The sequence below is a fragment of the Pan paniscus genome, chromosome X (assembly GCF_029289425.2).
Source record: "Pan paniscus chromosome X, NHGRI_mPanPan1-v2.0_pri, whole genome shotgun sequence".
Taxonomy (NCBI): domain Eukaryota; kingdom Metazoa; phylum Chordata; class Mammalia; order Primates; family Hominidae; genus Pan; species Pan paniscus.
In genome coordinates this window covers 74099651-74243829 of record NC_073272.2, presented here as the reverse complement: position 1 = coordinate 74243829, position 144179 = coordinate 74099651, and the positions used below count along the sequence as shown (strand labels likewise).

Sequence of the window (144179 nt, the reverse complement as noted above, 5' to 3'; positions counted from 1 at the left end):
TACAAGACAAAGTCCCCTTTACTTTTCCATCTGTTTTTCTCAAGCAGAAGGATTTTTGTCCCATAGCCACTACAGCTGATAATGTGCTGAGTCTCACCTGAAGCTAGCAAGTCTCAGGCTCGCCCAAGGCCCTCGATGTACTACCTGGCTGTCGCTGCTGGTTATTCAAGGCCCAAGGGCTCTTCAGTTAGCAGGTGACAAATGCTGGCAGGACTGGGTTCTATCCTTCAGGGCAGCAGGTTTCCTTCTGGCCCAAGGTGTGTCTATAAATGTCATTTTGGAGCTAGGTCCTGGAATGGAGGCGTCATGTCTCTGACTGGTGCCCTAACCTGCTGTTGCTGAGCTGGCATCCAAGATGCAAGATAAAGTCCTCCCCACTCTTCCCTCTCCTCTCCTCACCTCTTTTCCCTCTCCTCTCCTCAAGCAGAAGGAAGGGATCTCTTTTGGAGCTGCAGGCTGTGTAGCCTGGAGTTAGCAGAGGGGTGATGCCAGCACTCCCTTGGCTACCCCAGCTGGTGTCTCAGTATGTTGTATTTTGGAATACTCATCAACTCTGGTTAAAAGACATCTTCCAGGAACTATTTCCTCATTGCAATCAGATCCATGCATTACGGGTCAACAGCACCCAACTGGTAGAGACAGTACCAGAGGCAGCCCTTAGTCCAAGAGAACTAAGCAGCCCCTTGCATGGCCTCTGGATTGATTGCCAGTGAGGGGCTGCCAAACTGTGGGTGGTACCTGAAAGGGCTATCCCAGATGAGCCCCCAAATTTGTAACCACCTGACAGGTTCGTCTTGCCTGCTGCCCAGATAGATTAATATCAAGACAGAGGAATTACAAAAAAGAAATACTTTAAAGCATGTAGAGCCACCTAAATGGAAGACCAGAGTTTTATTACTACTCAAATCTGCCTCTCCCAAAATTTAGAGGCTAGGGTTTTTAAAAAAATAGTTTGGCAGGCAGGGGGCTAGGCAATGGGTGCTGCTGATTAGTTGGGGATGCAATTATAGGAGTGTGGAAAATGGTCCTTTGTGACTGAGTCTGCTTCTGGGTGGGGGCCACAGGACCAGTTCAGTCATGAGTGAAGTCATCTGGTCATCAGAAATGCAAAAGTCTGAAAAGACATATCAAAAGGCCAATCTTAGGTTCTTCAATAGTGATGTTATTTACAGGGGTAAGCGGGGGAGTTACAAATCTTGTGACCTCCAGAACAATGGCTGGTAATCATTTAACTAAACCTACATCTTAGAATTCAGCGCTCTTTCATAATCCTAATCTTGTGGACTTTTATTAGTTTTATAAAGGTGGTTAGTTTGGCAAAGGGCTGTTATCATTTAAACTATAAACTAAATTTCTCCCAAAGTTAGCTTGGCCCACATCCAGGAATGACCAAGGAAAGTTTGGAGGTTAAAGGCAAGAGGTTAAAGGTTAGATGAGATTGCTTCCACTGTCATAATTGTCTCACTGTTATAATTTTGGCTGGGATAAAAGTCTGGGCTCTCTACATAGTCTTCTTTAACTGCCCAATGAGTTCACCTTGACTGCTGCCTAGACAGAGCCCATTTATCAAGATAGGGACATTGCAATAGAGAAAGAGTTATTCATGCAGCACTGGCTGTGCGGGAAACCGGAGTTTTGTTATTACTCAAACCAGTCTCCCCGGGCATTTGGGGATTGGAGTTTTTAAGGATAATTTGGTGGGTAGGGGCCAGTGAGTCAGGAGTGCTGATTGGTTGGCTTGGAGATGAAACTATAGGGAATCAAAACTGTCCTCTTGCACTGGGTCAGCTCCTGGGTGGGGTCACAAGATCAGATGAACCAGTTTATTGATCTGGGTGGTGTCAGCTGATCCATCAAGTGCAAAAAAAAGATCCATCAGGTGCAAAAAAGCACTGATCTTAGATTTTACAATACTGATGTTATCCCAGGATCAATTTGAGGAGGGTCAGAATCTTGTAGCCTCCAGCTGCATGACTCCTAAACCATAATCTCTAATCTTTTGACTAATTTGTTGGTCCTACAAAGGCAGTCTAGTCCCCAGGCAAGAAGGGGGTTTGTTTTGAAAAAGGGCTGTTATCATGTTTGTTTCAAAGTATAGACTATAAACTAAGTTCCTCCCAAAGTTACTTCGGCCTACACCCAGGAATAAACAAGGACAGCTTGGCGGTTAGAAGTAAGATGGAGTTGGTTAGGTTGGATCTCTTTCACTGTCTCAGTTATAATTTTGCCATGGCAATTTCACTTCTGTAATGCTATCCTGGTGATGGAAAGGAAGGGTGGTATTGTAAGTTACAGGAAGATGAAAATGGTTATCTAAGCTTTCTACCTCACTTTTGCTAGCTGGGGTGGAAGTGGAATCACAGTTTTTTCCATGGGGTTTGGCTAGAGTAGAGCAGCTATTGTGTAAAAGTTTTCTATCTTGCTAGGCTGCCCCTTTCCTGGTTATTTGGCTAGAAAAAGCAAGATTTTATTGGGCTTTTTATGTCTGTACCCATTCACATTTCTGGGTTGCTGGCTTCTCCAGCACCACATCTGAGATGTATGAGGCAAAAAAAAAAAAAAAAAAAAAAAAAAAAAAGGGCCAAAAAAGCAGAGCACTTACCTCAGGTGACTCAATACTTAAGTTCTGAGGCTTTTAGCTGGTCTGCTTTTTTCTCTCCACCTTTCATAATCATTTTAGGTTTGTTTTATATGAAATATTCAGCATTTTAAGCCGGTCTTCGTGGGATGAATAAGAAAAAATACATATAATCAGTCTTTCCGGAAGTGTAAGTCTCGATTGGACATAACTTTAAAAAAAAGTTTTAAATTTCAAACAACAGAATCTTTTTTTTTTCAATGTTAAAACCATTATTCTGATTAAAGAGAAGGAAGAAAGGCCCAGCACTCCACAATCTATTGTTTTCCCAGATATTCAGTGAACCTTGCAGTACCTCTGTAAATCCTCCAAAGATTCACAGAGCACAGTTTGAAAATCACTGGACCTGAAGTTCTCCACTATTTCAACTCTGACCTTCTTTGGGTCTTTGATTTCCTCCTGGTAGGACTGATAGACTTAACCAATTTAGTTAAGTTTTTCTCACTGAATTTTCTCACTGTCTTGTAGGCTGTTTCCCCAATAAGATGAAATCTTCATAGGGCCTATCCCAGTTAGATAAATACATCTATTCTTGCGTTAAGGTATTTCCCACTGGTATGTGGATTAACTGGTAGACATCAGGAAGTCCTAGCTGGCACACATTTGTCATCAAGTAGAAATGGTTGAACTACAGCAAGTCTGTAGAAAAGGTAGTGTGACCACCTGTAGAGTTATCAATCACTTTAAAAGGTGCAACCAAAGGGGTTGCAGAGTCAACAAACAGGGCAGTTCCAGAATGGGAGGCAAGGAGAAGAAAGGCAGTTCAGAAAGAGAAGACAGTGGCAGCAAGAAGGACTAAGGTGGAAGTGGCCTTGACAGAGTGCAAGGAGGGTAACAAGAGGGTACACAGAGTTCTTTTCAGTTTTGGATTTAGGGCCTGATGTAGATTTTCAAGCTTTTGAAGACACTGATTAAATTTTGAATTAGTCTCTTTCAAGGAGGTAACTAGAGACTCCATTTCTTTATTTTTTCTTTTTTTGTTTTTAAATTTTTGTGGGTACTTGGTAGGTGTATAACTTTATGGGGTACATGAGATGTTTTGATACAGGCATGCAATGTGAAATAAGAACATCACGGAGAATGGGGCATCTGTCCCCTCAAGCAATTTATCCTTTGAGTTACAAACAATCCAACTATATACTCTTTATTTTAAAATGCACAATTAAGTTATTATTGACTATAGTCACCCTATTGTGCTATGAAATAGGTCTTATTCATTATTTCTAACTATTTTTTTAGAGCTTTCATAATACCAGTTGAAAAAAGCCTCCCAGGCCGGGCGCAGTGACTCACACCTGTAATCCCAGCACTTTGGGAGGCTGAGGCAGGCAGATCACCTGAGGTCGGGAGTTCGATACCAGCCTGACCAACATGGAGAAACCCCGTCTCTACTAAAAATACAAAATTACCTGGGCATGGTGGTGCATGCCTGTAATCCCAGCTACTCGGGAGGCTGAGGCAGGAGACTAGCTTGAACCTGGGAGGCAGAGGTTGCAGTGAGCCAAGATCGTGCCATTGCACTCCAGCCTGGGCAACAAAAGCCAAACTCTGTAAAAAAAAAAAAAAAAAAAAAAAAAAAAAAGAAAGGAAAGTAAGAAAGAGAAGAGAAAAAAGCCAAACTCTGTAAAAAAAAAAAAAAAAAAAGAAAAAGAAAAGAAAGGAAAGTAAGAAAGAGAAGAGAAAAGAAATAAAAGAGGCCTCCCATTGCTTTTGAGAGGTCCAGAATTCTCTCTGCTCTAATTGTGCATGTTGATAGACTAATTTAGGCATATCAAAAGTTCCCAATTGTTGCCAACAAAGCTTTGAGTCATCCCGGGTTATTTGCATCCAGGATCCTAAATATTCACAGGAGTTTTTCCCATAGTTTTAAACATATAGGCTGCTGGAGTTCCCAATGGTGGCTGGCCAGTGACCATTACTTTAGTGGGTGAACTACCTAAAGCACTCACCTAAAGAAGTCAACTTCAGAGTGTAACAATAGAGCAGGTGTTCCTGCTTAGAACACAAGAATTAAGGTCTACCTGCAAACCAGATGGATTGCCCTATTTAAAGAAAATAAAACCTCCTAGATCTCAACCTAAAAGGAGATCTTGGATCCAAGAATGCTTACCCAACTCTTTCCTACCATGGCCAGAATTCAACTGGACCTTACAGCATCCTTGCTGGCACCTAGGCATTGATTGAGGCAGTAGAGGAAAAGAAATTCGGGACCACTTTGGATCCTATTCTCATCACCAGAAATGTTAACAAAATGACTATGAGATCTACAGAGGAAGAAAAAATGAGAAAACTTTTATTTTCAGAGCAACAGTCTGCAGAATGGAGAATGTAGCCTCCAGGGAAACTGTGAGTATGCATTCTACAGAAGGGAAGGAAACAGCAGCATTTAAGCCTTCCAGGACTTCTCTTACATGTATATTCATCAGGTTTGGTAATATCTATAAAATTTACAGGGAAAGTCAAGCACATGTGCAGTGAGTTAACATATGTAATATACATATTATGTTCACTTTGGGATGGGGCTTTAACATTAAAATAAGGTTGTTACAGGTAGTTAGGCATAAGCAGGGCAGGAGAGGGCTCTCCCCCCAACCCACCAGGAATGTCAGGCAACCATCAGGTGATGGCTCAGCAGTTACCACACCGCCTCTCTAAAAATGACAATTTGGCAGCCGGTGCCAGGGAGAGACAATCTCCTGATGGTCCACAGCTGTCACACTAAAGTGTTAATTGAACACAAGTGCCAGGGAGAGGCAACTTCCCAAACAGATAAAAACACTTGAGATTGGTAATTGGCTTTCAGTAAAATCTCAGGAGTTGGGCGAGTGAGCCTGGGCATGTGCATTAAGAGACAAAATGGTGGATTCCACCAGAAAAGGGAAGAAAGCCTCAGATGGGCACGCATACAACTTCCTAAACACACTGCGCATGCTCACTTCCCAAGCATAAGGGCATTGCGCATGAGGGCAGCCCACCCTAAGGGAAGAATCATGGGAAAGGGGTACAAGACGCCGAAGGTGGGCCCGCATATAAAGTCCTAGCATCAAAGTTAAATGCTGCACTTGTCCTTCAAGTTGCTTGCTTGGGTCTCTTCCAAGTGTACTTTCTTTCTTTCCTGCTCTAAAGCTTTTTTAATAAACTTCCACTTCTGCTCTGAAACTTGCCTCAGTCTCTTTTTCTGCCTTATGCCCCTCAGTTGAATTCTTTCTTCTGAAGAGGCAAGAATTGAAGTTGCTGCAGACCTGTACAGATTTGCCACTGATAACTCAGATACCTTCTAACCCAACAAGGTGGAATTTGCCTTTTTAAGTCAACAGGTGAACTATAGGGCACAAAGACATTTTGTGCACAGTCTCTGTAAACTGGCTGGAACTGGTTTAGGGTCTTTAGCTGTTTATCAGGAATGAATTTTTGTAAGGTTAATCTATCCGGTTGGTGCCACTGGCAGGATCCTCAAGGCAGACGTGTCCCAGTTGGCTGGTGGTCAGGCAATCCACAGGGGTCAGTTGGGCAGTGTTTTGTTAGAACATGTTCCTGCCTACTTGTAGGAAGGAAAACCTTATGGCATTTAACAAACCTTATAGTATTTAACAAACCTTATAGTAATTAACAATGTAGGAGTACATGACTAATCCCTTTTCCTTGCCATGGTGGCTTACTTTTTCTCTTTTTTAGAGACAGAGTCTTGCTCTGTCATCCAGGCTGGAGTGCTGTGGCATGATCATAGCTTACTGCAGCCTTAATCCTGGGTTCAAGCAATCCTCCTGCAACAGCCTCCTGAGTGCATGGCTAGGACTACAGGTGTGTGCCACCATGTCTGGGTAATTTTTTATTTTTGTAGAAACAGGGTCTCACTGTTTTGCCCAGGTTGGTCTTGAACTCGTAGGCTCAAGCCATCCTCCCACCTCAGCCTCCTGTGCTGTTGGGATTATAAGTGTGAGCCACCGTGGCCCGCTGTGGCCATTTAATTTTCTCTCAAATCTCTCATCTCAGCCACAGAGTCCATCTCATCTGTAAGCTGGCATTATAATGTTGATACCTTTATTTATTTTTATTTTTTTATTTTTTATGTTTTTTTGAGACAGCGTCTCGCTCTGTCGCCCAAGCTGGAGTGCAGTGGTGCCATCTCGGCTCACTGCAACCTCTGCCTCCTGGGTTCAAGCAATTCTCCTGCCTCAGTATCCCAAGTAGCTGGGATTACAGGCGCATGCCACCACACTCAGCTAATTTTTGTATTTTTAGTAGAGACAGGGTTTCACCAGGTTGGCCAGGATGGTCTTGATCTCCTGACCTCGTGATCCGCCCGCCTCGGCCTCCCGAAGTGCTGGAATTACAGGCGTGAGCCACCGCACCCAGCATGTTGATACCTTTAACTCCTGATTTCCTCTTAGCAATTTTCCATCCTCTGACCTCCATCCTGGTCCTTGGCTGTAAAGTCCCACTGGCCCATGCTGTATTTGGAGTTGAGCCCAGTCTCTCTCCCCGACTGCAAGACCCCGTTGCAGTGGTTCTTGTACCTATCACGATGGTCCTGAATAAAGTCTTCCTTACCATGCTTGAATAAGTATAATTGAATACTTTTTAAAAATACACACCCAGAGGCCGGGTACGGCGGCTCATGCCTGTAATCCCAGCACTTTTGGAGGCCGAGGCAGGTGGATCACTTTAGGTAAGGAGTTTGAGACCAGCCTGGTCAACATGGTGAAACCCCAACTCTACTAAAAATATAAAAATGGCTGGGTGCGGCGGCTCACGCCTGTATCCCAGCACTTTGGGAGGCTGAGGTGGGCGGATCACCTGAGGTCGGGTGTTTGAGACCAGCCTGATGAATATGGAGAAACCCCATCTCTACTAAAAAAAAAAAAAAAAAAAAAAATTAGCTGGGCATGGTGGCACATGCCTGTAATCCCAGCTACTCTGGAGACTGAGGAAGGAGAATCACTTGAACCCGGGAGGCGGAGGTTGCGGTGAGCCGAGATCACGCCATTGCACTCCAGCCTGGGCAACAAGAGCAAAACTCCGTCTCTAGATAAATAAATAAATAAATAAATTTAAAGAAATAAAAAAATCAGCTGGGCGTGGTGGCAGGCACCTGTAATCCCAGCTACTCAGGAGGCTGAGACAGGAGAACCGCTTAAACCCGGGAGGCGGAGGTTGCAGCGAGCAGAGATCACGCCATTGCACTCCAGCCTGGGCAACAGAGCGAGACTCTGTCTCAAAAACAAACAAACAAAAACAAAAACAAAACAAAAAAACACGTGGGAGACACCCAAGGAAAAATGAGTAAAATGAGTAAAAATGAATTTGTTCAACTGAAACAAAGAAAGTGGGGTTGTGGTGGAGGGTGCGGTAATGGGGAGGTAACCAGGAAAAGGACAGTAAACAAGGGTAAGGTTTGTAATGCAGATTTAAGTTGATGTCTTCCCTATTGATAAGAATCTCTCATGATTTAGTCATCCTTCTTTTCTTGGTACTGAGGGAGAGACACCCTTGCAAATGAAGATTTTCTTTATAGATGTAAATTTCCCTTATAAAAGGGTAACTTCTACTCTGTATTCAGAGCTTCTCTTGCATCTGCAGTTTCTCAAAACAATCAGCTCAAAATAATCCTTATGCCAAAAAAGGCATACTTTTGAGTGGCATATTCTAGTCTTCTACAATCATATTTTGTGGTGGCATATTCTAGTCTCACACTGTCTTCTCAAGTGGCTGTATCATTATGCATTCCACAAGCAATGAATGAAAGTTTATGGTTTGTCATTGTTTTAGTTCAGCAGGTCTAATAAATAGCAGTTTCAACAAGTGTGCAGTGCTATCTCATTGTTCGTTTGTTTTTTTAGACCGAGTCGCACTCTTGTTTCCCAGGCTGGAGTGCAGTAGCGCGATCTCGGCTCACTGCAACCTCCACCTCCCGGGTTCAAGCGATTCTCCTGCCTCAGCCTCCCGAATAGCTGGGATTACATGCATGGGCCACCGCACCCGAACAATTTTTGTATTTTTAGTAGAGACGGGGTTTCGACATGTTGGCCAGGCTGGTCTCGAACCCCTGACCTCAAGTGATCTGCCCACCTCGGCCTCCCAAAGTGTTAGGATTACAAGCGTGAGCCACTTGCGCCTGGCAGTGCTATCTCGTTGTTGTAATTTGCAATTCGCTGATGATATTTGATATTGAGCATCTTTCTGTATGCTTATTTGCCATCTGCATACCTTATTTGGCGAGGTGTCTCTTTATATCTTACCCATTTTTAATTGGGTTGTCTTATTTTTTAGTTTTGAGAGTTCTTTGAGTATTTTGAATACAAATCCTTTCTCAGATACGTATTTTACAAATATTTTGTCCTGTCTGTGGCTTCTGTTTTCATTCTTTGAACATGGTCTATCACAGACATGTGTAACATTTTTAATGTTATAATATCCATATTATTAACTTTTGTGCGTGGATCAGCTCTTGGCATTGTATGTTAAATCTCATCACCAAACCCAAGGTCACATAGATTTTCTTCTATGTTTTCTTCTAGAATTTTGATAGTTTTGCATTTTTAATTTGTCTACGGACTATTCTGAGTAAATTCTTGCATAAATTGTAAAATTTGTATCTATGTTCATTTCATTCCATATGGTTTCAAATGACTTGTTCCTTCAGCATTTTTGTTAAAGACCGGGATAGTGGGCTCCATTTTAGTTTGAATTTCCAAAATTACGGCACTGAATAATATGCACATTGAATTTTTTTTTTTAATTTGAGATGGAATCTCACTTTGTTGCCCAGGCTGGAGTGCAGTGGCACCATCTCGGCTCACTGCAACCTCCACCTGCTGGGTTCAAGCGATTCTCTTGCCTCAGCCTCCGGGGTAGCTGGGATTACAGGCGCGCACCACCACGGCCGGCTAATTTTGTATTTTTAGTAGAGACGGGATTGCATCATTTTGGCCAGGCTGGTCTCGAACTCCGTACCTCTGGTGATCCACCTGCCTCTGCCTCCCAAAGGGCTGGGATTACAGGCTGCACATTGAATTTAATTGATTCAGCAGGACAGCCAGGAGGGGGCGCACGGCTACCGCTACACAGTGAGCGCTGAGAATCTCGCACTGTCTCTGGTGGCCAGGAGGGGGCGCGCGAACCCGCCTTTTCTGACCCCATGAAGCGCCTTGTGTTCCGCTTATGGAGTTCAGCACCAAGCCCACTTCAAAGACAAGAGTTTCGTTTTCCTCGGCACAGACCTAAGGGGGCACCGTCTCACTTTAGGACAACTGGAGACAACGTCAATGGTGAATAAAAACCTTCCTGTTCGCAGCCGTGACTACTGAGGGGCAGTAAGTCTTCAGAGTACCCAGGAGAGGAAGGGCTTCATGTGGAAAATTGGAAATAAAAAATCCTACTGTTTCCACCATACCTCAAGGTTCTTCTCCACAACCAAGGTGTAGTGGCCAGTAACATTATGTCCACACAGTGGCCTCTTAATACTAAAGTAACATTCAGACTCTTAGAAGAGCAATTGGTTTCACAGCTTTGGCTGATGTGGATTTGGGTCAGGCTTAGCCTCTATAACAAAGTTTGATATTGTTTCTGCTTTACTGAAATGATATTGACATGGTTGTTTTAAAAAGTAGTTTACTTCCTAATAATTTCATACTTGTAGAAAACCTGCAATAGCAGTACAAAGTACTCTTTATCATTTCTTTTAGATTCCCCAGTGGTTATTGCTGTATCAGATTCCCAATTTCACACAAAATACTCCAGTATATTTTACCCAAAGCAGGGACACTCTCCTAGGTAACCATCACATAATCCCCAAATCAGGAAGTACATGATTTCTACCTGACATTCCAATCTGCAGACCCATTTCACTTCACCACCTGCCTCAACTGGGAGAAAAAATGTCTTTTTCCATTCAGGTCCAGTTTTCTTTTTCTGGAACTGTTCCTGAGACTGTCCCTCAGTTTCACAACCTTGGTAGATCTAAAGAGCAGAGGTGACTCCAAACTAGATTTGCCCAGTGTTTCCTCCTGAGCAGACGCGGACCCTGCATTCCTGGCAGAAACACTCTGGCCTGATGCTATGGTCTCCTCAGTGCAGTCCACTGGGAGGAGCACAGATTCACCTGCCCACCACTGGTGAACTCAACTTGATAATGGCAAAATACTGATTCATAAACATAAATCTCATCATGTCATTTTTTTTTTTTGATGGAGTTTCACTCTTGTTGCCCAGGCTGGAGTGCAATGGTGTGATCTTGGCTCACCGCAACCTCTGCCTCCTGGGTTCAAGTGAATCTCCTGCCTCAGCCTCCCGAGTAGCGGGGATTACAGACATGTGCCACCACGCCTGGCTAATTTTTGTATTTTTAGTAGAGACGGGGTTTCTCCATGTTGGTCAGGCTGGTCTAGAACTCTCGACCTCAGGTGGTCCACCTGCCTTGGCCTCCCAAAGTGCTGGAATTACAGGCATGAGCTACGGTGCCCAGCCCATGTCACTCTTCTGGTTTAACTTTGGCAATGGTTTCCCACTGGCCACAGGGCTTGGAAAATACATTCAGCTCTCCATATTAGCAGATTCCACATCCATAACCAAACAAGGATCCAAAACATAGTATTTGTGGGATGTGAAACCCACATATATGGAGGGCCAACTTTTTGTATCCACGGATTTCACAGGGCTCACTGCAGGACTTGAGTGCGTATGGATTTTGGTATTGGTAGGAGTCCAGGAACCAATCCCCCATGGATACTGAGGGATGACTGTAGTTTCATATTACTATTATTTTGTTAAGGTTTACTACATCTATGTTTAGAAGGGATATTGTTCTGTAGTTTTCTGTCCTTGTGATGTCATCCCTTTGTTTGATATGTTTGGTTTGATCTGGGGTTGGGGTTGGATATAGTATTTAGGCTGTTTAGGATTAGAGGGTTAGGATTTAGATTTTAGGGGTTAAGGTATAAACAGGTTTGAGGTTTAGAGTTAGGGTTAGGTGTAGGGTTGAGGCTGGGGCTAGGGCTAGGGTCAGGGTTTAGGGGTTAAGGGGATAAGGCTAAAGGCCAGGTGCAGTGGCTCAGGTCTGTAATCCTGGCACTTTGGGAAGCTGAGATGGGTGGATTGCTTGAGTCCAGGAGTTCAAGACCAGCCTGGGCAACATGGCGAAACACTATCTGTACCAAAAAAAATTACTTTTAATGGCAAAATCTGCAATTACTTCTGCACCAACCTAAATACAAAAAATTAGCTGGGGCCACGTGCAATGGCTCACACCTGTAACCCCAGCACTTTGGGAGACCAAGGAATTTGAGAATCTTGAGGCCAGGAGTTTGAGACTAGCCTTGCCAACATGGTGAAACCCCGTGTCTACTAAAAATACAAAAATTAGCCAAGAGTGCTGGTACACGCCTGTAACCCCAGTGACTTGGGAGGCTGAGGCATGAGAATTACTTGAACCCAGGAGGCGGAGGTTGCAGGAGCCGAGATCGTGCCACTGCACTCCAGCCTGGGTGACAGAGTGAGACTCTGTCTCAAAATAAATAAAATAAAATAAAATAAAATAAAATAAAATAAAATAAAATAAAATAAAATAAAATAAAATAAAAATTAGCCATGCATGGTGGTGTGGACCTGTAGTCTCAGCTCCTTGGGGGGCTGAGGCAGGAGGATCACTTGAACCTGGGAGGTTGAGGCTGCAGTGAGCCAAGATCACGACACTGCACTCCAGCCTTGGTGACAAAGTGAGACCTTGTCTAAGGAGGAAAAAAAAAAAAAAAAAAAAAAGCTAGGGTTAGGGTTTTGGCTACAGCTACAGGTAGGGTTAGGATTGTTTCACTATTGCCTTCCCTTCTCTCACCGTCACCTTGTGGGTTAACTAGCATTCCCCCTAGGCTAACACCTTGCCTCTCCACTACATTTCCACCTAGTCCTATCCTTCTCTGGTCCTTCCACTCTTGTCTGGATTGTGGATCACCAAGTATTTTCATGTATTTCAGAGGCTGCTCTGTGGAGCTGAAAGTCTCAGGGAGGAGAAAAGTGCACAAATTTGCACTCACCCCAGCTTACTCCTGTCATGCAGATATCTTTGCCTGTCTCCACTGTCACCTGCTCTGATAGTTGAGTCCACATCCACAGGGCCTATTTCTCCATCTGCAAGAGGAAGTGATCTCTAAGGCCTTTCTGGTGTAACCCCACCAGTGAGCTCTCCCAGGTGCACCCTCACCATTCTGCTCTCCTCCACCTACCCCCACAGTGTTGTACAGCCTCTGAGTCCCAGGACCTTGGCTGGGCAGGAAGCAGCAGGATCATGACCAGATACTGCCAGTCAAGGCCAGTCATGGCAGGTCAAATCTGGTAACAACAACAACAAAAAAAAGTGAAGACCCATCAAGGTCAGTCTAAGCCAGCCAAGGCCTGTCAAGACTGGTCAACGTCAGTCAAAAGTGGTCAAGACCAGTCAAAACTAGTCAAAGCTGGTCATGGCTGGTCTAATCTGGTAAAAGCCAGTCAACTCCAGTCAAGGCTAGTCATGACTAGTTAAGACCAGTTGAGGTTTGTGAAGGCTAGTCATGACTAGTTAAGACCAGTTGAGGTTTGTGAAAGCTAGTCACAACTGGTTATTGTCAGTCACAGCTGGTGAAGTCTGATTATGGCTGGTCAAGGCCAGTCAAAGCTGGTCATGGCTGGTCAAGACAGGCCAAATCCAGCATGGTTGATCAAAGCCAGTCATGGCTGGCCAAAGCTGGTCATGGCTGGTCAAGATAGGCCAAAGCCAGTCACAGTTGGTCAAGGCCAGTCATAGCCAAGCAAAGCTGGTCACAGGTAGCAAAGGCCAATCACAGTTGGTTAAGACCAGCCATGGCTGGTTAAAACTGGTCCAGGCCAGTCAAAGCCAGTCACAGCCAGTAAATACAGGACAAAGCTGGACACAGCTGGTCTAAGCCGATCAAAATCAGCCAATTCTGGCCAAAGCCAGTCATGACCAGTCAAAGCCAGTCACATGTGGTCAAGACCAGTCATGGCTGGTAAAAACTGGTCAATTCTAGTCAAAGCCAGTTATGGCTCATGAAGGCCAGTCACGACCAGTCAAAGCTGGTCATGGCCAGTGTAAGCCAGTCAAAATTGGTTAAGCTCTGTTATGACTGGTCACAGCTGGTCTAAGCTGATCAAAACCAGTCAACTGTAATCAAAGCTGGTCACAGCCAGTCATGGCCAATCAAGACAAGCCATGGCTGGTTAAAACCTGTTCAGGCTGGTAAAAGCCAGTCACAGTAGTCACGACTGGCAGAGACCAGCCAAAGCTGGTCATGGCTGGTCTAAGCCAGTCAAAACTGGTTAAGGCCAGTTACAACTGGTTAAGGCTGGTCACAGCTGGTTAAAACTGGTCCAGGGCATCAAAGCCAGTCAAAGCCAGTGAAGACTGATCAAATCTAGCCACAGCTGGTCAAGACAAGCCAAAGCTAGTCATGGCTGGTCAAGGATGGTCACAGTAGGTCCAAGCCAGTTACAGCTGGTCAGGGCCAGTCAAGACCAGTTAAGGCCAGTCAGAGCTGGTCACAGTCAGTCTGCCAGTTGTGGATGATCAAGACCAGTCAAAGTCAGTCATGAATTGTCAAGATCAGTAATGGCCAGACATAGCCTGTCATGACTTATTACTGGTGGAGTTGGAGTCAGGGTTGTGATTAGAGTCTGGTTTAGGGTTTAGCATTAGGATTAGAGCTGGGGTTGGTGTTGGGGTTAGGCTTAGGGTTAAGAATAGGGTTAGGACTAGGGCTAGATCTAGGGCTAAGGTTAGGATTAGAGAGGGAAACCTTCTGTCTCATGGTATGATCTGGCATAGATTATATGGTATTAAAATAGACTGCTTCTTGGAAATGTACAAAAAAATCACCAATAAATAGTTTGATCCCAAATAAATAAAGGAAAAATGTATAAAGATAGCTTTTCTCTTTTCTTTCAGTTTGTTTTTCTACAAAATTGATGGATATATCATGGATTGCCCTAATTGTCCAAGAATATAGAGAAAATAAAAGCCTAACAAACTAAACACAATGCCCATTGCATTATTTATTCATCAAACATTGATTGAATACCTGCAGTGGGTGAATTGATTTGCTGAGTGTTGGGGTTTGTATAATAGATAAAAACAAAAGGTTTTCTTTTCCTCTTATACTACACACACTAAACACATAACACTTCTGGCCACCAATTCTGAGGGTTTTCCCACATTGACAAATTTTCTGATTCTGTGCAGACACCAGCTGGATCCATTCCATCCCATCCCATCCCATCCCATCCCATCCCATCCCATCCCATCCCATCCCATTCCACATTCTGCATTCCTCATAGACCCCACAGGTTAAGGGCACAGTCTCGTAAGAATCCTCCTCGCTTCAGATGCCAATTTCAAGTCCCAGGTTGTAACTTGTACTTCTGACTGACCAGCTTGAAATTGGGTTTCCTATGACCTCCGACTTGGGTTGGATAATTTGCTAGGAGAGCTCACAGAACTCACAGAAACACTTGCTTACATTTACTGGTTTATTATGTAACTAAGGATATAAAACAAGATACAGATGAATAGCCAATGAAGAAATATACAGGGTGAGGTCTGGAAGGGTCCTGAGTGTAGAGCTTCTGTCCTTGTGAATTTGTGATATGCTACCTCCTGGCATGTAGATGCCTCAAAGCTTTCTGAACTCTTCAGAAGCTTTGTGAACCTAGGAGCTTTCTGAACGCCATGGTTTAGGGACTTAAAAGCTTCATCACATAGGCATGAAGTTTTCTGAATGCCAACCTAGAAAGCTTTCCAAACACCATAGTTTAGGGACTTATATGGAAGCTTCATCACATAGGCATGATCTATTATTACCTCAATTTCCAGCCCCTCTCTCCTTCCCAGAGGATAGGAAATAGAGCTGAAAGTTCCAAGCTTTTTATCACAGCTTGGTCTTTCTGGTGACCAGTCCCCATGCAGGAGCCCACCAAAAGTTGCCTCATCAAAACAAAAGACATTCTTATTACTCAGAAAATTCCAAGAATTAGGAGCTCTGTGTCAGAAGCCAGGGTCAAAAAACACAATTTTTTTTTTTTTTTGAGATGGAGTCTCGCTCTGCCACCAGGCTGGAGTGCAGTGGCGCAATCCTGGCTCACTGCAACCTCTGCCTCCCGGGTTCAAGCGATTCTCCTGCCTCAGCCTCCTGAATAGCTGGGACTACAGGCACACAACACCACGCCCAGCTAGTTTTTGTATTTTTAGTAGAGACGGGGTTTCACCATGTTGGCCAGGATGGTCTCAATCTCTTGACCTCGTGATCTGCCTGCCTTGGTCTCCCAAAGAGCTGGGATTATAGGCGTGAGCCACTGCACCTGGCCACAAAATGTTCTTTGTTCCTAACACTCCTATTGCTCAGGGAATTAGAAGAATTTTAGGAGCTCTGTGCCAGCAACTGGGACAGGAGACAAAACATATATTCCTTATTATATCATCATATCACGAAGATATAAGGGTATATATCACCAAAAAGAAAGGTAGAAAATTATGAACCTGAAATTACTAATAATTGGTTAAAGGGGACAAAGGAGATAGTGTAGGAAGAAGCTGGTTCACAAAAACCCAATGTACAAGTTAATTATACATAAATTTAGTATGTATTTGTGTTAGTGTGTATATGCATAGAAGAAGAGATGTATTAAAGGATTGTCACTTTATTTCTGTCACTATATTGCTGCCATAACATATAACCATAAATGTAGCGTCTTAAAACTCATTATCTCACAGTTTTCACAGTCAGAAGTCCAGGAATATCATGGCTTAACTGGGTTCTCTGCTTAGGGTCTCACAAAGATGAGATCAAAATGTAGTCTGGGATGCAATTCCTTTCTGCAGGCTCTGGGGAAGAATCTGCTTCCAAGCTCCCTCAGGTTGTTGGCAGAATTTAATTTCTTGGCCAGGTGCGGTGGCTCACGCCTGTAATCCCAGCACTTTGGGAGGCCGAGGCAGTTGGATCACCTGAGGTGGGGAGTTCGAGACCAGCCTAACCAACATGGAGAGACCAGCCTAACCAACATGGAGAAACCCCATCTCTACTAAAAATACAAAATTAGCCAGGCATGGTGGTGCATGCCTGTAATCCCAGCTATTCGGGAGGCTGAGGCAGAAGAATCGCTTGAACCCGGGAGGCAGAGGTTGCGGTGAGCCGAGATCACGCCATCGCACTCCAGCCTGGGCAACAAGAGTGAAACTCTGTCTCAAGAAAAAAAAAAAAAAAAGAATTTAATTTCTTGTTGTTGTAGGACTGAGGTTTCCATTTCTCACCAGCTGTCAGCTAGGGCATTTCTCCTAAGAACTTCAGACTGCATGTATTTCTTTTCACATGGCACCCACATCTTCAAACCAGCAATGACATGTCAAGTCCTCACACTTCAAATCTTGCTTTTTTTCCTTTAGCGATGAGGGTCTCGCTATATTGCCCAGGCTGGTCTCCTGGGCTCAAGTGATGCTCCTGCCTCGGCCTCCCAAAGTGCTGAGATTACTAGGCCTGAGCCACCACACTCACCCTAAATCTGAGTTTCTTTTCTGTTCCTATTCTCTGCTTTTAAGTGCTCATGTGATCACATCAGGTCCACATTTATAATCCAGAATAATTGCCTGTCTTAAGATCAACTGGTTAGTAACTTTAATCACATCTGCATAGTCCTTTTTGCCATGTAATGGAACATATTCATGGGAGTAACCCCAGCGAGTGAAGATCATGGGGGCCAAAATTCTTCCTACCATAGTCAGCAGAAAATTAATTGCAGTCACCTCAAGGTAAAAAAATTTCAAATGTTCTCTATTTTTATCCACATACATTCCTAAGTTGTTTGAATTTTAGAAATGATTTACATGCACTAATTATAATCAGGAAAATAGCTATTTATTCTATAGGGAAATAAAGCTCACTGGCATAACAGCCCTGGCTCTTCATTATTGATTAGTGTTGGTGGTGGGAGGGGAAGTTCTGCAGCCCCCCAGTGCCTTCACATCTAGAGGATATATTATCCTATCCTGTCACTTTTTTGCTTAAGACTATCCAACTGCTCCCCTTGCTTTCACAATCTGGGAACGATAAGATCCATTTTTGGGAACTGAATCCTAGGTGGGGATCTGTGTGTCACTCCATGCCAGTTGCCCAAGACGGTATGCTGAGCCTTTGCAGCAGGTTGCAGGACTTGAATTTTTCAAGCCGCTTCCAGGAGAAGATCGCTTCCAGTAGAGTCCTTTGGATACAAGCAGCCCCAGAAAAGCTCTGATTTTCCACAGTCCTTTGGGAGACAGCAGGAGGACTAGCTCCCAGGTATCATGTGCCAGGTTAACAGGCTAGTAAACTTCATCTCTTGGCCACTCTCAGGCCCAACTAGAGGAAGAGAAGAGCAAACCCACCAGTCTGCTGGCCTTTTCTGGGCTAAGGGTTACTGTTTCTGGGAATCCAGTCTTCTAGGTCAAAATGATTCCTGCTTTCCTTATAAGAGATCAGCACAAATCAGGTTTGTGAGGGATGAAATAAGTCCTTTATGTCCTTTTCAATGACTGGTAAGGTGACCGACTTGAATATTCTCTGTGAAGGAAGTGGTGAGTCTGTGTGCTATCAGGAACTTCCTAGGGTTGATAGAGTAGATGGTCCCTTCAAGTTCAGAATGTGCATGGATGAGCAGAGCAGCCTGGGCTATGCCTGGCCAAAGCTGAGCAGAGGTCCCACAGAGCAGAGGCCTCTGTTTGGGGGCAGGAAGGGTCTGTTTGGGGCAGACTTAGCAGAGATACTATGAATGTTCCCAATATGGGAGGAACCTACTATGGGTGTTTCCTTAGGTGCACGGTAGAATATAACTTCATATAAGGAAGATGAAAAAAAAATATGTTTCTATGTGTCTATACTTACACATCTAAATATCTATCTCTGAAGGGAGCATGGGCTGGAGTGTTCATGGCAGTCACCTCTTGCAGGGGTATGAATGGTCAGGAGAGTATGAGGGAAATACTCCTGATTTTTACCATCTGAAATTTTTAACAAGCGCTTGTATTATGGGAGAGAGTGACCATGACATTAATGTCAAGGCCTAGCAGCCTGTCCCTCAGTTTTGTCTCTTCCCTGGTCTGTGGTCATGACCAAAGGCTTAGCAGTCTCCCAGTCTGTGGCAGTCCTCTCAGTCCTAGGCTCAGCAGCTTCTGTTGTTCTAAACATACAGTTTGCTCCATCCTATGGGAAACAGAAAAGGGCCTGAGGGGGTCATGAGGCTCTTTTCCACCTGACATTGATCCTTAGCTGGATTCCACAGGTGTTTAGGGCCACTGGGCATTTGAGTTTACCTAGCAGTCTTCTCCAAAATCCCTGGCTTTTTTTCCTCATATAATCTGGGAATTATGAGAAATGAGTGTGATACAGCCAAGAAGGGAAAAAGTATTTAATACCGTGATTGTGAAATATGAGACCTGAGGTGAATGGGAATGTCAGTAGAACAGAGCATATGAAATTGAGGCTCTTGGTGGAAATGAGGAGGTTGCAATTGAGTGTATGTTTCCTAGAACCTCAGTCCCTCCCTCTCCACACTTTCCAGCTGCTAAAACACTGAGTATATTCCTTCTCTGTTCTTAAATTAACCCCATGGTTATAGTAGTCTCTTTCTTAGATCATTTTACATTCATTCCAGCCTTGTCAAGACAATGATCCAGACATAAGTACAGTTCTATTGCACAAATGATGCAGATTCATATGGAAAATTAGATTCACATCTCCTTCCACCCCCACATCCATAGTCCCTGCTCATTTCTGTATGAAACCACTCTAGTCAGAGCAACCCACTATGTAAATTCATTTTGCATTCAACTCAGCACTGCCCAGAAAGCTAATCAGAAGGAAAAAGTACAGCCCTAGGGCATAGGATCACAGAATAAGATAAACAAGTATGTTCTTAAGCTCTTCCACCCACAACCTGTATACTGCCAGATCAGCCAGGCCACACCCACCCAGTCTCAAGCACACATCCTTCTTTAAAGGTGCAATAAAATATGTCGAGCCAAAATAACCAATTATTTAAGCATTTACTTCCAATATATAAAAAAGGAAACTGCAGAGCTGTTGTTCAGCTAGGCACAGATGGCTTTATTCCCCTTAAAGTTTCTCTGTTTTACCACTGCCCCTGTCTCAAAATTTGAAGTTTTCGAGAGGGCTATATCCCAAAGAAAAGGGTGAGCTGGGCCCTAGGGAGTCTTGGGTGTGCTCCCAGCTTTAGCAAGAAGGAGAGGTAGGTTGACAGTGAGGCTGAGGATAATGCTCTCACCTCAAGTGCATGGTGAAATGTCAGTAAGCTCTGGAACAGTGGTCACTCAAGACACACAAGGATGAAACATGGGTAAAGGCTCACCTAACAGAACTCCCTGAAATGGTAAATTCTCCATGGAGCTCGCTACACCAACCAAGAGCTTAGGGTGATTAGGTGAGATTGCTTCATCCCACAAACAACAGAACATAAACTCCTTCTATTGATCCTTCATTGGGAGTGTCTAGGAAATTAGACTTACTACATGGGAAGCAGCAATGATATCACCAAGGTCATGTAGGTCATGTTTCCAGGAAAATGTAAAGAGAAGGTAGTTCCAGAAAGGAATCCCTGGCAACCACCAGTTGAGCTTCTTACTATGCAGGTTATAGAGTAGTGAGCAGACCAGGCTTTTCTTTTTTCTTTTTCTTTTTCGGGATGGAGTCTTGCTTTGTTGCCCAGGCTGGAGTGCAGTGGCGCAATCTTGGCTCACCTCCTGGGTTCAAGCGATTCTTCTGCCTTAGCCTAGTGAGTAGCTGGGATTACAGGAACAAGCCATCATGCCCGGCTAATTTGTGTATTTTTAGTAGAGACAGGGTTTCACCATGTTGGCCAGATGGGTCTCGAACTCCTGACATCAATTGATCTGCCTGCCTTGGCCTCCCAAAGTGCTGGGATTACAGGCATGAGCCACCACGCCCAGCCAAGGCTTTTCTATAATGTGCCTTTGCCACCCTTAGACTGCATAAAGGACCTTGATCAAAAGTTGATGCATTGCTGGTTTGTGGTCATGCCTGTGTTCCTGTTTCTCTGACTTCATCTCCATCTTTCTTTCTCTGGCTTTTCTTTTTGCTGGGCCTTCCAGCTTTGTCTGGAAGTTTCAGACTCAACATCATGTTTCCATTTGCTGAACAGAATAGGAACAACAACAAAACCCCAAAGTAAAGCAATGATATTGGGAATTCTTCCAATTCATTGTATCGGTGTAAAGCCTGTATTGTTTTTCAAACATTTAGCAGCCTCTGATGGTTTGTAGAAGAAAATATATAAGAAACAAACATATTATAAGGATATTAACCAAAAACTGTGAAGAAATCAGTTGGATAGAAAAAGGTAAATAAGGTATGTTGGTTTGAAGCTCCTGTGCTTTGTCAACATATTAAAAGTGTTTCTGGATTTCATCGGTTACAACTATTTACTGAACTACCGAAAGGAACTAGCTTTGCATGGAACTTGACTTTCCCTGAAACAGCTCCTCCTGTTTTCTAGGCCCAGCCATTTGTGGATGACAGGTGAGTTTTCATCTTGGAGGGACCAGGCTTGGATGCTTGAAGCTATTCAGCCTGAAGGAAAGGCTTAGGCTAGAACTTATTGGGATCTGGAGAGTTAGAGACTACCAAAAATGTGGTACTGAGGGGTAGGGGCTGCTAGAAAACACCAAACTCCCCTGTGGATATGAGGAGTCTCTCAACTGGGACCAGGCAAGTTGAGGTGGAGGGTAAAGGCCACAGTTGGGAGGCACATACAGAACAAGTCCACCTCACTGAGGTGTGTGGGCAGGGGTTTATTTATTTATTTATTTTTTGAGATGGAGTTTCGCTCTTGTTGCCCAGGCTAGAGTGCAATGGTGTGATCTCGGCTCACCACAACCTCCACCTCCCGGGTTCAAGCGATTCTCCTGCCTCAGCCTCCTGAGTAGCTTGGATTACAGGCATGTGCCACCACGCCCGGCTAATTTATTTTTTGTATTTTTAGTAGAGACGGGGTTTCTCCTTGTTGGTCAGGCTGGTCTCGAACTCCCGACCTCAGGTGATCTGCCTGCCTCGGCCTCCCAAAGTGCTGGGATTACAGGCGTGAGCCACCACACCCAGCTGTGGGCAGGGGTTTAGACATGTTCTTCCCTTTTCTTTTCCCAGGAGCTCCCAGCTCCTATCTTGGGAGCTCCTTTACCCTTTTGCATAATATTTGCTGCTCTTTGCCATTTCCTCTCTGTAGCTTGATGCAGGGCTGGAAGTCTGGAAGAGAGGAAGCCCTGGACTAGCTGTGTTGACCTCTTAGACATGCAAATCCTTTCTCACGAAAGCAGAGCCTCCCATGAGCTGCTCCTCACCCTCCCGTCCCCAAATAACCAGCCCAAAGAATTCTTCCTTTTGTGGCCTGTGGGCATCAAGCAAAGCCCTGGAAATTAGCCCTCAGTGATGATAATTTTATTGAATCATTAGAGAAGGACTGAGGGAGTGGAGCACACGCAAGCTTATTCTGGAGTTTTTCCTCCATGTTAAGGGGGAGAGGAACCTAGAAGACAATGACCCATACTCCCAGGGAAAGGCAGACTTTCTCTTCCACATGCCCTCCTTGGGGAAGTCCAGGGGGTGCACAAGGACTGTGGCTCGGCTTCTGCTGCCCTCCATGCCTCCATCTTGGGGCTGTAGTGCCACTCCCAAATAGTGCCTTCATTGGGGGATAGAGTGGACAAGGGAGGAGCAGGTGCTGACTCCAGGAGCAGCAAGCAGGCTTTCTGAAGTCAGGGAAAATGAGAGATTTGCTCACTTCCCTACTTTCTGTGAAGTGGGGTGGAAAGGGCCTTGCAGAAGCGTTCAAAACCCACATTCAGTTCTCCCCGGGCCTCAATTCCCCCAACTATAACCCGGCTTAAGAGCAGTTGCCTCCCACGGTTGGGGGGAGGGCCAATTGTGATGAGGGATATAGGAGCAACTGTGAACTGTAATTCGTCCACGCACAGGTGTTTGGAGATTTCTCAAGGTTTTGTTTTGTTTTGTTTTGTTTTTTGCGGGGTCGAGGGGTGGTCTATGTCCAGATATGCTGCGGGGAAAGATGAAAGGAGTGTGGGAGGAGGTGGCAAATGCGGCAGGGAGCTGGAAGACCCCAGACTGACAGGAGGAAACTCTGCCTTTGCAAGGCCTTAAGGCAGAAGGATCTGCGAGGCTGCCCGCCTCCCAGGAGACTCCACCTTAAGGGACGGAGGGTGTATGTGAAAGTTGGGGGGAGAAGTGAAGGTAGTTGTCCTCTCCTTCACCCCCCACTAGGCAAGCGCAGAAGGAAGCAGGTCGGTGGAGACTAGGGTAGAGGAGTGTAGGAGAGGACCAAACTGAGGAGGGCGGCTCTTCGAGTCAATCTGGTCCTTCTCACCACTCTTGAGGCTCTGTCCAGGCTTGGAGGAGGGTTCTCAAGCCTAGGAAATCCCGCTTGCTCCCCTGTGTGATCGGGAACTGTGAGATGGGGGAGTAGGCCTGAGCTGGGAGCTCCCACCAGCATGGTTGATTCCTCGGAGTTCTGAAAGAGTTTTTATGGACACTGGGGGAAGGGGCGCTTGAAGGGTGGGCCAAGTCTTTGGCAGAAAGCAGCCCCACTGGGCTGACCCACTGTGTGGAGGAGGAGGCCCCGTAGGGCCCTCCCGGGTTGGAGGTTGCAGAGGAGGGCGGAGGAGGATTGCTGCCCCGGGCGGGAGCGCTTCCTGGCGGCCGAACCCGCCCTCAGTCTCCGCATCCTGGCGGGCCTCGAGTCTGGGCTCCTGTAGGTCTTTCGCTAGCAGCCGCCTGATCCCGCTCTTGGGACGCTAGGGACGAGGCCGGTCGGGAGAGAATAGGGCGCCGATTGTAAAAGATCCTCGACAGGCCCAGCCCGGATCACCTCGAGGGCTCCGGACCGAGCGCTGGGGGTGGGGCGCCGTCGCCGCTACGGCCCCTGGTGTCGGTGGAGCGAGCAGGGAGGTAGAGGGCGGGGGATCGAGGAGGAGCTGAGCTCGGACACGCGGCAGCTGCTGTCTATCTGTCTGGCTTGCTGGCAGTTGGCAGGGCCCGAGGCTAGGTCTTCCCGCCCCCTTTCCCTAGGCGGGAAGGGCGGTTGTCATGGGTGGGCGGATTCCCGTCTGAATAGCAGGGGCAGATGCATTTCCGTGGCGCGGCTCCCGGGTTGTTACCCCTCCCAAATGGGGAAATGGATGGAGACCCGCGGCGGGGGAGGAGCCAACCCCACTCTCCGCGTCCCCGCCCAAGGTGGCCGGAGGCCAGCGGCAGGACCAGGAGCGACCGCCAGGGCCAAATCCATCCCCAGGCAGTCCCAGAGTGTGGAGTGGGCATGGGGACCTGGCGGGAAATAGTGTCGATTAGCACCCCCAGGCCCGGATGCCAGGGCCCAGTCGTGGCGAGGTCAGTGAAGGGTGGGTGTGTGGTGGGAAAGGAGAGTAGAAGTGCAACCTTCTTTTCCCCTCCCCTGGCATTCCAGTGTATTAACATTTGGCAGGTGGGCTCGGCGCGGTCTCTGCGGTGACGAGAGTTGGGGAAAGATGCTCCCAAGTGTAGTCCCCGGTCTCCGCGGGGGGGCCACAGGCTCTGGCAGGAGTGAGGGAACGAGGAGGCCCACGACAGGTGCTGTCTGTCCGCTGCTCTGACACGCCCGGGCGGGAATGCGGCCCGGCCCAGTACTGCTCTCCCCACCCCCTCAGCTGGACGCGGACTCTGACATTTGTTAGTGTGAGCAATCGACTAATTTTATCCGGCTGGGGCTCAGCAGGAAACCAACGCCGAGGCGCGGGTAGTTCTTCCGGGCGACTCTCGCCCCCGGGAGGATAGTCGTGGGGAGAGGAAGAGGGGTTGGGGGTGGGATTCCTGCCGCCTCCATTTCACTGGGGGCGTGGTGGCTCCTGCTCTGCCTCAGAGAGGACCGAATTTTGGCGCTAAGGTCGGTACTCTTTGGGTACTGGCGCCCAGAGAAGAAAAGGGTATCTTGGAAGTTAGGTAGTACAAACTCTTTGTGTTCTTCTGGTTTTTTTCTACTTATGTTCCTTTCATTCCTGAAGTTCCCGGATTCTAGCAGAGTGTCTGACACGCAGCAGGTCTCTAGTAAAGACTGCTTAAATGACTTGAAAACCAGGCATAGAACTTTGCGCTTGGTGACCGCTAGAGAGAGCTGAAAGGCAGGAATCAAAGGGGCTTTGAAGCATAGCCTCCTGAACCCCTGCAGGATTTGGGTATCTAATCCCTTTCCTTGTGCCTCTGCAGTCTCTGCTGCATTTCAGCTTATTAGAATTTCTGAACTTGCTTCAAGGGCTCTTATTCTACCCGTCACCCACCCTATCTAGGCGCCAGCTATGAGACACTAGGGATTTGTAATCCTTGTCAGCTGGCCTGCACTGCTACTGTGGAGAAGTGGCAGGGAGCTGCTGGCCGCCTTTTCAGACATGAAAAGACCCTAGAGGAGAGCATATGCTCGTAAAAATTATGGGATTCCACAGCTTTGAAATCTAATAATCCTGGGTGATCAAACACAGACTGGACCCTTGGGGCTGCTGGGGAAGGGGCTAGGGGAGCGGGGCAGACCTTAGGTGGGAGAGCCTGGGGCCCTGCAATGGGACAGAGTAATTAGCCTCAGTGGGAGGAGATGAGGAAGCCAGCCTGAGGGTGTCTACACTGAGTCTGAGGAGAAACAATAGCCAAGAGCTGGGTGGTAAACCACCTTCTTCCAACTGGAAACCAGTCACTTCTCTTTGCCCCTGCCCTGCCCAGTATGTGGCCATTTGGAGATGGATTTTTTTTGTACCTCTTGAGTTGCTGGGGGTGGAGGGACAGTAGGTGAAACCAGGTCTCCAAGCCAAGATTGCATGGTCTGGAGTGACTGGGAGACAGAATACCAAAAGTATGTGTCAGTTGCGGGTGAGAGTAATCATGAAGACATGGGGTATGCTAAAAGTTAAACTTTGCTAAACTTTCATTTTTGCTCAGAGCTGGTCCTGCTGACACACTTATGGAAATGGGTTTGGTACACAGTTGTTGAATGAAGTGGGCAAGTCATTTATCCCTCCTAGGGCCAGTTTCTTCATCTGTAAAACCAGGGGTGTAAACTGTACTGGAAGTCAATGACATGAGTTCAAGTCTCATCTTGCTCTGTCACTGATGAACTGTGTGAACCTACTGCAGTCTCTTCCTACCTCTAGGCCTCAGTCTCTCCACTTAAATTCAATGCACAGGATGGACAAGGGAGACTCTAAGGTTACTCTCAGCTTTGTCATTCTTATAGGTCTGTCTCCTGCATCATCCTTAATTCCAGGCTCTGTCACTGCCAGGCTGTGTCAGCCAGCCATGTAAGTCCCTTTAGGTTCCCCATCAATAACATAAGGGAGAGGGAAGGAGAGCTGAATTGGATTATTGTTAATGCCAGTTTTCAATATGGCACATTTGTAGCAAGGCTGTGGCCTTGGTGGGGCCTCCATTCCAACTCAGCAAGTAACCACATTCTCATTTTGTGAAGTAACCACTTTTCCACTTCAGAGCTTGTTTAAAAATCCAATCTCAAATAGTCAACCAACTCCAAACCCCTATATAGCTCTTTTTCTAATGTCTGCTCTCACAGAGAGCATAGAACCTGGCAGAAATTTGATTTGAAATGAGACTTCAGCTCTGAAGTCAAACTTTCTGCTATTAATCAGGTTAAGACTATTTCTTCCTTGTAGGCAACATACATACCCAAACCAAATTTTTAGATCTGTTTATTTTGTTCCAAACTCCTTGAGGATTTAAATGTCCCATGTCTTGAGCTCTGAAATTTTGTTCGTTCTAGATTTAACTGTGGTGCATAAGAGGCTGCATCCTACTCTAAATATTAATACTGTGCTGCTTTTGCCAATCAACATTCTCTCCAAAAGCACACAAGCTCACATGTGCACAACCACATGTGTGGAAGAAGTAAATTGATATCCCACCATATTATGTGACATCTGAATGGGCAGATTTGGGACCTATGAATGTCTTCCCTTCATCTGGAGAGAAGTGGGCGACTGCCTGATTCTTAAGAGCCATCTGCATCTTAAGCAACAAAAGAGGTCCTACAGAACCACCCTCTGGTGACTTGGTGAGAGTGAGGTGGGGAGAAATGGAAGCAGGGGCATTGTTGCTCCAGTATTTTCAGTGGTCTCTCCTGGGAGTTACAGGGCTCCTAGGGCCCAGATTCTCCTGTTCCACTACTGTTAGAACTGACAGGATAGTAACTAGGCCCTTTCTAGGGCCCCTTTCTACCCACAGAGCTAAGAACCAGTGGGTTTTCCTTTGGGGAGTTGATAAGAGCTGGACTGGGACCAGCGGAGGGGGCTCAGGACTTTGGCCTTGAATGAAATCATTGGAGGCCAACCATGCCCCAGCTGCCTGTTTGTAACGGAAAATCATGAGTGGGAACTATTGTCTTCTTTGGAGCCCCTCAGGACAACCTCATCCTCCTGGCCCGGGGATGACCCTGCCTTAAGGTGGCAAGTTACTGTTGGCTCCAAGTGACAGCCAGGATTGCCTGGCAAAAAGATGATGAAAGGGTGGGTGACAGGAACACAATAGACAAAGGCTCAGAGAGGAGAAAAAGAGACACAAAGAGGCAGAGTGAGGAGAGAGGCTGAGCTCCTAATGAGGTGAGCTGTGCTAACTGAACACAGCCTGGCAGTGCCCTCTGCCCCTAGCCAGGGGCACTGGGAATGTTCTTCAGTAAGACTGTTGCCAGAGCCTGGGCATAAGGAAGCATCAGTCACCTACTTCAGAGGGATCAAAGTGGTTCAGAGTCTACCTTTCATGGCACCTTTAATGCCCTCTAAGCAAAGTGGCCTAGGATGCCCAGCATGGGAGACACATTGGGTGGTAAAGGCTGGGATGGCTTCCCCTTCCCAAAAGAAATTTTCCAACCCTATGTGCAATTGCTGCCTGTACCTTTTTGGGATCCAGGCTGGGAATTGATTTTTTTTTTCTTAAATAGTCTCCTTCCTGGCCTGGCCCAGGTAGAAATATAGACCTGTCATGAAAACTGAGAGATGGGGCTCACCATATCAATAACTACTGCCCCTCCTCCCACCATGGCCGCTCGTGTCATCAGTCCTCCTCTACCTGCTGAGATGAAAGGAGTTTCTTCACATTTTGCCATGTGTATACAAGAATGGGGTGCTGGGAGGGCCTTGAGGTTAATGCCTTGGACTGTAAGATTTGTAAAAATCAGTGACTGGAACATGGAACACTGTGGTGTTTAAGGTTTCTTCCCTATGTGATATTCTACTCTTCCAGTCTAGGATTATATAGCTTGAGCGAAAAAGTGAGATGTGGCTCAGCCTGAGATGAGTGGGACTGATGCTAGTGTTAGGAGTGGACTGGGACAAGGTGAGGCTGATTGGCCCAAGTTCCGGGTCCCTCCTTTCTTCAAGCACCCATGTGTCTATGACAGTCACACAAAGAAATAGAGGGGAAAGAGTATGGAGAGAAGTCAGTAGAGGAAAAAAAGAAGGAAGGGAAGAGGGGAGCAGACTGTTAACCAACCATACAATAAGGGCACTGCTTGTACCCAGTTCTTGGGAAGCCACAGCCATCAGCAACTCTAAGACTAACCAAGGCTACTTGTCTCATTTTGCCTCCCTGCCCCTCCACCCAGTGGCTCCCAAATATGGATGGCAATGACCTCCTCAGCAAACAGAGATTTGGGCCTACCCTATTAGGCTCCTGGGGACACAGTAGCACCTTTGGCAGTTGATTATAGTGGGTGACTAACAAGCTGGGTCCAGGAGGTCCCATCCTCCTCCTCCCCCAGAGCTTAGAAAGTATATGGAGAGGTTCCAAAGGCCAGGGGGTGATCCCAAGCTTTCCCAGATCCTGGGAGGAGAAAGGCCCTGGAAAATTTAAAAGCATTCTGGGGACAATTTAGTTAATGAGTTTGGAACACCTGGAGCTTTGACTCCAAGGAGATTGTCAGGTGGCTGAAATGCTGTGTGCGCAGGTCTGGGAACAAGTGTGCTGGTGGCAAAAATGTAAATGCTGAGCAGGGTGGGATGAAGGGGAAGAGCTGGGAAAGGGCACACAATGGCAAGAAAGGCATTAGATTGGTTCCTCAGGGTTGGGGGAGCCCGGCAGTAGCTCCCCATTGGGGTCTGGGTCAGGGGCCAACATCTTATCCTTGCTGGAATCTCTCTGCTCTTTCTTGAACATCCTTTGATGCATCAGAGGGACGAAGAAGAGGATTACAGCCCCGATGATGGGGGGCACACCGGCAAAGTAGAAGGCCACATGGTAGTCCCCAAAACAGTTGCGGAGTAGGCCTGAAACAGTCAAGAGAGACAAGTCAAGCTCAGCTTTGCCCTACTGTCCAAAGGTACTCTCAGCCCCTTCTAGGGGCCATCACAGTGCCTATCCAGATAATCTTGGCGTGTATTGCCTTAACTCAGGAGCTCCCTCAACTTCAAGGCATTGGGGTTGCAGGCCCTTGAGCGAATGCTCATTATGAAAGAAGCTAATGAAGCTTCTCTTAAAGTTTCTCCATTTATGACTTTCATCAATCTAAGATCTAGTCACACCTAGTTACGGAGTTAGGAGGAAACCTAGTTTAAAAGAACTCCACAGAAGATGGCCAAGTGTTGTCTTGGTCCACAGTGATATTTCCCAGCCTCCTACCCCCGCCCCCTGCCCCCACAAATGGTTCCTGTGGTACATTTCAGATGAGTTTTAATTTTCCTTTTCTCTGAAGTGACCCTTCTCTGAAGTTCCATTTGTCCTAGCAAGAGGCTATACGTGTTCCTTTCAGTTACATATATGGTTGTCCCCTCTGGGTTTCTCCAAGCTGCCAAACCAAGGATATGTTTGACATGGGATGCAAGGCCTTCCCTACTCACTTCCAGAAGCTAATATGTGGTACCTCATAGTACCTCAGAGCCCAGAAACAGTATTCAGAAAAGGCAAAAAGGCCCTTGGCCTTTTGCTTACTCAGGAGTTAAGCAAATTGGAAAGAAATGTGGATTCTGGGGCACTGTTTGGATCAGGGGGTGAGTAGAGGCCCCCTTCCCCCAATGGGTAGTGTGGCTGTTGCCCAGAAGCCTGAGTGAAAGCTTTTGCCACTGTCACACAGTGCCCTCATATCACCTTGCACATAATTTGTGTTCGAAGAATATTTGTTGAATTAACTCATTTGACCAGCCTAGGAGAAGCTAATGTGTGAATCAATGTTTACAATAAATCCTACAGAAAAGAAATGGAGTTGCCAGGTGTGGTGGCTCACGCCTGTAATCCCAGCACTTTGGGAGGCTGAGGCAGATGGATCACGAAGTCAGGAGATCGAGACCATCCTGACTAACACAGTGAAACCCCGTCTCTACTAAAAATACAAAAAATTAGCTGGGTGTGGTGGCACGCACCTGTACTCCCAGCTACTCGGGAGACTGAGGCAGGAGAATCGTTTGAACCCAGCAGGCAGAGGTTGCAATGAGCTGAGATAGCCAAGATTGCACCACTGCACTCCAGCCTGGCGACAGAGCAAGACTCTGTCTCAAAAAAAAAAAAAAAAAAAGAGAGAAAAGAAAAGAAATTGGAGTTCTCTTGTCATTGGTTTTCTGTTCCTCGTTCCCTGGGATACCAACAGTGCCCTTCTGGGAAAATGGAGGGAGAAAACCAGGAGTGATGAAAGATGGCAAGTCAACACTTTTCCTGCTGAAGGTGAGCCTCACTGGCTTAATTCTGGGGTATTACTTTAATCAAATATCTTCTACAGGCTCAGTTCAGAAGCCAGCAGAGGAGGAGGAGGATGTCCCTAGGTTTTAATAAAACCAGAGCCTGCTTTCTCTTCTCTTCCTACCCAACTACCTTGCAAATAATCACTTGCCTGTGGAGAGAGTGAGAGGATACTAGATCAGTGGAACTGTCGGAAAGCCAAACTCATTTTTCTCTCCACCCCGCTGGAAGGATCCATGCTGTCTGAAATAAAATCCTATTGAAACAGATATACCGCCATGGAAAATCCATCCCGCAGAATGGATCCATGTGTGTGTACTGTGTTTAATCTCTTCCACCAGTAGTGATAAGGGGTTTCACGCACTCTGACAAAGCTGCTTAAATAGACGATAAGAGGAAAAGGGGCCTCAAAGAGAGATGCTCAGGAGTGCCAGTACCCAGGGAAAACAGGACTCCCTGATTCATGCCCTCCCTGGAATATCAGCCTCACCTGCAATGGGGGGCCCAGCAATCATTGGCAGGGCCATCATGCCCAGGAGGTAGCCAATGGCCTGTGAGGCCTGCATTGGGCCCACCAGCTCAAATGCAATGGGGGCCATGATGGTGATGAAGAAGCCATCGCAAAGGCCCAGGAAAAGACAGACGACGATAAGGCCCCCGAAGTCCCGGCACAGGGGAATCATCATGGACATCAGGCCCAGGAGCAGGAAGGAAAGGACCTGGAGAAACAAGGGCCTGAGGTCAGGTTGTGCTGGCCAGCCAAGACCACATAGCATCACATCTCCTTTCTCAAGTCTTCATTTCTACCATCTATAGAATGGGGTGGTGGGAGGGGGAAGGTGTCAACAGAGAGAGCAGTTGGGCTGAATGGTTAGGCCCTTTCAAAGTCTTGCACTGAGGGATTCAAAGTCCAAGAAAGCCCCTACTTAACTGTGATTCTGTTGGGATTAAAAAAAGAAAGTTGGGGGATACTTGGCCCCTGGCCTCAAGAAGTTTGTCTTGCACTAGACCCTAAGATAAAAGGAATTGTTGTTTCTGCTTTCTGAGCCTGTATTTGGCTTCCCCAGGGATCAGGGTCTGGGATCAGGCCATACTGGTGTTCTCAGATCCAAGTAAAATATGGAAAGAGGGAAGGGAGGACATGAGGATGGCTTGCATGATCAGATGGGGTTGTAAGTGGAAGGCACAGCTTCTTGAAATGGGGAAGGAGCCAGAGCCCATTTTTGTGGGGGCTGATTTTATAAAATACCTTGGCATAAAGGAAACCATTGGGACATTCACCCAGGTTCCTATGCTTTAGGACATGGACTGCACTGCCTATCTCAGACATCTCAGATACATGGCTCTGGGGGCCTCTGGGCTTGGCTGGACACCCTGAGAAGGCAACAGAGGAGCCTTCCAGGGGAACCAAGCCGCTGGGAAGGTGTATGTCTAGGGAGAATGAAGCCAACCCAGGAACACTGACTAGCCACTGGGCTTTCTCTGGGCTAAGCAAAATGACTCCAAAACGAAGAAACTGCCTTTCCAGAGGTTGTTTTTTTTTTTCCTTCTCCACAGAGAAAAGGGCTGCTGCAAACACAGCTGGTCTTCATTTGCAACCTGTGTTGGCCAGCTAGACTGAAGACCTGGGCTTCAGGCAGAGAAAGGAACCCTGCCCCCATCCCGCTGCTGCCAACCCCCTGCAGCCAGTAGAGCCAGGTCAGAGCCAGGTCATCCCAGGGTCAGGGCTAAGATCTGATCTCTCTATCAAGGCCTTAATAGGCCCAAGGATTTTCCAGTAGTTCACACAAGCAAGCCAACTTAGCCAAGAACACATGGAAGGAGTGGGGGTCAAGGTTACTTGGTGCCCTAAAGATTTTCTATGTTGTTGCTGGCAGTGAGTTTTTTAGGTTGATCAGTTGATTTTTGGAGAGGATAATGCCATCTGAGGACATCTTTTTGTTGGGAGACTTTGAACTTTGCCCAGGCAGTTTTGAGGTAGCTAGGCAGAAGCTAGGAATAAGAACCCCGGTACCTGAGCTTCTCCTCTAAGAGATTCACACACAACTATAGGATAAAACCAGACACACCTATCAACAAAGCCCATTATGGAAATTAAAAGTTAATACCATTATATAACACAAAGGACCCTATTAACTGATTTTAATCAGGTCTAAGTATTACCTATTGTATCTAACTGTCTGTTAAACATCCTCCATGAGGCTTTGCCAAGGTTCAGAAATTTAAAATCTCTCTTGGACATGAGAAACAGGCCTCAAGATTCAGAAATTTAAAATCCCTCTTGGACATGAGAAACAGGCCTCAAGAATTGGCACAAAGTGAGGCTGTCCTGCAGCCTGTCGCTATTTCCTTTCCAGCAGACTGTCCAGGGGCTTGATGCCAGAGATATGTGCTTGTCTTTACCAACAGTAGGAGCCACAGAGTCTAGTGGATAGCTCTTCAGAACCTGAAGGTGTGTACACTCGTTTCCTCCCCTAGGCCTGTACTCCTGCATTACATGCAGGGAGAAAGGGGGGCAAATTCCTGTGATGGAGTATCTTAACAAACTCAAGAGAAAGAAGTTCATCCATTGTCTTGTGCTCTTGGCCCAAGACACTCAATTTGTAAAATGAGGAAGTTCAACTACTAGTTGATGAAGATATGTTTCAGCTATAGTGTTCTAAGATTATTTTATATTATTCTAAGTGGTAAAACTCGGTGAAGTAAGAGTAAGGAAAAGGGGCAGGAGCAGTGGGTGGGTGGTCAGCAGAGGCACTGGGTCCTAAGCCTATCTTGGCCTCTAACTGGCTAACACCTCCCTGTCCCTTGGACTCCCACTGTATAACAGAAAGCAAAAGCTGCTCAGGCTCTACCTTTCTCCTAGGGACTGTAGTAAGAATCACATGAGTTATACGACTAGGCAGGGGCTGCTGCCTCTTCTCAAGATAAAGCCCTGGCCCAATGCCAGATTACCCTGATTTCCAGAACCCTTTGGCATCTTGGAGCTGCTAATACTGGCAGGGAAGACTCACAGGGGTGTCATGTGGGTGAGGCTGGGAAAGCCACACATATTCCTATGCAAATAGCCACCCAGATAAAGCACTTGCTGATATTTGCACAGGAATTCAAAATCTCAATTGGTTTATCTCAATCACAAGATTATCTCTTGGTTTGACCTTGGTCAAGTCACTTATCATCTCTGAGACTTGGCTCTGCCATCACTTAGGGCAAGGTAGAATATGAGAAGTGTGTTGCATAGGAGTTCAGCTCTGCTACTACTGTCTGTGTGAGCCTTTCCCTCTGTTTCTCCACCACTGTAATGAGGTTGGATTGGATGGACCTTAAAAGCAACCCTGCCTCTGACAAAGCAGATTTACCAACTCTTGTAATCTAACACCAAAAAAGTTAAGGAAAAGTTAATCATATTTCCATCCAAGATATTTGAGGGTACTTAGGAGGGCACTTGGGGCTATCAGAGACAGAGAAATCACCACTGTAAGTGTAGCCAGGGCCCCTTGCATGTGCTTTTAGGGCTTTCCCAGGAGATAAATGAGTCAGAACTCAATCACCTTCCTGATGGATTACTTGTGACTACTTGATTTTGGGGGCTATCTTTGCCCCGTCACAGGGTTCTGCACTTGGGTACCACTTCATAAACCCACCTGCAGGATCATAAGTCAGGTAAGAAAGGCAATACTGCTGCCAGGTAGATAAAGACTGACAGCCTGAACAGTGGCCTGTATTCAGACCAGACCAGAGCCTAGTTCACACAGAAAATAGTCTTGGAGCATGGAGAGCCATTATTAATAAAATCTTCCTTTACACGTGTTCTAATAGGTTCCATATACACTGCTCTCACAGAATCCTCACTCAATCTTGGTAAAAGAGGCAGAACAATGATGATTTTCTTTGTTTAAAAGCAGGTGAAATGGAGGCTCAGAGAATTTGATTGACTTTCCCATGCTACACAACAAGCTACCATTCTATCCCAAAGGCTGTGGATAACCTTGCATTTGTGGCAGGCTGTTTCTCCCCACAGTGGACAAGTGGTCACACTCACCTGCAAGTAGATCTTCTTAAGTCCAGGGATGGAGTCACTGATGTGGCCTGACACAAGACGCCCAAGGCCTGAGGTAGCCCCAATACACACCAAGAGCACCCAGGTCTCCTTGATTTCTGAGAACTCCTCTTCCACATACTTCATCTGAAAAGCATAGCACAAGGATCCCCAGAAACAGGAGGAGAAAGAGGAGCTGACTGGTTAACTGTAGACATATCCAGAATCCCCTACTGCTTACTTTCCTGGAGCAGGACAGAAACCCCCTCTCCTGTAGCCCTACCTCCATGACAGGCTCTCTGGCTGCTTATCCCTTGGCTGTCTGGATTCTGGACTTCTGAGCAACAGCTAAGGAGGGTGGGTACCTCCACGCCCCTTCTAAGCCCCAGCAAGACAGAAAATAGCCTAAATGATTGAGAAAATCCAAGGGTTTCTCTACAATCTCCCCATTCCCTTACCCCAAACTGACAGCCTAGGGCAACATCAAATCACCAGGGGAGAAGAATCCAGCAACTTCCAGGCAACTCTTCCAAAGTGTGTTTTAGGAAACATGAAGCCTGTGGAGGATAACAGCTGGACTACAACCAACAGTTCTGTAGTTGCATAAGTTTGGTGGATGGTGAGTTAAACAAAGCTGAATGGGTTTCTTTCCTACAAATTTTTTTAGTCCCTTTAAGAGATTACTACACATTATAAAGCTAGAGAGATCCAGTATATGTTACTTCCTAAACAAAATCATTTGACCACAAAGACCAGCATTCCACAGTATCCTGTCTTGGGTCACCCGGGCCAGTCTCCTGCATCCTGGCAATGCGTATCTCTTCAAAATCTATCTAAATTTTTACTGTGGGAGAAGCCATGGTCCATGGGCTTCCCTCTGTGGAATTGCCCCCATTTTCCACTAAGGTCTTCCCTCAACCTCTCTCTTTTTCCCTCTCTGGATCTCTCCAACCAATATTTTGTTTCTTTTCCCAAAGGTCCCAGCTCTGCCCTTTCAATGTCTCCCACCCCCACCCTCTGGAATCTAGGCAGGTTGAGGGTAGCTTCTTGGGGCCAGGTGGGGTGGGCCCACTCTGGTATTCCTCACCAGGTGTACATAGGGAACAAAGTAGCCAAGGGCAGCAGCAGCAATTCCGAAGGCCCAGATGCGGTAAGTGCGTTGGCGGAACACTCGCATGTTGAAGTACTTCCTGAGCTGAGCCAGAAAGCGCTGGTGCAGGGTGCGGACACCTCTCTTGCTTGGGGTGTCCTGGGAGCTGGGCAGGAGGGGCCGGTAGGTGAGTGAAAGCAGCATAAGAACAAACATGAAGGTACTCAGCACCTGGAAGGTTTGGGCCAGCTTGATCTTATCCCCCAGCATTCTGATGAGGAAGGGGAAGGACATGGAGAAAATGCTACTCCCAGCAGACACCACACCATTGGCCAGACCCAGGCGGCGTTGAAAGTAGTGGCCCAGGATGACGAGGGATGGCTGAAAGGCGAAGGAACAGCCACAACCAAAGAGAATCCCGTAGGTGAAGTAGCGCAGGCTTAGGGAGCTGTGGGAGAAATACCAAGAGCTGTCCTCAGCAGCCTGACCAGCAATCTACCTGCCCTCCCCTGTCAGCTTCCTGAGACTTCCATTCCTCCGCCCTTAACCCACAGCCCCACTTGCCACTGACCCTCAGAACAGACAAAGAAGAGGGCCTTCTGATCCCTGTGTTGCAGATGGGGAAGCAGAGGCTCAGCAAGGTAAAATAATTAGCCCAAGGTAACATAACTGGGAATCAGCAAAACTTGGACTTGAATCCAGGTCTGTGTGACTCTAGCATGACTCATAGCACCCCATCAAAGAGGACTGTTCAAAGGAAAGCCAGAACTAGCCCATGTAAAAGCTGGATGAGGGGCTACAGGGAGTCATTGTCTTAGAGAGACTAGCCTCACCTTACTATTGGTGGTGGCAAAGCTTTTATCCCAGGTAGCAACAAAGGTCTGCAAGAAGTCAAAATCCTGGAAGATTGAAACCTTCCATGGGACTCTTCAGTGTCTTTCTCCATGCTAAGGCCATTAATATTTCAGAGAATGGCTGATGTTCTTCTGAGACATACGCCCTCCCAAACCCTGCCCAAGGTCCACATATCCCAAGTCCCTTTACACTAGGCCCTGGACGATCTCAGCGGGAATCATTAGGTAAGGAGTCTCTTTAACTTTTAGAGTCCTGCCTTTGTTTCTGGATATGGTATAGATTTGTTCCCTAGAGTAGCCTGGCTCCTTGACAGGAAGTGGAGCCTCAAAGAATTTGTGGGCCTGGCCAAGTAAGACAGGTCCTGGCTTAAAACTCATAGGCCCTGCTGTGGCCATAAGCCTCTGTAACATAAAGGGTCAGAAGGGGAAAGGCAATAGGAAGGTCAGCTTGGCCAGCCATATGCCCCCAGATAATATTGGCACAACCTAGTAAAGAATTTTGTTTTCTTTTTGATGCCTCAATATATTTTGCAATAGTTCTTATCTGGCCACTAAATTACCTAATACTCTTCTTGGTCAGGCAGTTCTTCTCTGGAGATAGACCCAGTCCTCATACTAAAGAACTGGGCCTAAGCTGCAGAGAAGATATGGTGCATGATTCTAAGATAGCTGTCATCACTATTGCTTTCCATCTGCTGGTATTCACTGGACGTGAGCAAGGATTTGGTTTTGAAAGGGTTGTCTCTGCTTGGAACACATAGCTAAGCCAACGGTTCCTCTTCTGTCAGGTTCCTTTGGGCCTGTGCCCATTAGATTCTAGGTACCCTATGGGATCGGCCTGGCTTGGGGGCCTTATCCAAGGGGCCTTGTGTTAGACCTTCAGGGAAGGGGCCAGTGGGGGAAAAACATAGGATTTGGTTTAGGGTGTCATGTGGTGGATCTACTTCTAGCTGGGCCCCAGGGATGGAGGCCCATTGTTTGGATTTTCCAAAGCCCCACCAGCCCTGCCTGCATCCTGCCCCATTCCATGTCATTCGGAGGAACTCAGGGCCCTGATTGAGACAACAGGAAGGATGATTTGGAGCTCTAGCCATGAGAAGAACCATTTTTCCACTGGATGTGAAGCCATCCAGAAAGTTTCTTGGCTCTGAAGATCCTCTTACAGAAAGAACAAAGCGGGTAGAGAAGAAGGTTAGGGGCTAGAGAACAGAACGCCTACTCCAATGTGCCTACAGTAGCGTGCCAGAAGAAAACACCACATCTGAGCTCCTTCCCCTCCTGTAATTGAGCCCATGTGGATTGGAAGGGAAATGGAATCCATATGTTGCTAATCCGTTTACACTTTGCTCTGCTCAGTCTTAAAAAACAGACCTTTGCTGTATAGTGCTGAGACTGGAGCTGCTTTTGAAGCCTAGCTCCTCCCCACAAGGAGCCAGGCACCAGCTTGCTGGGGGTGAATGAGGCTGACCACCAGAGGGGTTCTGAAAAGGTTTGGAGCTGCTGCCCTGGGAGTGCTGAGTAGTTTCCAGGCAGGACACGGTTTTTCCCTTCTCTGTCCCAGTTGGACAGGACGAAGCCAAGAAATGACTGCAGGCCAAATCCAAGCTCTGCTGTAGGGTAGGCTGGGCAGCTGGAAATGCTCAAGTCATAAAGAAAGCTGGCTTACCTCACAGGGCCCAGTTAAGGCAAAACACAATTATCATTCTCTACTGTGAGTGGAACCTTAGGCCTAGAGAGCCATGACGCTTTTCTGGGTAACTAAGCTCAGAAAGCAAGTCTCTGACAAATTAGCTCTGACCTCATCCCAGACATGTCACCACGGCCATTTCTCATTTCTGTGTTTCCAGGCTGGCATTCCCCTACATCGGCCCAAGCAGATTGGAAGTAGGAGGTACCATAACTTCCAAAGTGTCTTTGGCAGAAAGTCAACAGAGTTCTTTAGGAATTCCATATTCCTCAGGCTGTGGTTAGGGTATTTATTCTCCCTTACCCTACACACATTCTTCTGCAGGGCTGGCAGAAAAGAAAGCAGAAAATGAACCTAGAGCCTGCTTCTCGCCTGATACTGCCAAGTTCTGCCAGTGGAACCAGTGGGACTAGGGTTTCAGTTTAGCCCAGGCCTAGCTGGGTAGCTGGTTTCTGGGTTTGTATCTCAGTAAGGGATATTGCTAATCATCCTTCTGATGCCCATGATGTAAATCATTATCTGTCCCAAATCATCCATATGTCAGCAGCCTGAGCTATCTGGAAAAGAGTCAGAAATGCTAAACATCCTTGGGCTCAGTTGACCTCTTTTTCAGCATAAGATTCCTTTGGGAATCCTGTGCTAGGTGTTCACATGGGCTCACTCGAGAAGCTCAGTCTTGGGATGGAAAGTGAGGTTGTGAGATGTGTGGCACACTGAAGGGGAATCAAATAGCAGAGTTGAAAGAGATGTAAAAAGACCATATGGTCAAATCCCCTCATGTTACAGATATAGAAATTGAGGCACAGAGAGAGCAATGGTACTCATCAATTGTTCCATTGCCATTCAGTGGCCAAAACCGGACTTGGGCCCAGCTCTACGAACTACCAGGCTTAGAGTACTCCTACCACTTTGGAACTCTTAGGTCCTCTCTGGGGATATTCCCTACCAATGTGTCCTGGGGACCCTACCTAGATGAGTTCACTGGATTCTGAATCCAGGGTGCAGGATCTTTGAGGGCCCTACAGGGCCATGGCCACAGGGGATTCTGCAGTGAGAAAAGTAACCCTAGCTAAAGCCCAGAAAAAAACCAACCCTCAGCCTTGGGGAAATAACCACCAACTCTTAGCCTTACCTGGTGAAGGAGCTGGTATGGAGGCCAATGAAAGCAACGGCAGCCCCCGCGGTTGCTGTGATTCGGCAGCCCAAACGGTCAGTGAATATACTCACAATGGGAGAACAGAAGAAGATCATACCCATCGCGAGGGCTCCGACCCATGCTGCAGAGAAAACAAGTGCAAAGACACTTTAGCTTAGTGTAGTGCCTGGTGGTACTGCTGGTATCTCAGCTCTTCTTCTCTGGCCTTTCACAGGGGGCATTGCATTGGTCTGCATTGCCAGCTTGCTAGTCCCTGATGTTCAGAGAGTTTTGCAAGAAGAGACTAGATATAAAACAGGGGATTCTATCACTGCGGTAAGATTTGGACTAGTCAATATTTCAGGCCTTTCCAGGGATGCTAAGCCAGATCTATAGCCTTAGGTTCTAAGCCACTGGCTTCAGGGGCAAAAAACTTTGGGGTTAAGCTTTCAGGAGCTAAGGTCAGGCTTGTCTCCAGCATTAGAAGAACCCTGTGAAGACGATAAGACTAAGGAGTAGAGAAGGCCACAGACAAAAGCCCCCTGGAATTGTACTAGGATACAAGGCAAGTTCATAGGCCACCTAAAGATTTCTAAGGACACTGTGCAAGAGAGTCATGTAACCCTCATGCTGAAATCCGTCATCAGAGCCCATGTTTGGCAAATTCCTGACTTCAAACTCAAGCAGATATTATCCTGTTTCTAAAGGCTCTTAAGTGTCTATAACAATCCTCACTAAGGAGGAAGGAACTTGCCCTTTTATTTAGATTCTTCCAGTCTGTTTCCCTTTGCTCAGCCCTCAGAAGGAAAGTTCAAGCTTTTTTTTTTATTTCGTCTGAAGGCTGTTATCAAGTTTCATCTTGAGCCTCTCTTTTCTCCACCAAATAATCTTAGTTCCCTTAACTTTTCCTCTTAGCTTTAATTTCTAACTGTGAAATTAATTTCAGAACTCTCCTTTGAACACTTCCAGCTCTTCATCATCATCATCAAAGAGCATTAATTGAGTGACACATGAGCTAGGCACTGGGCCAACTTCTGGCTCTCTCCAATTGTGGAGCCCCAATGGGCCAAAGGAGCTCAGTCTGGGGCTAGTCAACTGGCTGTGTCTCTTACCTCAGTGCCAAATAGGTTGCTCAGCTCCCCATTGGGAATCTTTACTTTGTTGGAGCCTTACCCTGAGCCCTCTCTGCCTGGCTTCAAAAGTACTAGCCTGGGACAGCAGGAGACCTTAACTTTTTATCACAATTTCACCTCTTACCTTGCCATTTCATCTCCTATCAGCTGTGAGATCTTGAGAAGTCACACAGCATTTCTCTAATCCTCAGTTTTCTCATCTGTGAAATGGAGATTAAAATTTCTGCTTGTGCCTGCCTCAAACATTTCTTTTTCTTTTTCTTTCTTTCGTTCTGTTTTTTTTTTTTTTTTTTTTTTTTTTGAGACACAGTCTTGCTTTGTCACCCAGGCTGGAATGCAATGGCCCGATCTTGCCTCACTGCAAGCTCCGCCTCCTGGGTTCACACCATTCTCCTGCCTCAGCCTCCTGAGTAGCTGGGACTACAGGTGCCTGCCACCACGCCCGGCTAATTTTTTTGTGTGTTTTTAGTAGAGACGGGGTTTCACTGTGTTAGCCAGGATGGTCTCAATCTCCTGACCTTGTGATCCGCTGATGATCAGGGCCAGGCGTGGTGGCTCACGCCTGTAATCCCAGCACTTTGGGAGGCCAGGGCAGGCAGATCACGAGGTCAGGAGATCGAGACCATCCTGGCTAACACAGTGAAACCCCGTCTCTACTCAAAATACAAAAAATTAGCTGGGTGTGGGGGCGGGCGCCTGTAGTTCCAGCTACTAGCGAGGCTGAGGCAGGAGAATCGCTTGAACCCAAGAGGCGGAGCTTGCAGTGAGCCGAGATCTCACCACTGCGCTCCAGGCTGGGTGACAGAGTGAGACTCCATCTAAAGAAAAAAAAAATCAGATAAAATTATATGTATAAGAGAACTTTGTAAATATCAATAATCACATCATGTTTAAAAATCAATGCAAAATGGATCATAGACTTAATGTAAAACTTAAAACTATAAAACTTCTAGAAGAACATATAGGAGACAAATCTTCCTGGCCTTTGGTTAGGCAAGGATTTTGCAGATATTCACAAATAGTATGATCCATAAAAGAAAAGATTTGATATATTAGACTTGATCAAACTTGAAAACTTCTGCTTTTCAAAAATAGTTATGAAAATGAAAAGGCAAGCCATAGACAGAAAAATTTTGCAGCACACAAAATCTGACAATAGACCAGTATCCACCATACAAGAGTGAGTTGACTCTCACAACTCAATAATAAAGCAAACAATCTAACTTAAAATATGGGCAAAAGAATTGAACAGAGATTACACAATTACACATGTGCACATACATTTATGATATGAATAGTAATTAAGCATATAAAAAGATGCTCAACATCACTAATAAGTTGAGAAACGCATATTAAAACCACAATGAGATAGCCCTTACCAAGAAAGCCTTTTTTCTTTTCTTTTTCTTTTTTTTTTTTCTTGAGACAGAGTTTCACTCTGTCTCCCAGGCTGAAGTGCAGAGGCGCAATCTTGGTTCACTGCCACCTCTGCCTCCCGGGTTCAAGCAATTCTTGTGCCTCAGCCTCCCGGGTAGCTGGGATTACAGGCGCACACCACCATGCCTAATTTTTTGTATTTCTAGTAGAGATGGGGTTTCACCACGATGGCCAGGCTGGTCTCAAACTCCCAGCCTCAAATGATCCACCTGCCTCAGTCTCCCAAAGTGCTGGGATTATAGGCGTGAGCAATGGTGCCCAGCAAAGAAAGGTTTTTACAAAATGATAATACCTAATACTGGGAGGATATGGAGGAACTGGAAATGTAATACGCTGCTGGTGGCAATGCAAAACAGTACTCACTTTGGAAAACAGTTTGGCAGCTTCCTGTGAAGTTAGTCATACATTTACCATGATCCCGAAAACCCACTGCTAGATATTAACTCAAGATGAATGAAAACTTATGTTCACACAAAAACCTGAACCTAGATGATTACACTAGCTTTTTTTTCATAATTGCCCAAATCTGGAAACAACCCAAATGTACTTCAACTGGTGAATGGATAAACAAATGAATACACATTAATACAATGGAATACAACACAGCAATAGACAGGAATGAACTACTGAAACTTGTACAATCTCAAAGGCGTTATGCTAAGTAAACGAAGCCAGACTCAAATTATTCCTTCCACTTACAGGAAATTCGAGAAAAGACAAAACTATGGGGACAGGAAAACAAATCAGTAGGTGGCAGGAGGAGGGATGAGGGAGACAACTGACTACAGAGGGACATGAAGAAACTTTTTGGGGGTAATGAAAATGTTATCAAGTTTCATCTTGAGTCTCTCTTTTCTAAGCTTTATATGTTACATATCTTGATTATGATGGTGGTATTCTTTTGTCAAAATTCATAGAACTGAGCATGTAAAAAAGGGTGAATATTACCATATGTAATTATATCTCAATAAATCTGATGTTATTTTTAAAGGTGGGGAGAAGGCAGGAAAGCAGAAAGTGCCAGTTCAAGATCTCATTTATGATATATGTATCTTTATTCTGGCCAGAGTAAAAAAGTAGCTCAGCTGTATTGTCAAAGAGAAAAAAAATAATTAAATTTAGCAAATCATCTTACTGACATTTTATAACTAGAACTGACCATTATTTGACGCTTCTGAATGTCTATGATATAATGAAAACTGATGATTATTCTTATAAGGAATTTTTTGTACAGTCAAAGAAACTTTAAATTATGTTTGATATAGCTTTTAAAAATTAATCTATTTCGTTTAAAAAAAATTTTAAATTGTGAAATAACTATAGATTCACAGGAAATAGCCAAGATAGTCCAGAGAGGTCCCATGAACTCTTCACCAAGTTTCCCCTTATGTAACTATAGCATGATATCAAAACCAGAAAATTAGGAGTGGCACAATATGTGCATATAGTTCTGTATCATTTTATCATGGGTAGATTCCTGAAACCACCATTGTGATCAAGATACAGAACTATTCCATCACCACAAAGATCTCCTTTGTGTTACAGTCACACTCAGCCCACTCCCCCACCACCCATAACTCCTAGCAATCACAAATTTGAAGAAAGTTATATAAATGGAGTCATACAGTATGTGGCCTTTTGAAATTGACTTTTTTTTACCCAGCATAATTCCCTGGAAATACATATTTGAAGTGAGTTTCTTATAGACAGCATATAGCTGGGTCATGATTTTTTTTCTATCCACTCTGCCAATCTCTGTCTTTGAACTGATATATTTAGATCATTTACATTTGATGTAATCATTGATACATTAGGGCAATTTTATTTTTGTTTCCTGTTTGTTTTCTGTTTTTAGTTTCTCTGTATTCTTTTATCCTGCCTGCCTATGGGTTACTTTAAAAGTTTTTAGAATTCCACTTTATTTATTGTGCTTTAAAGTGTGTTCCTTTGTATACCTTTTTTAGTGGCCACTGAAAAATGTACTCAAAGAAATCACATTATATATATAATGGTATCACATCATATGTATACAACATCATTGGTGTTGACATGTTACTAGTTGGAGAGGAGTGTAGAAACCTAACCTCCCTTATATCTCCTCACCCTCCCTCATTTATAATAAAATTATCTTAAATATTTCCTCTACATCTATTAATAACCACATTAGGCATTATTATAATTTTTCTTCAACTGTTAAACCTAATTTACAAAACACAAAAGGGACCAGGCACTATGGCTCATGCCTGTAATCTCAGCACTTTGGGAGGCCAACGTGGGCAGATCACTTGAGTCTAGGAGTTTGAGACCAGCATGCGTAACGTGGCAAAACTCCATCTCTACAAAAAATCAGCTGGGCATGGTGGTGCACACCCATAGTCCCAGCTACTCAGGAGGCTGAGGTGGGAGGATCACCTGAGCCCAGGAGGTTGAGTCTGCTGCAGTGAGCCATGATTGTGCCACTGCACTCCAGCCTGGGTGACACAGTGAGAGCCTCTCTCCAAAAAAAAAAAAAAAAAGAAAGAAAGAAAAAAAAACACAAAAGGAGAAGAAATCTAAATCAATTATATTATAATATCTGTCACATTTATGTATAATTTTACTTTTTCCACTGTTCTTTCTTTCTGATGTTCCAAGATTCCTTCTTCTATTGTTTCTTTTCTGGTTAAATAATTTCCTTTAGCTATTCTTTTAGGGTAGGTCTGTTGGGGACAAATTCTCTTAGTTTTCCTTCGTTTGAGAATGTATTGATTTCCTCATTCATTCCTGAAGGATATTTTCACTGGATATACAATTCTGAGCTAAGAGAGCTTTTATTTCAGCACTTTGCCCTCCATGGTTTCTGATGAGAAATCTTCTGTCATTTTAGTTGTTTTTCCCCTAGAGTTAAGGTGTCATTTCTCTCTTACTGTTTTCAAGATGTGTGTGTGTGTGTGCATGCACGTGCATGTCTGTGTGTTTAGTTTTTGAAAGTTTGACTATGATGTGTCTTGGCATAGAGTTCTTTGAGTTTATTCTCTTTGGGATTTGCTCAGTTTCTTAAATCTACAGACTTATGTTTTTACCAGAGTTGGGAAGTTTTCAGCAATTATTGCTTCAAGTATCTCTTCAGCCCCGCCTTTTTCCTCTTCTGGGACTCCTCTGATGACAGAAATGTTAAATATTTTGTTATAACCTCACAGGCATCTGAGGCTCTTTCCATTTTTTTCAATCTATTTTCTCTCTGTGGTCCAGATTGGATAATTATTATTGTTCTGCCTTCAAGTTCACTGATTCCTTCTTCTGTCTTCTCTCATCTGCTGTGGGGCCCATCCAGTGGGCTTATTTTATTTTGGTTATATATTTTTCAGCTCCAAAATTTTCCATTTATTTCATCTTTATATCTTCTATTTATCTGCTGAGACTTAGTATTTTTTTCATTTGTTCCAAGTATGATTGCAATGATTTGTTAAAGCATTTTTTGATGGCTGCTTTAAAATCCTTGCCAAATAATTCAATTTCTGTGTTATCTTCATGTTAGTGTCAGTTGATAGTCTTTTCTTGTTGAAGTCAAGATTTCCCTGGTCCTTGGTGTGATTCGTGATTTTCTATGGTATTCTGGAAATTTTAGATATGAGACTCTGGATCTTATTTAAATCTTGTGTTTTAGAAGGCCTCTTCTGATACTGTGCCATTGAGGGACAACTTCATTCCTACCAAATGGGGGTGGAAATCCAGGTTCCCTGCTTAGCTTCTATTGACACTCTAAGAAGGAAGGGTACCTTGTTATTGCTGAGCAGGGGTGGGTATTCAAGATCCCTACTAGGCTTCTTTTTATATCTTCCTGGTTGGGAGGAGTAGGGGTTCCTTGTTACTGTTTCCCATGTGGTCTTACCTCAGTAAGTGATGGTGAAAGTCCCAGTTTCCTACTTGGCTTTCACTGACACCACCTTGGCACCTTGCCAGGAGTAGGAGAGGTGGTTGGAGGTTATACCCGGGCAAGAGTGAAAGTCCAGGCTCCCTATGTGGTCTCTACTGACACCATGGGGGAGGGGTAGGCCTTGTTACTGCTGAGAGGGGAAGACATTCCTGGCTTCCTACTGTTTTCTCTGACACCACCTCAGCATGGGAGGCGGGGAGGTTGGAGCACCTTGTTACAGCTGGGTGAGTGTAGAAGTCTTGGCTCCCCAGTAGGCCTTTGTTGGCAAAGGTCAAGTGGGGTGCATTTTTTCCCATGGTGTTAGGCTGGAGTAGAGGGATTATTGTTTAAAGCTTTTTTGTTTTGCTAGGCTGCCCCTTTTCCCGTCTTTTGGCTAGACAAATCAAGCTTTTTTTTTTTTTTTTTGGTCTGCTTCCATTGGCATTTCTTGGTTGCTGGCTTCTTCAGCTCCAGGTCTAAGATATGTGAAGCAAAAAGAAAACTCAGGTTTTCTGTTACATTTTTTCTTAGATCCCAACTTTCCTAGCCCATGTGCCTTCTTCTCTCCACTTTTCAATCTTGTTACATTTGTTTTAGATATAATGTCCAGCATTTTTAGCTGTACTGCATTGGAAGTATAGAGAAAAGTGCCTTAATATAGTTTTTAATACTAAATGTATATTTTTAAAAATGAAGTAATTCACATGTTATATTAATTTATTCAACAGTTATTTAACATTCTCTCTGGCCCAGACACATGTCTATCCCATAGGCATTCAAGATGTTAAATGAGTGACATATGGTATTTGACTTCAAGGATCTCACAGTGGAGTAGGGAACACATTGTTTTTTTAAGTAGGGCAATAAAATTTATGAACCTCATGGTTCAAGGCCAGAATAAAATTTTCTATTTAAAGATTTTCAGAGAAGTCAGAAACTCCAAGTGAGAGAAAATTTTCTATAAAGGGAGAGAAAGGTAATCCAATAGCTAGATTGTGACTGAAGAAGAATAGCGTTATATAAGAGAAGTGACTTAAGGGACTGTTAGTGGGATAGGTTATCAAAAAATTTTAGTAAGAGAAAAATAAGCAATGACTATATTAAAAAAGAAGAACTAATAGTCATGATAACAATTACGGTGACAATTATAACCTTATTGATAATAGATAGGTGTTATTGGGTGTTACTGGTTATCCTTTACCTTTCTTATATTCAGTTTCCCATTTTGGAAAATGCAAAGAGTAGGTAGAGGTTTTCTAGAATTCTAACAATTCTTGGACTCAAAGCTAGGAGTTTCTTTCATTCCCCATAATTACCCCTGCTCTTATATGGGGAAGACAAAGAGATTTCAGTGAAGCAGCTGAGATTCGTGGGAGAGTTGGGTGGATTTTAACAGGCAATGTACAGACCTATCTTTCTAAACCGACTTGGAAAAATCAGAGGTGGAACCTTGTAACATTCCATCAGGGAGAAAGCATTATTTTCAATCCACAGTGCATAAGTGCTGAGCAAGTATCTGATTCCTGACTAATAAATTTTGTGTTCAACAGATCCTTGGATTTTGAGGATGAACTATTATAATTCATATAATTCAATGGTATAATTATTATACCATTCACACTTTTCCTCAGTGGTTCCCAGAGTTATTTTCAACCTTAACCTTCCCCTCTCAGCAGTAACAAGGCCTACCCCTCTCCTATGGTATCATGGAGTGAGACTTGGCCCCAAAAGGCCTGTACCTAAGTGAACATATGTCTGTATTCAGCAGGCACCCCTACTTTCCTCCTCAAAGCACCCATATCTAACTAGATTTCTGTTGGACCTGGGCAGCACAACGCCAGAACTCTGGCTTTTCCAGCACCATTCTGGATCTGTTGGCCCTCAAGCTTCCTCATCCTCAAAGTCTTTTTACTCAAATACTCAATTAGTGCCTTGGCTCCTTACCCAGGCACTCAGGCTAATGTCTTTGAAGTACAGGAGACTGCTCAGAAAATAATTCAAGTGTGAGACCAGATTCCTCACTCCTTGGCTGCTGAAAGCCAACCTCTCTGAGCTATCCCCCTCTGAGTTGAAAGAGAGAGAGGGGGTACTCCAAGAGCCAAACTCTCCAAATACATCACAAGCTTTCATAAATTCCTTTTATTGTGGGGAACTAACAAAAGCTCAAATGAGGGAATGATGGTGCAAAGTCAAATAAAGGTCAAAGATAGGTCAAGGGTAGATAGGAAGAGAGATAAGGTGGCTGACACAGGGGCAGAGATGGCTCTATTCAAGAGCCCCTATTTCCTGACAAGATGCACAGTACAGTGAGAGAATAGCAAATAGGATTAAGAGGACAGGTTCTAAGGCTAAGCTATCCAACTGCTATACCCAGTGCTAAGTGGAGAGAATGGCACCATGAATTGGATTCTGTGTTGCCGGAAATATTCACTTGCTTCTGCCCCATCACCACACCTCTTCAGAGTTCCCAGAACATGGTGATGTGTCTACATCTAGTTTGGATAAATGGGATAGTTGGAATGGTATTGGTTTGGCATGGGGACAGTGTGTGGTAGGTAGCAGGCAGCTTAGGACTGTGATGACTTATGCCGGCACATCCAGCCAGGTGGTGGGCACGCATTAGTCAGATGACTGAAAGAATTGGTGAAACATATTTAAAAGGAGGATGTAGGTGAAGGCACTTCAGGGGTCAGCTGGGGAGCTCCAGAGGGAAGAAATGCAAGACTCTGTTCTTCTTTGGGGACTGAGATAACAGGAGCCTTTATCTCTGCGGCTCACCAGAAGAGTGACCTCCAGCTGAGCGTCATTTATTAATTATTTCCCTGGCCTTGGGCAGGGCCCAGAGTTAAGTGCTACATAACTGTCTGTCCAGTGAATAGATGAAACACTCTTGCTCAGAGAAGCTTCTTTCAAACCTTTTTCCATTTTCTGACAAACACTGTGTTGAAAAGCTCTTTCTTCCAGCACTCAGACACTCTAAGCCCATTTACTTTGGTAGCTACTCACCATCCATCCATTGTGTCTAGAATTCTACTTCATATTTCTAGCAAATCTTTATTTTAAAAGTCCAAAAGTACTTTCATATTTGTCCTGGCATTGGGTCCTCTCAGTATCTTACTTTTTTCTTCATTATAATGTGATGGTGTTTTTCTGGGGGTGGCACAGCAATACTAGAAAACATTACTTTCCAAGCATTCCATATCTAAACAAATCGCGGCCGGGTGCGGTGGCTCACGCCTGTAATCCCAGCACTTTGGGAGGCCGAGGCGTGAGGATCATGAAGTCAGGAGATAGAGACCATCATAGCTAATACGGTGAAATCCCGTCTCTTCTAAAAATACAAAAAATTAGCCGGGCACGGTGGCGGGTGCCTATAGTCCCAGCTACTCAGGAGGCTGAGGCAGGAGAATGGCGCGAACCTGGGAGGCGGAGCTTTCAGTGAGCCGAGATCGGGCCACTGCACTCCAGCCTGGGCGACAGAGCGAGACTCCATCTCAAAAAAAAATAAAATAAATAAAATTTTAAAAACCACGAATCTCATTTTTATCTTTCCACATTTTGTCTCAAGACATGCCAATTTTCGTGGGATACCTAATTTGAATTTCAAAACTTTGTTTTCTTTTTAGAGACAGGGTCTTGCTCTGTCACCCAGGCTGGAGTGCAGTGGCACAATCATGGCTCACTGCAGCCTCAAGCTCCCATGCTCAAGCTATCATCCCACCTCAGTCTTCTGAGTAGCTAGTACTACAGGCACGCACCAATGCACCACCACACCCGGCTATTTTTTTTTTTTTTTTAAGTTTTTGAAGCGATGGGATCTTGCTATGTTGCCTAGGCTGGTCTCAAACTCCTGGTGTCAAGCCGTCCTCCCTCCTTAGCCTCCCAAAGCTCTGGGATTACAGGTATGAGCCACTATGCCCAGCCCAAGTTTCAAAGGTTTTAAAGTCAAATATTCACTGAAAATATAAGTTGTCTTATTACCTCCATATTAGGTTATTTGGCCTGCTTCCCTCTGCAGCTATTGTTTATTTACTTTCAGTTTTGGAGTTAGAAGATTTAGGGGTTCAGTTACTAATTTTACAGAGAGTCAAACTGAGACAGAGTCAAACAGAGAGACCTACACTTAAGAGTGCCCATGCCAAGTCTGAAAATGAGACATTTTAACTCTTGTCCCAGTCCTTCAAGGGTAACTGGGCTCTACTTAATGGCCTATGGCCACTGATTTGAACCCACTGGTTTTGGACAATGGTCAGTTATCTACTTTAGTAGCTAAGGCAGATTACAGGTGTTTTGTTTTGTTTTGTTTTTTACTAAAACACACCAGTGTTGGGAGAAACTATGACTTGAAACAGTTTCCTCATCTTTCTCTGAGAAGGCTGGCCCAGCACCTACAGACTCAGATTGTCAGACATTCACCTAATAGAAAGTATGGGAAACAGGCCAAAGGCAAAGACAGACAAGAAATAAGGAGACAGAGAAGAGACACACATATCTAACATAAAAAGATTGATGACAGGGTCTTATTAGAACTGCAAGATGTTAAAAATGAAAGGGCCCATATGAATCATAGAGGGGCTGACCAAGTTGGCTTCAATTGTGAATTCCAAACATTTAAGGAAGAGATAATACCAGTTCTACACAAACTCTTCCAAAAAATTGGAGGAAACACTTCTCAGCTCATTCTATAAGGCCAGTATTACCCTGACACCAAAACCAGATAAAAAACATCACAAGAAAAGAAAATGACAGATGAAGATCCATCCTGAACACAGTTTCAAACTCTTAACATTTTAGCAAATTGAATCCCACAATATCTAAAAAGGATAGGCTGGGAGCGGTGGCCCACACCTGTAATCCCAGCACTTTGGGTGGTCGAGGTGGGTGGATCACTTGAGGTCAGGAGTTCAAGCCGGCGTGGCCAACATGGTGAAATTCTGTCTCTACTAAAAAAATACAAAAAAATTAGCCGGGCGTGGTGGCACGTGCCTGTAGTCCCAGCTACTCGGGAGGCTGAGGAAGGAGAATCGCTTGAACCCAGGAGGTGGAGGTTGCAGTGAGCCGAGATTGCGCCGCTGCACTCCAGCCTGGGCAACAGAGTGAGACTCCATCTCAAAAAAAAGAGGAAAAAACATCATGATCAAGTGTGATTTATCCTGGAAATGCAAGGTTAGTTCAACATTCAAAAATCGATCAATGCAATATGCAGTTATACCAGACTTAAAATTAAAAATGTATATATAATCATCTCGACCAATGCAGAAAAAGCATTTGACAAAATCCAGTATCCATTCAAAATTTTAAAAAAACTCTTAGCAAACCAGAAATACAAGGGAACTTTCACAACCTGATAGAGGGCAACCATGAAAAGCCTATAGCTAACATCATCTTGTGAAAGACTGAATGGTTCCACACTATGGTTAGGAATAGGGTGCCAGGAGCAGTGGGTCACACCTCTAATCCCAGCAATTTGGGAGGCTGAGGCGGGTGGACCACTTGAGTCCAGGAGTTCAAGACCAGCCTGGGCAACATAGTGAGACCCCACTCTCTACAAAAAATACAAAAATTAGCTAGGCCTGGTGGCACGCACCTGGAGTTCCAGCTACTCAAGAGGCTGAGTCAGGAGGATCACCTGAGCCTGGGGAGGTGGAGGCTACAGTGAGTGTGATCGCACCACTGCACTCCAGCCTGGGCAACAGAGTGAGACCCTGTCTCAAACAAACAAACAAACAAACAAACAAAAAGGATACAAAAAGGATGTCTGCTCTCACTAATTCTATTTAACATTCCATTGGAGGTTCTAGCTAATGCAATAAGACAGTAAGAAGACGTGGGAGGGTGAGAAGAGGGAGAGTAGCAGAAAAGATATTTACTGGGTACTGGGCTTAATACCTGGGTGATAAAATAATATGTACAACAAACCCCCGTGACACGTGTTTACCTATGTAACATATCTTCACATGTACCCCCAAACCTAAAATAAAAGTTAAAAACGAACAAACAAGACAGCAAAAAGAAATAGAAGACACACAGGTAGGAAATGAAGAAGTAAAACCGTCTTTATTTACAGACAACATTATAATTTACCTAGAAAAATCAAAGGACTCTACAAAAAATCTACTAGAACTAACAAATAAGCTAAGCAAGATCTCAGAATATACAAAGTCAATATACAAAAACAAATTGTATTTATATATACTAGCAATGGATAATTAAACATCGAATAAAAATACCATTTGCAATGTCATCAAAAATTTGTAATACTTATGGATAAATTTGATTTAAAACATGTCAGACCTCTATATTGAAAATTACAAAAAGTTGCTAAGAGAAATTAAAGAAGACAAATAAATGGAGGGATATATATTGTTCATGGGTCAGATGTCAATTCTCTCCAATTGTTCTGTAGATACAATGCAACCCTAATTAACATCCCAGCGAGGTTTTTTTGATAGAATTTTGCAAGTTGATTCTCAAATTTAAGTGTAAAGGAAAAAAACATAGAATTGAGAAAATAATTTTGACAAGGAATAAAGTTAGAATACTTATATTATCTCATTTCAAGACTTACTATAAAATTACACTGTTGGTAGGAATGTAAATTAGTACAGCCATTATGGAAAACAGTGTGGTGATTTCTCAAAAAACTAAAAATAGAACTACTATATGACCCAGCAATCCCACTGCTAGATATTTATCCAAAGGAAAGAAAATCAGTATGTCAAAGAATTAAGTGTACTGCCATGTTTATTGCAGTACTATTCACAACAGCCAAGATATTGAATCAACCTAAGTGTTCATCAACAGATAAATGGATAAAGAAAATGTAGTATATATACACAAGGGAATACCATTTGGCCATCAAAAAGAATGAAATCCTGTCATTTGGTATTTGACTTTCTGTGCTAACTTATTTCACTGAAGATAATGGCCTCCAGTTCTATCCATGTTGCTGCAAAAGACATGATTTCATTCTTTTTTATGCTTGAGTAGTATTCTGTGGTATAAATATGCCACATTTCCTTTATCCAATCATCTACTGATGGACACCTAGGTTGATTCCATGACTTTGCTATTGTGAATATTGTAAACTTTGCTATTGTGAATATTGCTATTGTTAATATTGTAAACTTTGCTATTGTGAATATTGCTGTAATAAACATATGAGTGCAGGTATCATTTTTGTATAATGATTTATTTTCCTTTGAGTAGATACTCAGTAGCAGGGTTGCTGGATTGAATGGTAGTTCTGTCTTACATTCTTTGAGAAATCTGCAAACTGCTTTCCACAGTGACTGAACTAATTTACATTTCCACCAACAGTGTATAAGTGTTCCCTTTTCTCCACATTCTTGGTTTCCTGCGTATCTACATATGTAAAAATGCGTCAAATTATACACTTGAAATATATGCGGTTTACTATTTGTAAATTATTCCTCAATAAAGCTTTGAAAAAACAAAAATAAAAAAAATCACAGATGAGGCTGGGTGCGGTTGCTCATGCCTGTAATCCTAACACTTTTGGAGGCTGAGACAGGCAGATGGCTTGAGCTCAGGAGTTCAAGACCAGCCTGGGCAACATGGCAAAACCCCGTCTCTACAAAAAAATAAAATAAAATAAAAATTAGCCAGGTGTGGTGGCACGGGCCTGTAGTCCCAGTTACTTGTGGTTGGGGGGAGAGCGGGTGTTGAGGTAGGAGGATCGCTTGAGCAGGAGATCGAGGCTGCAGTGAGCTGAGATTGCACCACTGCACTCCAGCCTGGGTGACAAAGCGAGACCCTGCCTCAAAAAAATAAATAAATAAATAAATAAATAAATGATAAATATCACAGATGAGAACACTGAAGCTCAGAGAGGACATAAACTACTCAAGGACATACAGCAAGTCAATTGCTAACTAAGCCAGGATAAAAACCCCGATCTTTGGAGTCCTAATCCTGTGCTCCTTCTACTGCACTGTGATACCTGATAAGCCTCTGGTAAGACTGTTCTGTCATATCTTCCCTTCTATTGCCCTCATCTTTCTGAGTCTCTCCCCTGGAGCTCCATGGGAAAGTCCCTGAGATCTCCCTTCTGCCCTAGACCTGCTTTTCTCTCTCTGCCCACTGAACCATTTACTTTGACCTCTCTCTCTCTTTAGACATTAAGTAAATCCCAACTTACCTCTCAGCCAAACTCACCTGCCTCCAGGGGTGCTTTTCTAGTATTCAATTAGGCAATGACATTATGGACTTGGCCTTCCTGAACTCTAGGGCAGTGCCTCCCAGCCTAGATTTACCTCGAGGTTTTTACAGTCCCCTTCCCAGGCTCCCTGCCCCATATCACTAGGCATGGAGAGGTATTAAGCAAAGACCGATCAATGATCTTTCTGTTGTTTACAGATGAAGACATGAGGCCTACAGACTTGGTTTATAGCAGGGTAGGGACAAGGTCTCAGGTCTCCTCCATCACCATGCCCTATCTACTTCCCTGTCTGGCTCTCTGTCATTTTAGCATCTCGGCCTTGCAACCTTTAAATGGTGGGTTGGAGGCCTTATGGTTACCAGAACCCTGTGAGGTTAGGAAAAGGAACCCTGAGCCCATGGGTCAGAAGGAGTGAGTGTGAAATTAGAACTGGGCAATGATGTCTAGAGCTCACCAGCTGCTTCTTATTAGGTTAGCAAATCTCTATACCCTCCTTGGAAACATGGCTGCTCCATTGATCTGTCCCACCACCAGAGAAGAAGCAGCAGGAGTCAGACGAACAATTTTCTAAGCTCAGCTTTCAGGAAGCATCAGTGCCTTTGTAAAGCCAAAACAAGAAACAAGTACCAAAATGATGAGCCTCTTCCTACTCTTGAGACTGAATAGGGCCCTGCTTATAGCTTTAAGGCCACTTTTGAGCTAAAGAGGCAGCCAGTTTGGGCAGCTGCTTCCAGCAGGCACCCCAATGGGACAGGTTATCACTCTGTTACCAGAAGCAACTCTCCCTACACTGTAGTTTAACATTAGGAAGGAAACCTGGGATGGTTGGTCTGGGGCAGATGACAAGGTAATCAATCCAGGGAAGGCTGGCTGCCAGGATTAATATGGCTTTGATCCTCAGAGCTGAGCCAAGCACTAATGTTGGCTCCACCGTCAGGGGGCCTGCTGCTACGACTTCATGAAGCATGAAAGCCTGCAGGAAATCTCAAGAGACCACTTAGGCCATGTTCCTGCCTCTGAGCAGGAATAGGCTGACAATCCCTAGCACCCTTGAATTACTTGTCTGAAGGAAGGGAGGTAGGGGAAAAGAAGGCAGAGGGACTGCAAAAGTATGGACAGAGCTCATTTTTCAATCTAAAATGCCTTTTCCGGGATACTGCCCCTTTTTGTTAAGTGTCTTCTGAGAGAGATGGGGAAAATGAGGAAACAGCAGAGGAAGGAAATCAAAAGCCCCTTCAGGACAGAGGATATTACATCGGTTGGCTAGTTAACAACCTGCTTCCCAGCTGGGAAATTTCCTTAAGCCTCACCTTAGCCTCTCTGAAATAAGGCTGGGACCTCTGTCACTACAGGAAGGTTCTAGGATAGATGAATTTTCCTCCTTTAGAATTTTTTTTCCTAGCCACTAAACTATCAGGGATGGGCTGAATTAATCTTTCTATAATGTTTGTATAATGCTAAATGTGCAGGCTCTGAGTCAGACAGACATGGATTTAAGAACAAGGTGTATGTACCTGCTATTTGTGTTTTTTGTGTGTTTGTTTGTTTGTTTGAGACAGGATCTTGCTCTGTCACCCGGGCTGGAGTGCAGTGGCATGATTACAGCTCACTGCAGCCTCAACCTCCAAAGCTCAAGTGATCTTCTCACCTCAGCCTCCTGTGTAGCTGGGTCTACAGATGCGCCATTACACTCCGCTAAGTTTTGTATTTTTTATAGAGATGGGGTTTCTGCCATGTTGCCCAGGCTGGTCTCGAACTCCTGAGCTCAAGTCATCTGCCCACCTTGGCCTCCCAAAATGCTGGGACTGCAGGCGTGAGCCATTGCTCTACATCCTCACTTTCTATTTGACCTTGAGCAACTTATTTCACATCTCTAAGCCTCAGTTTTCTCATCCGGAAAATGGATCTTATAAAAGTACCAACTAAATGATTGTTCTGTGAGGATTAGGTGAGCTAATGTAGGAGACCTGGCTTGTATGACTTAAATATAGTCCTGGGGCAGGCAGATGTGGACAGACACTTCTCCAGGCTGCTAATGAAGAGAGCACATGTCCCAGGCCCTCAGTAGGGCAAATGCAAAGTGAACTCTGGGTCTGGGTTGGGTACTGGCTACTTATGTGACAGGTGCCTCTGTAGTAGGGGTGGGAGTGGTAGAGTTAGCAGAAGGTTGGAGGTCAAAGTTTCTAACCCCTTCCTCTAATTCAATATGCCAGGAGGCAAGATGGGTGGGTGGGAAGGGAAGGCAATATCCACTCATGCTAGCACTGATCAAGCCAGAGTCCATGGACTCAAGAGCGACCTGGCAGTGAGGGGGAAGGTCCCAACACCTTTGTAATTTAATGTCAATCTCACCTCACCTCTGTAGAGCTCTTTTATCTCCCAAAACCCTTTTTCAGCACTTATCTCATTAGATCTTCACAGCAACTGTGTAAGATAAATAGGGCAGCAAATGTCCTTCCTCACATATTTCTTTTCTTCATAGTAGAAGTAGAAGTAGTAGTACTACTAGTAGTAACAATAGTTAACACTTACTTAGCACTTACTATGTGACAGACACCGTGTCAAATTCTTTACATATATTAGCTATGCTATTTCATTTAATTTTCACACCAACTGCATAAAGTAAATAATATTAGTGTTCCATTTACTTGCCCTCAAGTAAATAAACATACCAAGAAAGACTTGGTAAGTAGACTAGGTCACACAGCTAGTAAGTGGTAGAGTTGGCATCCAATCCAGGTCTGTCTGACAATAAGGTCTTTGCTCTTAGCTATTATGCTATATGTACCCTATTTTGCAAAGAAAGAAATTGAGGTTGAAGAGTTTGAATGTCTTCTCCAAGGATACGAAGCAAGTTAGTACCAGAAGACCAGAAGTAGGCCTAACTTTGGGTCTTCTGACCCTCCATCTAATGTTATTTCCCTTATTCCCAGCTGCATTATCTATGGCATGCCCTCACACACTTGGTACTATGCTCCAGGCTCCTGTGGTCACTATGAGATTGGAACATCAGGGATCAGGTAAACATGCCATCTTCCAGCAAGGTCAAGGGTTAATCTTCATTCCTTGATGCCTGATCTGTAACGAAGATGCAAAGAAGGCAAACAGCTTGCTCCAGACTCCCCACTGTACCAAGAGTGGAGAAATTCCACTCCTGAAGTTCTTAACTTTGAAGTCTGGGCTTGTATGTGCCCACAGACAGCAAAGAAAGCAGTATGGGTCAAAAGAAAATCAGAAAAAAGAAACCCAGTCTATTCCCCGTCTCCTTTTAATTGGGTCTGTGTGAGGTGGCTGAAGAGAAGGTCAGGGTCCTTTAGAACAAGAGGGATTTGAAAAAATCATATAATTTGGGTAGAGGTAGAAGGAAGGTAATGTCAGGGTCTTAAAGGCTTGGAGTGCCTTCTTGTAGAGGCTCTGTGATGGTCCTGAAGAGGGTGGGGAGAGAGCAGGAGTACAGGAAAGGTTGCGAACACATTTCCACCCTGGTCCTCAGCTCTGAAATCAACACTAAGAACCTGCCAGGATTTTGGCCTAGTGCTAGGGGTTGTAGTAGCTATGGAGTAATGCAGTCCAAGCAGAAGGCTAACACACATGTAAAGGGAGCTTGTTTGGTGATCCCAAATGCCAGCCCGTGGACCATGCTTGACTAGCTGCATCTGCACCATGTGGGTAATATGAGGGCACTGCCAGGTTTGAGAGGCAATGGATTGGATCAACTACTATTGTCAATTGTCAGGGTCCATTGTGGGGAACAGGAAGAGCAGGAGAAGGAGGTTAGAGGGAACATCTGGCTGGAGTTCTCATTCACAAAAGATCTCTAGTGTACACTTTATCTATCCTGTAATTATCTTGTGAATGCCATCTATTTCATTATATTTGCATGATATGTGTTACAATGTTTAGCTGTTAAAAGTAAGTATTTCAAAAGTACCACAATTTTTGAGACTGTATTTTGGCATTTCTTCATTTACAAATATCCAGAGAGCCTCACAAAATAAATGTGTTGTAAGCCTTCCACCAACTCCTGAGTGTAGAGATCTTTGAATGACAGGGTCAAGAAATGCACTTGAACCTTTAGGAACTGGAGAGCCCACACAAGTCCTAGTGGAATGTTAAAAACTATGACTGTGGTTATTATATCCGCAAGGGTATGGAGGCAGGACTGAAGCTGCCACTGACGAGGCTGGTATCTGAATTTTTTAGGGAGGGTAAGAAGGAGCCTGGTCTGGGGACCTACTGAATGGTAGCAGAGGTAAGACTGAATCACATACGCAAGAGTTTGGAATAACAACACAGTGATCATCTAGACTAACCTCCTCATTTTACATGTGGAGAAACTGAGGCCCAGGAAGATTAAATGATATCACCCAAAGTCACAAATCTGTTAGTACCAGAGCCTAAAGTAACACACTGTATTTTTCTACTACACAAAGATTTAAGATATCAAAAGAGACAAGAGTCTGTCTGCAGAGGGGAGAGGAGATAGCTGAGAAGGACTACAAGGTTTTTTTTATGTTCAAATTAATATATTCTTTTTTATTATTATTATACTTTAAGTACTAGGGTACATGTGCACAATGTGCAGGTTTGTTAATATGTATACATGTGCCATGTTGGTGTGCTGCACCCATTAATTCATCATTTACATTAGGTATATCTCCTAATGCTTAAGCCTATACCTATATCCCAGATAGTGCTTGAACACAGGACTCCAAAAATGTTTTCTGTACCCTCCCGTCCCTGTGGAGGGTAGACAGGATTTTGGGGAACACTTTGAAGAGAGTCGCTGAGGCCATACCCTTAGGCCTGAGGCATGGAATACCCCAGACGCACTTTCCATGCGGTGGGCCAGCAGCTGGTCTGGGCTTTGGCTAATGGTGTCCATGTGGTAACTTTTGCTGGAGCAGAGGGGGATTCCACCAGAGACAGCAGTAGCAGCACTGGGTCCTTGTTCCATGCTCTACCTGCTCCAGGGTTATAGTTGCACCTTCTACAACCTCCCCATGAAACTGGCTAGTGCTTTTGTCATCAGCTGCCTCTGAAAAGTCTTTTCATCAACAGGCCTGAGGATTGTAAGCCCTCTGCCCTCCTCCTACCCTAGGCTCTTTGTTCTCTGTACTGTCTGCCAATCCCAGGTAAATAGCATGTCCATTGGGGCACAAGTAGAGGCCAAACTGTTCTGGGCATACTACAGGTCTCTCTGGGGAGAGTTTGGTCGACACTAAAGAATAATATGGCAATTGACTGCCCAGTTCTAGCACCACAAAACCTGAATCAGAAGCCTGGCTTCACCATTTACCATTTATATTACCATTTATATTTCTTCAGGCAGGTAACTAAAACCTTTCAAACTTAATCTCCTACTCTGTAAAATGAGAGAAATTGTCACATTGTAGGGTTATTGTAAAGACTATATGAAACAATATAGGTTGGTGCAAAAGTAATTGCAGTTTTGCCATTACTCTCAATGGCGAAAACTGCAATTACTTTTGCACCAGCCTAATATATGAAGAAAAATTAATGGCACATAAATGGGGGGAAACATATTTTATTATATGTACCATGCTAATTTTGAGAAGGACTTTTAATTTTAATAATTAGAATGGGACAATATTTATAAACTGGAACATCCGGTCATTCTATTTATAAAGGATACCTATTATTAAGAGAACCTTACTTTGAGTTCTGCAATTGATTGCTGTAGAATTTTGTGCAAATGACCTTTGTTCTCTAGAACTCATTTTGTCCAATTGTGAAACAAAGTAAACAGGGTGCAAGGGGGAAGCTCAGAATTACATTGAGGTTGATAATTGCCTCTGAGAGATTCATCAAAAATTGTACATCTGGAAAACTAAATGTTGTATGTTCACACTGATATGTGGGAGCTAAGCGATAAGGATACAAAGGCATAAGAATGATACAATGGACTTTGGGGACTTCCAGAGAAGAGTGTGGCGGGGCGAGGAATAAAAGACTATAAATATGGTGCAGTGTATACTGCTTGGGTGATGGGTGCACCAAAATCTCACAAATCACCACTAAAGAACTTAGGTAACCAAATACCACCTGTACCCCAATAACATATGGAAAATTTTTTTTAAAATATACATTCTATTCCAGAATATAGCTCTGCAATAAGCACTGTTTTAAATTACTAGCAACTGAGTAATACAGGAGTTTCCAGCTTTCTGGTTCCTGGAAGAGGGTCAAATGCCCTGTGTTCCCTGGACCTCAATTACCAGCTCTGAGAAATAAGGGACAGGATGTCACCATACCCGTGTTTCCTCCCTCATCCAAAGTCTGATGGGGGTGGGGCAGACCTTACGCCAGTTTTAGCCAGTTTATAGAGAATGTGCACAAACTGTCTTGTGTCCCATAATTTAAATTTTGACATAAAAAGCCAAATTATACCTCATTTTAATGCCAAAACCTCACCCCAAAGTGAACTTGGGATGTATGTTACAACATGTTTAGCCAATGTGCATGCACTTGGCTCTTCTCATAAATATGTATAGCTTTCCCCTCAAACCTACTGAATATGTAAGATACCAGTCCTGTGAGGCATAAGACCCAATCTGTCCTTCCCTTCTTTGAAGAGAGTACCTTTGGTCACTCTCTTTGCTGGAGACTTTCTCTTCCCAGCTTGCAGACCAATATTGCTAATAAAGTTCTCCTTTCTACTATTTAGCCATCCTAGTGGTTTTTTGGATAATACCAGTAAAAAAAATATTTTATTCAGAAACTATTACAAGAGATGATGGGGCGTGGTGGCTCACACCTGTAATCCCAGCACTTTGGGAGGCCAAGGTGGGCAGATCACTTGAGGCCCAGAGGTTGAGACTAGCCCGGCCAACATGGCAAAACCCCATCTCTACTAAAAGTACAAAAATGAGCCAGATGTGGTGGCGCATGCTTGCAATCCCAGCTACTTGGGTGGCTGAGGCACAATAATTGCTTTAACCTGGGAGGTGGAGGTTGCAGTGAGCTGAGACTGGGCCACTGAACTCCAGCCTGGGTGACAGAGTGAAACTCTATCTGGAAAAAAAAAAAAAAAAAAAAAAAGAAAGAAAGAAAGAAAAGAAAAAAGAAACTATTGCAAGAGAGGAAAACCTCAGTATGGAACTGGTCCCAATTCTGAATATTGAGGAGGAGATGAATACTGAATTCTGTGGGGCTGGGAATGCTTAGTCAAGGAGAAGAGTAGTGGCGGGTGCAGCCAGGGGGTGCAACTGATAAGAGACATCAAGGATAGAGAGGATTCTTGTTAGATTGACCAAACAGGATTCTTTCTGAGAGCAGACTAATCAGATATTAAGAATGAGGGGATTCTCTTTAAACTGACTTTGCCAGATTACTGCAAATTGGGGCTATGCAGGTGTAGCAATGATGAGGGCAAGGTCCAGATACAGCCAAGAAGAGGACTTAGAAGAGCCTGACTAAAATTTGATTCCAAAGAGATTCATTGCCAATGCCACCATGCCTGTGCCTTCTCCTTCATCCAAAGTCTGACTGGGGTCTGGCCTAGGAGAGAGAAGGGAGGTGGAACCCTGAGCCCCAAAGGACTGGAGACCCACTGTATTCCATGGGCACAGGCCCCTTACCTGGGCCAGTAGCCAAGAGCAAAAACCCACAGGTGGATGAAGAGTCAGTGGAGGAGGGGGTCATGTCGGGGACCAGAGGGCCCATCTGCTCTTTTGAGAAAACAGACAGCTCCTCAATAGCTCAGGATTTACAAACCAGCCTTGAGAAGAGGAAGACCCAGAAACCCGAACAATGGGACTGACCAGGCAGCTAAAATAAGGCATTTCCTTAGTATTTCCTTGAAAGTGCACTCAACCAATGGGTTCTTCCTGCCCATTGCACAGACAAAACCAATTCACTGAGACCATGCTATTGCAGTAGAGAAATAAGCTTTATTAACACAAGGTCAGCCATGCAGAAGACAGAGTTATTACTCAAATCAGTCTCCCCAAAGGCTCAGAGGTTAGAGTTTTTCAAGGATAGTTTGGTGGACAGGGGACTAGAGAATGCATGCTGCTGACTGATTTGGGATCCAATCATAGAGGTGTGGAAAACTATGGTCATGTGCTGAGACTGCCTCTGGTTGAGGGGGGTTAACACGATCAGTTGGGTCATGAGTCTCGAGTCCACTTCTGGGTGGGGTCAGTTGATTGTCAGAATGTAAAAGTCTGAAAAATATCTCAGAAGACCAATCTTAGGTTCTATAATAGTGATGTTATCCACAGGAGTAATTGAAGAAGTTACAAATCTTGTGACCTCCAGAACAATGGCTGGTTATTGTCTAACTATACCCTACATCTTAGCAGAATTCAGGCTCCTCATAATCCTAATCTTGTGGCCTTTCATTAGTTTTACAAAGGCTGCTTAGTTTTGGGAAAGGCTATTATCATCCTTCCTTTAAGGTTAAACCATAAACTAAATTCCTCCCAAAGTTAGCTTGGCCTATACCCAGGAGTGACCAAGGACTGCTTGGAGGTTAGAAGCAAGATGGACTCAACTATGTCAGATTTCCCTTACTGTCATCATTTTGCAAAGGTGGTTACAAAAATCCCACTTAAACGTCTCCGCATGTCACTGAACACATTAAATATAGAATCCACAGGACATTTTCTCATTCGTTCCCCCTTCCTTCCAGTGTCATCCCCCCCCCACCCCCATACATAGGAGAAGTGCAGCAAGGATGTACAAAAGGGGCAGCCTTGCTCAGGGACCTTTATGTTCATTATCAATGTCAATGAAAGCTAAATCACAGGCACTGGTTTGAAGAAGGAAACATTTTGGCCCTCTGCATGAGCAGGGAAGAGAAGAAAAGATTTTACAGAACAATTGATAGAAATTGTGCCATTATCTGAGGCCCTACAGCCCACACTTCACATCCCCACAGCCAGCAAAAGAAAGGGCACCCAGTTTCAATATGCAATTTCTGCTTGGAAAAACCACTGAAGCTTTAACCATGAGCTTTGGGGTACCGACCCCAAAACTTTGAGAACCAAAAACAAAAAACTTTGAGAACCTCTAGTATAAAGAAGGGTAGCCTCAGCTCTCCTCCAAGCCCCAGAAGCTGCCCAATTCTCGCTGAGATGACAAAAAGTGCTGGAAGGTCGTGCACATCCTCAAACTTCTTTGTCTGTCCTGAAGATGGGAGACCAATTGCTCCCTAAGGCTACCATCTCCAAGCAACCAGAACTGACTCTCCCAGAAATGGGCATAGCCAGTGATATGGAAGTGCTAGGAAGGAAAGAGCATGGTCCCTTTAAATGATACAAGGGGTTAAGGTCCTGGCCCCTGGCTGGGGCTCCACCCCGGACCTGTGCCTATGGACCTAAGTGAGGACAGGCATTTTTGTTTATCTGCCCAAATGTTGCATTTCCCAAGACCTCCCCTGGCCTGCCACACCCCCATCCTGTGCCTATAAGAACCCCTAGACCCTAGCAGGCACACACACAAGCTACTGGACGTCCAGAGGAGCAGATCAGCAGAAAAAGACACAGGCAGCTAAACACAGAGAGGAGCGCATCAGCGGAGGAACACAGGGGCAGCTGGACGTCCAGAAGAATGCACCAACAGGCACTAGCACACCTGCAGGCCTCAAACAGCCCCGACCAGCAGAACAACGTGGAGTTTGACTGGGACACTCGGAGGAGAGCCCAGGCCACTGAGCGACCCGACTCCAGGGGAAAACCCTCCCATTCTAGCTCCTTCTGGCTTCCCCCAACTGCTGAGAGCCACCTCCACTCAATAAAACCTTGCACTCATTCTCCAAGCCCAGATGTGATCCGATTCTTCTGGTACACCAAGGCAAGAACCCAGGATACAGATAATCCTCTGTCCTTGTGACAAGGTAGAGGGTCTAATTGATCTTCACCAGGACACAGCCTGCAGCACAGGATGGTTCTTGAGCACCTGAGATGGGTTGTTCTGGGTTCCCACAGTTCCCTGGCTTACTTCAGCCTGGGGTAGCTCCCTGGATCAGAATCCTCTCTTGAGCATCTGCCCCTGCTGAGCTAGGCTTCAAGTTCCTGAGAGAGAGGGCTGAGGCCATGTCCCCCTTGTTTACTGTTTGATGCCCAGTAACTCAGTCACTATTTGTTGAATACATGAAGCTGCTGGGAGACTCGTGGCCCCTGGGTGGGATGGTCAAGTTAGAGTCCCATCTCAGTTACCTGGTAGTCAGATATGCTTGTAATCTCTTCTCCTGTGGGGGGGGTGTGTGTGTGTGTGTGTGTGTTTTCTGTCTTCCTCGAGGAGGACCCAGGAGCTCCCTGAGGATTTGTTTCATAAACTGCTTTTAGTTAATGCCCCAACTCTGCTCCTTAGGCTCTCCTCTTCACCATCCCCACCCCTGACCAGGAAAGATCCCTCCTGAGGGGTCCCCAGCTGTTCCCTTCTCCAGCTCTGTGTTTCCTGGGGAAAGTTCCTGCTTCCTTATCTGGAAGACCGGGCAGCTGGGCTCCTTGAAGAGCAAGGAGCCAGTTGGTTCCATGATCTCTCATCTGCCTGTGGCCTGAACACTGCCCCCTCCTGAACACCTTGGGGATCGGGAGCAGGGACTTGGCTGGGTCTAGACCCCACTCTCCCACCATGGCAACTTGAGTTGTGGTGATGAAAATGCCTGTTGCCTGCCCAGGCACTTCTGGGACAATAAACATGCTTATCTAGACAAGGGCCTCGGCCAGAGGAAACAAGGCTCAGAGACAGAAGGAAACAGGCAGGAAGACCTTCCTGACAGTAAAGGTAATTAAGATCAGAAACCATTTACCAAGGAATGTATGGGTCTCCTTTTCCTGGAGATTATAGAAACCTGGAAGCTAATGGGCCCCCAGAGAGCAGCTGGTCCAGCCCCTTCATTGTATAGATAAGAAAACTGAGTCCCACAAAAGAAGGTCCCTGCCCAGGGTCACAGAGCTGCATAATGTAAGAGCAGAGACCAAGACCTGATGCTAGGACTCTCTGGCCAGATCAGTTTCCATTACTCCAAGCTGAGAGGCCTCCTTCAACCACAGGACAGCCTGGCTGATTTTCTCGAGTGTCTTTGCTGTACAGATGAGAACTTCTTGTCCCCAGAGGGTAAAAGGCCTATGGGAGGGAGAGGTGAGGCCAAAGCCCCTGTCCTCAGGATGCTCAGGCCCAGGATGTTGCCTGGACACTCCCTTGCCCCTGCTGAGGACAAGAGGGACACTGTCACTCTGGCATTGCTGATGGCTGGCTCCCTGGCTGGGATCTGTGATCTCTCCCCAGAGACTTCCCTGTACTTGCAGTGCACCCTCCCCTGCCACACACGCACACACAGAAAGCCCCTCACTCGGGCAGTCAGCACCCCTTTGGGGAGCTGCTTCCAAAAGGCTCACCTGGGGTGTGGGGCACAGATATTTAGGAATCAAGGTTTCTTCTGGGTGAGGGGGAGACTGAGGCACATGCACCCAAGGGCAGTCACCTGGGAGGAGAGAAATGGGCCAGGGAGATCACAGAAGGTGGGATTGCACTGGTCTTGACAGATCCTGGGTAGGACCTGGACTAGTATGAGGGTGGGGGCAGGAGTGGTGGAGGCCTTTACTGCCCCCTTCCTAAAGGCTTCCCTCACCTTTCTGGAGGTAGAGCAGGTAGGGGTGTCAGAGTGTGGTCATTATAGCACATATAGGAGTTTGGACTCCTGATATGAGTTAACAACCTGACCCAGTCCCTCAGTAGCTGGGTGACACTGAGCTCTTCATTCTTGAATCTCAGTCTCATCTCAAAATTTGGGAACTAACAATACCTTCTGTAAATCAAAGTGGAGCTCACAGGGGTCTCAGGAAGAGTCTGCAGGTCCATGGTTTCCAGGACAATCCTAGTTCCTTGTAATTTCAGGATATTCATAAGGAGGAACTCATAGATTAACTTATTTACATCCTGACTACAAAAAGTGGAAAAAACACCATAACATGAACCCTCCATAACATTGATGAGACATGAGACATTTAAAGTTTGGACATTCCCTGGGTATTTGACGATATTATGGAATGATTACTAATTACTTTAGGTGTTATAATGACACTGTAGTTATGCTGAAAGGGGTTCTTGTCTTTCAGAGCTCCATATTGAAATACTTATGGATCCAATGACGTGTGACTGGCCAGGCGCTGATAATTGTTGAAGCTGGATGCTGTGTACAGGAGGGGTCACTACGCCCTTCCACTTGTGTATAGGCTTGAAATTTTCCATAACAACATGCTTTAAATATGAAATAGAGAAGCGTGGAGCAGTTTACCCAACTGTGGCATATCTGTCCTTTGGAAGACTTTTCAAATACACATAACACTGGCAAATGTAAGAAAAGCCTTGTATCCAATGTGTGAGCACCAGCAGTATTGCCGATGGGTGCTTGTGACTGGAGACAGCAACTGCACCCCCTCATTTCAGCCCCTCATTGAGCAGCATCTGTGTTGCTCCTCTCAGCCTGTGGCAGCTGGTTTGGTTGCCAGGCAATGGAAGGCAGAGACCAGAAGCTCTTTTCTTGGGAGGAAGAAAGGGGAGAGGGAGGGGAGAAGCAAGAAAGAAGCTCACAGCCGGAAGGCTTGTTCCCGCCTGAGAGTCTGGCCCAGGGCTGGGGGGATGGGAATGGGGGTAAGGTCCTCACAACCCCCACTTTCCGTGGTTTACTCCTGGTGGACAGCCCCACTTTCAGAGCTTGAAGCCCCAGAGAGACAGAGAGGGAATGCACACACCTGCACCTCCTGTGAAGGTCAGAGAAATCTGTGACTAAGGAAGATGCCAATTAGCACCAGTCCACAGAGTTAGAGCTCTGGACAGACCTCTCCTGGGTACTTCTAAACTCTTATTATTTCAACAATTCTAGGAAAGCAGCTCATCAAATGAAAAAATCTGCATTGGTGATCACCCTGAGCTCGGGCCATCCCAGAAGGCAAGAGGGCAGGGTTCTTCTTAGGTGGTGGAGAAGTGTGTTCTTGCTGTCCTTCAGGGACAGGAAGCAGAAGCCTCTGGCACTGCACAGTGGCCTGGCAGTCTCATGGGTGCTGACTGTGTTGGGGAGCCCCACGTTCTGGCATTCCTTCAGACCTGGCTGTCACCAAAGGGCTGTGTGGGCCCAAGCCTGTCCTGACTGTCAGTTTCCTGATCTCTAGGAGGGAATTATCTTATATGGTCTCTTGCCTCTCTTCACGCTCAAATGGACTGGATTACAACACGCTCCCCAATCTCCACCCCGAGCAGGAATTGCTCTCACCCAGGGTTATAGGAGCCTGTGTGGCACACCCTACTCCCACCCACCAGGCTAGACTGAAGTAACCAACACAGCTGGTTACTTACCTCTGTCCCTCTTCAGTGAGGGCACTTCCCAGAGCCACACTATTGTGAACATGACTGCCTCCTGGTGGCCTGGGAGGTGGGATTCAGAGGGGCTCCAGGCAGGCAGGTTGGGGGGTGAGGTCAGAAGCTGCCCCAGAGATCAGCTTTTCAAGAACAGGCATCTGAGACAGAGTGTGTCTGTGCTGGATGAGAAAAACATCGGGGAGGCCAGCTGTCTATAGCTGAGCAAGAGCAGGGCCCAGACAGCCCCCTCTTTCTGCAGCATCTTTGTGGCTCCTGGTTGCTAGGAGCAGGCGCTTCTGTTACTAAGCAACAGGAGCTTGGTGGATTAAAACCAATTTCCTGAGCTCTCTAAAAGGGGGAGGGAAAGAAGGTGGAATGCAGATGGTCTAGGGAATCTCGTGTTTGCCCCCAGGCTTAGCTGGACGTTGGGGGTGGAGAGTGAACATGCACCAGGTACTCAGTATAAAGACTGAGAGTAAGACTGGCAATTAAGATGCTGATTAGAGCAGTAATGAATGAGTAATGAATGCTAATTCTGCTCCTTTGCAAAACCCCAGGAAAGGCCCGTGGTCCCTGGGGTGTTTCTGAACTCTTATTATGTCAAAAATCCTAGGAATCACCTGACTTGGCTAGACAAAACTGGGCAGAGTTCCTTCTCCAAACACAGAGGATCAATGAATTTTAGGGTCAATGGTCTCCCAAGGGTCCTGGGATTCTAACTCTAAATGAATGATAGAGGGTCCTGGACATGTGGCCCTCTACCTTTTACTTAGATAACCTCAGTGATGACAGGGAGCTCACTTCTTCCTGAAGCAGCTCTTTATGTACTTTACCCTTAGAATGTACTTTTTCTTGTGAAACCCAAGTCAGCCTCCCTGAGGCTCCTTCCCTAGGGGGCCAATGGAGCTACTCCGATCTGCTTTGCTATAGAGAGCTATAGCCTCTCTCTTCTATGAGTCCCCCTCCCACCACCAATATTCAACTCTTAGGGGCGAGACTCAGGGTAGGGAGTATGGGGGAGTGGCCTCACTTGCTCCCTTCTGATCCCCTATGTCCCACCTTGTGTTTAGCCTTTTTAAATGGCAAGTCGCTAGGATAGGCACATTTATCAAGAATGTCTAGACCCAATTTGGGCCTTAAATTCCAGGCTTCTCCCACTGTCCTGCTTACATAGGGACATCCTGTCCCAGGGCAGTGTTTTTGGGTTAGACAGATTGAAGAAATCTGTGTTGGGGGGAAGGAAGTGTTTACAGACTTAACAGAGAGGCTTCCAGTTCCAGAATGGGAGTATGAGGAGCCCTGTGGACCCAAAAGGAAAAACTGCAACTGGCAAAATTCATTTAAATATCAATTATTCAAAGTCTCTGGAAATTGTCCTAATTTTCTACAGCAAATGAAGGAACATTTATTCAAGAAACTCTAATACATCTTGGTAAGAATAGCAAGAGTCTCTGGTATTTAAGCCATAACCTGCTCCCATCTGTAAACCAAAAATAAAATTCTAAGGCTCGCCAACCATCTGAATGGACTTCCTCCTCAGCCAGGGCTCTTTTAGAATTTAATCTGAGAGACTGTTTCAGGCCATGATGGGAAGTGGGAGTCGAACATGCCTCATTATACCTCTCTGGTATTAACATCAACACAGACTTTAAGTCTGATAAGAAACATTTACAATGTATTCTCTCTGAAGCCTGCTAGCTAAAAGCTTCCTCTGCACAATTAAACTTTGGTCTCCACAATCCTTTATCTTAGCCCAAACATTTCCTTTCTATTGATCACAAGTCCTTAAGCAAACTCAACCAATTGCCAACCAGGAAATTTAAAAATTTACCTATAGCCTGGAAGCCCCAGCTTCAAGTTGTTTCACCTTTCTGAACCAAACCAATGTATATCTTAAATGTATTTGATTGATGTTTCATGCCCCTCTAAAACGTACAAAACCAAACTGCACCCAGACCATCTTGGACAAATGTTCTCAAGACCTTCTGAGGGCTGTGTCACGGGCCCTGGTCACTTATATTTGGTTCAGAATAAGTCTCTTCAAATATTTTACAGAGTTTGACTCTTTTCATTGACAATAATTTTGCACCCAACGTGGGACCTCAGAGAAGACTCAGGACCATGAAGGAAGTTGCCCAAACTCAGAGCTAAGGAGCAGAGGCCCATTGAAGCCTTCCTGACTTCGAGCTTCTCCTCTGGTGGAACTGGTAAGTCCTCCCGAGCCTTGGCCCTCCCGTTGGTTAATGGTCCTTGATTTATTCTGAGCTATTTTATTTTTCTCCTAGGAAGTTGTTTAAAGATCGTACTTCTAGTTCAGACGTGCATTTTAAAGAATCTTCTCCATTGCATTTTCTCCCAAAATTAATCTCAATTTGGCTTGTCTGTGTGCATTTGCGTGATAAATTATACTGTTGTTTTTATAGGTAAATGAGAAACTGTGTTTCCTTAGCTCTGAAGAGAAAACACATTTGCTTCTCCCAGGCAAAACGTGCCCCTGCGTGACCAAGGGCCTCATGGGAGTGTCTGGTGGAGGTTAACCCCCCATGATGTGCAGTGGCCCTACAGGGAACCCCCAACAAAATTAGTTTTAAAAAAGGCTTATTCAGGAAACACATATAGGAGCTGGTCACTTCACGATTTGAGCCCTCCTGGAGGGGCTTAGACCTCCAGAGAGGAAAACTGAGATAATTAAGAGGGCACAATGACTCAGTGGTGACACACTGTGAAGTCCTGCCTGCAAGCAACCCACTTCAACCCACTCCACAAAAGTCCCAGGCCACAGCTCAGTTCCTCCTTTTTTTTTTTTTAAGTGTGGGAAACAAATAATCTAAGAATGAGGAGAAAACAAGGAGAATTACCCCCTTTGGGGCACTCCATTGGTTTTATGGCACCTCTACTTGCTAAAGTTTATGTAAAATGAAAATAGTATGGTCATTTTTCACATTTACGTTAAGGAAAAAGAACCCCAAGGTCAACCTGCAAACTCTAAAGTTCCTAAGTTCTCTTTTTCTCTATTTTCTTTTCTGCCTGCTTTAAATCTGCTGTTACCTTTCTACTGAGATAACAACCACTACTTGGATCTATTTTTTTTTTTGGAAGCCAGTGAATTTGTATTTATCTCATGGCTAAAGTTCTGAAGTAAAAGCCATAGGATCTTTGCGTGTGTGTGTGTGTGTGTGTGTGTGTGTGTGTGTGTATGTGTGTGAATATATATTTTAAAAGACCTTTATAATAGACTTCTATAATTTTATGTTTAATTGGCAAATTAAGTCTGTTTTAATTTCCCTCTAGCACACCAGACTTTCTCTCTTGGTACCTTGAGATGTAAATTTTGCTGATTTTTCACCTAAGAGTTGTTTCCTTTAATAGGCAAATGTAGGGCTATTTAGCTGACAACTGTCTAGGTTGATGAAACAGGTTATCAAGAATTTAAAAGTCTAAGTTAGGAAACAATGAGGTCTTATGAATCTATAAGATGTACTTCTATCGGCATGCCTAATACATCTATGTATTTATGTGTTGTGTACACAATGTTTCACTACTAAAAATATATAAAAGAGCTCTAATTAATTGGCTTAAAGAAAAACAAGTGCTTAAATAAAATATTTTATCAAAAAAAGACTAGTCAAATGCTTTTTGAAGTTCACATCACTTGAGTAAAATCTTTAATAAATAAGCTGGCTTTAAAATTATTGGTAAACTAATATTAGAAATGTTTTAAGAATTGTTAGCATTTTTGTTTGTGTTTATTGATCAAGTGCTTTCATGCTTATTCCTCCAGAATACAAGATTAGTCATAAGGGTTATAAAACTATAAAACCCAGCCAAAGGCAGAATGATCTTTGCTTGTATAATTTTTGATAAGTAAGATGGAATATTGCTGGTTTAATGAAAACAGCTAAATCCTGAGTTATTGGTAAAAAATACCCTTATATTTAACCCTAAGTTTGTTACTTAAGGAAACACCTGAAATTCAAAGCTATCAAAATGGTTAACAGGGAAGTAACTTAAAGAATGACTAACACCTGAAATTCACGGCTATCAAAATGGTTAACCGGGAAGTAACTTAAGGAATGACTATCACAGTTTTTGTATATAATCTAGGTAAACAATTAAATCAATCAATCAGGTAAATATAATGAAAGAAATGCTTGTAAACAAACTTGTCATATAATTTAGGATCTAAGGTTATTAATAAATATTAAGTATCTGGGTAATTTCCAAATTTAAAAACTATAGTAAAACTTTTTTTAAAGTGTTCTTATTAAAAGGTAAATATCTTCATCTAATTCTAAGTTTATTTAAGGGTTATGTATAAAACAAGGTAAAAGGAACCAGAAAATAACAGATGGAAAGAAAGTTAAAGATATAAAGAGGTATTTTTCAGTAAAGAAGGTAAAAATGAAAGTAATTTTATATAAGAAAGAATCTTGTGTGGTGAATTTTTGTCCTAAAATAAAATGACTGGGTTGTTCAAGAAAGAGAGATATTTAGGACAAAACAGAAAATCCAAACATGTTGTGAATAGTCTATGCAAGTTGTAATAATGTTAGTAAAAAGGAATTTTGTTTAAAAAAAAGGGTTGTATAATTTAGTTGATTATGATTAAGAAAAAATTATAATAGTCTTTCCAGAGATGAGTCTTTGTTATTAAAAATATATACACTAATACAAAACTAAATAATTGGTTAAAACAAGATTTTGTTTAAAATATTGACTTATTCTTAATGCAATAAATTTTTATATAATCTGTCTGTTAAAAATTCTTCAGATAAACATCTCAAAGGTTCAATTCTTTCTCTTTTAAAAAGGCCTTGGATAATAGCTCTCTCCTTCACCTTTTCTTGACTCCTATAACTTTTATTAATTACCTAAAGTAAGGGAGATAATTTTTTAAAAAACAGGTAAAAATATATTTTGGAACTGCTTTTTTATTCTGCATGCCTGTTATATCTCTATCTTTATATGTGTCATATGGAAGTGACATTTCACTACCAAACTACATGGAGGAGCTCTAATCAAATAATTTTTTTGAAAGTACATGTTTATTAGACTGGTAGAGGCTAGCTCAGATACCTTTTAATTCACATGACTTTGGTAATCTTTGGTAAAATTAATTCGGTAAATTTAACCTCAACTCTCTCCAGTAATTTAAAATCTTAAAGTAATGTTATGTTAAAACATAACTGAGAATTTTTACTGGGAATTTTGGTTACTACAAGCTAAAATAGTAAATGCATAAAATATGTTTTTGGTGAAGTTTATAAAACACAAGGATGTTGATTTTTCTTAAAAAATTGTGTTTATTTCTAAACTATTTAAGAGTTGCTTTAAAATGAAGGAAAAAGTATAGAGATAAAACTAAATGGAAAAAAAACCCAACAATTATGCCAGGGCAACAAAAGTTAACTCTGAGACCTGTGGCTACCAACAAGTTGATGTGGAGGAAGGGCAAAACCAAGTAACTTTTAAAACCGGAGAGCATAATGTAAAGGGATTGTCCCATTTTGTAAATTGGTATCATCCACTTCTTTAAAAAAATCTTTACTCTAGTGGATTGTAAAAATAACCACTTTAAGGACAAAATCCTTAATTTTAAATGCTGCAGAAATTAAGAGCTTGTTTGGATTAATGCAGGACCCACAACTCACTATTAAACAATCACTGATAAGTATATGTGATCCAAATGCACAGGGGGTTATTTCTGAGAGAATGATCAGCGTAGTGGGTCAGATAAATGCCACTGTAAGTCTGTTTGCCCTGTAAAGGGGACTACCCAGCTCTCCCTATAAAACACCAAGTAGAGCACCCCAGATGAAGCAGTTAATATGTTTCATATGGGAGCCATGTGGAACTAGCTTTATAATGACTGGGATATCCCCCAACGAATAGGCCTATTACCCAGGTCATGGTAAATTTGGGGGTTAAGGGACCCCTTTTTACATGGGCGCCCCTCCCACAGAATCATAGAACTGTTTGAGAAGCCTTATAGAATTTGTTGTCCCTCAATGGGTCTCACGAATGCAACTCTCTGCTGGGAACCCAAACCCTTTTTCACCAAAAAAGGTAAAATGATCTAAGGGTAAAAAATAAATAAATAAATAAAGTTCCTGTGACCAGAACATAAAAACCTACAGGTTAATAGAATTATAAAATTTAAGATGTTTAAACAAGCTTTATGTAACATAGTAGCATGATTTATAATCCTTTCGATAGTTTGCTCAGAATGATGGTTTCCAGCTTCATCCATGTCCCTACAAAGGACATGAACTCATCCTTTTTTACGGCTGCGTAGTATTCCATGGTGTATATGTGCCACGTTTTCTTAATCCAGTCTATCATTAATGGACATTTGGGTTGGTTCCAAGTCTTTGCTATTGTGAATAGTGCTGCAATAAACATACATGTGCATGTGTCTTTATAGCAGCATGATTTGTAATCTTTTGGGTATATACCCAGTAATGGGGTGGCTGGGTCAAATGGTATTTCTAGTTCTAGATCCTTGAGGAATCGCCACACTGTCTTCCACAATGGTTGAACTAGTTTATAGTCCCACCAACAGTGTAAAAGTGTTCCTATTTCTCCACATCCTCTCCAAAGTCACCTGTTGTTTCCTGACATTTTAATGATCGCCATTCTAACTGGTGTGAGATGGTATCTCATTGTGGCTTTGATTTGCATCTCTCTGATGGCCAGTGATGATGAGCACAGGAAATTTTAAGGGCCAGTTTTGAGGGACAAAATTAGGTCAAGGTCAGATTGTCCAAATCAAGAGGATACAAGGATGCCTAAACAGCTGATAAAACAAGTCTTCTAAACTATTATGTGTCACTTTTACATCCATCCCAACCATAAATAATTTTCTGCTTCCTATAGAATTAAAGAAAAATATTTACTGACAGTGAGAGACAGGACTAGCTGGATTTCCTAGGCTCACTAAGAATCCCTAAGCCTAGCTGGGGAAGGTGACCGCACCCACCTTTAAACAAGGGGCTTGGAACGCAGTTCACACCTGACCAATCAGGTAGTAAAGAGGGCTCACTAAAATACCAATTAGGCTAAAAGCAGGATGTAAAGAAATAATCAAATAATCTATCATCTGAGAGCACAGGGGGAGGGACAATGATTGGGATATAAACCCCAGGCATTCGAGCTGGGAGTGGGCAACCCCCTTTGGGTCCCCTCCCATTGCATGGGAGCTCTGTTTTCACTCTATTAAATCTTGCAACTGCACACTCTTCTGGTCCGTGTTTGTTACGGCTCGAGCTGAGCTTTCACTCGCTGTCCACCACTGCTGTTTGCCACCATCCCAGACCCACTGCTGACTTCCACCCCTCCAGATCCAGCAGGGTGTCCACTGTGCTCCTGATCCAGCCAGGCACCCATTGCTGCTCCCGATCAGGCTAGAGGCTCGCCATTGTTCCTGCATGGCTAAGTGCCCAGGTTCATCCTAATCAAGCTGAACACTAGTCGCTGGGTTCCACGGTTCTCTTCTGTGACCCACGGCTTCTAATAGAGCTATAACACTCACCACATGGCCCAAGGTTCCATTCCTTGGTATCCATGAGGCCAAGAACCCCAGGTCAGAGAACAAAAGGCTTGCTGCCGTCTTGGGAGTGGCCGCGCCATCTTGGGAGTGGCCGCCCCATCTTGGGAGCGGCCGCCCCATCTTGGGAGCAGCCTTCCACCATCTTGGGAGCTCTAAGAGCAAAGATCCCCTGGTAACATTAGGATAAAGATACCTTGTGACAAGGCCTTCTGAGTATAATACTCCCAGTTATAAGTTGTAAAGATATATATATATATATATATATATATATATATATATATAAAGATATCTATATATATTTAAGTTTTTCTAGAAAAATGCTTATGTTTTCTTTAGCGAATGGCTAAAAGTCTGTAACTAAAACCAAGCTTACTGTAGCTCAACACATAGAAGTTAAAAATAAGTCAGTTTTGTAACTTTGCCTTTTTTTGTTTGTTGGCTTTTTCCTTAATTTTTTTTTTTTTTTTTTTTTTTGAGATGGCATTTCACTCTTGTTGCTCAGGCTGGAGTGCAATGGTGCGATCTCGACTCACTGCAACCTCCGCCTCCCAGGTTCAAGCGATTCTCCTGCCTAAGCCCCCCGAGTAGCTGGGATTACAGGCATGAGCCACCACGCCCGGATAATTTTGTATGTTTAGTAGAGACGAGGTTTCTCCATGTTGGTCAGGCTGGTCTGGAACTCCCGACCTCAGGTGATCTGCTCTCCTCGGCCTCCCAAAGTGCTGGGATTATAGGCGTGAGCCACTGCACCCGGCCAAAATAAGAATTTTAAGAGGTAATAAATGCCTGTCCACATCCATTCCTATCTGGCCTAGAGCAATTAATCAGCTGTTAAGTCTTTTGACTCTTAAGGCCCTGGGCCATAAAGAGCCCCACCAAGGGACAGAATGGACCTGGTGCAGGCAGCCTTGCCACCCTGACAACGCTATGGGACAAAATAAACATTTGCTGGCTTTTAATGTTTCCTCTGCCAAATCTTGGCCAAAAAGGGGAAAATGTAAACCAAAAGTAAAATTATAAGGCTCCCCAACCATCTGAATGGACTTCCTCCTCAGCCAGGACTCTTAAAATTTAACCTGAGAGACTGTTTCAGGCCATGATGGGAAATGGGAGTTGAACATGCCTCATTATACCTCTCTGTTATTAACATCAACACAGACTTTAAGTCCGATAAGAAACATTTTACAACCTATTCTCTCTGAAGCCTGCTAGCTAAAAGCTTCCTCCGCACAATAAAACTTTGGTCTCCACAATCCTTTATCTTAACCCAAACATTTCCTTTCTATTGATCCCAGGTTCTTAAACAAACTCAACCAATTGTCAACCAGGAAATTAAAAAATTTACCTATAGCCTGGAAGCCCCAACTTCAAGTTGTTTTGCCTTTCTGAACCAAACCAATGTATATCCTAAATGTATTTGATTGATATCTCATGCCCCTCTAAAATGAATGAAACTAAACTGCACTTTCACCATCTTGGGCACATGTTCTCAAGACCTTCTGAGGGCTGTGTCACGGGCCGTGGTCACTCATATTTGGCTCAGAATAAATATCTTCAAATATTTTACAGAGTTTGACTCTTTTCATCAACACATCCCTACCTCCCAGTTTAGTATGATGGAAATTCTATTCTAGTTGGGTGTAGTCAATAACATGGAGCTCTCTCTTCCTCCAGCTCCTAGTACAGGGCAACAGTTTGACTCTAGGAGGGTAGTCTACTGGAATCTCTCATCCTCTAATCCCAAGCTCCATGTTGCAGAAGTTTTATTCCACTTAGGTGAGGCCAAGAGGACTGGGAAGCCCTTCCCCTAGTCAGCTCCCATTGGTAAAATGGAATCTCTACCTCAAGCATGGTGGGCCAATAATACTGTATCTCTGATCACTCTGCCCCAGCCCACTCATAGGGTGCATGTTCAATGCTAGAAAAAACAAGTTGAGAAAATCCATAGCTACCATTCCTGCCCAGCACCCTGCTCATAGAGCAGCGGTGTCATTCTGGAAGAAAGAAGCTTCTCTCCCTACCTCTAATGTCTAGTGTAGTAGAGCAGAGATTCTGTCCATGAGGTGAGATGAGTTTTAAGAATGGAGAGCTCCTTGGCTCTCCCCAAGGAGTCTATCTTTATTTGGAAAAGAGAGTGAAGAAGTTTTTGTCTATAGTATTGTCAGGAACAACGACAATCTTGGTGGTAAGCAATCAAGAGGGCACCAGAAGCACTATGATTCTAGTAGCAGCTGCAGAATGGTTCACCAGCGAGAAGTTTAACAGAGAGAACCAGAGAAAAAGCTAAGAAGAACCCTTTTAGGGTCTGGGCAAGCCTTGAAGACTTGAGAAGACCCAATTTTAATGTGGAAAAATTTATTTCCCAGGGCATTGTTTAAAAACACTAATGGAATTAAGAAGTGGAGGCTAATAGCTGGTAGTGATATTATTAGAGATAGATCATCCAGAAGCTCAAAGAGGATCTTAGGTAAGGAGACAGACAGCCCAGTTAAAATCACAGTATCACTGGTGGTAGATACTGTGTACATGCCCAAGACTGTGACCTCTGAGGAGTGACACAGAGGCTGTATGCTGCAGGGAAATAGACTTCATTGAACTAGGCCAGATGTTGAACTTAGAGGACAAAGCAGCTACTATAAATATGTTCAAAGACCTAAAGGAAGCTATGCTTAAAGAACTAAAAGAGTCAGTCAGGGTGGCTCATGTCTGTAATCCCAGCACTTTTCAGAGGCCAAAGCAAGAGGATCACTTGAGTCCAGGAGTTTAAGACCAGCCTGGGCAACACAGTGCCCATCTCTACAAAAAATAAACAAAATTAGCTGAAAATAGCTGTTTGTGGTGGCAGATGGCTGTGGTCCCAGCTACTTGGGAGGCTGAGATGGGAGAATCAGTTGAGCCCAGGAAGTCAAAGCTGCAGCGAGCCAAGACTGTACAACTGCACTCCACCCTGGGTGACCTAGAGAGACCCTGTCTAAGAAAAAAAAAACAACTAAAAGAATTTGTGAGAAATTCTTTCCATCAAATAGAAAATCAATAAAGAGATCTAAACTAAGAATGTCTAGTGTTGAAAAATACAATAACTGGAACAAAAAATTTCATAGAAGAGATCAACAGTAGACTTCAGGTGGCAGGAAATAAAGTTAGCAAACTTGAAGATAGATCAATACATATTGTGCAAATTGAAGAAGATTGAGGACACAGAATGATGAATAATGAACAGAGACTCAGAGAAATGTGGGGCATTATTACGCACACCAATATACATGCAATGGGATTCCCAAAGAGAAGAGAGCAAGAAATAAACAGAAGAAAATATTCAAAAATAAGAAAAACTTTCAAAATTTGAAGAAAGATATATTAATCTACACCTCTAAGAAGCTCTACAAATAACAAATAGGATAAACACAAGGAGAGACACTTCAGACACACCACATCAAAATGTCAGAAGCCAAAAACCAAGGGAAACTTTAAAAGTAGCAAGAGAAAATTAGTTATCACATATAAGAGGAATTCCAATAAGATTTATGGCTGACTTCTACCAAAAAGAATAGAAGCTAAAAGGCATAAAGGAATGACATATTCAAAATGATGAAAGGAAAAAACTGTCAACCAAAAATCTTTTATATGAAATATCCAGAATAGGAAAATTCAGAGATACAGAGAGTAGATTATTGGTCATTAGGAGCTAGGGCCTAGGGCACTAAGGGAGAAACTGCTATTGGTTACAGGGTTTATTTTGGTGGTTTTGAAATGTTGTGGAATTAGATCATGGTAATGGTTGCAAGACCATTTAAATACATTTAAATGGTCTTTTGAAATACATTTAAAACACTGAATTGTACACTTTTAAAGGGTGAATTTTATGGTCTATGAATTTTATCTCAATAAAAAAATTTAAAAACATCTCAAATCAATAACCTAATATTCCAACTAAAGAAACTAGAAAAAGAATAGCAGACTAAACCCAAAGCAAGCAGAAGGAAGGCAATAATAAAAACTTAACAGGAACAAATAAAATAGAGTAAAAAACAATGGAGAAAATCACATGAAATCATAAGTTGGTTTTGTGAAAAGATCCACAGAACTGGCAAACGTTTAATTAGACTTAATGAGAAAAATAGAAGATGCAAATCAGTAAAATTAAGAATAAAGAGGAGACATCAGTATTAATCTTACAGAAATACAAGGAACATAAATAAATACTATGAACAGTTGTATGCTATTAAATTAAATTACTTAAATGAAATGGAAAAATTTCTATAAAGACAGAAACGACCAAAATCTATGCAAGAAACAGAAAATCTGAATTTAACTGTAACAAGTAAAAAGATAGAATTAGTAATTAAAATGCTCTGCTCCCCCTAAATATACCCCCAACTCAAATGTCTTCACTGGTGAATTTTACTGAATATTTAGAAAATAATTAATACCAATTCTTCACAAAATCTTCTAGAACAGGAAGAAATATTTCCCAACTCATTCTGTGAAGTCAGCCAAAGATATCACAAGAAAAGAATACTACAGACCAATATCTTTTAAGAGAATTGATGCAAAAATAAAATCATTGACAAAATCTAGCAAATTAACTCCAGTTACATATAGAAAAAATTATAAATCATGACCAAATGGGGTTTATCCCAGTAATGTAAAATTGAGTTAACATTTGATAATCAACCAATGTAATACACTATCTCAATAGAATAAAAGACAAAGAAGATCACATGATTATTTCGAGAGATGCAGAGAAAGCATTTGATAAAATATAAGATTCTTTCACAATAAAAACATTCAACAAACTAGGAATAAAAGGGAATTTTTTCAACATGATAATGGTCATCTATGAAAATCCCAAGGCTAATATACTTATTGCTGAAAGACTGCTTCCCCTGTAAGATAAACAACAAGACAAGAATGTTTGCTGTCATCATATCTATTATTCAGCATTGTACCTGAGGTTTCAGCCAGGACATTTAGACAAGAAAAGGAAATAAAAGGCATCCAGATTGGAAAAGGAAAAAATAAAACTACCTCTATTTGTAGATGACATGATCTTTTATATAGAAAATACTGACTTTTTCTTGAGGGTGGAGCCAAGATGGACGAATAGGAACAACTCCAGTCTACAGCTCCCAGTGTGAGTGATGCAGAAGATGAATGATTTCTGCATTTCCAACTGAGGTACTGGGTGCATCTCACTGGGGATTGTCAGACAGTGGGTGCAGGACAGTGGGTGCAGTGCACCGAGCCTGAGCCAAAGCAGGGCGAGGCTTTGCCTCATGCAAGAAGTGCAAGGGGTCGGGGAATTTCCTTTCCCAGCCAAGGAAAGGGGTAACGGATGGCACCTGGAAAATCGGGTCACTCCCACCCTAATACTGCACTTTTCCAATGGTCTTAGCAAACAGCACACCAGGAGATTATATCCCGTGCCTGGCTGGGAGGGTCCTAGGCCCATGGAGCCTCATTCATTGCTAGCACAGCAGTCTGAGATTGAACTGCAAGGCAGCAGTGAGGCTGTGGGAGGGACGCCCAACATTGCTGAGGCTTGAGTAGGTAAACAAAGCGGCCAGGAAGCTCAAACTGAGTGGAGCCCACTGCAGCTCAAGGAGGCCTGCCTGCCTCTGTAGACTCCACCTCTGGGGGCAGGGCATAGCCAAACAAAAGGCAGCAGAAATCCTGCAGACTTAAATGTCCCTATCTGACAGCTTTGAAGAGAGTAGTGGTTCTCCCAGCATGCAGCTTGAGATCTGAGAATGGACAGACTGCATCCTCAAGTGGGTCCCTGATGCCCGAGTAGCCTAACTGGGAGGCAACCCCCAGTAGGGGTAGACTGACACCTCACACGGCTGGGTACTCTTCTGAGACAAAACTTCCAGAGGAATGATCAGGCAGCAACATTTGCTGTTCACCAACAACCACTGTTCTGCAGCCTCTGCTGCTGATACCCAGGCAAACAGGGTCTGGAGTGGACCTCCGGCAAACTCCAACCCACCTGCAGCTGAGGGTCCTGACTGTTAGAAGGAAAACTAACAAACAGAAAGGACATCCACACCAAAACCCCATCTGTACATCACCATCATCAAAGACCAAAGGTAGATAAAACCACAAACATGGAGGAAAAACAGAGCAGAAAAACTGAAAATTCTAAAAATCAGAGCACCTCTCCTCCTCCAAACGAATGCACCTCCTCACCAGCAATGGAACAAAGCTGGAGGGAGAATGACTTTGACGAGATGAGAGAAGAAGCCTTCAGAGGATCAAACTACTCCGAGCTAAAGGAGGAAGTTCAAACCCATGGCAAAGAAGTTAAAAACCTTGAAAAAAGATTAGATGAAAGGCTAACTAGAATAACCAATGCTGAGAAGTCCTTAAAGGACCTGATGGAGCTGAAAACCATGGCATGAGAACTACATGATGAATGCACAAGCCTCAGTAGCCAATTCGATCAACTGGAAGAAAGGGTATCAGTGATGGAAGATCAAATGAATGAAATGAAGCGAGAAGAAAAGTTTAGAGAAAAAAGAATAAAAAGAAATGAACAAAGCCTCCAAGAAATATGGGACTATGTGAAAAGACCAAATCTACGTCTGATTGGTGTACCTGAAAGTGACGGGGAGAATGGAACCAAGTTGGAAAACACTCTGCCGGATATTATCCAGGAGAACTTCCTGAATCTAGCAAGGCAGGCCAACATTCACATTCAGGAAATACAGAGAACGCCACAAAGATAATCCTCGAGAAGAGCAACTCCAAGACACATAATTGTCAGATTCACCAAAGTTGAAATGAAGGAAAAAATGTTAAGGGCAGCCAGAGAGAAAGGTCGGGTTACCCACAAAGAGAAGCCCATCAGACTAACAGCGGATCTCTCGGCAGAAACTCTACAAGCCAGAGGAGAGTGGGGGCCAATATTCAACATTCTTAAAGAAAAGAATTTTCAACCCAGAATTTCATATCCAGCCAAACTAAGCTTCACAAGTGAAGGAGAAATAAAATCCTTTACAGACAAGCAAATGCTGAGAGATTTTGTCACCACCAGGCCTGCCCTAAAAGAGCTCCTGAAGGAAGCACTAAACACGGAAAGGAACGACCAGTACCAGCCACTGCAAAAACATGCCAAATTGTAAAGACCATTGAGGCAAGGAAGAAACTGCATCAACTAACAAGCAAAATAACCAGCTAACATCATAATGACAGGATCAAATTCACACATAACAATATTAACTTTAAATGTAAATGGGCTAAATGCTCCCAATTAAAAGGCATAGACTGGCAAATTGGATAAAGAGTCATCAGTGTGCTGTATTCAGGAAACCCATCTCACGTGCAGAGACACACATAGGCTCAAAATAAAGGGATGGAGGAAGATCTGCCAAGCAAATGGAAAACAAAAAAAAGGCAGGGATTGCAATCCTGGTCTCTGATAAAACAGACTTTAAACCAACAAAGATCAAAAGAGACAAAGAAGGCCATTACATAATGGTAAAGGCATCAATTCAACAAGAAGAGCTAACTATCCTAAATATATATGCACCCAATACAGGAGCACCCAGATTCATAAAGCAAGTCCTTAGAGACCTACAAAGAAACTTAGACTCCCACACAATAACAAGGGGAGACTTTAACACCCCACTGTCAACCTTAGATAGATCAATGAGACAGAAAATTAATGAGGATATCCAGGAACTGATCTCAGCTCTGCACCAAGCAGACCTAATAGACATCTACAGAACTCTCCAACTCAAATCAACAGAATATGCATTCTTTTCAGCACCACACCACACCTATTCCAAAATTGACCACATACTTGGAAGTAAAGCACTCCTCAGCAAATGTAAAAGAACAGAAATTGTAACTATAACAAACTGCCTCTCAGACCACAGTGCAATCAAACTAGAACTCAGGACTGAGAAACTCACTCAAAACCACTCAACTACATGGAAACTGAACAACCTGCTCCTGAATGACTACTGGGTACATAACGAAATGAAGGCAGAAATAAAGATGTTCTTGGAAACCAATGAGAACAAAGATACAACATACCAGAATCTCTGGGAAACATTTAAAGCAGTTTGTAGAGGGAAATTTATAGCACTAACTGCCCACAAGAGAAAGCAGGAAAGATCTCAAATTGACACCCTAACATCACAATTAAAAGAACTAGAGAAGCAAGAGCAAACACATTCAAAAGCTAGCAGAAGGCAAGATATAACTAAGATCAGAGCAGAACTGAAGGAGATAGAGACACAAAAAACCCTTCAAAAAAATCAATGAATCCAGGAGCTGGTTTTTTGAAAAGATCAACAAAATTGATAGACCGCTAGCAAGACTAATAAAGAAGAAAAGAGAGAAGAATCAAATAGATGCAATAAAAAAATGATAAAGGGGATATCACCACCGATTCCACAGAAATACAAACTACCATCAGAGAATACTATAAACACCTCTACACAAATAAACTAGAAAACCTGGAAGAAATGGATAAATTCTTTGACACATACACCCTCCCAAGACTAAACCAGGAAGAAGTTGAATCTCTGAATAGACCAATAACAGGCTCTGAAATTGAGGCAATAATTAATAGCTTACCAACCAAAAAAAAGTCCAAGACCAGATGGATTCACAGCCGAATTCTACCAGAGGTACAAGGAGGAGCTGGTACCATTCCTTCTGAAACTATTCCAATCAATAGAAAAAGAGGGAATCCTCCCGAACTCATTTTATGAGGCCAACATCATTCTGATACCAAAGCCTGGCAGAGACACAACAAAAAAAGAGAATTTTAGACCAATATCCTTGATGAACATTGATGCAAAAATCCTCAATAAAATACTGGCAAACCAAATCCAGCAGCACATCAAAAAGCTTATCCACCATGATCAAGTGGGCTTCATCCCTGGGATGCAAGGCTGGTTCAACATACAAAAATCAATAAACGTAATCCAGCATATAAACAGAACCAAAGACAAAAACCACATGATTATCTCATTAGATGCAGAAAAGGCCTTTGACAAAATTCAACAGCCCTTCATGCTAAAAACTCTCAATAAATTAGGTATTGATGGGATGTATCTCAAAATAATAAGAGCTATTTATGACAAACCCACAGCCAATATCATACTGAATGGACAAAAACTGGAAGCATTCCCTTTGAAAACTGGCACAAGACAGGGGTGCCCTCTCTCACCACTGCTATTCAACATAGTGTTGGAAGTTCTGGCCAGGGCTATCAGGCAGGAGAAAGAAATAAAGGGTATTCAGTTAGGAAAAGAGGAAGTCAAACTGCCCCTGTTTGCAGATGACATGATTGTGTATCTAGAAAATCCCATTGTCTCAGACCAAAATCTCCTTAAGCTCATAAGCAACTTCAGCAAAGTCTCAGGACACAAAATCAATGTGCAAAAATCACAAGCATTCTTATACACCAATAACAGACAGAGAGCCAAATCATGAGTGAACTACCATTCACAATTGCTTCAAAGAGAATAAAATACCTAGGAATCCAACTTACAAGGGATGTGAAGGACCTCTTCAAGGAGAACTACAAACCACTGCTCGATGAAATGAAAGAGGATACAAACAAATGGAAGAACATTCCATGCTCATGGGTAGGAAGAATCAATATTGTGAAAATGGCCATACTGCCCAAGGTAATTTATAGATTCAATGCCATCCCCATCAAGCTACCAATGACTTTCTTCACAGAATTGGAAAAAACTACTTTAAAGTTCATATGGAACCAAAAAAGAGCCCACATTGCCAAGTCAATCCTAAGCCAAAAGAGCAAAGCTGGAGGCATCACACTACCTGACTTCAAACTATACTACAGGGCTACAGTAACCAAAACAGCATGGTACTGGTACCAAAACAGAGATATAGACCAATGGTACAGAGCAGAGGCCTCAGAAATAATGCCACATATCTACAACTACCTGATCTTTGACAAACCTGAGAAAAACAAGCAATGGGGAAAGGATTCCCTATTTAATAAATGGTGCTGGGAAAACAGGCTAGCCATATGTGGAAAGCTGAAACTGGATCCCTTCCTTACACCTTATACTAAAATTAATTTAAGATGGATTAAAGATTTAAATGTTAGACCTAAAACCATAAAAATCCTAGAAGAAAACCTAGGCAATACCATTCAGGACGCAGGCATGGGCAAGGACTTCATGTCTAAAACACCAAAAGCAATGGCAACAAAAGCCAAAATTGACAAATGGGATCTAATTCAACTAAAGAGCTTCTGCACAGCAAAAGAAACTACCATCAGAGTGAACAGGCAACCTACAAAATGGGAGAAAATTTTTGCAATCTACTCATCTGACAAAGGGCTAATATCCAGAATCTACAATGAACTCAAACAAATTTACAAGAAAAAAACAAACAACTCCATCAACAAGCGGGCGAAGGATATGAACAGACACTTCTCAAAGGAAGACATTTATGCAGCCAAAAGACACATGAAAAAATGCTCATCATCACTGGCCATCAGAGAAATGCAAATCAAAACCACAATGAGATACCATCTCACACCAGTTAGAATGGCGATCATTAAAAAGTCAGGAAACAACAGGTGCTGGAGAGGATGTGGAGAAATAGGAACACTTTTACACTGTTGGTGGGACTGTAAACTAGTTCAGCCCTTGTGGAAGTTAGTGTGGCGATTCCTCAGGGATCTAGAACCAGAAATACCATTTGACCCATCCATCCCATTACTGGGTATATACCCAAAGGATTATAAATCATGCTGCTCTAAAGACACATGAACACGTATGGTTATTGCGGCACTATTCACAATAGCAAAGACTTGGAACCAACCCAAATGTCCAACAATGATAGACTGGATTAAAAAAATGTGGCACATATACACCATGGAATACTATGCAGCCATAAAAAATGATGAGTTCATGTCCTTTGTAGGGACATGGATGAAGCTGAAAACCATCATTCTCAGCAAACTATCGCAAGGACAAAAAACCAAACACGGCGTGTTCTCACTCATAGGTGGGAATTGAACAATGAGAACACATGGACACAGGAAGGGGAACATCACACACCAGGGCCTGTTGTGGGGTGGGAGGAGGGGGGAGGGATAGCATTAGGAGATATACCTAATGTTAAATGACGAGTTAATGGGTGCAGCACACCAACATGGCACACATATATATATGTAACAAACCTGCACATTGTGCACATGTACCCTAAAACTTAAAGTATAATAAAAAAAAAACACCAAGGAATCTGCAAAAAAACCTACTAGAACTAATAACTTAGTTTAGCAATGTTACAAGATAGAAAATCAATATACAAAGATGAATTATATTTCTATATACTAGCAATAAACAATCTTCAAATAAAATTAAAACAATTCCATTTACAAAAGCATCAAAAAGTATATACTACTTAGGAATAAATTTAACAAAAGGAGTATAAAACTTATACTCTGAAAGATACAAAATATTGTCAGAGGAAATTAAAAATATCTAAATAATTGGAAACATTCCATTTTCATCGATCAGAACACTTAATATTATTAAGATGGCAATCTCTGTAAATTTACCTACAGATTCAACAATATCCCTATAAAAACCCTGGCTGCATTTTCTTTGCAGAAATTGACAAACTGATCCTAAGATGTGTATGAAAATGCAAGAGAACTAGAATAGCAAAAAGAATCTTGAAAAATGAACAACAGCTTTCTGCCCATGGACACTGCTGAGGAAGCGTCATTAAAGTCTGCCTTCATTCTGCCATCGTGTCTAAGTCAGCATCTCCTAAAGGTCCCGAACAGCTGAGGAAGCTCTTCATTGAAGGGTTGAGCTTTGAAACAACCTGAAAATGGCTCAAAATGGTTGAGTCATTTTAAACAATGGGGAATGCTCACAGACTGTGTGGTAATGAGTGATCCAAACACCAAGCCCTCCATGGGCTTTGGATTTGTCACATATGACACCGTGGGGGAGATGGATGCAGCCATGAATGCAAGGCCACACAAGGTGGATGGAAGAGTTGTGGAACCAAAGAGAGCTGTCTCAAGAGAAGATTCTCAAAGACCAGGTGCCCACTTAACTTTGAAAAAGATATTTGTTGGTGGCATTAAAGAAGACACTGAAGAACATCAACTAAGAGATTATTTTGAATAGTATGGAAAAATTGAAGTAATTGAAATCATGACTGACTGAGGCAGTGGTAAGAAAAGGGATTTTGCCTTTGTAACCTTTGACAACCATGACTCCGTGGATAAGACTGTCATTCAGAAATACCATAGTGTGAATGACCACAACTGTGAAGTTAGGAAAGCCCTGTCAAAGCAAGAGTTGGCTATTGCCTCATCCAGCCAGAGGTGGAAGTGGTTCTGGAAACTTTGATCATGGTCATGAAGGTGGTGGTCGTGGAGGAAGCTTCAGTTGTCATGGTGGCTTTGGTGGCAGTCATGGTGGTGGTGGTTATGGTGGCGGTGGGGATGGCTATAATGAATTTGGTAATGATGGAAGCAATTTTGGAGGTGGTGGAAGCTACAATGATTTTGGCAGTTACAACAATCAGTCTTCAAATTATGGACCCATGAAACTTTGGAGTCAGAAGCTCTGGCCCCTATGGTGGTGGAGGCCAATTCTTTGCCAAACCACAAAACCAAGGTGGCTATGGTGGTTCCAGTAGTAGCAGTAGCTGTGGCAGTGGCAGAAGATTTTAATTAGGAAACAAACCTTAGCAGGAGCGGAGAGCCAGAGAAGTGGCAGGGAAGCTACAGGTTACAACAGATTTGTGAATTTAGCAAAGCACAGTGGTGGCAGGGCCTAGCTGCTACAAAGCAGACATGTTTTAGACAAATACTCATATGTATGGGAAAAAAACTCGAGGACTGTATTTGTGACTAATTGTATAACGGATTATTTCAGTTTCTGTTCTGTGGAAAGTGTAAAGCATTCCAACGAAGGGTTTTAATGTAGGTTTTTTTTTTTTGCACCCATGCTGTTGATTGCTAAATGTAATAGTCTGATTATGATGCTGAATAAATGTCTTTTTAAAAAAAAAGAAGAAAGAAGAAAAATGAACAACAAAGTTGGGAGATTCACACTTCCTAATTTCACATCTACTACAAAGGTACAGTAATAAAAACCGTGTGGTACTTGCATAAGAATGAACGTATAGATTAATGAAACAAAATTGAGAGTCCATTTAAAAACCCCTTTATATTTTCTGTGAATTGATTAATAGCAAGGTTGCCAAGATAATTCAATATAGATAAAATAGTCTTTTCAGCAAATGGTGATGAGTCAACTAGATATTCACATGCAAAAGAATGAAGCTGAATTCCTACATGACACCATATATAGAAATTAGCTCAAAATGAAGTACGTACCTACATATAAGAATTAAAAATATAGAATTCTTAGAAGAAAGCATAGAAGTAAATAGAATAGGCAATAGTTTTTAGAAATAATTTTAAAAGCACAAGCAACAAAAAAACACTAGATAAATTGGAGTTCATAAAAATTAAAAACATATTTCTGGGTATATACCCAAAATAATTGAAATCAGGGACTCAAACAAATATTTGTCCCCTAAAGTTCAGAGAAGCATCATTCACAATAGCCAAAAGGTGGGAACAACCCAAATGTCCATTGATGGATGATTGGATAAACAAAATGTATATGTATATGCATGTATGTATGTATGTGTGTATATACAATGAAATATTATTCACCCTTAAAAAGGAAGGAAATTCTGACACATGCTACAACATAGGTGAACCTGGAAGACATTATGCTAAGTGAAATAAGCCAGTTACAAAAAGACAAGTAAATACTGTATGATTCCATTTACTTGATGTACCTAGAGTCATCAAATCCTTAGGGACAGAAAGTAGAATGGTGGTTGCCAAGGACTGAGAAGAAGAGAAAATGGAGAGTAATTGTTTAATAGACACAGAGTTTCAGTTTGGGAAGATGAAAAAGTACTGGAGATGGATGGTGGTGATAGTTGCACAAGAACGTAAATGTACTTAGTGCCACTGAAATGTACACTTAAAATGGTTAAAATTATAAATTTTATGTTCTGTATATTTCACCACAATAAAACAATGAAAAACTTGTGCTTCAAGGGGCACCAGTAAGATAGTGAAAAGATAACACACAGAATGAGAGAAAATATTTTCAAATCATTTATCTGATAAGGGTTGAGTATCCAGAATATATATTTAAAACTTTAATAATTCAACAATAAAAAGACAAATAACATTGACAAATGGGCAAAGGTTTTCCAGTCTGGCATGTAAAGAGCTTGGAAGTTATCACTCTGTCCTAACAACAAATAAAAAGCTAAACAAACTGAAAAATAAACCACTGTTCTTAGAGCCATCAGAGAAATGAGGTCACAGGATTATAATAACTGTCTTTCATTCCTAATCCTAAAATAACAGTAACAACACAGAGCTTACACCCTTCACAAAAATTCACACAAAACTAATCATAGACCTAAATGTAAAATGCAAAACTCTAAAATTCCTAGAAGATAATATAAAAGCAAATTTCAATGACCTTGGGTGGTAATTGTTTGTGTATAACAACAAAGGCACAATCCATAAAAGATATAATTTGTAAACTGGACTTAATTAAAATTAAGAATCTCTGCTCTGTGAAAGACACTATCAAGTGAATGAGAAGATTGGGAGAAAATACTTGCAAATGACATATCTGATAAAGAATTGTTAATAGTATATACAAAGAACTCTTAAAATTCAACAAAAAGAAAATAAATAACTTGATTTTTTTTTTTTTTTTTTTTTGAGACGGAGTCTCGCTCTGTAGCCCAGGCTGGAGTGCAGTGGCGCCATCTCGGCTCACTGCAAGCTCCGCCTCCTGGGTTCACGCCATTCTCCTACCTCAGCCTCCCTAGTAGCTGGGACTACAGGTAGCTGCCACCACACCCGGCTAATTTTTTGTATTTTTAGTAGAGACAGGGTTTCACTGTGTTAGCTAGGATGATCTCGATCTCCTGATCTGCCCGCCTCGGCCTCCCAAAGTGCTGGGATTACAGGTGTCAGCCACCGCGCCTGGCATAACTTGATATTTTTAAAGGCAAATCTAAATGAACACCTCACCAGAAAATATATATGTATGGTGAATATGCATATGAAAAGATGCTCAATATCATATGTCATGAGGGAATTGCAGATGGAAACAATGAGATACCACTACACACCTATTAGAATAACCAAAATCCAAAACACTGACAACACCAAATGCTGGTGATGATGTGAAGCAACAGGAACTCTCATTTAGTGCTGGTGGGAATGCAAAATGGTACACCCACTTTGGAGGACAGTCTGGCAGTTTCTTATAAAACTAAACATGCTCTTATGGTACAATCCAGCAATTGTGCTCCTTGGTATTTACCCAAGTGGGTCAAAAACCTATGTCCACACACAAAAAAAACCCTGCATTATTGTTTATAGCAGTTTTATTCATAATTGCCAAAACTTGGAAGCAACCAAGATTTCCTTCGGTAGGTGAATGGATAAGCTCTGGTACATCTAGACAGTGGAGTATTGTTCAGCACTCAAAAGAAATTGGCTATCAGGCCATGAAAACACATGGAGGAATCTTAAGTGCATATTATTAAGTGAAAGACACCAATCTGAAAAGGCTCCATACTGTGTGATTCCAATCAGATGATATTCTGGAAAAAGCAAAACTATGGAGACAATAAAAGGATCAGTGGTTGCCAGGGGGATGGTGAGATGAATAGGTAAAGCACAGGGAACTTTTAGAGCAGTGGAACTATTCTGTATGATACTATAATGGTAGACACATGTTATTATGTATTTGACAAAACTTATAGAATGTACACCAAGAGTGAACCTAATGTAAATTATGAACTTTGGGTAATAATGATGTGTCAATGTAGGTTCATCAATTATAATAAAAGTACTATTCTGGTGAAGAAGTTAATAGTGGAGGTGCTGTGCATGCTGGGGGGTAGGGGGTATATGGGAAATGTCTGCACCTTCTGCTCAACTTTGCTACAAATCTAAAACTGCCCTAAAATCGTCTTTAAAAACAAAAAGCAGGCCAAGAGTTTCAATAGACATTTCTTTAAAGAAGATATACAAATGGCCAATGAACACATGAAAAGATACCTAATATCTTTAGTCATCAAGGAACTGCAGATAAAAACCAAAAGGAGATACCACTTCACAGCCACTAGAATAGCTATAAAAAAATACAAAAAATAAGTGTTGGTGAGGATATACAGAAGTTGAAATCTTCATGTGTTGTTTGTAGGAATGTAAAATGGGTTAGCTGTTTTGGAAAATATTTTGGCAGTTCCTTAAAATATTAAACATCAAGTTACCACCATATGATCCAGCATTCCCACTGCTGGGTATATATCCAAAAGAAGAAAACTCAGTATATCCAAGAGATATCTGCACTCCCATGTTTGTTGCAGCACTATATGCAATAGCTAAGACATGGAATCAACCTAAGTACCCATCAACAGGTGAATGGATAAAGGAAATGTGATAACATATACTCAATGGAATATTATTCAGGCATAAAAAAGAATGAAATCCTGTCACTTGCAACAACGTGAGTAGAACTGAAAGTCATTATATTAAGTGTAATAAGCCAAGCACAGAAATGTTGCATGTTCTTATTCATATATAGGAGCTAAAAAGGTTGATTGGTCTCATGAAGGTAAAGGGTAGAATGATGGTTACCAGAGGCTGGGAAGGGTAATGGGGAGTGGGGGATAAAGAAGAGTTGGCTAATGGTTACAAAAATATAGTTAGATAGAAGGAATAAGATCTAGTTTTTGGTAGCACAATAGGGTGCCTATAGTTACAAAAAATTGTGTATTTCCAAATAACTAGAAGAATGGAATTAGAATGTTCTTAACATAAAGAAATGATAAATGTTTAAGGTGATGGATATCCCAGTTACCTTGATTTGATCATTATAAGATTGTATGCTTATGTCAAAATATCACATGTACCCCATAAATAGTGCAACTATTATGTACACATAAAAATTAAATTAAATATTTTTAAAAAATTGTACCATATCATCCAACAATTCTGCTGTTAGGTATATAACCAAGACAAATAAAAATGTACATCTAATTTAAAAACTTGTACTGGACTTCTCATAGCAGCATTACTCATAATAGCCAAAAAGTAGAAACGACTGAAATGTCCATGAATTTGTAAGTGCATAAACAAAATGTGGTACAGTTTATCCATACAATGGCTATTATTCAGCCATAAAAAGAAATTTGTTGCTAATACATGCTATGATATAGAAGAACCTTGAAAACATTATGCTAAGTGAAGAAAAGCCAGTCAAAAGACCATATATTATATAATTCCACTAATATGAAATGTCTAGAGCATGCACATTTATAGAAACAGAAAGTGGATTAGTATTTGCCAAGGTCTGCGAGGGGGTGATGGGGAGATTTTGGTGGTAGGGATGCCTAAAGCGTACATGTTTCTTTCCAGGTGATGACAATGTTCTAAAATTGATCGTGGTAATGGTTACACAATTCTGTGAATTTACTAAAAACCATTGAATTGTGTACTTTAGTTGGGTTAATTGTGTGGCAAATAAATTTTGTCTCAATAAAGCTATTTTTTTAAAAGTTTAACAGAATAGAGGGTGATCTTTGAGTTGAGCCCTGAAGGATAATCTAATAATCAAAAAGTAGAGAAAGGTATCTCAAGCTGATGGAACAGCATGAACAGTGGTTTGGAGGCTTGAAATGTGAATGATATGGTGTGAATGAAGAAGGTATGTGTGGGTGGTTTAGGTAAGAGTTGGGTGGGGAAAGATGATCCTGGGAAAGTTGCCCAGGAACTTGAATGGCATGGCCAGGAGTTTGGATCTAATCTCACCAGGACTATGTGATTCATGAGTGGTTTCTGGGAGGGGGACTGACAAAGTCAGATTTCTATGTCATGGAGCATGCCTGACAACAATCAGTCTGTGGAATATATGGAAGGAGGCAAGAATACCTTTTTTAAACTGGTAGAATTTTTTGTACTATGTAGTTACAAAGGCTCTCTGGGGGTTTTCTTAATTGTCTTTTCTGAGCTGCCTCCCTCAGGGCTTTGTTCCTACAAGGCTTTGCCTATACTAGGATTTTATTTTTGGAAAATTAAATGTGCACAGCCTTCAAGCTCCAAAAGAATTACCCAGAGGTGCCATTTCTGTTTCTGAGACATACTTTGGGCGGGAGTGCTAGGGGCCTACAAGGTAACCTTCAAACCAATCCTAGATGTGGCCACAAAGTCTAGGTTATTGGTCTTGACCTGCTTTTCACATGTTCCCACATCCACCCCAATGCACATACTAACTTGGGATATTCTCTTTGTTTTAGAAGCCCCCCCTTAGCCTTAGACTCCAACTCCAAACCCTACTGCTAATCTGCTGTGTAGCCCAGGTCAAGTTTCTTACTCTTCTGGGTCTTGCTTTCTCTGTCTATATCATGAGGGGTTCTGAAAAGATTATATCTAAGGCCCCTTACCACTTTCCAGCTTAGCTTTCTCTAGATGGAGCTGAGCCTGTATGGGCAGAAGAAGTGCAGCAAGGTAGAAAAAGGCAGGAAGATGGAGGGGAGGGGCGGGCCCTTAAAGGGCTTTATACCTCTCTCTCTGGCAGAGAGCTATCTGGGTATATGGTGACATGGTGCTCAAGAAAGGTTTGTTGAATTGAACAAAACTCACCAATTGTGCCAGGAAAGCGTCTAGCTCCATTTGGTTCTGTGGCCATAAAATGATCTGGGTTGGCAGAATCAGACCAAAAATATCAGAACCTTGACTGAAAGTCTAAAACCTCTCTAGGGCCACATCACTAAATATTGAGTATTGTGACAAAGACATGGGCTTCTAGACCAAGGTTGGTAAATTAATTCAGGGAAGGGCAACGTTGTTTTTACCATACACAAAAGGGCAACTTTTTGGTGAGGAAAGTAACAGAGACTGAGAGCCCTGGAAGAAGCATGGGTTTGCAGCAGACCCTAGACAGAATCTTTTGCCTCCTTATCAGTGGGTTCTGCATCAGTGGGTTCAACCAACAGCAGATCGAAAATGTTTGAAAAAAAATGGATGACTGTGTCTGTGCTAAACATGTACAGACTTTTTTTGTCATTACTCCTTAAACAATATAGTATAACAACTATTTGCATAGCATTTACATTGTATTAGGTATCATAAGTAATCTAGAGTGACCTAAAGTTTATGAGAGGATGTATATAGGTTATATGCAAATACTACACTAATTTTTGTAAAGGACATGAGACATGAGCATCTGTGGATTTTGGTGTCTGCAAGGGGTCCTGGAACTAATCTCCCACATATACTGAGGGATGGCTGTTCTCCCACAGTAAAGTAGGTGCTCAAGAAAGGTCAGAGGAATGGCAAGTAGGGAGTCAGGAAAGGGGGTGGAGAATGCTGTAGCCTGAAAAGCTGTTTGGCTTTCATAGCTTTTTAGAAGCCAGGTTTAGAAAAAGCTCATAAAGACAATAAAAGTAAAAAATTAACACCAGCCACAAGCACCAGGGCTTTGAAGCACTGGTGGGAGAGTATGGAGTCTGAATCCACCGCCCATCCGGACTCCTGAAACCCTGTGGGCTTGGGATGGAGCCTGCCTGCTTCTTTCTAGGCTTTCCCCAAGAATGATGCTTCCTGCTGGGCTTGCAGTTCTCTTGGGTCCTTTCTCTTCTCTCCTTGGAGGTGGTATTGACCAGCCCTCTCCCACCAGATAAGGACATCTTGTTCTTTCTGATCTAGGAGAGCAAAACAGTTCTCATTCCCTGGGGGCTGGGAGGGTCACGGAGGGGAAGTTCTGAGTTTGTAAGCAGATCAGTCAGCCCCAGGGGCTTCTGGTCCCCATATCCTCCACCACCTCCCCCTTCTGTCCCCTCCCTCACAGGGCCAATTTACTACTTTGTTCATGGCCCAGAGGCTAGCAGCAAGTAGAGAACAATGCATCCCATTTCCCTGGAATTGTCACCCCAATATGGGGGTTGGTTGTGAAAGAAAATTGCAGCATGCTTCTTACTGGGCCTCTCTCCAACCCTCTCCAGCTCTTTCCTGCCTTCTAATGGGGACTGCCCTGGTGCACAAACAGTCTCCAACCCCCACAAAATGGGCTGAGCACCGCTCCCAACTCCCCAGGCAGCCTAGAAGAGTGAAATATTGTTCAAGCTGGCTTTGAGGCTCAGGGAAAGAGTCTGAATGGTGGGCAAGAGCAGCAAGAACCTGATCGGCTCATCAGGTTGTAGCAGCTGATGAGTCAATGCTCTCTGAAGGGTTCTGTCCCTGCCTTTCTCTGCCGTAGTTCATTCTCAAGGACACTTGCAGGAACTCCCAGGACAAAGTTTTTGTGCTTGGTTCCCCATTCCAGGCTTCTCCTTTCCATACTGCGGCAAAATCTCATGTCACACTCTCCTCATGGCCTGAAGAGTCATCCTTCGTTTCCATATAGCCTCATGAAACCTTTTAAAATTTTATTAAGGAAATGTAAAATAAAATAAGAGTGAAATACAAGTATGGCCATTTCCTTGGGGAGTACTGGAAGGAAGACATGAGATGGATCTCATATCCTGTTTCATTAACAGTTTTTCACACCATGCAATTTCTCTCTGAACCCCTTTCCTGAAACAACAGCTGTTTGCTGGCCATAGGCCAGCCTAGTACTGGAGATGGGAGTCCTCTGTGTTGCCATGTTCCCTGGCTCCATGGAGGAGCAATAGGTCTGTTTGTTGTTGTTGTTGTTGTTGTTGTTGCTGTTATTGAGATGGGATCTTGCTATGTTGCCCAGGCTGGTCTCAAACTCCTGGCCTCAAGTTTTTTGTTGTTGTTGTTTTGTAGAGATGAGATCTTGCTATGTTGCCCACACTGGTCTCAAACTCCTGGCCTCAAGTGATCCTCCCTGCTCAGCCTCCTCCCAAAGTGCTGGGATTACAGGCATGAGCCACTGCACCTAGCCTAGGTCTGAAACTGAATATTTTAGGGTTGTGTCTCTTGCCCACTTATGGACTTCCAGTCTCCCCTAGCTGGGTGAAGACTCTAGCCTTTGTCTAGGCCAGTGGGTTTAAAAGGAAATTAATACCATCTTTATTTGGTATTATATTTAGTGGTTTGTTTTAGTAAATATAAAATATTTACAAGGGCTTTTGCCTCTCAGTCCCCCTCAAGAAAACTCCTTATACAAGTCTTAAATTATTCAACTGAAATTCTTCCTACAAAGGCTTTCAGAAACCTATTCACAATGCTTGGGGAGGTGCAACTGTAGGATCAACAATGTGTAATAACATCAAAGGATATAAAATATCAACAACAACAAAAACTGCCAAAAAATAGCTTGAGTACAAAGAGACACACAAATGCAACATTTCCCAAGTCAGTTTCTGCTGGAAACATTTTGAAAATGGAAGTCATTAGTTAAATTTTAAAAGTACTTGTAAACAACTTGTACGTAAATGTTCAGAACAGCTTTCTTTGACAGTCCCAAACTGTAAACAACCCAACTGCCCATCAACAGGTAATTAGATGTGACAAACTGTGTTATCAACACAATGTAATACTATTTAGCAATACAAAGGAATAAAATATTGATACACACCTTATTCTGAATCTCAAAATAATTATGCTAAGTGAAAAATCTCTAGACAAAAAGAGTAAATACTGTATAATTCCACATATAAATAATTCTAAAAATGCCAATTAATCTATAGTTACAGAAAGCAGAGCAGTAGTTGCCAGACAATGGTGGTGGAGGGAGGGATGAACTAAAACAGGGCATGAAGAAACTTTTGAGGATGATGTACATACTCATTATCTAGATTACTGCAATGATTTCATGAATGTACACATTTGTCAAAATTGACCAAATAGGCCGGGCACGGTGGCTCACGCCTGTAATCCCAGCACTCTGGGACGCAGAGGCGGGTGGATCACGAGGTCAGGAGATCAACACCATCCTGGCTAATACGGTGAAACCCTGTCTCTACTAAAAATACAAAAAAATTAGCTGGGTATGGTGGCAGGCGCCTGTAGTCCCAGCTACTTGGGAGGCTGAGGCAGGAGAATGGCATGAACCCGGGAGGTGGAGTTTGCAGTGAGCCAAGATCGTGCCACTGCACTCCAGCCTGGGTGACAAAGTGAGACTCCATCTCAAAAAGAAAAAAATTGATCAAATAATGTACTTTAAATATGTGCAGTTTATTGTACATCAGTTATGCATTAATAAGCTCTAAAAAGTAATCAAATTTAGAGCAAAAAATATTAATCATAGTGGATGCTGTTGAACTAACTCAATATTCTTATTTTCAACCCTCTTCTCTCTTTCTACCATCATTACAAAAGCTATAAAAACTACATTCTTACTTTTTCAGACTCACTTGCAGCTAGAAGTTAGAAAGTTAAAACCTTCCTAAATCCATGGAACCCCCTTTCCTTTCCAATTGCAATTTTACACTGAAGTACATTGCATAAATAATATAAAAGCAGGAATGCTCTGATGTGATGGAGGCACTTGTCAGCCTACTGGAAACTCCACCGATTTTTTTTTTTTCTTTTCTTTTGTCCTCATCTATCCTCTCCCTCTGCAGTAGTCCCTGGAAAAATCTGAAGAATCTCTAGAGTTGTGTATATCTCTTCTTTCCCAGGCTAGCTACTTTTTCACTATCCTAAAAGATAGAGTCCAGGTCCCTCATTTTATAAGTGGGTAAATTGAGCCACAAAGAGATGAAGAGACCTGCATGTGGTCTCACAAGAAAGAAGCAGAAGTTGGTGGCCCAAGTGTTTTGGGCTTCTCAGGCCAGATCCCTTTGTTGAGTCTGTGGGCAGTGTTTCTGAAGGGCTTTTATTTTTATGGGATTTTGCTTCAGTTTTTTCACAGATGTCTTGAGCCCCCTAATGAATTTCTGCTAAACTAGTCCTAAGCACAATTACTCCTCTGTCCCATTCAGTCATGTTTCCCTTTGGTCATGGTCTCCCAGGGCTGTGAAAGTTCCCCCTACCTTCTGGAGAAGCCCATTTTTCAAAGATCCATAGAAGGCTCATTACAGAAGTTGTGAGATGCTGGGTAAGAACACCAAACCTGCCGGGTGCAGTGGCTCACGCCTGTAATCCCAGCACTTTGGGAGGCTGAGATGGGTGGATCACGAGGTCAGGAGTTTGAGACCAGCCCGGCCAACATGTTGAAACCCCGTCTCTACTGAAAATACAAAAATTAGCTGGGCATGGTGGCAGGTGCCTGTAATCCCAGCTACTCGGGAGGCTGAGGCAGGAGAATCATTTGAATCCAGGAGGTGGAGGTTGCAGTGAGACATGATCATGCCATTGCACTCCAGCCTGGGTGACAGGGCGAGACTCCATCTCTAAAACAAACAAACAAACACCAAACTATAACCAAAAACTCTGGGTGAAACACTAGCAGTCAGGCTACTCGAGAAACAAACACTTCAGATCCACCGCTAATGAAGAGAACCTCAAGCCCCAAAGGCGCTTGGGAACCAGAAAGCACAAAGGGCCTTGATTCCAATTGTTCTCTGGATGCCTGCAAGGGCTCTACCCAAACTCCGAGGGGCATCTCAGGACCCTCTTCAAAGACACTGGGCCAACAGAGGTGGGGTTTCTGCCACTGGAGGGAAGAGGAGGCAGGAAGAGGGAGTTCACGGGAAGGGGCAGCTATTAAGGAGCTGGCCTGGACTGGGCTGAAAGGCTCAGGAGGAGACACTCCAATGAAATAGGAGAGAGTGGTGGCCACAGCAGGGGACAGGGTCAGATTTGAGGGATTCAGGGGCTTGGGACAAAGCATCCTGGCCTCTCTAGATGGGGATGGAGATGGGATTAAGCCTGAATTCCTCCTAGGAGGAGTTGTAAGTGATTAAGTTTCAAATCTCTGGAGTGGTTTCTGGTAACACAAAGCTAAGAGCTGGAATGCCTTTCATCCTTACAATTTTTAAAATTTGGTAATGATAACAGAGCCACCAATCCTCTGTTCCTTACATCTGTATCTGCTGTTTAGTGGCAGAGCCATCCCAGGCAAAGGAGGAAGGTAAAGAAGACTGTAACTCCAAAATAGAGCCTTCTTGCAAAAGTAGGTCACCATGTGTGTTGCCTAGCACTGCGTGTGAGGGAACCGCCAAGCAGAGCTGGAAATAAGCTGCACAGAGATGTCTTTCTTTCACCCTCTCTCTCCCTCTGCTTCTCTCCTTCTCTCCAATTCTTCCTCTCCCTCTCCCTCTTTCCCTCTTTTTCACAGACAGACACACATGCACGCGCGCACACACACACACACACTCTCTCTCTCTTTCTCTCCTTTTCTAACACACCAATGTCTTTTAGGAGAACTTGAACACTGGTTCTGAGGAATGGAACTGAGGAAACAGAAAAAGTGGTAGTCACAAAAAATAAGAGCTGAGGTTCAGAAAGGGAAGGTTACAGAGAGTACAGGGACTTGTCCTATATGACACTGTTTGTCACTGGCAAACCTGGAGCTAGATTTCTCTGACTCTCAGTCCAAAATGGAGGACAGGAGAAAATGAGTGCTTCCTGGGAAATACTATAGTTAGATTAAAGAAACATCTTCCATAAGAAGGCATATAAGACACTGAGTTGGAACATTAAATAAAAGAAACTTATTTGTCTGAGATATTCATTCAGAGTAAAGCAGGGCAATAAATTTATATCACTCCCGAAGTCTTTTCAAACTTTAGGGATACTTCTCCAATGTTTAGAAACCTGCTGAATGTTGGCCAGGCACAGTGGCTCACGCCTGTAATCCTAGCACTTTGGGAGGCCGAGGCAGGTGGATCATGAGGTCAGGAGATCAAGACCATCCTGGCTAACACGGTGAAACCCCATCTCTAATAAAAATACACAAGAACTAGCTGGGCTTGGTGGTGGGCGCCTGTAGTCCCAGCTACTCAGGAGGCTGAGGCAGGAGAATGGCATGAACCTGGGAGGTGGAGCTTGCAGTGAGCCGAGATCGCGCCACTGCACTCCAGCCTGGGCGACAGAGCAAGACTCCGTCTCAAAAAACAAACAAAAAACCTGCTGAATGTTTTCTAAAAGTGGCCCAAGGCTAGACCCTGGGTACAGGCCAGGCTCTAGGCCAATACATTTGATTTCATGTTGGTCAGAATTTGTGTTAGTCTGGGACCTCAGAGAAGTAGGCAATAAAATGGGATTGCATATGCAGGGATTTATTAAGAGAAATGACAGCAGATAGGGAGGAAGTCTAAGAAAGCTAGGGAAGACGTGAGACTGCAATGTAAGTCTGACCCTGAGTGAAAGAGAGGATGAGGGAAGGTTGGGTGGAAGCTTCCTAGTCTGCCCTGCACTCTAAGGAAGGTTTGGCAACACCATCATGGATTCATGAAACCAAGGTCAGTTGGTGGTCAGTTGGCAATCAGAGGATTTCTGTGTCTCCCAAGAACAGGCCCACCTTAGTATCTTGGCCATGTAGCAGGTGTGACCTCAGCACAAATGCTGGGACGATTTCAGAGTGCAGCAGCCAAGACCCTTGGTCAATTATGCTCCCCGTAGTTGGAAGTCTTCCAGGAACATTCTCATGGGTGCCACAGAACTCCATCTTTAGCTTCTACTGTATTACTTATTTTCTCAGATGCAGCTGCTTTCCCCATACCCACAGGGACCTGTAGTCTTTAAAAAGCAGAACAGAAGAGGACAGGGACCAGCAAGCCTCTGCTTGATGCATTGAAGTCAGACCACCTTGAGTCTTGGCTCTTTCCTTCCACGGCCCTGACATCCCAGTACTTGTTCTGTTATGGGCTAATATGCTCATGCCACCCATGCTAGTTGTTGACCAAAGTCATTATACTCCAGAAGCCCTTGCAGTTACCCTGAATGTATGGACCCTTATGTGCTCCAGACATTCCTTATCTTTTCTATCTTCTTAATCACCCGAGTCTGGAGAATGGCCAAGGAGGTGGGGTAGGAGTTGGAGAGAGTGTCAGATGCAATTGATTTCTTCCAACAGTGGGTGTGACTATTGGGACTAGGATAGGAGAGGGAAAGGTTGGGAAACTAACATTTCTTGAGCACCTCCCCTTTATATACTTAACCTGCATTACTACACACAACTGCACTGATAGGTATTAAGTATACCTGCTTGATGACTGAGAAAACAGAATGTATCTAAGCCACTTGCCCACAGTCACACAGTTCTAAGTGGCAGAGCCCCAGTGGGGATGGGGAACTCAAACTCTGTCCTTCAGTGAGTGTTTTGTCTTCCAAAACTCCAGGGACTGGCTGGGGTACAGCCTCTCCCTGCAAGATGTTTCCACTGGAGGCCACCACTAGTTGACATTTCTATCTGCTGACAGCCATGACTTCAACTCAACTCCAGCCCCTGGGGGGGCACTGGCCTCAGCCTCTTCTTCCCAGGATACCGCTCACCTTCTAGCCTTGATAGGAGGCAGAGAACACTTGTGAGAGAGATATATATATATATATATATATATATATATATATATATGTGTGTGTATATATATATGTGTATATATATATGTGTGTATATATATATACACACATATATACAGATATATACATATATATGTATGTGTGTGTGTGTGTGTATATATATATATATATATATATGTATATATATGCTGAGGGCCACCACACCCTGCTAAATAACATGGTTGATCAAGATCAGAGTCATGGCTCAGTTACAGGTAAACGCCAGAGCAGAGGTCTATAACTGGCTTAAGGGGATCCAGCTGGGCTTTCTGGGCACTCTAGTCCATCCACCACCCACTGCACTGAACAGAATAAGTTATTCTTTCACAACACTGGCCCAAAGGGATTTCTTTATTGCTCTAACTTTGATTTTACATTTTAAAGCCCACACAACACCAATCCAGGAGATTTAACAAGCAAATTCCTAAACACTGAGTCATAGATGGAAAGAGGTAGAGGGAAGATTAAAAATCTTACCAAGGGAGGGCATCAAACGACCACAAATACTGTATGATCTCACTTATGTGTAAAATCTAACAAAGTTGAACTCATAGAAGCAGAGTTTAGAATGGTGGTTACTGAAGGCTGGTGGTTGTGGGGAATGGGGAAATATTGGATAAAGGGTACAAAATTTCAGTTATGAAACAAGTTCTGGAGATCTAATGTACAGCATGGTGACTGTAGTTAATAGTAGTATATTATGTACTTGAAATTTGTTAAGTGTAAATCTTGCCAGGCACGGTGGCTCATGCCTGTAATCCCAGCACTTTGGGAGGCAGAGGCGGGTGGATCACCTGAGGTCGGGAGTTCAAGACCAGCCTGACCAACATGGAGAAACCCCGTCTCTACTAAAAATACAAAATTAGCCAGGTGTGGTGGTGCATGCCTGTAATCCCAGCTACTCGGGAGGCTGAGGCAGGAGAATCGCTTGAACCAAGGAGGTGGAGGTTGCAGTGAATGAGATCATGCAATGAGATCACGCCATTGCACTCCAGCCTGGGCAACAAGAGCAAAACTCTGACTCAAAAAGAAAAAGTAAATCTTAAGTGTTTACGCCACACCAAAACAATACTAACTATTTGAGGTGATGGATGTGTTAATTAACTTGGTTGTGGTAAATTTCAGACTGTATATGTATATAAAATCATCACATTGTATAACTTAAATATATACAATTTTAATTGTCAATTATGCTCCAATAAAGCTAGGATGAGGGGGAGGCCACTTAAAAAAGCAAAGTGACTATATATTGCCAAACATTATTGATAATCCCTTCTAGCCTGATTATTTGAGGGCAGGTTTATGTAATGTGTTGAAGAGGATGTTTTGTTTCTTTAGTATCACTAATGTTTAGTTTTGTGGAATATTTCAGTGAATCCTATTTTCTGAAAAAAGAAAGACCACTGGTGGTGTGGAAAAAGATACACATCTGTACTTACTTATCCCTGGGCAAGTCAAGTTTATAAATTAACTATGGGCCCATAGCCAGCAAGACAAGAGGCAAAATGCTGAACAGCATTAGGGGTCCCGGTGCCCAGTGCCTCCCTTCTCTCTGCTTTGTGCTGGCTGTCCCTCAAAGTCTGGTTCTTGGGAAGCAAGCTCTATGTGTGGGAATGGCAAGTAGATGGAATGGAGGCTGGCGGGTGGTTCTAGATACTCAGTACAAGCCCCTCGGAAGGAGCCAAAGGAGAGACATTCCTTGTGTGTGTGTGTCTCCCCAAAAAGTCAGAAGCTGGGACAAATCGTTTGTGCCTACTGGAGGCAGGCAGTCTCCTCAGAGGCCTTCGTGATGGGTAAAGAAAAAGTAAAAAGTCTGGAAATAAAATACTTCTGATCTAGCATGAGGGGAAAGCCAATGACAAGAGGGTCAATGGAGCTCAAGGACAGCATTGGTGACCCTGAAATTCATACTTTCAGAATCCTACGTCCTCCACATACCAGGGTTTGGGGACCTACTGAGGTGCAGAGTGGCCCAAAGTCAATGGAGGCTGGGAAGTCTGCTTCACTGGGAGTCTGTCCTTTAGGTCTCCTCATAGACATGAGGCTAATTTTCTCCTGAGCAGTGATCCTTGATCTTGACTGTACATTAGAATCACCTAGAGAGCTTTTAAAAATATCACTCCATCATTGATGGACATGTATACATATGTAACAAACCTGCACATTGTGGACATGTACCCTAGAACTTAAAGTATAATAAAAAAAATCACTCCATTCCTCAGAGACAACGATTCGGTTGGTCTGGGGTAGGGCCAGGACATCAGTATTTTTTTAAGCTCCCCAGAGGATTTTGATGGGCTACTGGAGCTGAGAAATACCAGTAACAACTCAAGTGACTGAAATTGGTGGAGATAGAAGGATAGGAAGTAGAGAGAGATGGATACTATGAAAAGTGCACACTGGCCTATCAGCTGGGAGGGCCAGCTGGATTAGGGCCATTTCTGCCACTGCATTACTGTGTGACCCTAGTCACGTCCCTGTTTCTCTCTGAACCCTCATGTCTCTATCAGTATAACAAAGGAGTCAGACTTGATGGCCTCTAAGGGTCCTTCCAAGTACTTTAACATTCTAGAAATTTACCAGACAGAAGGGACCCGGTGGCTTTGCACAGACAAGGCTTGGCTAGCAGGGGAGTGCAAAGAGCATTTCTAACCCAGCTCACTAGCAAGGGCTGGTCCTAAGGAATTGTCTATGCAGATCCAAGATTGAAAGGCATGCAAACAGTCTTCAGGTTCTCCTCAATTTTGAGCCCATGAAGCAGGGGCAGTACCCAAAGGTAGGCTCTTTAGAATGCTGGCAGCATCACATGAGTTTATTATTATTCTTAGTAGTAGTAGTAGTGGTTGTTGTTGTTGTTGTCATTGCACAGGTGATAATAATCTTAATTTACATCCAGTTTTCCCATCCCATAATAATGACAGCTCAAGTGTGTCTGCAGCAGCATCCCATGGAGTTGAAATCACCTCAACTGCTCTCTTATTCATTCTTTTTATCTCCCCTGGGCAGATGAAGACCCAGGGAACTAAGGTAGAAAGGTACGTGGAAACTCATATTTCAATTCACCATTTTCCAAGCTCGGGCCTGGCCAAGAATCTTGGCCCACACACTGGACTTTAAGAATGGCTAGCTGCCCAATCGCAAGGAAGCAAAATGTCTTCTCCCACCTTCAATCCAACTCTTAGCCTCCCTTCTCTGCACTTTCTTTTCCCCAGCCAGTGCCCTCCTGCCACCTGGCAGTTTCTTTATCTACTTCTTTTCTCTCCCTGATAGTCCTACTTATGAATTAGAACACAATCTATGAAATAATAATTTATTCGTGCAACAACCATAACTCACACATAATCAACTATAGTCAATTACCTAGACTGGGACTTCCTTGGGAAAGAGACCTTGCTTCTTCCTTCTCTTCAGTTCCCCACAGCCTAACACAACTGAGTGAACAGTGGGTGCCATTCAAAGAGGTCAGCTGGTTAATCTGATAAAGTTGCCTGAGCTAATCAATCAAGGATTCTAAGGGCCCAGAGCAGTAGCCAAATATTCATGGACTTTGTGAATAGGTATTTTGGAACACAAGTCCAAAGCCTTGTCTTGCCACTGCAGGCTCTCCTCTCTCTCCCACACACTATACTCCTGCACATACCACAGAACTACTACTGACTGCTCCCCACATGGCTGCCATGCCCAGATGTCTCCTCTTCATATTTTTTTCTCCTCTTGCCTCTGACCATGCCCTCTATACCGGAAGCAAAATGTAGGAGGAGCCACACCCTACCTCCTCCACTACCCCTTACTCCACTTGAGCCCTCTCTGCCTAAAATGGCTGGATGGACACTTACCAAGGCTGACCCTATCCTGCACCTTCTTCATTGCTTCTTCATGGACATCAGCAAGCCTTTCCTACCCACTCCAGCCAGAAGAGCTTCTAAATTCCTAAGGGTCTTTTGCTTCCCTCTCTTATGGCCTTTAGTATTTTCTACTTTATAGTTAATCCCCTAATGACCCTGAGACAGCTCACTTATATAATCTTACACTGTCACTTAACCTTTCAAACTTTAGTTACTCATCCATAAAACAGGGATGACAATCCCTGCTCTAACTTCCCCCGAGATAAAATATATGAAAGCGTATAGTATTTAATCATAATTATAGTAAATATTTATTGAGTGTTTATATGTGTCAGGGACTGTTTCAAGTACTTCAGATATATCAATTCATTTAAACACTAAGCAAACCTATGCAACACATACTATGTTATCCTGATTTTGAAGAAACTGAGACATACAGAGATTAAGTAATTTGCACAAGTACATGCAACTACTAAATTATAGAATTGTACATCTGAATTTGAACCCAGGCATTCTGGCTTTAGAGTGCCCACTTGTGTGAGTCAGCCATGCACCTACAATGCGGATAATAAGACATTTATATGTATTTTTTATAAGAATACATATACTTATACAAAACTAAATGTGAAGCAATACACAAGAAATACAGTTGAAATTTACAAATTCAGAGGATAGATCAATATGATCTAGAGCTACTGAATAAAGAATCATGGAGGATATAATGACTTAAGTTGGGCCATGAAAGACATTATGGCAAAGAGGGTATCATAAGTGAAGGCTTAGTGTAGTCAAAAGCCCAGCGGTAGAATTTTTTTTTTTATTTTAAGTTTTAGGGTACATGTGCACAACGTGCAGGTTTGTCATATATGTATACATGTGCCATGTTGGTGTGCTGCACCCATTAACTCGTCATTTAACATTAGGTATATCTCCTAATGCTATCCCTCCCCCCTCCCCGCACCCCACAACAGGCCCTGGTGTGTGATGTTCCCCTTCCTGTGTCCATGTGTTCTCATTGTTCAATTCCCACCTATGAGTGAGAACATGCCGTGTTTGGTCTTTTGTCCTTGCGATAGTCTGCTGAGAATGATGATTTCCAGCTTCATCCATGTCCCTACAAAGGACATGAACTCATCATTTTTTATGGCTGCATAGTATTCCATGGTGTATATGTGCCACGTTTTCTTAATCCAGTCTATCATTGTTGGACATTTGGGTTGGTTCCAAGTCTTTGCTATTGTGAATAGTGCCACAATAACCATACGTGTGCATGTGTCTTTATAGCAGCATGTTTTATAATCCTTTGGGTATATACCCAGTAATGGGATGGCGGGGTCAAATGGTATTTCTAGTTCTCGATCCCTGAGGAATTGCCCCACTGACTTCCACAATGGTTGAACTAGTTTACAGTCTGCCCAGTGGTAGAATTGTGTCTCGAGTACAGGAAAGAAAACAGTGAGGACACTGGCTTGGCTAGAATAGGGGCATCATGGTAGTCAGAAAAATAATAGATGAGCAATGAAAGGAATGGTCTGTCTCCAACAGGAAGAAATGATAAATGTTTGAGGTGATGGATACCTAATTACCCTGATTTGATCATTACACATTGTATGCATATATCAAAATATCACAAGTACCCCATAAGTATGTACAATTATTATGTATCAATAAAAAAATAGTTAAAAGCCAGGCACAGTGGCACACGCGTGTGGTCCCAGTTACTTGGGAAGCACGAGAAGATCACCTCGTGCCGACTGGGTGTCTGCACTAAGTTTGGAATCATTATGGTGACCTCCCAGGAGTGGGGAACCACCGGGTTGCCTAAGGTGGGGTGAACCTGCCCAGGTCAGAAATGGAGCAGGTCAAAACTCCCATGCTAATCAATAATGGGATTGTGCCTATGAATAGCCACTGCACTCCAAGATGGGAAACATAGTGAGACCCTATTTCTAAATAAACAAATAAATAAATAATAACAGTTTTTTCAAAGGAACAGTCTGAAAAAAAATAAATATGACCTTCTGAGAGAGAGCTACGTGGGGTTTAAATGCAGCTCCCTCTGAGCCAATGAAACCAGATTTAAATATGCATAGAGATGGTCATGGATGGGATGTGTAAATGCATTTTAAAAAGGTGAGTCAAGGTGAAAGGTAAACTCTAACAAAGATAAATGACAGTTTCTGTACTAGGATTAAAAAGCAACCTGCTGCAAGGCATGTTGGCTCACGCCCGTAATCTCAGCACTTTGGGAGGCTGAGGTGGGTGGATCACTTGAGGTCAGGAATTAGAGACCAGCCTGGTCAACATAGCGACACCCCGTCTCTACCAAAAATTTAAAAATTAGCCAGGCGTGGCACCTGTAATCCCAGCTACTCGGGAGGCTGAGGCGGGAGAATAGCTTGAACCCAGGAGGTGGAAGTGAGCCAAGATCGTACCACTGCACTCCAGCCTGGGCGGCAGAGCGAGACCCTGTCTAAAAAAAAAAAAAAAAAAAGCAACCTGCACAGCAGTAGGATAAGGGAGTAAGGGAGCTAGGGCTTAGCAGTGACATGTGTGAGAGATACCTAGGAGTTTTAGGCAACTGTAAGTTCAATGAGTACCAAGTTGTGAGATTCTACCTTATTGGAAATCTTGAACTGAATTGTTCAAAATGTACTTGGTCAGAACAAATGAGGAGATAGTCATGTTTTCCTCTGCTCTGAGTAGGCTATACCTTGAAGGGCTGCTGAGGTTCTGGGGCTCCATACTTTAGAACCAACTTGACTGTGTCCAGAGGAGAGTGAACTGTAGGCTGAGGACAATTGAAACTATGTCAGTGACTGTCAGTGAAGGAAGACCTGTGTATATTTATATATCTGTGTATAGCTATACATGCAATAATGTATATGTATACATCACATATGTGTCGTGATGTAAAATGTACACATATATAACTGATATATATTTAAAACTATATATATAATCTTTATATATACCTCAAGCAAATTTCACAAAACTAATTATCCCTACTCTGCGTGACAAACTCTGAAATTTTCTAGTGCATATTATTTTTAAAATGCTTATTGTGACCTTCTAAATTAATTTCATGGGTTATAATGGACATTTTGGAAAACATTTTACTAGATAACCTTTGAGGTCCCCACATGCTCTAGGCCTTCACCCTTCTGTGTTGCTCACTGCTCACTCTCTGATTCAACAGGTACCTGAGCCTTTGGCATCTCTCTGCTTCTCTTTCCTAGAATGGGAACGGACAAGACTATTCCCAGCAGGATGAGAGGGAAGGCCTGCCATATTCCAGGCCACTTCCCAAATCCACCCTGCTGAGAGTGTGGTGGTAATGCTCCAAGGAAGAGAGTACACTGGCAATTGGAAGTGTGGTGGAAACTGGCTGACCCAGCCTCAATGCATGTCCAGTCTGGAGGGCGCCTTGGGGGCTTGCCAACTCTATTATCATCATTTCCCTATGATCCAAAGGGGTCAAGGACCAACCTACTGCTAGTAATTTAGCTCGTATTGTGCTCTGATAGTGGACAGTCATTGAACTTTTCCCTTCTCGAAATAGAGGGCTTCTTTGGCTCTTAACTATAGGATCCTCTAAGCCCCTTATTAATGGTAGCACATCCCTTCTGTTTCTGACAGCATGACATATTTAAGTCCAGGCTCATTCCCTCCTATTTATAACACCAGGAAGGTTCAAGTATGCCAAAACATCTGATTAGTGTGGCACATTTGCTGTCACATTCTTCTATAAGACATTTGTCCCATGACAGGTGGGGGGACCCCCCAAGGGATGACATTTCAATGCAAATAGGCACATCACTATAAGCAATTTTCCCTCATGTACACACTTCCTTCTTGATCTATTTTTGAGCTATTGGGTCCTGAGGATCCAAAGGGTTCACCCTACTTCATAGTTCATGGCCCATCACTAACTATCAATTTTCCGTATCACTTTATGGCCAAGCCTACTGAGGTTTAGCCACTTTACAGTCATTTGTTCCTTGCCTGGAATAAAACATTGAAAGTAACCACAGGGGACTCATTGGAAAAGTGCACTTGCAAGTCTGAATAATCTCACACAGTCAGAGAAAAAACATCAGAACTGGAACAAACCTCAAAGATTGTCTAGCCTAAATCTGATGTTTGATCATGGAGCCTAACTGTATGTGTCAAGGAGGAGGGAGGTATGAGTAACCAGCTTCTCAAAGTATTAAACACATGTTTTAGGCTTCATACATTCTTTGTCTGATAAATATGCTTTGCCTTTCCTCAAACAGCACTTCCCCTCTGAAATTCACCACATACTCACATAGTCATTGCCCAATCCCAGCTTCAGCCTGACTCATCACACTAAAAGAACACATACGAAACAAACCACCTTTCTACTGGTTACATATTTTGAATCAGAGAATAAAAGATTTCCAATATTGGAGGTCTCTTAAATGTCATTTTAAGTTTTTTTAAAAAGTGTTTAAAGTTCATGTGCTTTACCCACAGATCCCCATGGAAACCCAATTCAGAGAGACAAAAAGGGAAAGGCCCACTAAGAGAGACTCTACCTTTTCTGGTTTTCTGCCTAGTTCCCTTTAATCCCAGGCAGGTTGGTCTGTGTATATTTTTATGGCTGCATAAGACTTTTAAAATCAAGACCTATGTGCTTATAACAGTGGACAAGAATTTTGCTCTGCAATGACCAGGACTCCCAGATCTCCAACAGCTTACTGACTCCAACCACTACCAGAGCCCAGGGGATATTGTCTGGTCAACATACTTCTCATGGGACATCAAAGACAAGGCAGAGGAGGCAAGGAGCGGAGGACCTTGAATGTTGTGCCTTTGTGTCATAGGAGTGAGACCTAATCAGCAATCCCCATTGGCATAATGGGAAGCAGTGGCTTCTCTGATATTGGCTTGGTCCAAAACCCCAAGTTATATTCTTTTCCCTATCAGCATGATCCCAATACTATCTGATGACTAGATGGAAGTTTCTTTTACTTCTTTGGGTGGGGCGGGGCAGAGCAGGGGTGGTGGCAGCAAGTGGTATTTGGTACAAGAGTACGGATCACAGAATTATGAACTGCCAGAAATGGAAGACCCCTAAAAGGTCACTGAGTTCAGTGCAAAATTCTACAGAGGAAGAGACTTAGACCCAAAGAAAGGAACATGCTCAAGGTCACAAGATGGATTAGTGACTGATCCAGGTCTCCTGACTCAGCTAGCATTATTTCCTTTAGCTTTTAGGTATGTTTAGTCTTCATCTGTTCAGCCATTATTCATTCAACAAATATTTATTGAGCATCTATTATGTGCCAGCCAGCCCTTGTGCTAGGCCCTGGGGCATATAATGGGGGTGGAGGGTCCATAATTTCTCAATAGAAAGGGCTTAGGGAAAGCAATTTGGTTGGAAGGAGGTGACTAAAGGACTTGCCTTGATGCTTGCTAGCATAGCAAGTGCATGAGTTTTGCTTAAATTATCTATTTATTAGTCATGGCTTTGAGCGATGCTAAAATTCCCCAAGCTAGCCTTGTTGCTGTCACTAGTGGTGGAGGAAGGATGGACCATCCTGGTCGTCTACAGTGCCCTGTTTCAAGACAAAGATCATCCCATTATCCATAGGGGATTTTGAGGGAGGTGGGAGGGAAGAAGTGAAGGAAGCTTGTTGATGGGAGAAGGGTTAGGCAGAGGAGAAATTCCCAGAGTAAAACAGCTGCCAAACTTAAAAGAGTTCCTCACAACCAGGATGAATCAAGGCCTTTACAGTTAGAGAAACCACAGCCTGTTGGCACTGAGCCAGTGTCAGCAGGTAACCTACTTAGAGGGGTGTGTGCCTAAAGGAGTCAATGCACTGAGAAGTCACACAGATGCTGCAGAGCTGAACAAGAGAGGACCAGGGAGGAGACCCTGAAAAACAGAGTTAGTTACATTGTCAGGCACCCACATCCAGTGGGAAAAGCAGTCTTCAATTGCATCTGACTGCCTTTGAGAAGTTGACATAACCAGAGTACAGTGGATCCAGGCTGTGTTGAGATGTTGTCAGCACAAAGCCAACACAGCAGGGTGCAAATATATTATGCAAGTTACTTTGGAGGTTATATCTTGAGCCTTTGGGGCTAACAACATATGTTTTCCAAGAGTGGACTCAAGATATGCGATGAATGAAGGCAGGGAATGAGCATCACTCATTAGATACCCACCCCTGACCCTCCAGCTTGGCTCTTAAATTAGCATCACTCAATTAGAACAGAAAGGTTGTGAGTCCAAGCTACTCATTGCACAGGTGCAGAAATGGAGGCTTAGAGGAGTAAGGGCCTAGTCCACAGTCACACAGCAAATGAACATGACAGTGGTAAGGTTAGAACCCAGGTCTAATGACAGTCTGTGCTTCATTCATACTTCCCTCCCCAGTTTGGCACGAGCTCATCTTAACGCACAAAAATGCAAACTACTGAATGGTTAGTCCTGCCTTGCCTTCCACAGCCATCTTTTTATTCTACTTCCTATCCTGGCTCCAAGAACAGAAGACCAAGGCCCCAGACAGCCCTGCACAATTAGGCAGGGTGAAACACAGTGCTATGAGAGTGATAAGCACAGCTAAAGATGCGGGCATGAAGGAACAACTCCCAGGGGCTGTCTCAATGCTGGGTAACTGACATTTGAGGCATTTTTCAAAGCATGTCATTATCGCTGCACGTAAGGCTGCTGTCAGTGATAGTAATGGGAATGACGCCCAAATTCTCCTGAGATCAACACTCAGCCCCAGCCCAAGCTTCAGGTAACCTGGTGCCACTGGACATTCCAGCTCCCTCGGCACAAGAACTGGCCTCCATATTTCACATACTTCAAACTTTGCAGCCTGCCTTGCTTTTTGAAGGAAGGGGGACACCAACTCCTGCCCCAATCCATGGTCCCTGGAAACAGAGGCATAGGGTCTAAGAATGTATACCTGCCTAGTAAGTTGGGAGCCTAGCTTTAAGGATCAAGCTCAAGGACTTGGAGTCCTCAGAGATGGATCTGACATGGTCCTACCATCAAAGTACTCACAGTTCTAGAGACATGGAAGGACAAGTAATTGATCAGAAAGGGTGAGAGAATATAATATTAGGTGTTCTATGCAAAGAGGAGATGATGAGAAGCAAGGCAGACATGCTCTGCCCTTACTTTCCCATCTGGCCACTTTGCTGTAGGCTCCTGCCCCTCTGAGCCTGGTTTCCTCATCCAAAAAAAAAAAAAAAAATCCAAAGGATTCAACCAGACAAATAGTTCCCAAACCTGTCCTATTATGAGAATCACCTGATAAGATTGTTTAAAATACAGACTTTGGGGCCTTACCTCAGAAATTCTGATTCAGTAGGTTTCATGAGCCCCACGGAAGCTATATGTTCAACATACTCCTTACATGATTTTGATAGTCAGCTAGGGTTGGGAACCGTTGGGATGGATGACTGCTGAGAACTTTCTAGCCCTGTATGGCAGGTTTGGACCAAGTACTTTATCATAACAATGTCACTGTCACTGTCCAAAAGGTTTTTTTGTGTTTTTGTTTGTTTGTTTGAGACAGAGTCTCACTCTGTCGCCCAGGCTGGAGTGCAGTGGAGGGATCTCAGCTCACTGCAACCTCCACCTCCCAGGTTCAAGTGATTCTCCCACCTCAGCCTCCTAAGTAGCTGGAATTACAGGCATGCACCATCATGTCTGGCTAATTTTTGCATTTTTAGTAGAGACGGGGTTTTGTCATGTTGACTGTTGACTAGGGTGTTCTTGAACTTCTGGCCTCAAGAAATCCACCCGCCTCAGCTTTCCAGAGTGCTGGGATTGCAGGCATGAGCCACTGTGCTCGGCCTTTTTTTTTTTTTTTTTTAATACATAGAAACAGGTTCTCACTCTGTTGCCCAGGCTGGAGTGCAGTGGTGAGTTCATAGCTCACTACAACCTTGAATTCCTGGGCTCAAGTGATCCTCTCACCCCAGCCTCCTGAGTAGCTAGGACTACAGTGTGCGAGCCACCATGCCTGGCTACTTTTTAAATTTTTTTGTAGAGACAGGGTCTCGCTATGTTGTCCAGGCTGGTCTTGAACTCCTGGCCTCAAGTGATCCTCCCACCTCAGCCTCCCAAAGTGTTGGGATTACTGGTATGAACCACTACACCAGGCCCCCAGAAAGCTTTTTATCATGCAACTCCCTTCATATGACTTACGTCTGGGTACTTTTTTCACACAGGGAGTTAGTGGGCCTCTGTGAAAACTCACAAAGATTGAAATTGACCATGTGTTCAGACCCAAAGAACATACTTAATGTCTCTTGAATATTGGACAAACTTTTATTTGAATAAGTCAATAACTTAATAACCTTATTTAGGAAGAGAAGGGCAAAAGCCTATTGAGGGGTGGCAAAAGGAAAGATATTCAATTACATGTTGGGGCAGGACAGGGTGGGGAGGAATGCATTCTCTGTTGCAAACAAGTAACTCCGTCATTCTGTCATCCTCATCTTCACCCAGGCCTTAGGCCAAAATCTGAACTTCCCACAGTAAGAAAATAGAGACCTTCATCTGTCTGGCATGGCCGGAGGCAGGAGGTTGAACCTAAAGGCTTAGGGAGAACTGTATCTGTCACAGTGCTTTAGAATCCTAAGTTGAGAAGTTCTCTCTTTTGGCTTAATTTTCTTCTGCTGCAAGTTTACCTCATCAGTACTCTGGTCTTTGCATAAGAGGTAAGTAAGCTTAAATTATTGAACCCTGGATAATTATGTGGCAGAATCTACTGGAACTCAGGATTCTATCTGCCTGACCTATCCAAAGATGGCAGTGGGCTAGCAAGAGAGGAGTCTGTTCACCTTGCCAGCTTTTCTCATGAAGGGGAATAAAGCAGAGAATTTTGGTTTGTTTGTTTGGTTGTTTTGTTTGTTTGGTTGTTTGTTTTGAAACAGGGTCTTACTCTGTCACCCAGGCTAGAGTGCAGTGGTATGATCATGGCTCACTGCAGCGTCAATCTCCCAGCTCAAGAGATCTTTCCACCTCAGCCTCCTAAGTAGGTGGAACTACAGGCGTGTGCCACCACACCTGGCTAATTTTTGTATTTTTTTTGCAGAGATGGGGTTTCGCCATGTTGCCCAGGCTGGTCTCAAACTACTGGGCTCAACCCTCAGCTTCCCAAAGTCCTAGGATTACACATGTGAGCAACCGCGCCCAGCCTTAAAGCAGAGAATTGACTTAGGTAAGTGGGAGTGGGAAAGCCAGGCTTCCCAGGGAAGGACAGGACCAATGTGTGAGAAATTTATCCTGCCCAGTTGCACCTGGAGCACAGATGAGGCAGACCATGCTTTGGGAATTCTAGACTTGGACAGAGGATCAGTGAGAGTGTGGCTCTACCCTGGAGCTCAGAAACCTGATTGGTCCCAGGGGAAGAGGAGGGGGCAAAAAAATCTTGGCACCCGCAACTAGCATCAGAGTCTGTGGACAGGGCAAGGAAGTGGGAGAGTCATTTGCCAGGTGTCTAGAAGCAAAGTGAAGCTTGGAGGCTTCCTGTGGGATTTCTTAGGCAGAGGGGCATGGTTAGCAGTCAAAGGAAAAGCTAAAAATCTGACCTTGGTTGCTAAGAACAATGATGTCAGAAAACAAACCCAAACACAAAGCACCTTTAAAGCAGCCTTGCAAATAAGGCCTGAGAAGTCAGCAGTGGATCCTGGCTTTGCCCAGCATGCCTGGAGTGAGAGGCATGAACCACTTGGCCCCTCTTGCCCACAATGCCTTCCCCAAAACAAGCTCATGTTCTCCCACTCCTGGCCCTCATTTCATTTCAATACAAAGTTATCAAGCACTGACTATGTATAGTGCATTGTGTTAGGTGCTAGAATCACTATGTCTCTCCTTATGAAGCATACTCAATTGTTAGCTCTAACAGTAAGAGCTAACAATTGAGTATAATGCTTCATAAGGAGAGATATAGCGGTTTATAATCAAGGTAGATCTGTCATGGTCTACCTTGATTCAAGTATGGCATGAGTGTATGTATGTCTGTTCATACAGACATAAGACATACAGACATGAGACATCGTTCTCTATCTCCCCTTGACCCTCTCCTATCATAGCATCTAGCAAAATGTGCTATATATAGTGAAATGAAATAAGTCTTCTTGCAGGAACACAAGCCGAATAGAGAAGGAGGCAGAAAGGTAGTGCACAGTCAGTATCTTTTTGATCCATTGCCTAATTTTTATTAGGCTTGCTGCCTGGTTTTATTTGATTCGTGGAGACTGATGGTTATCTTAATAGCGAATCCAGATCCCTTGCCTCTCATATGCTTCCAGAAAAACTTCCTACCCACCTCAATGCATGCACACATGTGCAAGCACACACACACACACGCAACTTAGAACTTGCCACTTATTATTTATGTGCCCTTTACTTCACTTCTCTGCGTCTCAATTTCCTTATCTGCAATAATGGGCTAATAATAATATCCAGAGACAAGCTGCAACTTCCCAAATAGATCTCTCTTATGGTTTGCATTGATTTGAGGTTGTCACCACTCCTGTGGGTGTGATGACAAGGTCTTTCTGTGCAGAAAAGCCCAGCTACATTTGTCCATGGAAGAGGAAAGAGGACCCTGTGAGAATCCTGTGTGATTCCCTGTCATGGACATAGACATTACAGAAGCAGATGATCACCTCGTCTTTACAGCAAACAGTGGAGGCGGACAGGACATAAGCTAGGCTGGGCAAATTTGCATTATTGTGTATATGGAAGGGCAGTCAGGCAGCAGGGAATATTAACAATAACAACTCCTCCTTTTTGAACAGTACTTTAGGGCTCGCCAAGTATTTCCAGGTCATTCTCTCATTTGATCTTCAAAACAAGCAACAGAAATCTCCTAGATGTTTTTTCCATATATTTTTCCCATTTAACCCTGTGTCAAACTTTAAAAAACAGGCTGGTCTTTACAAATGAGGGAACTGAGGTTCAGGGCAGTAAAGCACCTTTCCCAAAGTCAGGGAGGGAGGGAGATAGTGGTAAAATTTGCAGATAGTGGTAGAACCCAAGCTTTCGGATTCCTTGTGGCATGCTCCTTCCCCTGTAACAAATAACAAGGGTAGAGGAGTCAGGGGCAGGATATGGTGCCAGGACAGCCAGGATTGAAGAGGGAGGCAGTATGGAGAGGGAATACAGAGAGCATGAGGATAAGAGAAGATGAAGAATGAGTGGTTTTTGTATCTGAACCACAGCCCCTTCCCCATATTAATTTTCTAAGTGCTACTCAGGGGTCTCCCAGGGAAACTCCTTTCCCTCAGATGTTGCCTCCACAAGCAACTTAGCTTATTCCAGACCCTGAGCAGTGCTCTGCTGGAGCCAGCCTAATACCACCACCTCCTCCTGCCCCTGCCCCCAGACACACATGCACACACATACACACCTGGTACCAGACTCTGGATAATATTACTCTGTGAGCCAAACTGCCTTCCTCTTCTGCTCAAGATGCAGAAGGGGATAGAAAATCCATCAGCAGCTTCCAAGAGGAAAAGGTATGATGGGGCGGGCAGGGAAGGAAATATTCATCTCAGCCCACCCAGGAGGGCTGTGGACAATGCAGAATCAAGGTTAGCCTCTGTCTGCAACTCCTCCTAGCTGTATCATGCACTCAGAGAAGGACGCACACAAACACAGGCACAATCACACAAGGAATGGAGTGGCTTCCCTGGGCCCATTTTGCAGGAATTTCTTATTTGCCAATTTAAGGAGATATTTCCTGTTTTTCTCAGGAGGCGGAGAGTTACAGGGCCCAGGCCTAGAACCCAGAGCACCTTCTGGATACTGTTACAGAAAGTACCTCACCTGAGACCTGGGGCCAGGAGTGAGGCAGCTGAGTCAGAGCCCCGGGCCAACTCAGCCCGAGCTGACTGGGGGTCACTCACCCACTCTTTTTTCTGCACCACACATGGAGAGAGCCTAGTGGGGAGGAGAGAATGGCAGATTACAGCCAAGGGACCCGAGGCTGCTCGAGTTCATGGGGAAGGATTACCATAGAGTTGCTGACCTCTGGAATGTCAAAGCTGGAAGGGGCCTTAGGAATCATCTAGATATGGAATCAGATATCCACAGAGGAGCAGGGAAGAGATGACCCTCGGCTTGAGAGTCACAGGTCTGTAGTTGAATCCTGGATCTACTGTGAATACTAGCACTTGACCTTGGATGAGTCACTTAACATTTCTGTTCCTCAATACTCTAATGTGTGAAAAAAAAAAAAAAAGGGAGGAATATCCCCTCATAAAGCTATTTTGAGGCCTAAGTGAGATAATCCATGGAAACATTTTAGCATAATGTCTAGCATGCAGTAGGTTCTCAATAATTTCTTTTTGTCAAGCAGAGTTAAGACTGAATTCTCACTTCCCCACTCCTAGCTGTTTTACTTTGAGCAAGCCACTTCACCTCTTGGAGTGTCGTTTTTTTTTTGACGAAGTCTCCCTCTATTGCCCAGGATGGAGTGCAGTGGCACAATCTCGGCTCACTGCAACCTCCGCCTCCTGGGTTCAAGTGATTCTCCTGCCTCAGCCTCCCGAATAGCTGGGACTACATGCGTGTGCCACCAGGCCTGGCTAATTTTTTTGTATTTTTAGTAGAGATGGGCTTTCACCATATTGGCCAGGCTGGTCTCAAATTCCTGACCTCATGATCCACCCGCCTTGGCCTCCCAAAGTGCTGGGATTACAGGCGTGAGCCACTGCGCCTGGCCCTCTTGGAGGGTCTTAATGGGACTAATCCTACTTCACAGGGCTATTGTAAGGATTCAATGAAATAATTAATACTTGTAAAAGTCTAACATCATGTTAGGTACATAGTAAATGCTCAATAAATATTGGCTGAACCTGAACTGGTTTATCACTAGGACATGAGACCTGGACTGTTTTCTCTGAGCTATGCTGCAGCATCCCACACTCTTTTGTCTCATCTTTTGTGTGACTGGTCAGACAAATGGGTACAGCCCAAACAGAGGTTCAAGCAAGATGAATTTGTTCAGATGAGAAATGAACAGTGGTTTTGGATTTTAGCTTCATTAGCAATGGGCTACCCTAACTTGCATGACCAATTCCTCGGCCAACGCTAATGAGGCTAATGGCTGCCACCCACCCTTCTCCTGGGGGCACAAATTCCCATTTCTTTTCTTTTTTTTTTTTTTTTTTTGAGACGGAGTTTCGCTCTTGTTGCTCAGGCTGGAGTGCAATGGCGTGATCTCGGCTCACGGCAACCTCTGCCTCCTGGGTTCAAGCGATTCTCCTGCCTCAGCCTCCCGAGTAGCTGGGATTACAGGAATGCGCCACCACGTCTGGCTAATTTTGTGTTTCTAGTAGAGACGGGATTTCTCCATGTTGGTCAGGCTGGTCTTCAACTCCCAACCTCAGGTGATCCACCCGCCTCGGCCTCCCAAAGTGCTGAGATTACAGGCATAAGCCATGGCACCCGGCTGCAAATTCCCATTTCAACAGCCAGTCCTGACACTCCTGGGGCATCTCTAGCCATTTCCCCTGCCCCAGAACCTGAAGTGATAAGGGCAGGTACAGGAAGGTCAGAGACTGGGGGTGAGGGGGAGGCTTTCCTGTCTCTTATTGCCCAGTCTGGGGACACTTTCAGCTTATGTCTGGCCTACATCCTGTGAAGGCCTCTAGTGGATCTCTAATAGAGATCAAGGTTTGTCTCCAAGGCAAACCACATCTCTAGGTGGTGGTGTTGGAGAGGTGGGAAGTTGAACATATTCAAAGCCCTGGAAAGTTTCCACTGTTGGACATGGTCCTTCAGGGAGACAGGTCTGGTGGATCAGCCATTTGTCAAATCTCCTTCTGCTCAAGTCTAGGCCTACAGACACCTCAAGCTTACTCTTAGGCAGCTCCCTCACCCCACCTTGACAAGCACCCATTGTTTGCAGAAATCTTAAATAAATACTGGGCTTTTATTCCAATGCATGGATTAGCAGCTGGTTCCCAATCAGGATTATTGTGACTGCTGCTAGTATACTCTCAATCACTGCCAAGCAAATTGTAAAAGTGTGTAGGTCTCTGCCTGGTGCGGTGGCTCATGCCTGTATTCCCAGCACTTTGGGAGGCCAAGGCAGGTGGATTACCTTGAGGTCAGGAGTTCGAGACCAGCCTGGCCAACATGGTGAAACCCCGTCTCTACTAAAAATACAAAAATTAGCCGAGCATGGTGGTGGACGCCTGTAATCCCAGCTATTCGGGAGGCTGAGGCAGGAGAATGGCGTGAACCGGGGAGGCGGAGCTTGCCGTGAGCCGGAGCTTGCCGTGAGCCGAGATCGTGCCACTACACTCTAGCCTGGGCGACAGAGACAGACTCCGTCTAAAAAAAAAAAAAAATCCAGGAGGCGGAGCTTGCAGTGAGCCGAGATGGCGCCACTGCACTCCAGCCTGGGCGACAGAGACAGACTCCCTCTCAAAAAAAACAAAGTGTGTAGGTCTCGTTACACATGCCTTTTTCCTCACGTGTAAAATAAAGTGGTCGTCTATGTGATTGCTCTTTGAAAGTTAAGGAGTTCACAACTCAGTGAACCAGAGGTCAGACCTGACTCTACCCTATCCATGCTCATGCATGCGCGTGCACACACACACACACAAACCCACACACACACACCCTCATTTATTCTTACCACATCCATGTTCACGTCCACACACATCCACACCTACATGCATGCCCATAGTTACACACAGTTGGATATACTTACAATCCCACTCACACACATACATACTTTCACAGCTTTGACACAAACACATACACACAATACACAAAACCACACACCACAATTGACTCTCTCTCTCTCTTCTCTTCTGAAGTTGACCAGGAAATAAACACGCTTGGCTAAGAGCTCCATTACATATTTATGTACAGCAGCAAAAAAAAAAAAAAAAGGAATTTATATTCAGAGTAAACAATCTCCAGTCCCAAGGCTGAAAAGGCTGAATAATCTCCCTGCCCTACTCTCTACTGCCCAAACCAACACACACACACATACACACACACAAACAAAACAGAACACATACACACCTTTTTTAAAGACATCTTGTGAGGAGCCCTTATAGTTTGCCCTTTCCCGGCAAGCTGGAGCGATTTGTTCTAAACTTACAAGGAACACACATCTTGGTTTTCCTGGGACAATTCTAGTTTATGCCTGTGGTTCCAACAAAAATGTTAATAGAGTTCTCTTTCACCCTCAAAAGTGTCCCAATTTGGACAATAAATGATATGATAACCCTACTCCCTCTCTAAAACCCTCTTCACCCTGGTCATGGCTGGGCCACCTAAGATGAGCCCATTACATAAAGCCCAGGCCTCTCTCTTCCTGAGAAACCATCTTGCTCTCCTCTAACCATGCTTAACTCTTCAACTCTATCACTAGGAATTCTTTTTTGTTCCAACCTTGCAAATAAGCAAAACAATTTTCTAGCCTACATTCTAGTGATTGAGGGGAGGCTGAAGGACTCTGCCATTTGATTTGAGAAGTTACCCAGCCACCAAAATTCTAGTTGACCTCAAAGTGGGCGTAACTTTTCTCCTTTTTGTCTCACCTCATTTAATTCCCCAACTATGTTCCTCTTGCTTATAAACCTCAATATCCTCACTTTTCCCTCTTCTTTCCCTCTTCCTCCTCCCTGTCTCTCCAAAACCTTAGGCTCTAATGACCCCAGGACCTCTTTGAAGCAAATATACTTCATGGTACCACCCCCCACTCCCCCACCACACATACCCTAGGCTTAGAGATCCTTAGAATAAAAAGCAGTGGCAAAGAGAGGGCAGGAAGGGAAAAGAGAGAGAGAGAAAGCACAAGAGTGAGGCTGGGTGTGGTGGGTGACACCTGTAATCCCAACACTTTGGGAGGTTGAGGCAGGAGGATCACTTGAGCCTAAGAGTTTGAGACCAGTGAGACCTCATCTCTACAAAAAAAAAAAAAAAAATTAGCCGGGCCTGGTGGTGCATGTCTGTAGTCCCAGCTACACAAGGAGGCTGAGGTGGAAGAATCACCTGAGGCCAGGTGATCAAGGCTGCAGTGAACCATGATCACACCTCTGCACTCCAGCCTGGGCAACAGAGTGAGGCCCTGTCTCAAAAAAAAAAGAAAGAAAGGAAGAAAGGAAGGAAGGAAGGAAGGGAGGGAGGAAGGAAGGGAGAGAGAAAGAGAGAAGAAAGAAAGAAAGAGAGAGAGAGAGAGAGAAAGGAAGGAAGGAAGAAAGAAGAAAGAAAGAAAAAGAAAGAAAGAAAGAAAGAAAGAAAGAAAGAAAGAAAGAAAGAAAGAAAGAAAGAGTGAGCAAGCCAGAGAGAGAGAGAGAATGAGAGGGAGAGAGAGAGTTTGATTCAACTTCAACTTCATTTAGGCTCTGTGACTAATTTTCATTAGGCACGCTGCCCAATTTCTTTTAGCTTTGGGGCATATGGGCCAGTGACTATTTTTGTGGCTGGATTAACTACGTTTTGAAAAAAGTCTGAAAATGCTGTCAGCTCTTTGCAAACATGGCTATAAATATGCTGTGCAGGCTAGAGTCGTAGTGCTATTCAAAGAGCAACTGGACAAGGATCCATGTTCTCCAGACATGTGTATGTCACATACTGCAGCTTGAATTTTTGCAGCAGCTGTGCTACTCTGCAAACAAGGTGGAGACAGAGAAGAAGCCTCAGCAAGGGCAAAAGGGACATTATCAGTATCAAGTGGAGGAATTTACAAACAGGGCCTTTGTCAGACCCCCGGAAAACTGGATTATCTAGGCAGAAACTGAAAGGTATGGTATGCTCACCTGTACAGCTATGAGGCTGTAGATGTACACACATATGCATGCACACACTTACAGAGATACATATACATTTGCTTGTGTGGGTGTACGTGTGTGAGAGAAGGAGAAAGTATATCCATGTGGATAAATGTGTATGTGTATGCACTTTTAATTGTCTATGTCATGAGTTCAGGCTTAAGATCAGATGTATGTGTAGTTTTGTACATATAAGTGGTTGCTTATACCTGTGTGCATCATGGGTGGTATATCAATCTGGCTATAAGTGCATAAGCACATGTGCAAGTCTATAGATAAACTTATGTATGTGGTAATCATGATGATAATTCAAAGCTGTTTTCAAAGGGCTTTCACATCCATCTTTTCATTTGAACCTTATCGTAAGACTGTGAGGTAGGGATTATGATGCTCCCACTGCCCCTTTTTTACAGATAGGGAGTGAAGCTCAGACTTGGTCAAGATTGCAGATCAGGTAAATGGCAAATCCAGGACTCTAACACTGGTCTGTCTGTTATAAGATCCTGTGCCTTACCCTATACCACAAAGCATGTGGAAAAGTGAGGCAAAGGAGAGTTGAACTTTGGGGTCTTCTTTGTGACTTCCCACTCCAAGCCTATCTTTTCCTTTAGTGCTAAAAACAGATTCCATTTTTAAAAAGAGAGCCTCAAGGCAAATGTTAGTCTCTGTTGAGCTATGGACTGGAAAGTAGCCTTTAGGTTGGGTGGTCTTACGTGGAGATAATAAGCAGATCCACTCATGGGACACAGATGAGCCATTGCCTTCTTGAGCAAGTGATACGCTGGAGCCCATAGGTGTGTGATGAGGGTGGGGGTCCTGTGATTAGGAGCTGGAACAATAGGTTTTTTACCTCCCTATTCTCTCTTCTTGCTGCCTGTGGATCTATCTGTCTTCTCTTCCTAAAAGCTGCAGTTTCTTAACATCTGGTCTGACCGGTTTCACCTGAGCTTTCCATGTTTGAGATATTCTGTGAGGAAGGCAGCAAATAAACCTGTCTGGAGTCCTGCTGACCTCCGTTATCCAGGCCACCAGGTCCCTGCAGCTGTTTGGCCAGGAGATCTAAGGAAACCTTGCTTTTGGCTAGTTTTTCCATAGGCAAAATATCTAGGGTAAGGCAAAAAACACTGGCTCTTGGAACATAAAACTGTGCTGTTCACCATTTGGATGGTTAGAACCTGGCCAAGATGTGTAGGGTAATGAAGATACTGATAGTGACTCCAAGTTTTCCGGGAACACTGAACTGAAGTCCTTGAACAAGTTAGGGTTCAGGGAAGGAGCTTGATCTCCTCGTCATGTGGAGGCAAAAGAGCCTCACACATTCCTCTTCCGTATCATGACCATGCTCAGTCATCTGAACTTGTCACTAGAACTTTAACTTGCTAATGTTTAGAGCTTCCTGCAGGGGGCCTTATTTGGACTTCCAGGCATTTGTCCTTCTCTTCCCCTGGCCCCAGAAGATAAACCATCCTTCCAAGTAACAGGATGGGAGGTCCCAACCGGCAAGGAGGTCATGAGGCTTGGCAGGTTAAGCTCTCAGAAGCTGGGACACGGGGCACCCCGCTGTGGATGGAGCAGCTTGGGTTCAAAACTGTTCTTTGTGAATGTGTAGACCCCTCTTAGTCATTGGTTCCCTCCAGAGCATAGGGAGGAGCATACAGGCTGGCGTGGCCAGTACAGGATTATCCAATAGATGGATGAGCATGAGCTTAGGGCACCAGTGAAGCAGGACCACCATCAAATGAGAAAAACATAGATTTAATTATTTCAGAATTTGGCCATCAGTAAACCAGTATTTAGAACCTCTAAAGGTCTTAATCTGGTCCTAGGTGTGGCCAACATCAGAACAGCCTAGAAGGTACCTTGATAAGAAACCCCTAACTCCCTAAATTTCTGACTGGGTAATACTGAGCTCCTTTGGGCTCACTTGGGGGTCATATTTGCTCTCCGAAACCCAGCTGTATAGATGCATGAGCTGTAGTCTACTCAGTAGATAATAAGAATAGGAAACATTTACATAGTACTTTGCATATGCCAGGCACTGTTCTAAGCTAGCTAGCTAGAGATACATATATAGACATAGATATCAACTCATTTAACAACCCTACGTGGTAAGTACTCTTGCTATCTTCCTGTTACAAATGAGGAAATAGAGGCACAGAGAGTTTAAGTGCCTTACCACAATAAACAGCTAGTGAATGGTGGAGCCAGGATTAATCCAGACAGTGTGGCTCACTCAAGTGGGCTCCATGAAAGGGGGACTTTCAATAGTATCTTACCCATAAGACACAAACCCTTTTTTAAAAGTAAAACCAACGTCTTAGAAAAGTGATCTTAAAGTGGAGATTATTAAAGAGATTTCCAGAGATATTGACTCAGCATATTACAATCTGTCCCACCAAACATTAGCTTCGCATTGAAATTCTTGCTCACTTGCACGCATGTGCACACACACACACGCACACACTCTTTCTTTTTCCCCTCTCTTGGATAGAATTCTCCAAGGATATAGGATAGAGACTATGAGATAGATACCCTTTCCAAAACTCACCTTTGCTCAAATTTGAGAGGATCTGTTTTCCATTTTCATCAGAGAAGTTCTCTTCCACTCACAACCTCACCACTCTCCATCACCCTCAGCCCCTTGTCAGGAAGTTCCCAAAGCCTCCTTGGTTTACAGATACCATTGGTTCTAAGTGTCACTAAGTCTCTGGGAAGTTCAACTTTCTCAATGCATAAGTGGAGAAATTTGAAGTTGAGAAAGGGGAAGGGACTTGGCAGGGTCAGAAAGACAGCCAGTAACAGAGCCAGAACCAGAACCCAGGTCTCCTGACTCTTAGTCCAGTGCTCTTTCTTGATCCCAGCCAGCAGGCATTATTTATGTCCAGATCCTTCCTTTCATGAGCCCCTGAACTTTTAGACTCTCAGTTCTTTGTTTCATCATACTATACTGCTTCTTACCCATACACTTAAACTTTAAGCTGCTACTAAGTTTAGGAAAATTTTTATTCCACCTTTCAGGTAGCTTCTACATTTCTTCCCCCATAGAACATGGAATTGGGAGGCCTCAGTTGTAGTCCCAGATCCACTAAAAAATAAAAAATAAAAAAATATATATATATATGCATATACATATATATAAGAGATGGGATCTTGCTCTTTTGTCCAGGCTAGGTTGCAGTGGCATCATTAAAACTCACTGCAGCCTCAAACTCCTGGGCTTAATCTGCTAAATATTAAATGTATTACCTCAGAGCACTCACTTGCCCTCAATGAAAATGCTGTCCATTTTCTGCAACTGTAAAGTGGGAATATGAATCTCTATACAGTCCTTCACTGCAGTGACCTTTTCCCTAAGTAACACAAACCACGTTGACTTTTCATTTTCCAGAAACTCCCAACATAGCACTTGATGTGACCAAAAATATTGGCACATGATGAAATTCAATTGGGTATTTTATTTCATAACTGCCTCTGTTGCAAGTGTCAATGTAAACTAAGATGTAGGGCTGGGCGCAGTGGCTCACACCTGTAATCTCAGTACTTTGGGAGGCCGAGGCAGGCGGATCACAAGGTCAGGAGTTCAAGACCAGCCTGACCAACATGGTGAAACCCCGTCTCTACTAAAAAAAAAAATACAAAAATTAGCTGGGCATGGTGGCATGTGCCTGTAATCCCAGCTACTTGGGAGGCTGGGGCAGGAGAATCGCTTGAACCTGGGAGGCGGAGGTTGCAGTGAGCCGAGAAGCCGAGATCGCGCCACTGCACTCCAGCCTGGGCGACAGAGCAAGACTCCATCTCAAAAAAAAAAAAAAAAACTAAGATGTAAACTACAATGCCCACACACACAGGGAATTATTATCATTCAATATTCTTCCCTCTCCTAGGGCTTATGGGATCTGAGGACCTGTTTGGGACACAGAGTGAGGGGTTGAGAGCTGCTGCTACTTATGCTCTTCTTTTCCTTGGACCTCTTAGAAATGCACTTGGGTGGCTGACATGGAAGAGCAGGTGGTGGGGGCTGAGTAGGCTGTGCCACAAACCATCTGTAGGCACCTCATTCTGTGGCCCAGTGCCCAAACATTCCCCCTCCCCGTGTCCTTCTCCCCAAATGTCCTCAGTATTTTCCTCTCCTCCTGCCCCTCCACCCCACCTGCTGGGTAAGGCCTAATGGGGAACAGTGACTCACTAGGCTGCCAGAGGGCAAAGACCCAGAATCCAAGCAACAGCCCAACTGTCCATTTCTCTGCCCCCACTCTGCCACTGCCCAATTCTCCACTTAGCTAAACCCTATTTCAAATTCCAATTCTATCAGGGCCTTGATTCCTCCTGCCCTCACAATCATTTCTCTTTTTCTACATCACCACATGAAAATTGCATTCAATGTAATATACACACTTTTTTTTTTAACTACTTAGCACAACTGTAGTTGTTTGGTGTGTTACGTCTTCTCAAGGGAATCATACACTTCTTGAGGGACCCTTTTCCTTCTCTGGTGCATCCAAGGTCCAGTCTAACATAGGTCAAAGACTTATTGACTTGAATTCAACCAATATTAATTGAATTGGAGGTGGAAGGTATAGGGAGGGCTGGTGAGCAGGGAGAGCACAAACACTTAGTGAACACTTAGTACGTGCCAGGCTGTATGCTAGATGTTTTACATGCCTCATCTCATTTAATCTCCACACCAGCAATGACAGATGGTATTATTATACTTATTTTATGTATGAGAAAACTCAGACTCCAAGAAGTTTTAAAACTTTGTCAAGGCAAGTCATGTGGAAAGTAATCTGAATCTAGCACTGTTTGACACTAAAGCCCCATAGTCAAAGGTTAGTAGCAGTCTGAATGTAAGGTGTTGATTAAATAGATTGTGATACGGCCATAAAATGGAATATGGTGCAATCATTTAAAAAAAATGAAGACTTTATGAACTTAATGTACCAAGATATAGTTCGAAGTATGAAAAGCAAAGTGGAGGATAAGGTGGATGGTAGCCTACAATTTGTACTTTACAAGTAGGGCATACCACATGTTCCTATAAGTGGGAGCTAAACATTGAATACACATGATCATAAAGATGGGAACAATCGACATTGGGGATCACTAGACAGGGGAGGGAGGGGTGCATGGGCTGAAGGACCACTTGTTGGGTACTATGCTTATGGCTTGGGTGATAGGATCATTAAGACCCCAAGCCTCAGCGCCACATAATTTACCCACGTAAGAAATCTGCACGGGTACTTTTTTTTTTTTTTGAGACAGAGTCTCACTGTGTTGCCAAGGCTGGAGTGCAGTGGCACAATCTTGGCTCACTGCAGCCTCCGCTTCCTGGGTTCAAGCAATTCTCCTGCCTCAGCCTCCCAAGTAGCTGGGATTACAGGTGCACACCACTGCGCCCAGCTAATTTTTATATTTTTGGTAGAGACGGGATTTCACCATTTTGGCCAGGCTGGTCTTGAACTCCTGACCTCAAGTGATCCACCCACTTCGGCCTCTCAAAGTGCTGGGATTACAGGTGTGAGCCACCATGCCTGGCCTGTGTGCTCTTTAATCTACAGTAAAAGTTGAAAGTGTTAAGGGTAGGGTATACACACACACATGTGCACACACACAATTGCTTGTACATATACAGAGTATCTCTGAAGGGACACACCAGATAACACTGGTGGCCTTTAGGGAGGGAAACAGGGTGGCTGGGAGATAGGACTGGGAAAGAGACTTTTCACCATCATACCTTTTGAATTTTGTCTCCATCTCTTTTCACAAAGTAGTGCCTGGGGATTGACTTTGAAAAGTTCAGGGAGAGAGAAAGGGGAGAAGAATGCCAGTGATTGAGCTGGGGAACACCTAATGTGACAGCAGCCTACCCCTTATTCCCCAGTCCTCTGACAAACCAAGCTCTACTATAAGCATCTACTCACAATGCTGATTAAAGTCACATCTTTCCAGGTCTCAGTTTTTCACCTTAAGATGGGAACCAGAGGGAGTAAGACTGTGATTTCCAAAATGCCTTCCAGATCAGAAGGCATTTAAATTACTGAAAATCAATATGGTGAGCCCTAGTATATTTGAAATCTTAGTCTTAAAGAAGGGTTTAGGAATTTTGTTTTGTTGTTTGCAACAAAAAAGCAAAACATTTTTGTTCTGATTTGCCTACTAGCTGGTCTTAATGAAAACTCCCTTAGTGGCCATTGAAATGCTTAATCAAAACCGCTTTTGCAATCCTTCTTTGTGAAGGCCACAATCCTGTGGCCTCTGTTTTCTGGAGCTATCCTGTTCAGAACACAAGGAAACTGGCCCACTCCAAAGCTGAATACAAAGGAGCAAAGCTCCTTCTATGCTTGATGTCCCCTAGCCCAGACCTTCTGACCCTAAATATCCCTTTCCTTATTCTTCGTTACCTGCAGGAGAACAGAGGCTCTGTGAGAGACCCTCGGGAGGAAGTGACACCCTAACTCCACCCCACCATCTGCCCCCAACCCGTAGCAACTCCTACTAAAAAAACTCAGTCCTTGACTTGTAGGGAGGTTTGTGAGCTCCTGCCAAGTGCTGTAAATATTTCAACATGCCTTGCTTCCTTGAATGTATATGACCTAGGATCTGGCCCCTCCTCTCCCTGGGCTCTCAGAGAACTGAGGAACAAAGAAAACACAGCTAGTATTTAGCTACAGGACACAGGGGTCAAATTGCAGAAGAACACAGTGGGGAGATGGAAAAGATGGAGTGGGAAGGTGGGAGACGGGGAGGAAATACTTAGAGGAACATTTAGAGAAATGGATAGGGACTCTGTTTTTAGAGGCTGGAAAAGGATAATAATAATAACAACCACTTCATAATTTACAAAGATCTTTCACATACTCACACTTTCATTTGACCCTTCATTTTCTTATTAAAGTAGATACTGTATGTCTTATTTTGTAGATAAGAATACTGAAGCCCAGAAAGTTATGTGACTTGTTCAGGGCTAAACAACTAAGAAGAGACAGTTTATTTTTCAACTTTTATTTTAGGTTCCGGTGTACATGTACAGGTTTGTTACATGGGTAAATTGCATGTTGCTGAGGTTTGGTGTACGATGATCCTGTCACCCAGCTAGTGAGTATGGTACCTGATGGGTAGTTTGTAAACTGTCATCCCCTTCCCACCCTTCCCCATCTGGTAGTCTCCAGTGTCTATTTTTCCCATCTTTATGTCCATGTATGTCAATGTTTAGCTCTCACTTAAAAGTGAGAACATGTGGTATTTGGTTTTCTGTTTGTTAATTCGCTTAGGATAATGGTCTCTGGCTGCATCCATGTTGTATCCACGTTGCTGTAAAGGACATAATTTCATTCTTTTTATGACTGCATAATATTTCATGGTGTATATCTACCACATTTGGTTTATCTGATCCACCATCAATGAGCACCTAAGTTGATTCCATGTCTTTGCTACTATAAATAGTGCTGCAATGAACACATACAAGCATGTGTCATTTTTGGTAGAATGATTTGTTTTCCTTTGGCTATGTACCCAGTAATGGGATTGCTGGGTCAAACGGTAGTTCTGTTTTAAATTCTTTGAGAAATCTCCAAACTGAGACTGGGTGCAGTGGCACACGCCTGTAATCCCAGCACTTTGGGAGGCCAAGGAGGGCCAATGGCTTGAGTCCAAGAGTTCGAGATCAGCCTGGGCAACATGAAGAAACCCCATCTCTACAAAAAATACAAAAATTAGCTGGGTGTGGTCATGTGCACCTGTAGTCCCAGCAACTTGGGAGACCGAGGTGGGAAGATCCCTTGAGTCTGGGAGGTCAAGGCTGCAATGAGCGAAGATCATGCCACTGCACTCCAGCCTGGGTGACAGTGAGATGCTGTCTCAAAACAACGACAACAAACTCCAAACTGTTTCCAGCTGAACTAATTCACATTTCCACCAACAGTGTATAAGTGTTCCTTTTTCTATACAGCCTTACCAGTACCTGTTATTTTTTGATTTTTTAATAACAGCCATACTGACTGGTGTGAGATGGTATCTCATTGCGGTTTTGATTTGCATTTTGAAGAGAAAGTTTCTATGGACCTTTTGGACTCAAGAATTATGACGCTTTGCATATAGATCTGGGTAGAGTAAAATGGGTAGTTAGAAGAGTATGCCATGTATCATGAGACTATCAATCTTTTGATTTATTAACCACTTCTTGGTCATCTCTTTTTATCCTTGAGTCATAAGGATGCCGGAAGGTACAGGAATGAAAAACTGCAACTCCCTTGGTAGTTGCCCCCTACACCTTCACTATGTCTTAGGTGAGGTCTAAAAGCAGGAGTTCTAAACTCAGACTTTCTGGGTCCAAATCCTGGCTCAGCCATTATCTGCTATGAGTTTGAGCAAGTTACTTAATTTGTGTGCTTCTCTTTATCTGTGAAATAGAGGAAATAATGGTACCTACCTCATACGGTTGTTGAGAATTAAAATAAGTTGGTACATGTAAAGTGCTTAGTATAATGTCTCGCACAGACTTAATTGCTAAATGTAAAATAAATGTTGGCAATTATTATTACTATTACTACCACCACTATTATTATACTTATTAGGGTGCATATTAGGCAGATGTAAGGAGGTAAATGTCAACGAAACTCCACCGTGGAATGCAGCAGAGCAGCCATCATTAGGCTGTGTGCTTCACATTTTTTTCCCAGTAGCAGGGAAGGCTTATAAGAAGTCATCTCTATTCTTCTACCTGGTCTCCCCTAGCATTAGTGACACCTCCACACAAGGGACATGGGCCATGAACAAAGGAAGAGCTCTTTTCTTTGTGAGAAGCCCAGTGACCTGAACAAGTGACTGAACCTGTGACCTCAGTCTCATAGGCACCATGTTCTAAGTAACTGTGCTAACCGGCTTGGACAGACATCACACACCCTGCTGTACACACATACACATAGGTCTGGACACATGAGTGCATGCATAATCCTTCCAGTCTGGATAAGCGGGTAGGTGAGGAGATCCATGGGTTAAGTTGAGGAAAAAGATGGTATGGGCATTGCTTGTTTGCCAACATTTCCCTTTCTTTTCCCCTTCAGCCATGTAAAAGCAGAAGAGCAACTAAACTGGGAGCTTCACTCCCCCACCTCCACCCTCCCTGAAGGCACTTTTTTTTTTTTTTTTTTGAGACAGGGTCTCACTTGTCACCCAGGCTGGAGTGCAGTGGTGTGATCATGGCTCATTGCAACGTCAACCGCCTTGGCTCAAGAGATCCTAGTATCTCAGCCTTCCAAGTACCTGTGACCACAGGCATGTGCCACTATGCCAGCCTAGTTTTTAAAAATTTTTTTTGTAGAGACGGGGTATCCCTACGTTGCCCAGGCTGGCCTCAAACTCCTGTGCTCAAGTGATCCTCCTGCCTCAGCCTCCCAAAATGCTGGGATTACAGGCTTGAGCCACTGGGCCTGGCCTATTTTTTTCTTTTTCTTTCTTTTTGTTTTTGAGACAGGTGCAGTGGTGATCATGGCTCACTGTAGCCTCAACCTCCTGGGCTGGAGCAATCTTCCTGTAAAGGCACTTTTGACTCTAGTTAGGACTTGAGTGTCTGTCTTCTCCCTTCTCTGACCCCTCTACAACCAATTGTGCAGCAGTTTTGGCAAGAAAATAGATGTCAGGGGCTCAAAATAGAATGAACCAGAAACACGGAAGCTACCAAAAACCAGTATGAAATCTCTGGAAGTTCAGCTGGCCCAGGAGATGGGGGACAATGATAGTCAGGATTTGAAAAGAAAGGAATACAAGTAATGACGACATTTGTTGAATATTATTGAGTAAGACTTTCTACAATACTATCTTCTGAGCTGGGTTACTAGGGCTGTGGAAAGAGGTGTAGAAGTGACAAAAAGGGTGTCATAGCAGCTATCTTTATGCGAAAATCCAGAGGTGATGGCTTCCACACTCTTGAGTGCTCCATCGAAAGTCACCCTTCACCCAGAAAGTGGAAAGTAAGAGAGGAAAGGAAGGGGAAAGGGGGAAGGGAGGCCTCTGTAGGATATGTAGGAGTGGGCTTGTGACTCTGGCAGGAGTTGGGCCTATACAACATCCCAAACCCCAATTGTTCCTCTAACTGAGCAGTAGGAAGAAAAAGAAAAGAGGGAACAATACTGGGAAAAAAGGATATGGCACATATAGCAAACGGGATAAAAAATGCACTGTGAAAGTAGGAGAAGCTGAGAAAATATGTGATTGGGACAGCCAATTTCATCCCTTCTCCCACCAATGCTGGAAACTGGAGCGAAGTTGAGGATAAAAGAGGGTGAGACTCCTAGGGTGAAGAGGCTGCACTTCCAATCAAGCCACCCAAACAGGCCACATTCCCCATCCACAAGGAGGTTTCAAGCGATTTCACATTATCTACCATAGCACCCAGCTTCAGGCAGGTGATGAAATCTCTCTAGGTGTAGTCTTCTGTCACCCCTAAAGCCAGAGAGAGCTGGGGTTGCCTAAACCCGCTTCCCAGTAATATTTGAATACTGGGAGAGATACAGGAGGATGAAGGGAGAAAGAGACTTGCAATAAAGTTTCCCAGCCCCACTGCTGGGGAGTTGCAAATGGGTCCAGTTCAAGAGGTACAACCCAGGCTGGCCATACTCTTTTCATCACTCTCGCCTAGCAAGCTTCTTAGTCTGGTTCCTTTGCACTAGTACAGCATAATCTTTACAGAAGCCTCTGGTACACCTAATTCCATGAACAGATGGGAAATGACTTATTTCAGATGGAATATTCATAATCTATGGCTCAGGGTGTAGGGTATGGGTGTGTGTGTGTGTGCGCGTGCGCACATGTGTATACGTGTAGAACAAAGCCTTTTCTCTAGGGTTCATTCATTCAATCTCAAGTGAGACAACACCTTTCAAGACAGGAAATCCCACTCCGTCATTCACACAATCTGAAAAGAGTAGTTTTTATCTTTTCACAATGCAACAAAACCATAAAATGAGGCTGGTGGGAAAAGCAGTGCATCTTCCTGGGAAACTGGTCTGCTCAAAAGGTTGATATGGCATCCTTTATATACTTCTACAAATGTTGACAGTCCAGCTGCTTGTTTACTCTTCATGGGCTGGAGGCAATACTGCCAATGACTTCCAAGGAAAAGGAAAGAGAGCTCTGTGCCTGCTACTTCCGTAGGCACACTCTCAGCTAAGCCCTGACGCTGCAGTTGACCAGGGATTGTGGGCATCTAATGGGCCTTCTCCAGGATCACAGTAGCAACCCTCCCCAACCCCACCACAGCAGGATCCAGGCAGTGGCCCTGAGCCAGCTATCAAAACGCCCTGTTTGAAGACCTCTGAAGGGAACCTCATTTAGGAATCCGTTTCCTCTGCTAGCTGGAAGTAACAGCAAACCAAGGTCACACTGACTATGCATTTCTGAGAAATAAGACTGTGCTGTGAGAAATTCAGTTTCAGAAGAGGGGTCCAAACTGAGGCTTGAGGAAATGTTTATAATTTAATACTTTTGAGGAACAGGTTCAAACGCTGGAAAACAGCAGCATACAGACCCACCCTGCTTGCCTGCCAAATCCAGGGAGTTCTCTTGGAGACCCAGCTCTATACCAATCAGGACACTCTGGAAGAAGCAGCTCCACATGCAGGGTTGCCCTTACATACTAGGTAAAAAAGAGTGGGTAATTTTTAAACACATCTATACCCATGGGCAGCCCCATAGTCTTTAAATACAAATGACGTGGGGAAATGATGTATATAGGGCTTTTCCTTGCTTTCCCAATCTTCTCCCAATCCATCCTCACTGTCATTCAGGCAGCTTAACGAACTTTTATTTACTTAAATGAGTCAAAATGTATGACATATGAATAGTAAAGAATAAGATATCACATAATTTTAGAAGGATAGAATGGTAGGGCTAGAAAGTTTATTTAGTCAAACCCTCTCATTTTATAGATAGATAAACTGACATACAGAGAGGTGAAGTGCCTGTCCAAAGTCACAGAATAAGTTAGGGGCACAAGTTGTCTAAGTCACAGTTACTGCCTAGCTGGTATCACTGAGACTGCCAGCTTTGGGGAGTCCAGATTTGGCCCTGGGTCTTGCTTTTTTAGACTTAGAATGAGCATTTGAGGCCACTGTACAGTGATCCAGGCATCCAGCCTCAACCAGCTACCCCAACTCAAACAAGCATCCTCCTGGTTGGCCTCCAAATGACCCAATCTCTTATTCTCATCCCTTTCAGTATCAGTCATGGTCATAGTTCAAGATCCCGTTTGGTTGGAAAGGGGGCAGGGGAATGACGTGAGAGATGCCTGGCCAAGGGCTGTGTGGCTTGAAGCACCACAGCAGGCGCTAAGCCAACCTGATCTAGCTCTGCTGGACAGTAGTCAAGAGACTTCAGCTGAAGTCAAGAGATTGGCAGATTTGCTCAAAATACACTTTGCTCCCAAAGTCAGCAATTTAGTGTTACAGTCCAGTGAGACACTGAACCAAGCAATGAAAACCCCTAAGGTGAGAAGGAGAAAGACAGCCTACTCTACCTGGCCCCACCCAACCTTGGGACTCTTGGTTCACCCAAAGGCAGAGTGTATCATTCTTCCCCATGCCTAGAAAATTCTGTTTCCATCAGAGTGGACCATCAGCCTGAACTATCTTGTGCCTAGTAGTGAACCTTCCTGACCATTGTCCCTTTCTCTGGTGATGAGAGCCTCAGCCTTGACCCCCCTTGGGAGCTTACAAGGACCATGCTTATAAACTGCCCAGTAAAACAAAAATGCCTTCCATATTTTTTGGCTCAATGGTGGACCGGCAGTCAAGTTTTACTCTGGAGTACTTTTAAAAAGACTTAAGCATAGAGCCAATGTTAGCAACTCTGGCTTGTTCTGCCTTGTCCTCTGAACTCCCAACCCTAACCCTATTGCAGGTCCAACTCACTTAGGGTCCCAATATTGAGCTGGGGCCTACAATCAATGGCGTCTTGCTTCTCTTTCCCCTCTTTCCTCCAAAAGGCTTCCCTACCACCCCAAGAAGCTATGCTTGGGCCTTTACTTTCCACAGAATTGCCTGGTTGCCTCCTGCCCTGTCTGCTGTTTGGTCTGGGTTGGGGAACTCACAAATTTCCCATGATCTTGGCAAGAAATACAGGCTCATTTCCCTCCTGATCTTTTCCCTTTTTTCACTAAACCAGACTTTGATCACTTGCCTCCCTCTCAGGGACCTTTTGCCTGCCAATCCACCCAAGCCTAGGACCCAGGGAAAGTTGGCTTTCCTCCAAAACTGGTGAAGAGAGGGGATAAGATATACAGCTGGTGACACCACAAAACTATATACATCAAAGGGTCCACAAAAACTGCACATTGCATGCTCTAGTAAGGCCTGAATCCCATATCCCTTCTAACTTCTGTGGCTTTTTCCCATGCCCAGAGGCACTCTGATGTGGAGCTGTTTCTCAAACATCAAAACTACCTTTCTTCCCAGCTACTTGGGAGGCTGAGGCAGTAGGACTGCTGGAGGCCAGGAGTTTGAGACCAGCCTGGGCAACATAGCAAGAGTCTGTTTTTAAATAAATAAATAAATAAATAAATAAAAATTAGCCAGGTGTGGTGGTGCATGCCTGTAGTTCTAGCTACTTGAGAGGCTGAGGTGGGAGGATTGCTTGTGCCCAGGAGTTTGAAGGTGTCGTGAAATATGACTGCACCACTGCACTCCAACCTGGGCAACAGAGCAAGATCCCATCTCTAAAAATAAAGTATAAAAAACTACCTTTCTGTGGGGCTTCCTCACAACAATCCCAATCATCTGCAGGACCTTCCACCCATTAAGCCAATCAACACAGCTTTAGGTCTGTGAAGATATTAGGCCTAGTCAAAGAGAAATTGGGTTACGAGGTGCCTCCAAACACCAAATTCATAGACTCTTAGAGATGGAAGTCATGTCAGTTATTAATAAAAATGGACAATGCACCAAATTCCTTGAGCGTGGGGGTGTACATTCTGTTTCTCCCAGAATGGCTATTGGACAAATACTGGCTGATAAAAATGATACAAACTTCTATTAGCTTCTTCTATCCCTTTGAGACACCAGTGCTGTGGCACAGACGGCTGGGAAATTTTGAGTAAACAGCAGAAAGTGTCTGCAGGCAAAGACATTCAGAATCTCAGGATCTGAATGGTTGCTTGGGAAAGTTGAAGGGCTCAGCAAAGGTAGTACTGAGGATGAGATTTTCTAGGAGCTCCATGTGATAGGGTGTTCCTGACTTTTCCAAAATAAAAACTGTGGTGTCCCTAAGAACCTCTAGTATAAAAAATAATGTCACTGAGTTCAAGATACACCACAGCAAGGACCCAAGCCAAAGTATTCTGAGACCCTAGGGACATACCAAATTCCTTTCTGTTTCTTCCTGACCTATACTCACTATAATTTAAACCAGTGACCTCAGCCCCTCAGTGAACCTGGTCTGTGTCAGAGTATGCACTAGCCACACCTCTGCATAGCCAACTGCACCCCCACCCCCACCCCCACCCTCTAGCTGCACTGTGAGGTCTTGACCGGAAAGTCCCAGCCAGCCCTCCCCCTGAGTCCCCTATGATCACCTACTTTGAAGTCTGTTCCCCAGCAGTGAGCCTCTTCCTGGTAAAATAGTGGTTTTTCCAAGTTTTATTATACACTCCTAAGATCACAGCTCTAGGCCTCCTCACACCATATAAATGCCAGGGCCTAGCTTCAGCCTAGCCTCTACTGCTTCTCATCAAGTTTCACTCAGACTTTGCCACTCACTGATCCTGAAGGCCAACAGCCTGCCTTCAACCACAGGGCAATGCTCAGCAGGTGCCCTTGGAGGTAACCTAGGCAACAGCATGAGTCCCTACACTGCCTGCTTTCCCAGGAGCCCCTGAACTGCATCAAAGCAGGGAAAAAGGTGGTCCCAGGGGTGACTGTGGCAGCCATCTTCCCCGCAGAAGTTGCTCTACACTGTCCCAGGACCCCTCCATTCCAGCATCACAGTGGGCCTGGGTAGTCAAGAGACTTCCTTTGACAACCACTGACGCACTATCTTCATCGGGGCCTGCACACCGCTGCTGTGCCAATGGATCACAAGGTCTGAGGCACCAAGATCCCCAAAGCCCCTTCTGCCAGGGAAGTCCAGCAAAGCTGCAAACTAAAACCACAAGTCCTGGAGAGGGCCCAGGGAATCCACAGGTGGACACTCCAGAATTCAAGGTTTCTATGTTCACTTAATAATTCCCAGGTCCCCTCAAATGGCAGTAGAAATATGTGGGGGTTGGAGGTTGGCGAGAGGATGGAACTCCTCAGTCCGAGGGCAACACTGCGAAAAGCCACATATTCTGAGTTGTGAACTTGGGGCTGGTGGCAAGAGTCGAGCTGTCCTGAGGAGCCACGAGAGGGAGCAAGCCTTGCCAGAGAGGGCATCCCAATCCCCCGTCTTCGTCTGAATCCCTCACCAGAACTGCTGAGGGATTTCGCCAGCGGCTTTGCTGGGAAAGCGAGATGGTTCCTCTGACTTCTCCCAGCTCACAGGCGGCCTCAATGAGAAGAGCGCACACGCCTGGGGTCTTGCGTCCACTGGCCTGGAAAGCGAGGGCTATGCCCCCCAACTCTGTCTGAGATCAAGTCAGCTCCAGGCGAAAGCTGGAATGGCGGGTCTGGCACTCAGGCTGTAGGCCGAACGAGGCACCCCACCGGTAGCAGAGAGGCGCGGGTTGCCGGGGAAGGCAGGGCTGAAGTTGGGGGCGGTGCGGAGTGAGCAGCAGGGCCCAGCCTGCCTGCGGCCTCACGCCTCTCTGGCAGGAGACTGCGGAGACCGCCTCCCCGCCCGCTCTGGGGCTCGGCTCATAGGGCACGGAGATCCATTCACTCCCGCGGGGCGGCAGAGGACTGCCGGGCCCAGCTGGGCCGTAACGGCGGCGGCCAGAGACGCACTCACACCCCGACTCGAACTCCCTCCCTCCCTTTCTCTCTTGCAGACACGCACGCCTGCCATGTGTTTGACTCTTCGCTCATAGTCATCAGGATTCCTAAAGTGTTTTTAACAGAAAACACCTCCGCTTCCCCAAAGGAACCGGGGGGCTGCTGTGGAGATCAGCGGTACAGTGCTTCTCTCAGAGCCCGCCCCGCCTCTCAATTCTCTCCTCTCCTCATGACTTCTCCCCACCTCCAAAAAAAAAAAAAAAAAAAAAAAAAAGTCCTGCAAATATTTTCCCCCAGCACACAGGGGCAAAGGTACCTTAAACCTGAAAGGTGCATTTAGATTTGTCCCAGGGCAAAAAAAAAGTCCATTGCTTGCCAAGGATCAATGAATGTCCCAGTTCGTACCCCCGGGACGCCTTGCACCTGGTCTCCCCAGTCCAAGCTGCCCAAAGCCCCGCAACCCGCACCCTAGGAGAGCCATGGAAAAGGGGCAAGGGGCAAGGGGTAAGGGGTAAGGGGAGGAGTCGGAGAGGCGCGTTGGAGGGGCGCCTCGGACCGGGAGGTATGGGGTCGGTGGCAGCGGGAGCGGCCAACCTTGCCCAAAATGCCAAGTGGGGCGTGCGGGGCCACTCACCTGCTTGGAACTCCACTTGGCGATTTTTTTCCTTTTCCTCCTCTAGCAGCATGGAGTAGAGGATCCCGACAGAGTTATGGATGCCGAAGATGGAGCCGTTGCACCAGGTGGCAGCGAACACCACCACCCAGCCGAAGCCACCTTCGGGAGGCTGGAAGCCGCGCGCGGTGCCGCGGGTCTCTACCGTAGGCGTGGGCTCGGGTTCGTGCACCCGCTCGGACTCGAACTCCAGCTCCGGCAGGGGTGCGGGGTCCGGTAGGGGCTGGGGCTCCGGCTGGGGCTCGGGCGGGGGCACTGGCACGGGCTCGGGCTCGGGCTCAGGCTCCGGCTCCGGCTCTGGGCTACCCACCGGCTCCTGCTGTTCCTGGTCTGCCTCCTGCCAGGGCCCCTTTGCTTCCTCGCTCGCCTGGCTTTGCAGCGCCATCGCGGCGGGGGGACTGTGGCTGCTTGGGCCAGAGGAGCCGCTTTGTGGCTGGTACTTGTTTCTGCTGCTGCAGCTGCTGCTGCTCGGAGGGCTGCTGCTGCCGCTGCCGCTGCCTCCTCCTCCAGGCTCCGCGCCCCAGCTGGCCAGCCCGTCCCGCGACAGACGGTCCCTCGAGCCCTCTCCTCCTCCTCCCACGTCCAACCCCCCTCCTCCTCTCCCCATGTCATCTCTCTCTCCTCCCCCTCCTCCACACCCCCCACCTCTTCCTCCCTCAACAGGCAGCCGCTACAGCCTCGCTCTTCTCCCCAGCCCTTCCTCCTCCTTTTACTCGCCTACCTACTCCAGCCGCCACTGCCTCCCCCAGCTCCCTTCCCAAACTACTGAACCCTGTTCTTGCCCGGATGCCCGTTAGAGGAAAAGTTAAAATGGAAAAAAGGAAGCACAAACTATCCTGTTCTCCTGCCCTCTTTTCCCCGCAGGCTCTAGAACCGACATTGATCAACCCCGAGCCTCGGGAAGACCCCTCCTGTTTTTTGCTCCCATTCCCTCCTTCCTCACAAGCAGCCCGCAACTGAGGTGGCACCGGGGACCCTAGGACGACAGCTGGCCCGCGAGGAACCCCACCCTGCCCTCAGGAGCTCCCATGTCCCTCCTTGGACTTGAGGAGGACGACCTGAGGGGACAGCCTGGGCCTCGGACAGCGGGTGGACACAATCTTCTCGAGCCCGAGGACTCGGCCCCCCGCGGTCCTGCGCACCCCCGGGAGTCTCCCCCTGCCCCCGCTCTTCCCGGCAAATCCCTGGCGGCCTGGGAGGGGAGGAGGCGGCCATGCAGCGAGGCCCGCCCCTCCGGGCAGTCAATCAGGGCTTTGTTTGCGCCAACCTGGAGCCCGGAGGAGCCGCAGAGGGCCGGGTCTGGGCCGGGCCAGGGCCGAGTGTGGGCCAGGAGCCGGGCCAGGAAGGGAGGGAGGTGGCACCAGTGGGGGCCGGGCCCAGGCCCAGTCGGGAGCCGAAGCTCAGTTCAAGCTCCTCCCGACTCTCTGTCCCGGACTTAGGAGGAACGAGTTGGAGTCGGGTCCAGCCGCCAGTTTGGGCTTGGGCTGCCCCGCCCCCGATATCTCGGCTGGGCTGGTCCCTCAGGCCTCGGCCGCGGCTTTTCAGGTGCTGGAGACTCAGCGGAGCTGCAAGCGGACGGATGTCTTCCCAGCACCCACCGCCCCCTTCCGCCCACCTCAGGCATGCAGACATGGGAGTCCCACTGTATGTCGCAGACTGAGGCCCCAGCCCCACTGAGGGTAAGGGAGAGTTTGTTCCCCAGGAAGCGCGCCGGGTCAGGGAGAAGGAAAGGTGGGGGATCTGTCTTTCTGGTGGCCGGGCACTCAGCAGGGGTGCGCAGGGGTGCCCAGCCTCAGCCCTCAGGGCCCGCTCGGCGATACCGGGAAGCTCTGCCTCCCCTAAGGGTCTACGCGTCTAATGCACTAAACGTGAAGTCGTGGTGTCGTTACCAAGCTACTCGGCTTCCACGAGCGGGCGGGCGAGTGGCAAGACCTTTCTACCCTGCATCTCATTAACCCTCCTGATAAGTGAAAGACTGCATAGCCAGAGGTGATGCAGCTCCGGGGCTGCGTGGCTGCGCTAGATGCCTGTAAATACAGTCATTAAGCACCTGAGGGCTGGCGGAGCTGGGTGGAAGGATATAGACGTCCTGAGGGGCTTGCGCTGCCATATGAGAGGAATCAGCCAAATTCAAAAATCACAGGGCCACGCCACTCAGCAAGGAAGGCATTGCCCGAACAGAGCACGTCCCTTATTGCCCTAAGGTTTATTATTACCTGCTTTTTTGCACGAAAACTGAGGCTCAACGAGGTCAAGGCATTTATTAGCCTAAGATCATGGGCCAAGTCAAGGACAAGCTAGAATTCAAGGCAGGTCTCCATATAACGAGAAGCTTCATGCTCCCTGTGTTTCACCAAAAGAGTCTAGGATTTGAGGCTCCCTGGGAGGAGACAGAGGAGGGAAGGCAGGATCTGACTGCACTATCACAGTGGGCTTCTGGAAGAGGTGGTGTTCAAGATGGGCCTGGAATTTTTTTTTTTCTTTTTGAGACAGTCTCGCTCTGTAGCCCAGGCTGGAGTACAGTGGCGCGATCTTGGCTCACTGCAACCTCCGATCCCTGGTTCAAGCGATTCTTCTGCCTCAGCCTCCCGAGTAGCTGGGATTACAGTCGTGCGCCACCACACCCGCTAAGTTTTGTATTTTTAGTAGAGATGGGGTTTCACCATGTTGGCCAGGCTGGTTTCAAACTCCTGACCTCAAATGATCCACCCGCCTCGGCCTCCCAAAGTGTTGGGATTACAGGCATGAGCCACCGTTCCTGCAAGGCCTGGAATGTTGAGTAGGATTTTAAAAGGCCAAGGGTGGGGGAAGGTGGTCCCCTACATCAGAGCATGCTTTGAGCTCAAAGCACAGAGCTATAGACTCTACTCACAGAAAGAGGGAAGTGAAGGCTAATCAGGCCAGAAAGTTAATATGTATGCTGTCTGCCTCTCCTAGGAAACGTTTACATTTTAATAAAAATTCATAATGCTTCAGCTACGAGGAGTGACAAGTCATGGACACTATGGGCACCGGGGCTTAAGGTCTGCTTTTTAGTCAGGGGTCTCACCATACATATGACCACCTGTTGCCCCAGGAGAACACTAGTTTGGTTTCCACTTGCAGGGAACCTGATTGAAGAAGACCCTAAAAATAGTTATTTCCCACCCCGGAACTAGGAATAGACCCTGGAATCTTGCACCCATCTAGATTCTTACTATCTTGAATTCTACTTCCCTCATTGTTTAAACTGGTTTTTAGATCACTGGAATGGGAGTATGGGTGGGTGATGACCCTCACTGAGAATCTCCTGTGAATCTAGCACTGTGCTAGGCCCTTTATATATGAGATCTTATATAATCTTCATAACATTACTATAAGATTGGGATGATTTGTTCCCATTTTGTAAATGAGTAAACGGAGGCTCCAAGAGGCTAAGTTACTTGTTTTAAGTCTACAAAGCTAGTAAGAGGTAGAACAGGGATCTTTGCTCATTTGTGTGGGTTTCAAAGTATGTGCCCCACCCAGAAAACAGAATTATGTAACTGCCATTTCACCATTCTAGTAACATATGCAGTACTACCATTTCTCCCCTCTTTAGAAGATACTTTATAACGGCTAAATCACAGGCATCAGGAGACCAGGGTTTTAACCTTGGTTCTACCGCTGCATGCCTGTATGATCCTAAGCAATTTCTTTTCCCTTTCTGAACCTCAGTTTATCTGCAAACTACTTTGCAGAGTTACTAAATGCCATGCTAAGAGGTAAAGACTTTATTTTTGATATATAATACAAGATCACCACTGTTTTGAGTAGGAGAGTAACATCAGAACTGCATCTTAGAAAGAATATTGTGGTGACAGTTTAGATCAGGGGTCCCCAAACCCCTGGCCACAGACTGATACCAAGTCCATGGCCTGTGAGGAACCAGGCCACACAGCAGGAGGTGAGCGGCAGGTGAGTGAGCATTACCACCTGAGCTCTGCCTCCTGTCAGATCTGCCGCAGCATTAGATTCTCATAGGAGTGCGAACCCTATTGTGAATTGCGCATGCAAGGGATCTAGGTTGTGCATTCCTTATGAGAATCTAACTGCTTGATGATCTGAGGTGGAACGGTTTCATCCTGAAACCATCCCCCTCAACCCCTGTCCCGTGGAAAAATTGTCTCCCACAAAACCAGTCCCTGATGCCAAAAAGTTGGCGACTGCCGGTTTAGATGATGGCATGGAAAGATAAGATGTAAGGAAACGAACCAATAGACTAAGTCAAAAAAAATGTTGATGATCTGGAACGGGCACAGTGGCTCATGCCTGTAATCCCAGCACCTTGGGAGACTGAGGCGGGCAGATCACTTGAGGTCAGGAGTTCGAGACCAGCCTGGCCAACATGGTGAAACCCCATCTCTACCAAAATTACAAAAATTAGCTGGGCATGGTGGAGGCTGAGGCAGGAGAATGGCTTAAACCCAGGCGAGAGAGGTTGCAGTGAGCCGAGATCGAACCACTGCACTCCAGCCTGAATGACAGAGTGAGACTCTGTCTCAAAAAAAGAAGAAAAAAAGGTGATCATCTGAAATAGGGCACTGACTATGGAAATGGAGACAAAGGGATATCTCTGTCAATCATTGTTATGGTAGAGTTGATAGAACAGATTTGTGTAATGAGAGAAAGGGAAGAAACTGACATTTCTTGCTTGAGTAAAGGAAAGGATGGTATAGTGTTAATGGAGATTGGGAATTAGGAGCTGAATCAGGTTTGAAGTGCCTGTGGCTTCCTGTCTCTTTTCCCCTGGCCCCCAAACAATCCTGTCAATTATAGCTCTAAAGTACGATTTTAATCATGACACTCCTCTACTTTACAAATCTTCAATGATTGTCCATTTGACTTTCAAGTTTAAATTCCTCAGCCAGGCATGAAAGGTCCTTTGTGGTTTGGGACCAGCCTCATTTGTTCATTCACTCATTCATTCATCATTTACTGAGAACCTCTATGTGTCAGGCTCTGTACTGTATACCAAACGCAAACATAAAAGACCTGGTGCCTGTTTCTGAGGGGCTCATATTCAACCACTCTAGCATTACTCCCTGTCATTTTCTTCCCACCCTTTTCTCCCTTTCATACCATGCTACAAACACACTGGTTAGCCACCATTCCATGACTTATGAGCGTCTGCTGGTCTCTCGGCCTTCACCAACCATTCTCTTAACTATCTTCCAGTTGAGATTCCATACCGTTCTTGACTCTCCAGAGTAGGTTAAACAAAACAGATAGCAAAGTTAGTCTTGAACTGAGGAAGCATGTCACTTGCCTTTCTCGTACCACTCAGCCATTCATTTCCCAAATAGTTATCAAGCAACTATGTGTACCATTCACTATATTAGGCACTGGGGACATAAAATGGTTCTTGTCCTCATGGAGCTTACATTGTAGTAGAAACTGTTAATAATTATAACTACCATTTATTGAATGTAACTCTACTAAATTGGGTGAAGACATTTTGAGATAGAAGTATATAAAAGATGAGACAAGGTTGAGAGTAAAGTTGTAGAAATAGTGCTAGTGTCCTAAGATGCATGAAGTTTCCTCTATAAATCTCTAAATCATGCTTGATCAATAAACATCATCAGCAACAACAGATCTTTAGAGAATACTACTACCATGTGTAGATTAATCAGCTTGGGTTATGCTCACAACAAGTAAGTAAGTTGTGGCTCCTGTAGCCCTTTACATTATTTTACTTGTCTGACTGTGGACCTTGGAAAAACCCTAGCAGATGTC

The 144179-nt window shown here is 44.2% G+C and overlaps 1 protein-coding gene across 1 annotated transcript; it reads right to left on the bottom strand.

Moving 5' to 3' along the window:
* Positions 1-26399: 26399 nt before the first annotated feature.
* Positions 26400-140008, bottom strand: SLC16A2 (solute carrier family 16 member 2). The gene is made up of 6 exons (XM_003824391.7): positions 138384-140008; positions 39184-39328; positions 35508-35958; positions 34424-34567; positions 30875-31103; positions 26400-28982 (listed from the first exon to the last, which is right to left on the bottom strand). The coding sequence occupies exons 1-6, from the start codon at positions 139027-139029 to the stop codon at positions 28762-28764; spliced, it is 1836 nt and encodes a 611-aa protein (XP_003824439.2). The 5' UTR covers positions 139030-140008; the 3' UTR covers positions 26400-28761.
* Between the last annotated feature and the right edge of the window lie 4171 nt (positions 140009-144179).

What these genes read in the sequence shown, in the direction of transcription:
- SLC16A2 (XM_003824391.7), bottom strand. Translation starts at nt 139,029, where the DNA reads ATGGGGAGAGGAGGAGGGGGGTTGGACGTGGGAGGAGGAGGAGAGGGC. An exon ending in CCAAGTGGAGTTCCAAGCAG is followed by an intron (nt 39,329 to 138,383) that starts GTGAGTGGCCCC and finishes TTTTCTCTGCAG; the next exon opens with CATGGGTCGGAGCCCTCGCG. An exon ending in TTGTTCCCTATGTACACCTG is followed by an intron (nt 34,568 to 35,507) that starts GTGAGGAATACC and finishes TATGCTTTTCAG; the next exon opens with ATGAAGTATGTGGAAGAGGA.